The sequence below is a fragment of the Trichosurus vulpecula genome, chromosome 3 (assembly GCF_011100635.1).
Source record: "Trichosurus vulpecula isolate mTriVul1 chromosome 3, mTriVul1.pri, whole genome shotgun sequence".
NCBI classification, from domain to species: Eukaryota; Metazoa; Chordata; class Mammalia; order Diprotodontia; family Phalangeridae; genus Trichosurus; species Trichosurus vulpecula.
In genome coordinates this window covers 210,186,924-210,325,076 of record NC_050575.1, presented here as the reverse complement: position 1 = coordinate 210,325,076, position 138,153 = coordinate 210,186,924, and the positions used below count along the sequence as shown (strand labels likewise).

The window sequence follows — 138,153 nt, the reverse complement described above, 5'->3', positions numbered from 1 at the left end:
ATTCATAGACTCTTAGGCCTAATGGTCTTAGAGGTCATCTAGTCCACTTAATGGATATGGCCCTAGGCTTGGAAGCAGGTAGATCTGGGTTCAAATACAACTTCAGACACTTATGAAACCATTAGGTACAACCTTCACATTTTACAGGTGAGCAAAATGAAGACCAAAAGATGAAGTGATTTGCCCCAACCCACACAGCTAAGTAAGCACCAGAGCTGGAACTAGAACCTAGCCCAAGACTCACAGGACCTAGTAGTACTCTCATTTCTATACTGAATTAGCCCTAACTATGCAGAGCACAGGGACAAATGCAGAGAAGAACATCGAAGTTCTAGCTCCCTGACCATGACCCAGTGAGGCAAAGGTGAGGTGAGCCTGATACCCCTTGCACATATCTCATTACCAGGGGACATAGAAGGGAGCTGGACTAGATGGGGGATTGAGAATTGAGGTCGTGAGGCATAGGGCAAGATTGGCAATCAGAAGGTCTAGGTTTGTATTCCAAGTTCCATTACTATCAGGGTGATCTAGGTAGGGTAAGTTATTTCTTTCTGGAACGTGGATTCCTCATCTGTAAAAATAAGGGTATCCAACTAGATGAGATGATCTTTAAGGTGCTGTCTAGATCTAATTGATACATAATGTTTCTAAAGTCTCTACTACTCAGGGACATTCCCACAAATGTAGGAACATCTCAGACTTTGATTTATTTGGGCAATCCTATTTGGCTTCCCCCTTTGGCCAATGACACAGCCAGAGGACATTTTCCAACCCTTCAGCATGGAGGCAATGCTTTTCATCTCCCAATTTACCAAAGCCTCTGCCCATTTTCTTCCAGAATATGAAAAGGTATGATCTAATCCATGGGATGCAGAGGAGTCCAAGGTGTGTGCCAAACTGTACATGGAATTTTTTTACACTCTTTCATAAAATTGGCTTCTTTACTGCAGCATTCTCCAGAGGCCAAGCTTACCTGAAACTTGCAAAGGGTAAGAAATTGGTTTATAAGAAATGGTGCAGCATGAAAAGGCCATGAACTCATGGTTTCCATGTCATTTATGATTCACAGGGTTGCTGGGAGGAGAAAATGAGACATTATATGTGAAAGCACTTTGGCAGAGGAAAAAGCACTGTGCAAGTGAAAACGTATTATTAACTTTTATGATGATCATATGAAGTATTAGGATATTAGCCAGGGATGACAGATTCAAGTGCAATAGAAGTTCCACTAGAGATCAGGGGGTGATCAACTAACTTCCTAGAATGGCCAGGAATGGTGCCCTCTCTAGATGCTTAGCATTCCCCAGGTTCATCTGGAAATATAGTCTGAATCTGGACTCACTGGGAAATTTCTTTTCATCAACACTGCCTTCTCCTCTTTGGCTTTGTTAGCCAGGGCTCAATGTGGAACAAAGAGACACCCTTAGGTTCCTCTTCCCACCCCCACCCCCATTCAATCCTACCCTCTTGAGTCCTTTTCCTCCAAAGATAATGTAGTAGTAAAGGAAAAAGTACTCAATTGGGAGTCAGTTGAGTTGGATTATGTCCTTGGTTCTGCTATCAATTAGCTGTGTGACCTAGGTCAAGTCATTCCATCTGGGGTTTAGTTTATTTGGCTGTAAAGTGAGGGAACAAGACCAGATGATCTATAAGGTTTCTTCTAGCTGCAAATATTGAGAATTTCTTCTTTTTGTTGTGGCTTTTGTCACAGGAACTGAGATAGCTTCTACTATGGACTGAACTATATGACTTTTGAGATCCTTTGCAATTCCAAGATTCTAGGATTCTGAGGTCCTTACCATTGTTTGCATCTTCTTAGCACTTCCAATGCAGACCTAAGTGCATAGGTAAGAGGACTGGACCTTCCAACCCAGTCCCTATACAGTGAAATAGACTCATTGTCTCTTCCCTTCAGTGATCATCATCTCAGGACTGCCCTTGATGGTGCAGGGCTCTCTTTTCTGTTCTATTACAGTCTAAAGCCAACTCTCTCCTTTTTTTCCTAGGTAGTGTATCAGTAGAATAGACTTGGACTTGGATTCAGAAAGACTTGAGTTCAGATCCTACCTCAGTCACTTACTAGCTGTGAGACCCTTGGCAAGTTACTTAACCTCTCTCTACCTCAGGTTCCTCATTCAATAAAATTGAGATAAAACCACCTACCAGTTAGGGCTATTGTGAAGATAAAATAAGATAATATTTGGAAAGCATTTTGCAAACCTTAAAGCACTATATAAATGTTAGTTATCATCATCATCATCATCACCATCATCAGCATCAGCATCAGCATCAGCATCCTACCAGAAACTTCTTTCATTTCCCAGGCCCCAGAGTACATAGGTCTTTGTACCACTGGGAGAAGACATTCATTTTAACCAAGGCTTCTTTCAGACAGTACTCTGATCTCTGTTTCAAACTAATCCATAATTATAACTGTAATGATGGGAGTTTCAGGCTGGTGGGAGAAAGATTTTGAGGGAGGCAGGACTTTTCAGACCTCTAATATGTTACCACTGTTTAGTCTCTAGTCTCTAGATTCTGTTAATGAGTATAAATGAATGAACTGAAAAGCATTGAGCACTTCCTTTGAAGCAGACATTATGTTAAAAACCAGAGATATAAAAAGCAAGTCATAGCCTACCCTCAAGGAGCCAACATTTTAGCATGGGGAGACAACACATGTAGTAGAGTGGTGGCCTGGAAGAGGTTGTTTTGTCAGGGAAGTCAAATGGATGATGAATGGAGTCATAGAGCAACTGATTGTCATGTTATTTCCTGGAATGGTAGTGGTGATTTGATTACTGTTCCCAGAGTTAGAGGTGTGTGTGTGTGTGTGTGTGTGTATGTGTGTGTGTGTGTGTGAGAGAGAGAGAGAGAGAGAGAGAGAGAGAGACAGAGAGACAGAGACAGAGAGACACAGAGAGACAGAGAAACACAGAGAGAGAGACAGACAGAGAGAGACAGAGACAGAGAGAGACAGAGAGAGAGAGACACAGAGAGAGAAACAGACAGACAGAGAGAGAGAGAAAGAGAAAGAGATAGAGGGAGAGGGAGAGAGAGAAAGAGAGAGGGACACACACACAGAGAAACAGAGACACACACACACATACAGAGAGAGAGAGAGAGAGAGAGAGAGAGAGAGAGAGAGAGACAGAGAGACAGAGACAGAGAGACAGAGAGAGAGAGGGAGGGAGGGAAGGGAGCCTATCTCTTTGACAGTATGTCCCAAAGCCAATGTCCAATACAGAACACCAAAGAGATTCTCTTATGTTACCCACCCCATGGAGACAGGAAAATTTTGATGGGAAAGCCAACCAACTTTCTATGCTTCCTAGAAAGACAAAGGTCATTTTATGGCAGTCACTCTCCCACTTCTGTGTATTCACCTTCCTCACTTTCTACCCCTAAGTCTGAGAACTAACTGTAATTCACTCAAAAGAAAGAAAGGACAATTTTGAAAATTTGAAGATCTGGTATCTTAGGAAGAAAGGAGCAAGAGAAATGATTAAGGTTAGTATGATAAAAGTGATCAATCTTATGCCCACTGCCTATAGAGAGTCAAGTTGGGTCAGTGGATAGAAAGTGAGCCATGAAGACTAAACCTAGAAGCTCACCTTTGACACATCCTAGCAGTATATGACTCTGGGCAAAGTATTTAATATTGTGATGCTTCCAGGCAATTTTCTAAGATTATTAGTTGCATAAGAATTGTCCATCTGAGTTCTCAGTGGGAATTTTCTCACCAGGAATTCTCTATACCAATTAAATCATAGTTTCCCTTAAAAAAAAAAAAAAAGGTCAACTTCAAAAGATCCATGGTTTCATTAGTGAAAGCTGCAGATCAAAAGCCCTCTGTGTCTTGGTAGATGAATGTTCTTTATGAATTCCAGTGACCCAAGTCATTTATCTCTTGGTGGCTGACTTTCTAGTAAGGAGCCTCTCCAGTCTTAGCAATGTTGTTCCTTAGACCACAAATACAGAACCCATTACCAAAAGTGTACTTGAAACTTTTCCACCTTCGTAGTATCTGCCATGCTTGAGCCCTGCTAGTAATACCAATAACAATAGATAACACTTACGTTATCTCATTCACTCCTCACAATGACACTGTTAGGTAGGTGCTCTTATTGTCCCCATTTATAGATGAAGATATGCTAGTCATGGAGCTAGTAAATGTTTGAGGCACGATTAGAACCTAGGTCTTCTTGATACATTGGGCAGTAGGTGTTGCAGTGGATAGAGCTTGGAATCAGAAAGACTCATCTTTCTGAGTTGAAATCTGGCCTCAGACACTTACTAGCTGTGTGACCCTGGGTAAGTGACTTAACCCTGTTTGCCTCAGTTTCCTCATCTGGAAAATGAGCTGGAGGAGGGAACTGCAAACCACTCCAGTAACTTTGCCAAGAAAACCCCAAGTGGTGTCACAAAGGGTAGGACACAACTGAACAACTTCCTGATTACAAGTTCAATATTCTATACACTTTGCTACTTAACTACTTCAAGAACCCAGAGTTGCCATTTCTTTCTTGAAATGGCATTGGAGAGTAGGACTTTGTGGATCTTTATTATAATTAATTATAAGAATATTAATTATTAATCAAAATTAATTATTATTATGCTAGCACAAACATATTCTCTAAGAATATAATTAATAAGCATAATCATTGACTCCAATCAATAATAATCATAATTGATAATTATTATGATCATCGATAATAACAGGAACAGCATTTAAAATCTGCAAAGTGCTTTCCATATGTTAGCTCATCTGATCCTCACAACAACACTTTGATGTAGGTAGTAAGGACTATAAAATCTCCCTTTTCCCTAGCACAGACACCTATTCTGTGAAGAGCTGGCTTTACCTCCTTTCCTTCCCTTTTAGAGATCTTGTGGGGTGCAGCCCAGAAGAATTTGCATAGTCCCATCCAGCTTCCCTGGAGGAACATGAGGGGCAGAACAAGCAAGTAGAGGAATAGAAGTGCTTTCCAAATTTCAAGACTCCTTTGGGGGATGATCTGAAAGCAGTCCAGGTGCTACAGGAGGGAAGAGGGAAATGACTAGGGAATCACCAAAATGTGAACCATTTGAACCAGACAGAAAAAGAAGTGTTCCTCCTGACACTCAAGGAAAACATTTGTGTAAAGGGTGGGGCTATATGATAGCAACATAAAAGTAGCTTTAAATAGGCTGCAGGCAATTTATTCACAGAAATGGGAAAGAACAGTTGAGGCTCCACTGCAATCTCTTCCATGGTCTAGTTGCTTGAGAACTGGTGCATTCTGCTAGAGGACCACCAAACATTGGGGAGCAATGATCAGAGGGGAAGGACCGGATAAAGAAAACACACACATATTGGCCATGCACCTTCCCCCTGACTGTAGCCCCATTCACAGTAATAACAAGGATTCTACAGGTTGAGGGAGAGTGGTCCACCTAAATGGGGTATCTCTTGACTCTCTATGGATTTGGAAGTCCTTGAAGTCTGCCTGTACTCTTCATGTTAGAAGGTCACCTCTGAAACAAGAGTTTCCTATAATTTTTATATTGTTATGCCCTGGCAGTGGTGGCAAATTCAAATGGAAATGGGGGGGGGGGGGCAACCAAATCATATGTAATGATCCCTATGGGCCACGTATTGACTTAGAAAATACTATCTGGGTTTATTGTATTTTTATTTATTTTGTTAAATATTTCCCCATTGCATTTCATTTGGTTCAGGCTACACTTGGGAGTGTTATGGTTCATAAGTAGCTTGTGGTTGAGCATTTGAAACTTCTGCTCTAAGTGATCTCAAGGCACTGAGAATAAACTTATGATGTCCCAGGGCAATATAGACTCACTGTCCTAAGAGAATAGTGGAACAGCCTTTATGAAAGGTGGAAGAAGTTTTGAAATCATCTGTTACAGGTGGATATAGGCAACCTGGAGAAGGGGACCACATGCCACTTTGGTTCTGTTTGCAGTAGGATCGTATTTCCAAAGACTTAAGCCATGGTTGGTTGAGAGAAGACAGGCGCAATGTAGTTCATCACAGTCCAGAGAAATGGAATTTCTAACTAGCCCCAGTTGGCAATATCACAATTTAGTAGAGGTCAAAATAGCTCAAAGGCAAGTTTCCTGGTCTGAGGCAGGAGTCTTCATTTGGTTTGGCTTGGCCTGGCTCAATTGGTAATGCTTGAATAGAATCTGGCTCAGGATTTCACAGAAGCTAGTCATAGCATTTACAGCCTCTCTAGGCCAGGGATCATTTACTTTTTTGTGTCATGGTCTTTGGCAGTCTGGTAAAACCTATGGATGCCTTTTCAGAATAATGTTTTTAATTATATAAAATAAACTACATTGGTTTGCAAGAGAAACCAATTAATTTAGAACACAGTTACTGAAACATTTTTTTAAAAACTAAGTTCCTGGACTCAAGGTTAAGAATCCTTGATCAAGGCCGACTTCACTTATTACTTGTTGTTCTTGAGTTGTTTTTCCATTGTGTCCAACTCTTCATGACCCCATGTGAGGTTTTCTGGGCAAAGATACTGGAGTGGTTTGCCATTTCTTGTTCCAGCTCATTTTATAGATGAGGAAGCTGAGGCAAACAGGGTTAAGTTACTTGCCCAAGGTCACACAGCTAATAAATGCTTGAAGCTGGATTTGAACTCACAAAGAGGAGTCTTCCTGACTTTGGCCCTGGCTCTGTAAACCACTCTGTCTGCTAACTACCTTCCATTCATTATACAGGGTATTCCTAAAGTCTGGACACATAGGCACGAATGCATAGTCTCAAGAAATGAAATGAATGAAATTTTCAACCACATTTTATTTAATTGGAATATTAACAAATAACATCTTCAATATGATTTCCATCATTTGTGATGCAAAGGTTGATGTGCTTTGCAAGATTCACGTGAACTCAATGCAATAACTCCACATGGCTGGCAATTTTCATATGTGTCCAGACTTTAGGGACACCCTGTAGATGAGAGCTACAAAGATGAAATTACTTTTTCCCACAGTAGACAGGTAGTGAGTGGCAATGCTGAGGTTGAAAACTAAATCATCTTACTCAGAATTTAGCGCTCTTTCTAGTGCACTATCTGTGGACTAGATGGTAAGGTCCTTGAGAGAAGAGACTGCACTTCTACATCTTTGTATCTGCTGTAGATTCCTACAGAATGTCATTTATTATTTCATCTGTGTGTAACTTGGCATCTCCCTTCTCCTTAAGACTCTGGGGTCATGTAATCTGATTTTGGCTCAGACCCCAAAGGGTCAATTTCTCTCTTTTGGCTTATAATACAAATTAGGTATTAATTTGGAGGTTAGGCATTGCTCTGGTTCCCCAAGTGTGAATAATATGAACCTCAGCTCCTAAAGGAACACTCCACAGAGACAGTAGAAAATGAAAAAGATTAATAAAAGCCCATAAACAAATGCAGAAAACATATCAATCAAAAAAGTCACAGGCCCCCATAAGCAGATATGAAAAACCCATTTTAAAAAAAACTTAAAATAGTTTCCCTTGGGAGTAATTGAACTTGGGGTGGCTATTAGGACAACCCTTTGATATTCTGGTAAATCTCTTTCTGCCACAGAGTTCTATATGGTTTCTAGGAAACTTGTCATGTTGCTCTCTGGTTTAGATACTTCTCAGGAGCCAAACACACTTTCAGACTGCTGGGATAGTCAATCCCCTTCCCATAAGGTCTTCACTGTCCAGATACCTCAGTGTAATAGCAAAGGGCAAGTTTCAAGTGCTTTGCTTCCCAAAGTAATGTGTCCCCTTTAAACTGCTCCAGTGGTAGTGGGGTCATCTTCTTCTTCCAAGAAGCTTACGGTTCAGAAAATTTCCTACTTTCTCAAGAAGAGCAGGTCTCTGAATCCTTGATCTTGGGGTTACCTCTGTCTGGTGCTTTCCTAGGGATCTCCCTTCTGTCTCTGGAATGTTGAATTCTGGAATCATGGTGCCTAAGAAATTGAAATCTTTTTTCCTTTCTTCAGGAAGATAGGGTTCAGAAACTTTTTTCAGAATTCTATTCTTGATCGAACGGAACGAACACATGTCTACTTTTACCATATTTGTCTGAAGGAATTCTATCATTGACTGCTCCAATTGTTGCTATTTTTGAGGCTGGGAGAGCTCACTCCAGGGGACTATCCTCTTAGGCCAAGCATGTGTGCTTACATATACATACTTACATCCTACATCCACAGGGTACTTCTTCTGCTGCTTGAAGGAATGGATAATGATCAAGGGATGGGCATGAATGTCTGGGAGTCCAGTAGTAGCTGGAATGAGAAGCATCTCTGAGTAGATGAGAGAAGAAATGCTTTTGACATGTAGGTATGGTTCTAGAGGAGAAAGCAAGGCTGAAGACTGCACAGTCCTCCCTCAATTAAACCCAATTCACTTGCGTGTCATGGCATCACCTCCTTGATGTCTTCTTCGAGAACAATGGATAAACAACAACAAGAATACAGCATGACTTTTGACCCTGTGACTGTCCAATTGTCCAGGGACTGGAAGTGATTGATAATCACAGGCACTTGGACCTTGAGTCACGGCAGTCTGGGAAGAACTGCAGACGTTTTGTGGGTGATTGAGGTTTTACTTGGCAAATCTCTTTAGGGATAAAATTAATGGACTAGTCTAGGTTAATAAAAAAATAACAGGTTTCCATGCTACCTTTGAGAATAGACATCATTTAACATTAATTAAATCAAACAGAAAAGGTACAGATTATAAGAAAGGAGAATCTTGGCCCCAGAGTTCCCAACACTAAGCATCTCTTCAGACACCTAATAATGAGAAAAAGGAATTATCAGGGCTTGTGGGCTTCCTTGTGGTCAAGGCTGACAGCCTGGCTTCAGCCACACAGTTTGGCCATAAACTATGCGGCTCAGACAAAGTGTGGCAGCTGTTCAGAGTTGGAAATAGGGCCCCTAAGGGCTGGGAATCAATATCAATGTAGCCCCACACTCTCAAGTTGGGGAGGCTGAGACAAAATGAAGCAAGGCTCTCTGCTGCTACTAAGAATTCTGTCACCTGCCCTCCACTCTCTTCCCATCCCCCTCCAGATTTCCATTGGTTCCTTCCTCTCCCTTTTCTCTTGACTGGAGAAATTTGTGTGTTGGTGGTGGGGAAGGGACAGGAGGTGGAGTAGCTTAGTCAATACAACTGCCTTGGTCACTCAGAGGGCTTCTTGGTGGTAACCCTGGGTGGTTAGAGAAACAGGGATGGGAAATGATGTCCTTCAGTAATAGAAAGTATCATAGGAGGGGCCAGGTTGGCCAGTTAACCAGAGCCGCAGATTTCTACCTCTCCATCTCCTCCTCTTTGCCACATCTACCTCCTAGATCTTCTCTTAAGTGTTGTGTGGTAAAAAGAGAACGGGATTTGCTGGATTTGGAGTTAAAGGATCTGAGTTCAAGGTTCGACTATGATAGAATGTGATCTTGAGAGTAAGGCTTTCATTCTTTGTATTTGTATTTCCAGCACCCATCACAGTGCCTGATGCTTTATAAATTCTTATTGATCGACACTTACTAGATTTATTATTGGGGGTAAGACTGTCATCCCCTCTGAACCTCAGTTTTCTCTTTAATAAGAAGGATAATATTTACCCTATTGCCTTGAAAAGCTATTCTGAAGAAAGTACTTTGTAAAACTGCAAAGTGCCGAACTGTTTTTATTATTACTATGACAGCCTTCTTCTCCTGCTTCACCTCCAAATCCTGCCCATTCCTTGCCAGAAGTGATATAACTATAATTTCAATAGTGGGAAAGCATATGACATAGCAGGAGAGGATATCGGAGAAGTGGAGAAAGCACTAGGAATTAGGAGATCTAGGTTCTAGATCTATCCGTGTCACAAAATAGCTGTGTGGACTTAAGAAATAATTACTGATCTTTCTTTTGCTAATGAATGGTTATTAATATCTTTTGTTTTTTACATAACCTAGATTTTCTCCTATATCCCTCCCCTTTCAGAAATGGATTCCTTATAATAAATAATTTAAAAAATAAAATTAAGAAGAAAAAAATTCAACAAAATTGATCATTACATCTAAAAATCTGACATAATATGCACTGTTCCACACCCATGGTCCTTCTTTCCCCACTTCCTCCCATTTCTGCAAAGGAGAAGGGTGAGGCATCTTTTCATGTCTCTTGTTTGGGTCCGCACTTATTCTTTGCAATTTTGCAACATTGATTTTCAGTTGTGTGGTTGTTACTCTTTCCATGCATGTTGTTGTGGTCATTGCATATATTGTTTTCTTGGCTCTGCTTACTTCAGTCTGTATCAGTTGATGTAAGTCTTTCCATGCTTTTCTGCATTCATCATGCTCATCATCTCTCACACCACAGTGATATTCCATTATATTTATGAACCACCATTTGATTGTCCATTTGCCAATAGATGGATATTTACTCTGGCTCATTCTTTGCTACCACAAAAAGTGTTCTTATAAATATTTTGGTGTATGTGGAAACTTCCTTTTCTTCAGTGACGTCCTTGGAGTGTATGCCTAGCAGTTAAATGTCTTGGTCAGAGGATATGGGCATTTGAGTCATTTTATTTGCATAATTCCAAAATGCTTTCCAGAATGGTTATACCAATTCATAGCTCCACCCACAATGTATCAGTGTATCTATCTTCCCACAGCCCCTTCTAACACTGACTCTGCCCATTTTTTGTTATCTTTGTCAACTTTCTGGGTACAAGGGAAAACCACAGAGTTCTTTTGATTTTTATTTCTCTTATTATTAGTGATTTGGAGCATTCTTTCATATGGTCCTTAATAGTTACAGTTCTTTTTAGAACTGTTCATATTCTTTAACTAGTTCTCTCTTAAGGAACTGTTTTTGCTGACCTTTATTTAGCATGGAAGTTTGCAAAGTGCTTAACACATATTGTCAGAGTTGAGCCCCACAACAGCCCTGGAAGATAGATACCAAGGGAATTATGACCTCCATTTTACAGATGAGGAATATGAGGCTCCTTAAAACTAATTGACTTGCCTATGGCCACATAGCTAGTAAAAGGCAAAGGTAAGATTTGAACTCAGGTTTCCTGATCAAGTGAAGCACTTTAACCATTTTGCCATGTTGGCACTCAGGTTTCCATTTGTTTCACCACCCTGAGCTTTATTTCTTCATTTTTAAAATAAAGTTGAAGTTGGGAGCATAGGATTTGGAGCTAGAAGGGAGATGATCTCCAAGGTTCTTTCCAGCTCTGATGTTATATGACATAAAATAAAAATGGGTGAAATTTACATCATGCTTTAAGGTTGGCAAAATATTTTATGTACCTTGTCTTCTGAGTCTCAAAACAGCTTTGCAAGGTAGGTACTACAGGTATTATCACCTCCATTTTACAGACAAGAAAATTAAGGCTCGGAGAGGTTAAATGACTTACGCATGGCCACACAGCTAACGTGTGGCTAACATGGGGTTTGAGTCCAAGTCTCTCCAGATTCTGAGGCGAATATTCCTTCCATGACAACACACTTTCTCACTTTAAGTTTTCTGAGTTCTTTTGTACTTTAAAGACAAAAAAAAACTGGCCAGGTGATTTCTTTGATGTAAGGAACTTTCCGGGAGGAAAATACCTTTTACTAATGCAGATCACCATCTGCTCTGCTATTTACATAGACTTAGAGAAAGCAAGTACTTTGCCCCAACTCACACAGCCGGTATGAGTCACCTGTAGGATTTGAACCTGGGTCTCCTGACTCAGAGGCTAGCTATTATTAAACTATGCTGCTTCTCAAGTTTTCTGAGCTCCCTACCAGTTAGTGAAGCTGTTTACTATACATGGGGGAAATACTGTAGTCCATATGTTGCTTATCAGTATTTGGGGGCCCGGTAAGTCAATCGTCGGTCAATAAACATTTATTAAGCACCTTCTATGTGCTAGGCACTGTGCTAAGCGATAAAGATACCAAAAAAAGGCAAAAAACAACCCCTGCTCTCAAGAACTCACAATCTAATGAAGGTGACAATGTGCTAACAACTATATACAAACCAGATAAATACAGGATAAATTGGGGGTTGTTGGTGTTGTCCTTTCTGGAAGAGGACCATGACATCACGAAGGTGGTGCTGTGACTTACACGTGAATTGGGTATTGGGGGTAATCTTGGACAGAAGGCACTGAGATGAAGGTAGAGTGAGACAGGTAGGTGTGTTCTGGTAAATGTTGAAAACAGGGCTCTCTCCCCTAAAGAAGTGTATTCAGGACACACTTTCAAGTTTAATCTGAATTGCTATTCGCACTTTCTCAAGCCTGGACAATCAACAAAACAATAGATCAAGCCCTGATTTGAAGGGATTTCTGATTTCCAAAGAGGAAACATTCATTCTGAAAAGAGGCTTCAGCAGGCCAGGGCCTGAAGCTTCCTTACCTGCTTCTACCTCAGCACCCAATTGGGCACCCACTCATGCGTGCGTTCTCCATACATACCCATGCAGAGACCCAGGCACACCCATCCAAGGAAGCAGTGCTGGGCCCTGCCCCTCCATTGGAAAACGGATCCATCTGAGGCTAATTACTGAGCACTGATTCTATTAAGCAGGTAGCTCCCTCCAGACAAAGCAATTATATCCCTCAGCTCCACGCAGTAGTCAGAAGGGACAGCGTGCAACGTGATATATGAGACATCTAACCAAGAGGGAGCCTCAGTGTACTCCATTGTGGGTAGGATCCCTGCCCTCAAGGTTTAGGGGAGTTTGGGGGGGGGGGAAGGGAAAGTGTCTCTTTTGCTCTTTATTTCTGCTTTTCTAGTGGTCACACCATTCTAGATCAAAGTGGAGAACTGAGAGACAATAAGTTTGGGTCCTTTCCCTAGAATAAAGGCAGCCTGGGGTGGGGGTGGGCTTGCTTCTCTGACACTCTCAGCCAAATATCTGCCCACTTTCTCCATCCCTCTTCCCTCACCATCCATCAATACGGGAATAAGTTTGTGGGCAAGACAGGGGTTGCCTGATTTTTTTTTTGAACAATGGAGTTAAGATGTATTTGTTATGCTGATGCTTCACTTGTATCTATTTCTTTTCTTCTCTATTTTTTAAAAGCTTGTAAAACAGGCTTTAAAAAGCAACCATTAACATTTCTGGGCATGTTTGTGCTTAATCTCAGTGTCTCTTGGGAAAGGGTAGGCTGCAGACCAGATCACTAGCCAAATACCAACAGGGAACAAAGAACTAGACTCTGAGTATCAGAACTGGATACAATATTGCTGGTACTATTAGCTCAATTATGCAGTGCTTCGAGGCTTGCAAAGCATGAATACAACAATCTTGTGAGAGACGTGCTATTATTAGCGCCACTTTACAGGTTAGGAAACTGAGCTGGCAAGTAACTAGGGAGGATTTGAATTCCCGAATTTCTCACTCTATTCACTATGCCCTAGAGCATGTGTCAGTAAACTATGGCCAGGCATCCTGTTTTTATACTATGCAAGACTAAAGAATAGTTTTTACATTTTAAAATATAACAAAATTCTATTTTAAAACATAAAACCTTTAAAAACTTGCTGGCTGAACAAAAATAGACAATTTAACCTGCTGACCTTACCCTAGGGCAAGAGTTCTTATCCTAGGGTCCTTGGGCCCCCAAGAGGTCCTTAGATTAATTTCAGGGAACCTATGAACTCTTAATGCTAATGTCTTCCTTCTATTGAGTATCTACAATTTACTATATGCATATGTCTAAATCTATATTATTTGTGTGGGCAACCAGGTGGCACAGAGGGATAGAGCTTGGACTCATCTTTATGAGTTCAAATCCGGCCTCAGACACTTAGTAGCTGTGTGACCCTGGGCGAGTCACTTAACCCTGTTTGCCTCAGTTTCCTCATCTGTAAAATGAGCTGGAGAGGGAAATGGCAAACCACTCCAGTGTCTTTGCCAAGAAAATTCCAAATGGGATCATGAAGAACTGGACGCTGCTGAAACGACTCAACCACAATATTGTTCGTACATAGTTGTTTTCATGTTGTCTCCCCCATTAGACTGTGAGAAAAGATCTGATTTCTGCCTTCATTTATTTCCCAGGTACTTAGTATATAATAGGCACTTAACAAATGCTTATTGATTGAATGATTGACTGGATAGGAAAATTGCATCTCCATTTTCACAAACGTTTGGTTTTCTTTGTAATTCTATGTCTTTTATTTTATGCATTTAAAAACATGATTTAGAGAAGGGGTTCATAGAAAAGGGCTTCACCAGATGATCATACGGTACCATGATACAAATAAGATTAAGAACCCTTGTCCTTGGGTCCAACAACTCCATTTTACAGAAGAAGAGACTGAAGTTCAGAGAAATTAAATGATTTATTCAGGGTCATTCAACTAGTAAGTACCGGGGGCCAGTTTTAAACCCCAAACTTCAGGACTCTCAAGTCTGTCATTCTATCCACTATACCCTAGTGACCATCCAGTCCAATGTCCTCATTTTACAGATAAGGAAAATGAGGCCCAGAAAGATGAAGTGATTAGCTCATAGTCACATAGGTGGTAACAGAGCTAAAAAAAACCCCAATTTTCTCTGACTCAAATGACATCTCCATGATTCCATAATTGTTTCTCTACCCAGAACTGCCATAATGACCTCTTGTAACTGTGGGCAAATCTCTTTCCCTCTCAACTTCCACTTCTCTGTTGGTAAAAGGAAAGGGTTGGATTGGCTTTCTAAGACCCTTTACTATTAAGAATCTAGGATTCTAAGTATCTTGCCTGTTATTGACAAAAGGGAAGTTGTGTGGGTGATTGTTTGTCTTTTGTTCTCGAAGAGGACCATGACATTGGGGAGGTGATGCCATGACATACAAATGAATTGGATTTAAATGAGGCAGGGCTGTGCAAAGTCACTAGCCTCACTTTCTCCTCAGGAGCCACCTGGGTCCGGTGCTGAGATATAGCAGTGGGAGACCTTGGCCTTTTTAAACTAAGGTTTTTAACAGGTCTCAGTTTGACTGAGGCAAAGCTCATTCAGTGATTAAGGGTAGGTAAGAAATGAGGCAGAGAATGGCCTCTTTACCTAGTCAAGAAGAAAAAATTAATCTAGGAGAGAAGACCCTGAGGATTTCTGGCCAAAACAGAAACAGTTGCTATTTACATCCACTCTGGGCCAATCAGGGCCCAACACTAAACAAGTGGAGCTTGGCCTGGGACCTACTATTGATCAATTAATGAAAGAAAGAGTGATTTGGATTTAAGGCATGGTCCTTAAGGGGAAAAAAGTTTCAGTGATCAAAATTTACATTCCTTTGGGCAGAGTACCTGTGAACAAGGGTCTGAAACCCTATGTGGGCAGGAAGGGAAAGAAAGAAAGAAGGAAAGGGAGAAATAAAGGAAGGAAGAAAGAAGGAAAGAAAAGAAAAGGAAAGAAAAGAAAGAAAGAAAGAAAGAAAGAAAGAAAGAAAGAAAGAAAGAAAGAAAGAAAGAAAGAAAAGTGGGAGGGAGGGAGGGAAGGAAGGAAGGAAAGAAGGAAAGAAGGAAGGAAGGAAGGAAAGGAAGAAGAAAGGAAGAAAAAAGGAAGGAAGGAAAAGAAGGAAGGAAAGAAAGGAAGGGAGGAAGGAAGAAAAGAAGGAAGGAAGGAAAAAAGGAAGAAAGGAAGAAAGAAAGAAAGAGAATGGAAGAAAGAAAGGGAAAAGCTGTGTTGCCCACATGGCCAGTTCCAGCTCCTCTTTCTACTCACAGAGGTTGCTGCTTGTCCTTCACCCTTGAAGAGGATCATGACTTCAGGGAGGCAATGCCATGCCACAACAGTCTTTGTCTCCAAAGGAAGATATCCTTGATGATAAAATTCTATCAGACAGATACTATTGGGGGCCACAGGCCCCCAGGAAAGTGGGGATACACAAAATAAATGAAAGAGTAATTTTCCTTGCTTCAAATTTTTATGATTTGAAAATGTATCAGCAAAAGTCTAGTTTAATTCTGTCCCATTGCTTAAAGCCCATGTCCATGTCTCAGTCTCAGAAAACATTCCAGAATTATCTTCCATATAACAGGCCATTCTTCCCCTTATTTGTTCCCTGTAATTCAGAAATTGCTTGAGCAGGATTCTCAGAACCATTGGTACTCAGAATTGGAAGGGACCTTAGAGGCTGTCTACTCCAAATCATACCTGAGTAAGATTCCCCTTTACATCATACCTATCAAATAGTTACCCAGCTGGACAAGCTCCAGTGAGGGAGAAGCCCTCATCTCCACAAGTAACCTATTACATGCTCTAATTGTTAGGAAGTTTTTCTTAACCTTAAGCTTAAATTTGCTTTTTTCATCTTTCACTTATTTCTCTTAGTTTCCCTGAGGCTGAGATGAAGAATTCTAATCTGTTTTCTGTGTGACAACCCTTCAAAAATTTGTATGTACCTGCAGTGGCAGTTTATAGGACCCAGGTTTGGGAGGATGGCATGGGTGGGGTGGGGAGGCAGCATGGAGAGAATATCCGGAGTTTACTAGTTCATCGAGGGACCCACAAGAGCCAGAATTGGGCCACCATGGACACCAAAGGGGTGAAGCCATCCTTCCTCCTTCATCTGTGCCTGAGGCAAAAAAGGAATGATAGCCCTCCTTTGCTCATGGCTTTTGGGAGCCTTGGTTCCTTTGGTGGTCCACACCTTGCTTGGTTCTTTTGGGAAGATGAATATATGAACTCAACCATCAACACAGTAGCTACAGCTAAACTCTCAGAGGGACTGATCCTGTTTCTCTGGCAGTATGATAAGTAATTTGAGAGTCTCAATATTATGTTCTGTTTCCTTTCTATTTGGGCAATAAATGTACCTAAACTATCATTGTCAGTGTCTTTTTTCCTTTTAGTCACTCAAGGCTGGCAGAGAGATGAAAATCTTAATGGGGAAATGAGTCTGACAACGTACATTTGTACATTTCCCATGATTTCCAGGGTGGGGACAAAGTATGAGTCAAAATTGCGATAGATTTATGAAATATTATATGTAAATGAAATGATGGGCTGAGCCTAAATGAACCAGAGCAGGAATAAAGGGGGATGGGAGCAGCTGCAGTCTGGAAAACCTCCTATCTTACTAGATGGATGGGGCAGACACCATACTTTGCCTACAGACTTTTAATGATGGGAAGAGATCCTTCGTCTCTTTAGGATCTATCCCCATCTCTCTATGTGGGATGGTTCTTGTTATTACTTCCAGCAGTAAAATGGTCAATAGGGACACCCATCTTTATTTTTTTTGTTTGAATAAATGCTCTGCTTGTGGCTGGCAGTCTCCCTTGTAGTCACCTAAGACGAATGTGTCTGGCTCTTTGTTCTCTAAATGCCCTGAACGGGAATGCTTTAAGTACATAACATTATAATGGAGGGAAGCTCAAAACCTGTGTGTCAAATGGACCTGGGTTCCGATCCCAGCTCTGCTACTTACTACCTAGCCTTTGGCAAATCGGTTTGGCTCTATGAACTTCAATTTCCTCATCTGGTGGTGAGGGAAAAACCTTTACTAAACATAACTACTATGTGCCAGTGCTATATTAAATGCTGTGCAAGCAGTATCACATCTGATTCTCATTACAACTCTGGGAGGTAGGGGCTAGTATTATTGAAGTTAAATGATTTATCTAGGGGCACACAGCTAGTGAGGGTCTGAGGAAGGATTTCCTGAGTTCGGCGTCCTTCACCCTACTGACTGCACCACTTGGATGTAAAGTGAGGGAGTTTGATTTAGGTGACCCTTAAGGTAATTTCTAATTGCAAAGGATTAGGTTCCAAATCCCATGATCTGATGATTTACCTGGCAACCTTCTGCAAGGTGGATTGGAACAAAGAGCTGGGAGGTGGGGAGGACCATTAGGAGACTAGAGCAAAAGCCCAGAAAAGAGGTGCTGAGATCTCAAATATAGAGACATAGAGACTTTTGCAAATTGTAAAATAATAAAGATATCTAGCATTTATACAGTGATTTAAGATTTGTGAAGCACTTTATAAATATAATCTCATTTTATCTTCACAACAACCCTTGGGAGGTAAGTAGTATTATGATTCTCATTTTACAAATGTGGAAACTGAGACAGAAATGAAATGACTTGCTCAGGGTCACACAGCTAGTAAATGTCTGAGGCTGGATTTGAACTCGTCTATCTTGACTCTAGGTCTATCCACAAAAAGGGCAATGAAAAAGGGAGAGAAGGAGTCAGATTGGAGCAGAAGAAAACAAGAAGGCTTGGCAATTGATGGGAGGTGGGGGATGGAGATGAGGGATGGACCTAAGATCATTCCATGTAAATCACTAGGTAACAGCATATCATCAGCAGGAAAAGTGAAAAACGAATGCAGTTTGAATCTTCACAATCTCCCCTTCTCGCTTCATTCTGCCTTGTGGCTCCAGTGCTGTGTAGACTTGGCTTGTCGATGGGGCTTGGGGCTCTAGGGTCTAGGGGAAAAGAAGCACTGGGGCAAGCTGCAGACTGCAGCAGATGGAAAAGTGAGCTGATCACACTCGAGGCAATTAATGTAAAAAAGGAAAGTAACCATGACAAAGATGGGAAAAGTGATGTCACAGAGCAACCATGTGGGACAATGGAATGTGCTGTAACGTGAGGAGTCTGTGGGAACAAATGGAAAATTAACTGTCAGGCCCTGAGGGGTATCTCCCCCCTCTGTACCTTGAGGAGGTGCTTCATCAGGCACCTGGTTGGACCCTTCCTGTGGAGTGGGGATGGGTGGCAAATCATAGTGTAGGCAGGATTACCTGGCTTGGGGACCTTGGACAGGTCACTCGATGTCCACTTTCTCCTCTATGAAAGAAGGGGATTGATTAGACTTGATAATTGGGAAGGTCCTTTTCAGCTCTGATATTCTGCAGTTGGACAATTATACCTTTGAAATCTCCACAGTCTTGCCTTCTAGAGCTCTTTTTCCTTTACATACATACAATTCCTTATCTTTCTATTGGATAGAGCTCTAGACTTAGAGTCAGTGAGACTTGGGTTGGAATCCCTACTAGCTTTGTGACTGACCCTGGGCAAGTGTCTGTGCCTCAGTGTTTTCATCTATAAAATGGGGGTCCTAACCTCACAGAGGTAACATGAAGAGAAAATGAGATAACATATGTAAAGTGCTTTACACGTTTTAAGTCAACAGATAAATGTTAGATGAAACAAGATACTTGAATTGAATTGAGCCTAGAGACAGCTCTGTCAGCATGGGATAGAACACTAAATGTGGCATCAGAAGACCTGGTTACCAGGGTTTAAGTTTCAGTTCTGCTGTGCCATTTTGGGCAAACGATTTAGCCTACTGATTTCTAAAATGGGCTTAATATTTTCCTGACCTACCTCACAAGGTTATGGTGGAAATCAAATGCAGAGATAGACATAGACACCTTTGTAAATTGTAAAGGATATGACTGTTCAGTCATACCTGACTCTTCGTGTCCCTATTTGGGGTTTTCTTGGCAAAGATATTGGAGTAGTTTGCCATTTCCTTCTCCAGTTCACTTTACAGATGAAGAAACTGAGGTAAGCAGGGTTAAGCGACTTGCCCAGAGTTACTAAGCTAATAAGCATCTGAGTTTGGATTTGAACTGAGGTCTTCCTGAATCCAGGTCCAGTGCTTTTTCCACCATACCACCTAACTGCTCTCTAATAATATTAATAGTTAGCATTTATATATTGCTTTAAGGTTTACAAAGTGCTTTACAAATGTCATCTCATTTTATCCTTACAACAACTCTAGGAGGTAAGTGCTATCATGGACTTCATTTTACAGATGAGAAAATGGAGACTAAGACAAATCGAGTGACTTCACACAGCTAGAAAGTGTCTGAGGCTGGATTTGAACTCAGGTCTATCTGACTCCAGGTCCAATGCTCTCTATGCACTGTGCCACATACATGCCTACAATTTACCAAGTAAATTGTAAATGTCACCTCTTATTATCAGCTGTTATCTCTGCCCTAAAAGCAACCTACTGTGATGGAGAGAAGGCCACTTGGAGTCAGAAAGACATGAGTCCTGTCTCTACCACCCACTAGCTAGGTGACTGTGGGCAAATCATTAAATCAGCAGTCTGAGGCAACTCTCTAAGTCTTCGAATTACAAAAGACTTCTGAATATGCAGCATCATCAGAACAGGGAGGCTGGAGTTGGAAGGCGTTGCTGGTGCTTGGGCATCATCTAGATAGACTCACACCTGAAAAAAGAATCCCCACTGCAATCCACCCAACAAGTTGTCACTTGGTCTTTCCTTTAATGCCCCTGGTAAGGGCAATCCTGGTGCCTCCAGAGGTAGCCTCTTTTACTTTAGGAGAACTCTAATTGTTAGGAATTTTTTTCTTAACAATTAGGATAGCTGGTAGAGTGCTGAATTTGTGTTCAAATCTGGTCTCAAACACTTATTGGCTAATAACAGCTAAGTTCACAAAGGACACTTTGTTCATACTTACAGGGGGCAAAGTGGATAGAATGCTGGGCCTGGAGTCAGGAAGATTAATTTTCCTGAGTTCAAATCAGGCTTCAAATACTTACTAGCTGTGTGACCCTGGGCAAGTCATTTAACTTTATTTGCCTCAGTTTCCTCATTTGTAAAATGAGCTGGAGAAGGAAATTGCAAACCACTCCAATATCTTTGGCAAGAAAACCCCAAATGGGGTCATGAAGAGTCAGATACCACTGAAACAACTGAACAATAATAATATTGACCTCTAGGAAAGATGTGGATAAACTGGAGCATGTCCAGAGCATGGCCACCAGAACAGTGAAAGGGTCTTGAGTCTCTATCATATGAGGATCAGTTGAAAGAATCGGCATGTTTAGCCTGGAGAAGAATAGTCTGAGGGAACTTGAGAGCTTTCTTCAGTTACATGAAGGGCTACATATAGAGGCAAGATTAGGTCTGCTCTGCTTTGTCCAGAGGACAGAACCAGGAGCATTTGGTAGAAGCCGCAAAGAGAGAAATTTAGGCTTGATGGAAAAGGGAAGGGGGGTGGAAGAGGGGAACAAGAAATTATTAAGCACCTACTATGTGTCAGTGATAAATTCTTTATAAAGATCCCATTTGATTCTAACAACAATCCTGAGAGGTTAAGTCTTGTTTTGGGTGGGCTTTTGTTTTTTTGAATCCAGACTGATTTAACTGATAACAGGAACTCCTAGTGAGGAGACCCCTTCCTCAAATATAGAACAGCAACTGCTCTGCATCTCAGAGTTCTAGAGCGTTGTCTGGCTTGGAGAGGTTAAATGACTTATCCAGAGTGACACAGCCAGTGTACATGAGACATTGGGCTTGAGTTCTGGCCTTGACTCAGGCTCTCATTCTCTCTACTACACCATGTGGTCTCTTGAGGAAAGAACTAGCTATTTTTATCCCCATTTTACAGGTGGGGAAAATAGAGGCTCAGGGAGGTTATAAATGACTTCCTTGGGGTTACACAGCTAATAAATGTCTGAGGCAGAATTCAAACTTTGTTCTATCAGACTTTCAATTGACCCAATGAATTGGTGGCACTTTTTGTTTGAAATAAAATCCTTTAACTTCAAACCTTTTTTATTGCGAGCAAAAATTTCTGCTTCACAACACAACTTCCTCTCCTTGCTCTCTGGTTTATTTCTATCAGTATGAGTTATAACAAAAGTAGCTGGGCAGTTTTGTGGAATTGGTTGTAACCTATGGAGGGCTGGCCAGATTCTACAGAATGTATGGATCAATTCAACAGTCTGTCTTGGACTGTTCCTGTTAAGTCTGATGGGGGGGGCGGCGGCGGTACACCCAGCAATTACATTTGCAGCTGAACTCTGATCAGCAGATCCTGGAGCAGAGATGACCCTCCCAAAGCAAAGGGCAGGAGGCAGCTTGGTGCCACAGCAGATAGGCATCAGAAGAGCTGGTGCTTGAATCTTGCTGAAGATAATCTAACCCCCTGAGCCTCATTTTTCTCATCTGTAAAATGAACATAGTAAGACATGTAAAATGCTTTGCAAACCTTAATGTGCTATATACGTGCTTGCTATTTGATTATTTTTAAAAGGTCTACCTCACATCTCTGGTTGTCATCCTCATAATCATCCTTCTGAGGATTGTTATTATTGTCCTGTTCAACCTTCTCTTCTCCAGGCAAAATTATTGCAGTTCCTTAAATTGCAAATTGTATTTTTAAATCTTCCATTATTTTGATAGGAGTCACTAAGCCTATACTCACCACCTGGGCCAACGACCTTACCACCATCCAAGGCAGAGAGTAGGGAGAAGGAGAGAGGTTGGTTATCAGGAAGAAGCCTAGAAAATTGTGTAAAAATATCATTGCCCCAAAAGGGAAACTGAGGTATGAAGCTAGCCAGTGACTGAGCAGAGGCCAGGCTCTATATATCTCATCTTCAATCCCATATAAGGGACTGAGAAGGACCTGGGACTACAGCGGTAGACAACAGAGGGGAAAATATTCTGTCTCCTCAGATTCTCAACTGGGATTGAGAATGCCAAATCCTCTTTGAATGAAACAGAAAAGGGATTAAAAAGAGAGAGAGAGAGATCAAGATATTAACTTGCTGAAACAGGACACTTCCACATAGAGATTAAATTCTTTCCTAAGCATTTTTTTCATTTTCATAAACATCTTAAAAATCCATCCTTGCATCATAGGCTTCCTGGATTACGAATGGATGGATGGATGGATGGCCTTATTTCAGAGACGTGCATGTGCACGTGCACACATACACATACTCATGCACACACAGAGACTTGAGAAGAGGAAGACAGGTCTCTTGGGTGGATGGGCCACTGCTGGTTAAAGACAGAGAGGCCCAGAAAATCACTGATGTTTTTAGAGCTGAAGGAAACCTTGGGGATCATTTCCATTCCTCCTACCCCCTCTCCTTTTATTTACAGAAAATCAGGCTGGATGACTATTTGCTGGGTATAACAATGATTCCTTTTATATATGAGTTAGGCTAAATGGAAGCTGAGGTCTCTTCTAACTCTGAGATTCTATGAAATTGAAAAGGGATTTGGCTTGTTTGAAATCAAACAGATGTTGGCAGAGCTAGGATTAGAACCCAGGGCTTCTGACCCTAGATCCAATGCTCTTAAAAGAGCAGTATCACACTCCAACCTTCGTTCATTTATTTATTCATTCCAACCATCATTTACAAGCACTTACAATGTACAGAGTACCATGATAGTTGCCAGCGGAGACAGAAAGACATTCAATACTTGGTCCCAACTCTTAAAAGTTCACAATCTCGCTGGAAGGGATACAACATATACTAAATATTAAAAAGTCTATAAAGTAAATTAGGGAATTGGGGGACAGGTTTATGAATTGATTATTGCCTATAATCTTTCTTGTCTGGCTTGACTTTTCTGCTAAGGAGTCTTAGCTCTGTCATTGTCCCAGATACCTGCCTTACTCCTATCCTACCACAGGTTTGGTTTTCTCAGCCTCCATCCCTGGCTTGTTTCATCAAACATTGGTCCAGCTCCATCTCTAGCACTGGCCTTCTGAGCTCCATCCCTCCTTGGCCCCAGTCTGATGGGAAAAGTTCCTGGACCTGACTCACGACAAGTCCTGGGGCTAACTCTGACTGCACTGGGGTCTGACCAAGCACCCAGACTTATTTCTCTTAACCAGAGTCATAATTAAGAGTCTGGAGCCAATTCACTTGAATTTGGAGGGAAGGATGGGGTGTCTTAAGGAATCCGTCTTGGGTGTGATTGAAGTAAATTGGAGAAAGAGGTCATGGGAGTTGAAAGGTTGAGGAACTAGGAGGCTAGGGTGTTCAAAGATGGTGAGGGCTGGGGCTGAGAAGACCATAAGCCAATTACTGAACTTATTGGGGGAAGAGGCAGAATGACCTGGGCTATCATAGATGATAAATAAGGACCTCTCTATTTGCAGGGGTTGGGGTGACCTTGAAAGGAGGGGAGGTGGTTGTGAAGTGATGTAGCAGAAAGAGAATCTGGAAGGAGTGAGAAGTAAGGAGTATACCAGCTCCCCCCCTCCCCTTCTGTGCATCCAGGATGTGAGAGGAGCAACCAGACTTGGAGAGAGAATGCTAAGTGATGTGGTGTCTTCAGGAAAAAGCTCCACTTTAGTGAGCACCAGAGGATGAAAGAAATGTGAGAGGAAGCACTCTAGTGTCATAGGATGAAAGCTGGGGAGGGAAGCTTGGCGATTAAATAATCCTGCTTCCTCATTTTACAGCTGAGGACCAGACCAAGTGAAGTGACTTGCCCAAGGCCATACAAGTAATAAATGGCAGATGGGGATCTGAACTCAAGTCCTCTAGACTCCAATTCCAGCAACCTTACTAATACCATACAATAAAGGTTCCAAAGGGTATAGTGGAAGGAAAAGACAGAAGAGGGAGTGACCAGGGAAGGGTTAGGGCTGAGTCTACTGTGAGGGAGGGGAGAAGGAGAAGGGTAGGTGGTTACAGAGGTCAGCATTGAGCTACTTTTGCATCCTCCCAGCTGATCCCTGACTCCTCATGTGGTAATGGTTCCTAGATCAGGGATGAAGGAGAGTTACACATTTACCATCCCCAGAGGATTGTAATAGTCATGGGAACCTGGCTTCAGTGAGGAAGTGTGCTAGTGGGGGCGGGGCAGGGTGGTGACTATACTGGTCACTATACCCTCCAACTGGTATTGGTTAGGGTGGGGGAAGGCAAAGCAGGGAAGCAGAGTTGGAGGAGGAGAGGAAGATGGAAGGATGAGGAGAGGAAGATTGTCCCAATCTGGTGCCTTGTCCCAGCAGCCCATGCTAGTTCTGGCTATGTTCTCATCTCTCTCAATTACTGTAGAAGAAAAGTTCCTTTGCAACTGTGCGTTAAGGTAGAAGACCTTAGCTCCATCCCGTCATGGAACCCAGACCTTTGAGGGGCAACAGTGCAGTGGAGAGAGTTCTGGTTTTGTAGTCACAGGAGGATGGTGATGGTTTTGGGGACTCAGGGTCAGAAAGGGTATGGGCTAATGGGGGGTTGAGGTGAGTAACCTGGTACTGGGGTGGGGAGTAGGTCGAGGGAGGAAAAGAGAGGGGGAGGAGGACAGTAGTCGTAGGAGCTAGGTTGGCATCTCAGCACTTTTTCTTCTTGTGCAAGTTTGGGCAAACCACTTTATTCTCTCTGGGTCTCAGTTTCCTCATCTGTAAAATGAGAGTGTAGGACTGGATGATCTTCTGAGGTCCCCTCTCACTCCACATCTGTGATGCCTATGGTTTGGGATGCAGATGGATTCTGATAGATTACCAGGCAGCAGGTGGTTAGTGCTTCAGGTACTCTGAAGAAAGTAAAGCTTCCTGAGATTCCAGCTTGGACAACACACCTCGTCCCCACCCCCCCAGTTTCCTCACAGAGAGTAAATAAGGTTTAGACAGTGTTCTGGCCAGCCAGGAAAGCACTGTCTAAACACACAGTGGGGCCTGCTGGTCTGGTTCTGGTTTTCTGGTTGTCACTGCTTGGCCAGGTGAACCCATTGACACAGAACAGGAATTTTCCATTTGCGTAGACCCCGGAGGCTCCACACTTTACTCTCTGTCTCTGATTCAGATCCAAGGCATTTTCAGCACTTCTTGTAAATTCTAGTTGCCAGTCTCCTCCTCCACCCCTACCCCGCCAACCACACAACCACCCCATCCGTACCGCTCAACTTAGCTTCAATCTAGCAAATACTCTTCAGCTCCAGCTATGTGCAGGATACTGTCCTAGGCACAGAGAGGAGCTAGGAGGTTAAATGAGACTTAGTCTCTCCAACTACACACACACACACACACACACACACACACACACACACACACAGCTTCTTGTATGAATCTTAGCACTGCTACTTTATCCCCATCGCTGCAGAAGAAGAAAGGGCCCACAAATTACTAATTCATTACCAAGTGGGAGTGGCCAGCCTCTCCCTGCTTAGCTCAGCTAGTTCTAAATAAAGTGTTACAAATACAATCTTTTACTGGGACTATACTGGAAACCCACCCAGCTTGGTAGGACCTGCCAGAGTTTGTACCATGCTGGCATAGTCCTTGGGAATGGTGGTATAGGGGGTAGGGTGCTGGACTTGTAAACAGGAAGACCTGGATTCAAACCACACCTTAGACACATTCTAGCTGTGTGACCCTAGGCAAGTCACTTAACCTCTCCGGGTCTGTCTCCTCATCTGTAAATGAAGAGGTTGGATTCTGTAACTTCGAAGGTCCCTCTCAACTTTAAATCTGTGATCCTATGAATCCAGAGTCACTCTTGTTCCATGATGTCAGCTTGGATAACCAATGGATAATCTACATATTCCATTGGTATCTTTCTATGTCAAGAGAAATCAAGCAATGCCCCCCAGTATTCTGGGTGGACCCCTGCCAGTGTATTTACTGGAGCCCCAACATGAGAGTGGCCCAGAAAGGATGGCCCCAAATGTGCTGCCATTTGCATCGCTGTGAACATCTACATCATTGAACTCATAGGTGCATTAGAGTATTTGAGTCTAGACTCAGAGAAAGAATTTTTTGCCCAGTAGGAAGAACTTAACCATCTAAGGCCTTGGGTCAGCTGCTTCACAGCTTTCAGGTGTTGTTGTTTATATTTCATTTTCTTTTTCTTTTATTTATTAAGTCTATTTTTGACATATTGAATTAAAAAAATTTAAAAAAAATTTTTATTTAAAGTTTTGAGCTCCAAATTCTATCCCTCCCTCCCTCCCTTCCACTCTCCCTGAGATAGTAAGCAATCAGATATAAGTTATATATAGGTCATACACTTCCATATTAGTCATTTTTGTACAAGAAGACTCAAATAAAAGAAAAAGAAGAAAGAAAGAAAGTAAAAAATAGCATTCTTCAGTCTGTATTCAATTAATATCAGTTCTTTCTCTGGAGGCAGATAGAATGCTTCATCATTAGTCCTTTGGGATTGTCTTGGATCACTGTATTGCTGAGAATAGCTAAGTCATTCACAGTTCTTCATTGAACAATATTGCTGTTAGTTACTGGGCACAACATTGTCCTGGTTCTGTTCACTTCACTTTGCATCAGTTCATATAAGTCTTTCCAGGTTTTTCTGAAATCATCCTGCTTGTCACTTCTTATAGCACAATAATATTTCATTATAATCATATGCCACAGCTTGTTTAGTCATTCCCCAGTTGATGGGCAGCCCTTTGATTTCCAATTCTTTGCCACTATAGAAAAGAGCTGCTATAAATATTTTTGTACAAATAGGTACTTTTCCCTTTTTTGGATCTCTTTGGGATACAGCCCTAGAAGTGGTATTTCTGGATCAAAGGGTATGCACAGTTTTATAGTCCTTTGAGCATAGTTCCAAACTGCTTTCCAGAATATCCTTCATTTTCAAAGAGGACCAATGACATCTTGGAGGGATGTCTTGACTTGCTTGCGAATTGGACTTAACCGAAGCTGAGCTGCTCAAATTTGTCCGGCTCACTCTCTCTTCCAGAGTCATCGAAGTCCAGTGGCAGGATAAAAGTCAGAATGACTGGTGATGCCCTGGGATGCAGCAGATGACCTTGGCATCTTTGATGTCTGACCAAGCTCTAAGTGCTCCACAGGGCTTGCTTCAGTTGCCTTTGTGGCCTTTGGAACAAATTGTTCTCATCTGCTGGGGAAAATTTTCACAAACTTGGAGTGGATATCCCCCTAACCCACTGACAGACTTGAGGCCTGTGAGTTTCCCTCAGCCTGGCTTAGCCCATCTGCCCAGATGGTTTGACTGTAGTGTGGCCACTGCACATGCTACAGCTTCTTGGAGCCACAGGTGAGGGATGGGTGAAGGTGGACCCCAGGGGTGATGATCAGTCCTCACAATGGAGGTGCTAGTCCTCCTTGCCCACCTCATATACCCCCAGCTTTCAGGTAGATCTCCAGGGATCCCCTCAGTCCCCTTTCCCCAGGGATTCACCCTGTCAGATCTTCCTTGCCCCAGCTCTCACTCTTTTCTGGAAGTCCTGGTCAGCAGTGCGGAGAAGAAGCTACACCAACAATTTAATCCTATGTCTTGGCCCGTTTCCTTTCATTTGGAGTACAATAGTCCACGTTAGCTTTGTACTGTGTGAATGGATACACCAGGTAAGAGGGGAAAAAGTCCTTCAGCTTAAGGAGAAATGTTTACCACCTGGCACATTTACCTTAACGCTTTGCATAATCTTTTATGGTCCAGGTATAAGGCCTCAGAATGCATCTGGCCTGGCCATAAGCACTTAGAACTTCCCACCACAAAGTTGCAAGCATTGGAAACCTGCAGAACAGTCTCATCTACCAGACTACAAACCTTATGAGGACAAGCACCAGGCCTGACTTATTACAGCAACCCTCACAGCTCCTGGCACAGGGCCAAGAACACAGCAGACACTCTGTAACTATTTGCTGAATGAGAACCAGCTAATGATTACAAAGTGCTTTAAAGTTTATAAAGCACCTGACGTACATGAACTCACCTGAGTCTCACAAAGGAGGTAGAGTAACATCTCATTTTACCAATCAGGTAACTGAGGATCAGAGAGGTTAAATGAGTTGTCCACAGTCATACAACCGGCAAGTGTCTGAGGCAGATTTTGGACCCAGGCCTTCCTGACTTTAAAGTTAATACTCTAACCAACCCTTTTCAATTCAATATGCCCAAAATGGAACTAGAATATTTTTCTCTACACCTGTTCAGTCGTTTTCCAGTTGTGTCTGACTCTTTGTGACCTCATTGGGAGTTTTCTTAGCAAAGATGCTGGAGTGGTTTGCTATTTCCTTCTCCAGCTCATTTTTACACATCAGGAAACTGAGACAATCAGGATTAAGTGCCTTGCCCAGGATCACACAGCTAATAAGTATCTGAGGCAGGATTTTAACTCAAGAACATGAGTCTTCCTGATTCCCAGTCCAGTGCTCTATTCACTGCTCCACCTGGCTGCCCTTCTCTATACCTACCCCTCCTCCAAATTTCCCTAATTCTATTGAGGGCCCTCCGCCATGCTGCCAGTCTCCCAGGTGCACAACCTCAGAGTCTTTAGCTTTTTCTTTCCCCCTCATTCAGAGAGCTGGACCTGGAATCAGGATGACCTGAGTTCAAATCTCGGCTCAGATACTTACTAGCTGTGTAACCCTGGGCAAGTCACTTAATATAAAATGGGGATAATAATAACATCTACCTCCCAGAGTTGTTGTGAGGATCCAATGAGATAATATTTGTAAAGCATTTAACATGGTGCCTGGTACATAGTAAGTACTATATAAATATTAGCTATCATTATTATTATTTAATCAACAAATGCTATTGCTTCTTTCACATCAACAACCCTGCCTTTCTCCTCAATCATACAGCCACTACCCTAGAACAGACCTTCATTTCCTCTTACCTGAATTATTCCAGTAGCCTCCTGTCTGGTCTCCCTGCCTCAAGCCTCTCCTTACTCTAGCGCATCTCCACACAGCTGCCAAAATAATCTTTAGGCACAGGTCTGACCATGCCACCTTCATACTTAAAACCTCTCCTTTGTAGAGGCTTCCTCTTGTCTCTAGAATAAACTTCAAACTCCTCCATCTACCTGTCTAGCCTAATTCCCCATTATTCATTCCCCTTCATGTACCCTATGATCCAACCAAACTGGATAGATTACTTTCTATTCCTTAAACATGCCTCCTCCCATCTCCAGACATTCGCACACACCTACGTGCCTAAATGGCTCTCTTTCCTCGTGTCTACTTTTCAGAATCATCATTTCCTTTCATGACTCAGCCCAGGTGTCACCTACTCATGGAAAGCTTCTCTGATCCCTCCCCACCCTCCTCATTAGTGTCTTCTTCCTCCTAAAATATTCCCAGGGCATTTTGACTGATTTTTCCTTGTCCCAATGATGAGGGTTTGGGGTGAGAGGTGCTCGACACCCCAAAGTACCGACACGCCGGGTCCTGCCGAAAGAATTCGACTCAAGCCTTCTCAGCCAAGGGAAGGGACAAAGTTTATTAAGAGTTAGCCAAATAAGCCTGCCCCGAGAGATCCCACCCCTTGCGACGCCTGTAAGGAAAAAGGGCCAGACCCATCTGAGCTAGATTGGTTCTGACCAACCTCATGGAGGCAAGATGGAGATTATATACACAAAGGTTGTGGGAGGGATTGAGGGGTGGTTTGGGGTGACCAGAAGAGGGGTCTAGGGAGGGACTTAAGGATGAGTCTAAGGAGGAGCTTGAAGCAACTGGGGTGAGGTCAGACTCCCGGGTGGGGGAAATAGCTGAAGGCTATATGGAAATGACAACCCATCAAGGGCTGGGGTAGCAGAGCTAGGGTATAGATATTTTGATCAGGATTAAGGATGGGAAACAGGATTAAGGGTGGGAAACAGCTGGACAATAGAGGACTGGGCAAGGTAGGCATTTGGGCTTAATGGTTATAGCCTCAGGCCAAGGCCAGGTCAAGTGGCAAGATTCAAGGAGAGTTCAAGGGTTCAAGGGGTTCCCAGAGACTGTGCCCTCATCATTCCCCCCTCAAACAAATGGGACCCAAATTCTTTTGGGGTCAGGGACGAAGGTCTCAGCTTCTGGAATTGCTTCCTGCTGACAAGGGGCGTAGAGCTGGTTGATGGGTCCAGTTCAAGGGGTGCACAGTCATCTGGAAGTTGATGGCTTGGAGACTGGAGGAGACAAACCTGGCAAGGAAGTTAAGCAAACAACAAAACAGACAGTACAGGAGTACAGAGAAAGGACAATATCCCTGGTGGGAATTAAAGATGACTATTTCATACCTAGCTCTCCTAACCACTTGTTCTGCTTCGGGGTTCAGGAGTGTGTAGCACATCCAAATTAGGTCGGGGATATCTAAGAGCAAGGTTTGATGTTTGGTGAGCCTGTGGTTAGCCAGGCACTGGTGGCCCTCTGCTTCCAGGGTGCTCTGGCAAGGCAGAGCTTCTAGGGGCTGGTCTGCTAGAGGCTTAGAAGCTTCCTCAATTGGAATGGCTGTAGCAGCCAGAGAATCTAATTGTTTTGGAAAACAGGGGTCAGATCCTAAGGACTGGATTAGAATTCCCAAAGCCTGTCCTCTCCTTCCTTCAGCAGAGTGAGTGAAAGGTTTTTCTAGATTAGGTAAGGCTAATGCTGGAGTGGTGGTCAGTTTAGTTTTCAAAGTCCCAAAAGCTTGTGCTGGGTAGGGGCCCCACTCTAGAGGGAGTGAGTCAGGGCCTTGAGTGCCAATTAATGGTTGCAGCCCCTCCCAAGCCTTGGACTTAATTGGATATTGAAGGGTATGTAGGGGAACTATGGCTGGGGTGGCAGAAGAAGCTTGCCCAGGAATTCCCTGATCCCAAACAATTGGCTCAACCCTCTCCCACGCCTCTGGGGGAACATGGGGAGGTCTGGGAAACAGGGGGAAAAGGGAGTTATGAGGTTTAACTAGAGAAAATTGGCTTCCCAATTTCACCATCAGGTCCCTTCCCCAAAAGGGGGCAGGGCCAGAGAAGGAGTGTTCAGACAACAGATCCTTGATGCCCATGACCTGATGGGTTGAGGGGCATGTGGGGCCAGAGCAATTAGTTAAAACAAGAGAACATAGCCGTGATAAAGTGGGTAACCTTACCTTCTGCCTCGATTTTGCCCAGGGCTCCTCGAGAGAGGTGGAGAAAGTGGGAGCACAGCCAAGCCCCAGGCTTTCCCCTCCTTCCGAGTCTTGAGAAGACTGGAGGACAGGGTGCTGGGAGGAGGCTTTACCACTTTTCCAACCTCGGGGACATGCTGGGCGTGGTCCCGGAGGCGTGGATCCTAGAGGCTTCTTCCAGGGGGGCGCCCTAGAGGGGCACTCCTTAGACCAGTGACCCTCCTTGTGGCATCGAAAGCAGGTTTCCCTTTTGCCAAAGTTGCGAGAAGCACCCTCCAGCAATCTCCTGGCCATGGCAGCCGCCAAGAATTGGGCATGTTCTCTGTCTCTGGCTTTTTCCTCTGCCTGGACTAAGTCTCTATTATTGAACACTCCGAATGCTGTCTCCAGTAATTGGGCCTGAGGTGTTTGGGGTCCCATTGCCAATTTCTGCAGTTTCCTCCTAATATCTGGGGCAGACTGATTAATGAAATACATATTAACTGTTGCCGCCCCTTCAATAGAATCAGGATCCAAATTTGTATACTTCTTAATAGCTTCTACTAGCCGGGCTTGGAAAAGGGCAAGGTTTTCTTTTTCTCCCTGAGTAATCTCCCTAATTTTTTGAAAATTTATTTGCTTTTGAAATGCAGTTCTTAGGCCTTCTAACAGGCAAATTACCATATGGTCTCTCTTTTCTCTATCCTCACTCCTTTGATAATTCCATCCTGGGTCACTAGTTGGAACAGCAGCTGTTCCTGGGGGATATTTTATGAGGTTATTGCTAGCCAAACTGTCCCCAAATTTTTGAGCGTGTTCCCATATTCTCCTCTTCTCCTCAGTGGTACAACAGGTAGAGAAAAGGATATGCAAATCACACCAAGAAAGTTCAAATTGTAGGGACAGATCCCTAAAACCCTCAGTAAACTTAGTGGGATCTTCTGAGTATCTCCCCAGTTTTTCTTTAATTTGGATGAGATCTGAAATGGAGAATGGAACATGCAATCTCCTTGTCCCAGCAGGGGAGGCAGGCATTTCCCTCAGGGGAAAAAGCCTTGAAGGCGCTGTGGGACCTGGAGCTTGGGGCTGAGGTAGATTAGACTGCAAGGCCAGGGCATCTGCCTGGCAAGGGAGATCAGCTAGTACCTGAGGAGGGGTAGAGGTCAGAGGGGAAGATACCCCAGAGACCCAAGTGGGTGCTACCTCAGAGAGAGGGGCTAGGGGAGGAGATATTGCCGTGGGGGCAGGGCCCGAGGCTGGAACTTGAGTAGGGATTGCCTTGGGGATAGGGCCCATGGTGATAGATGTTGCAGGGCCTGCAGTAGAGGCAGGGCGTGGGGTCCCTTCGGCTGGAAATTCCTTCCTCCTTAGTAAAGGAGAAGTTAGGAGTAATTGTCGGGAGACAAACAAAATAAAACAAGAAAACAAAATATACAGAAGGTACCTGAAACTTTCCCAAATTCCCAGCGCCGAAACAATTGAAAGGATCTGGCACATGCTTCCGGATGGGGCATCCGTCCATGTCCTTCGACGTGACCACTGGACCGAGAACCACCTGATAGCGTCAGGTTGAGTTGACCAGGACAGTGTGACTGTCCGACTCACTGAGACCACTGGACCAAGCTGTCCGACCCACCGAGAACCACCAGAGAGCGTCAGGTTGACCAGGACAGTGTGACTGTCCGACTCACTGAGACCACTGGACCAAGCTGTCCGACCCACTGGGACCTGCTGAGGTCAGGCCCGAGAAGCACATCCAAAATGTTTGGAGAGCGAGGAGAGGGATTGGGAGAGGGGGAGGCTCACATACCTTCAGTGTTGGCTGGAGAAGAACTTGAGATTAGCAGTGCTTCCCGGTTCAGGGAACCATAAATGATGAGGGTTTGGGGTGAGAGGTGCTCGACACCCCAAAGTACCGACACGCCGGGTCCTGCCGAAAGAATTCGACTCAAGCCTTCTCAGCCAAGGGAAGGGACAAAGTTTATTAAGAGTTAGCCAAATAAGCCTGCCCCGAGAGATCCCACCCCTTGCGACGCCTGTAAGGAAAAAGGGCCAGACCCATCTGAGCTAGATTGGTTCTGACCAACCTCATGGAGGCAAGATGGAGATTATATACACAAAGGTTGTGGGAGGGATTGAGGGGTGGTTTGGGGTGACCAGAAGAGGGGTCTAGGGAGGGACTTAAGGATGAGTCTAAGGAGGAGCTTGAAGCAACTGGGGTGAGGTCAGACTCCCGGGTGGGGGAAATAGCTGAAGGCTATATGGAAATGACAACCCATCAAGGGCTGGGGTAGCAGAGCTAGGGTATAGATATTTTGATCAGGATTAAGGATGGGAAACAGGATTAAGGGTGGGAAACAGCTGGACAATAGAGGACTGGGCAAGGTAGGCATTTGGGCTTAATGGTTATAGCCTCAGGCCAAGGCCAGGTCAAGTGGGAAGATTCAAGGAGAGTTCAAGGGTTCAAGGGGTTCCCAGAGACTGTGCCCTCATCACATGGACCTTTCCTCGTTTTCCTAGTTATCAGTACTCTCTACCTCCCTGACAAACTTTAAAGTTCCATATAAAGGTTAGCTTTTGTTAACCTTATCACTGTTATAACTTACCACGTATTTTGTATTTACTTAACTCATCTACCTTCTCTATGCCCCCTATTAGTATGTAAGCTGACTGAGATCAGGGACTGTTTTGCTTTTGTCTTTAATATCTTCAGGCTCTCGAATAGTTTGTAGCCTCTACTGGCATAGTGTCTAGGGTGCTGGACTTAAAGTCAGGAAGACCTGAATTCACTCCTACCTCAAATACTAACTTAGCTCTGTGTCATTTAAGGTTAAATCATTTAACCTCTTTGGGCCTCAGTTTCCTCATCTGCAATGACTTCCACAACCACTTCCTATCAGTTCTTATGATTCCCTTTCTCCCCGAAAAAAAAAAAAGCAATCTTATGATCCCATGAACCTCCCCATGGGCTGAGAGAAATGATTATTAGTGATCAATGACTTGGGGATATCCAGAGTTCTCCCCTTTTTCCTAAAGTCCTGATTTTAAAAAGTTCATTCTCTTGAAGGACATTGCTGATAAGGAGATTGGACTAACTTTCTTGTTCAGACCCCACCCAAGTGGAGTAATCACTGTGTTCTGTTCAGGCTTGGGTGGGGCATACATTCTTTGAATAGATTGCCCAAGGGAAGATGGGTGTGTATGTGGGGGGAGGGGAAGAGGAGGTTGGGATGGGTATAGAGATAAGTCTTTCCGTCCAAGGGTGATGTCTCTCTCAGTCCCTCATTGGACACCTTGTCTTTGAAGGGAATATAAACTGTGAGCCACCACCATGATTGTCTTTGGTCTAAAAAGACAGCTAATGATCATCCTTTTAGTAATAACATGCTGGACTTATTAATAAAATGATTAAATTACCCAGAAACTATGTCTCTTGAGCCTTTTTAATCGTCACATTGGCCCTTCCTTTAGTAGAGAGCCAGGAGGATGATTTATGTTTTTCTCTGGGCCTCATGTTCTCTCTTATGCACCATTGACTCTTGGGATGCTCCAGTTCCCTTCAAAGCTCAGCTCAAGCACTAAGGGCCCTTCCTTGATCGTCCCAGTTGTTAACTCTTTCTCCCAAATGGGATTACTTTTGATTTTGAATTAAACCTGTAATTTCATTTGCATGGGGAACTCCTGATGAGGAGCTCCTTACATAACTATAGATCATGTTTTAGATCTGCATCACTCCCATTGGCAATTTATAATCTTAAGAGTTGTCTGGGCCCTGAGAAACTGACTAAATTGAGCAGTTACCCAGTCAGTGCTCCGCAGAGGCAGAACTTGAACCCAGGTTTTCCTGAATCTGAGGACAGCTTTCTAACCAGTGTGCATCACTGCCTTTCACTTTGTATTTACTTCGAATTTATTTTGCATTGACTTATTTGTGTCCATATTGACTTTCCCCATAGGATGTAAGTTTCTTGGGGATGGGGGGAAAGGAGCCCTTTTATTTTTTCTTTGGCATTCCTAGCACCTAGAATGATGTCTTATGTTCACTATGCACTTAGGGTCCTAGGCTCATAGACTTAAAGCTGAAAAAGACCTTAGGGAACATCTAGACCAAACCAATCATTTTATGGAAGGAGAAACTGAGGCACAGAAAAGGTAAGTAACTTGGAGGAGGGTAAATGTAAAGACTACGTATGAGGAGAAACACCTGCTTTATTCTTAGCTCCTGGCAACCTTTTCATCACAGTGAGGAAAATGATGATATCCTTAATCTCTCATTGAAGAAACCTAAGAGGATGATTCACCTTCACCTCTCTGAGACTGTTTTCCCACTAGGAAAATGAGGGGCTTGGATTAAATCACAGGATCCTAGGTTGAGATCAGGAAGGGATCTCAGAGATCACCTAGGTCCCTCATTTCCCAGGGGAGGAAGCGGCAGCCAGGAAAAGGATAGTGATTCGCCTAAGACTTCACAGGTCCTAAGTGTCAGAGCCGGGCCGCAGAGCCCCCGAGTGATCTCCGAGGTCCCTTCCAGTCCTGGCATTTTATGTTTCTCTAATTCTCTCTCAGGGTGACTAGACCACGTGACAGCTTGCTATCACCATCAGCGGAGCTGTTACTGGAGGGCTCTAACACAAACCCTGATTTCTGAACAGAAATAAAATTCGGCTTGTTTCTATTTATGCCCCATCGTTAGTACTGCACCTGCATCTGGTTACTAAATTCTGCTGCTTCGAGGATCCCTTCTCACCCTAAATCTCTGATCCTTTGATCTTCGGCGTCTGCCCTTTCCTTCCTGTGCTTAGGCTAGGTTCTAGGCATCTCTCACCCCACTCTGCTTCTCCTCACCACTCCTTCTCCCCATCCCACTTCTGTTAAAACCAATCTCTCCTCTGGTTTGGTCTCCATATGCTGCTTCAGGACCCCCCCTCCCTTTTTTTTTTTACCAGCCCCCATCTTTGGCCAGCTTTTATTAGCTCCCAGTTGTTTTTTTTTTTTTTTTTTTTGCTATCACGTGTTTTATTCACTGTGCTTAGAATGATAGAATCAAAGGAATTTTAGGGCTGGAAGGGCTCTTAGGGATCATCTAATCTAATCCCATTAGTTTCCTGGAGAGGAAACTGAGGTGGAGAAAGGTGAAATGATTTATGTATGCAAGGTCACACAGATTAGTGGCAAAGCTGGGACTAACATTCAGGAAGAAAGGAAGGAAGGAAAGAAAGAAAGAAAGGAAGAAGGAAAGGAAGGAAGGAAGGAAAGGAAAGAAAGGAAAGAAAGGAAGGAAAGAAAGAAAAGTAGAAAAGGAGGAAGTACCTACTATGTGCCAGGCATTGTGCTAAATGCTTTACAAATGTTATCTGATTTTATCCTCAGAACAACTCTAGGAGGTAGATGCTATTATTATCCACATTTCACAGTTGAGGAAACTGAGGCAGATAAAGGTTAAGTCACTTGCCCGGGGCCACACAGCTAGTAAGTGTCTGAGGCTGAATTTGAACTCAGATCTCCTGATTGTAATGCCTATACTCTTTATAATGTTTTGAATAATGCTCAGCATAGTCCTCTGAATAGTTTGACGGATGATATTCCTCATACGTGACATTTCATGTCTTTTCACCATGCCTTTGCAGACACTATCTCTCATGCCTGGAATATACTATCTCCTCTTCTCTTCCTCTTAGAAATCTCTTCCTTCCTTCAATGTTCAGCTCTAACACCATTTCCTATATTGGACCTTGCCTGATCTTCCCAATTCTAGTACCTCTGCCCTTAAATTACCATATATTTACTTTGTATATATTTTATATGGACATATCTGTGTACATTTTACTTCTCCAAATAGAATGTAATCTCCTTGAGGGTAGGGACTGGTTTTTTTATCTTTATCTCCCTAGTACCCACCATAGTGCCTAGCACATAGTAGGTGCTTAATAAACTGAAGACTAGATAGTGGTTGATAGAATTAACGAAGTAGTATATAGTGGAAAGATTTGGAGTAGGAAGTTAGAGTTGGAAGACCTGGGTTTGAATATTAGCTCTGTCACTACATGTGTGAACTTGGGTAAATCACAGTGTCTCTGGGCCTTAGATTCCTCACCTGTGCAATGGGAGGTTGAAATTAGTTAACCTGAAAAATCCTAATATCTATGCTCCAAGGATTCTTTGAAAATGATGATGGTTGTGGTTAGTAGCTGGTGGAATTGACTTGCTCCGGAGGATAATATCTCATCGTTGTTAATAATAACCATGAATTTCCATGGCCAAAAAATTCATGACTTTGGGTGATCAACCCAGGGTCACCTTTGTGTCCTAATAAGGAATCAGAGTAGGGATTTTGTGCAGAGGAAGGACTCTAGCCTGCTAGATACCAATTAGGGATATTTTAATATCCATAATAATGGAGGCAGCTAGATGGCACAGTAGATAGAGCACTGGGTTTGGAATTGGGAAGACTCGTCTTCCTGAGTTCAAATCTGGCCTCAGACACTTACCAGCTGTGTGACCTTGGGCAAGTCACTTAACCCTGTTTGCCTCAGTTTCCTCATCTGCAAATTGAGCTGGAGAAGGAAATGGCAAACCACTCTAGTATCTTTGCCCAGAAAACCTCAAATGGGATCATGAAGAGCCAGACACAACTAAAAAACCATTGAATAAAAGTAGTAAACATGATGAAGATGTTAAAAGATCTCAGAAACCAACAAAACTTTGACAGCAAACTTTTGATCTCCTTGTCAGATGGAAAAAATTATCAGCCAAGGGAAATGATGATTTAGAATAGAAACTCATTTATAAAATACTCAGGAGAATGATGGCAGAAGACCACTGTGAAAAGCAGTAAAAGTAAAAATAAGCCTTGAGAAAGCTTGGCATGAGACATGCCCCCACCCGCAACACATAGTTCCAAGAATTGTTAAAGATGAACCTGGCAGGAAGACAATAAAGAGATGGGAAATCAAACTGCTATGTCAGCATTTCTGTAATGCTTTCTTTTCATCATCAGTGACAAGAGAAGCACCATATTTAGATCTTAACACCTTGGTCCTTGATGTACAAGTAAATCATAAAGCATTTAAGAAGATGAAATCAGGAAGAGCAGCTGGACTAGAACAAACATCCTCTGAGAAAGTCTCTGTAGAAGGTGATGTAATCTTAAAAATATTGAGATATTTCATGGGGGGGGAGAAGATGTCAAAATAATGGAAAAATCATAGATTATAGTAGTCAAAAACAGTGATTGAGAGAGGATCAAAAGTTGCTGACTCCTATGCCTACTTTTTCATCTTTATAAAATATGAGAATGGTCTATATGCAAATGGAGGGTATCCTTGATGAAGATAGGAGAAGGGAACAGGTAAGGTTTTGCAAATCATCTCCTATAGCAGACTACATGTTTATATTCATATAATTGTTAAAAAAGTTCATAGAATGTAAGATTCCTCTGTATTTATTTTTTGTTGATCACAAAAAAATGCATTTGAAAGAGTGGCAAGTAATAATGCAGGAAAGATAACATTACAGAGGACAAGTAATTCACAAGACAGAGTATCCAAGGAGAGAGCTGGAAATAAAATTGGTGGCCTAAGATGTCTATATATAAATATACAAATTATGGGTAATATGCAAAAGATTCTAATGCCAGGAAGCAAATTTAACCACATAGTTATTGCTGAGACTCATCCTGACTAACAGAAAGCTATGAAAGGGATGTCTCCATAGCAGGGAGTGTAGTTAAGCTCTGCTTCTATCTCCCTCCCCCTTACCTGCCTAGCCAGTGGCCAAATGTCTCAGGTTGGCTTTACCCACAAAACTTAGGCTAGAAGAGCCAAAGAGTATGGGTGGCTGGGGAGTAAGTGGCAGGGGGGAGGAGAGGGATGACCAAGTTGGGGCTATGGGATTTTTGAAAAGGGAAAAAAAAAACAAGCAAGGAAAGAAAAGATAAGAGAATGCTGGGCACAAGAAGAATCTTTTCTCATGCCTAGTCATACCCTTGAACCCAGCCTACAATACCACTAGTGATAAGCAAGCATCAAGGAATGACTAGGGTCCCAAACAGCCCGACTATTGAGCAAGATATTTCAGAAAGCAGTCAGAAAGTAAATTGTTTCCAATGATATGACTCTAAATAATAAAAAGTAGATGCGAGACAGCCTGGGTCCTGTGTCCTGCCCTGCCCCCAACTGACTGGACATTGACCTTAAGGGACATTTGGCTGAGAGTGGAAGAGCTTTGAGGGAACTCTACTTTACATCAATTTCTGGCAAAATTCCCATTATTGAAGAAACTGTGAGCATTTAGATAGGGAAACAGAGATGATGGAGGCAGTATGACTTTCTTAAGTACTGGCCATGCCAGATTAATTTTTGACTTGGTAATTAGGCTGTTAGGTCACTAGAATATTATAGACATAGCATACCTGGACTTCGACAGAGAATCTTAGAGTTTTTCATGTTATTTTTATGGGCAATATAAATAGAGGTGGGTTAGGTGACAGTGTAGTTAGGTGGCTTTAGAACTGGTTGAATGACTGGATCCAAAGATTAGTTGTCATTCCTTGACCAATGTCAAGTTGGAGGGAGGTGCTACAGGGATCTGTCCTTCACCCTATGCTGTTTGGCAATCTTATTAGTGTTGAGATAAAAGCTTCTATGGCATTCTTATCAAATATTTGGATTGACAAAGCATTGATGGAAAGCTAATAGGCTGGATGACTGTTGGGATGCCAAACAAATTCCAAAAGGATGAAATGATGGGTGAAATCTAATAAAACAAAATATAATGGGGATAAACATAAAGTGTTTCACTTGGATTCAAAAGTCAACTTCACAAATATGAGATAGATAGCCATGCCAGATCTTAAATTGTATTACAAAGCAGCAATCATCAAAACCACTTGGTACTTGGCTAAGAAATAGAGTGGTAGATCAGTAGAATAGGTTAGGTACACAAGACACAGTCATCAATGATTACAGGAATCTACTGTTTGATAAACCCAAAGACTCCAGCTTCTGGGATAAGAACTTGCTATTTAACAAAAACAGCTGGAAAAACTGGAAAATAGTACGGTAGAAACTGGGCATAGACAAACGTCTGACACCATATACCAAAATAAAGTCCAAATGGCTACACAATTTAGGTATAAAGGCTAATACTATAAACAAGTTAGGGGAGCAAGGAATAGTTTATCTGTCAGATTTATGGAGAGTGGAGGAATTTATGGCCAAACAAGAGATAGAGAACATTACAAAATCCAAAATAGATGATTTTGATTACATTATATTGAAAAGGATTTGTACAAACAAAGCCAATGCAACCAAGATTAGGAGGGAAGCAGAAAACTGGGAAAGAATTTTTACAACTAGTGTCTGATAAAGGCCTCATTTCTAAAATATATAGAGAACTGAATCAAATTTACAAGAATACAAGTCATTCCCCAACTGATAAATTGTCAAAGGATATGAACATCAGTTTTCAGAGGAAGAAATTGAAGCTATCTATAGTCATATAAAAAAAATGCTCTAAATCACTATTGATGCAAATGAAAACAGCTCTGAGGTACCACATCACACCTATCACATTGCCTAACATGACAAAACAGGAAAATGATAAATGTTGGAGAAGATGTGGGAAAGTCAGGACACTAATTTGTTGTTGGTAGAGCTGTGAGCTGATCCAACCATTCTGGAGAACAGTTTGAAACTATGCCCAAAGGGTTATAAAAATGTGCATACCCTTTGACCCAGCAATACTGTTTCTAGGGCTGTATCCCAAAGCAATCATAAAAATGGGAAAAGGACCCACATGTACAAAAATATTTATAGCAGCTCATTTTGTGGTGGCCAAGAACAGGAAATGGAGAGGATATCCATCAATTGGGGAATGGCTGAACAAGTTGTGGTATATGAATGTAATGGAATACTATTGTGCTATAAGAAATGATGAACAGGCAGACTTCAGAAAAACCTGGAAAAACTTATATGAACTGATGCTGAGTGAAGTGAGCAGAACCAGGAGAACATTGCACACAGTAACAGCCACAGCATGCAATGACTGATTTTGATAGACTTAGCCCTTTTCAGCAATTCAAGGATCTAAAACAATTCCAAAGGACTCATGGAAAATGCCATCCACATCCAGAGAAGGAACTATGGAGTTGGAATATAGAGCAAAGCAGACAATTTTCTTTTTTGTTGTATTTTGTTTTTTTTTTCTTTCTCATGGTTTCTCCCATTCATTATAATTCTTCTATGCAACATGACTAATGTGAAAATGTGTTTAATAGGAATGTGTATGTAGAGGCAGTATCAGATATCATGCTGTCTTGGGGAGGAGGGGGGAGGAAGGGGGAGAAAATCTAAAACTTATGGAAGTGAATGTTGAAAACCAAAATAAATAAATTAAAAAAAAACAAGTACGAGATGGAAAGGTATGGCTAGGCTAGACAAAAATACATGTGAGAAAAGATCTAAGGGGTTTGGGTGGACTACAGGTTCAATATGAATCAACTAAGCAACATGGAAGCCCCAAAGGAGAATGCAGACTAATCCGAGGCATAGGATCTGTAACAAGGGAGTCGTACTTTTTCTTGGCGAGACCAAATGTACAGTATGATGTTCAGTTCTTGGGGCTAGGGACAATTGGAAGGATACAAAAAAGCATATGGACAAGATATAACATGTCACGAGATGAATTACCTCAGCAATGAGGGAATGGAAACCTGGCCACATGAGAACTGGTAGTGAGAGATGGTATCTGGGAGAAGAGAAGACTTAAGGGGTAAATGATTGCTGTCTTCAAGCATCTGAAGGGCTGGCATGTGTCCAAGGGCTCCTAGTCTGTGTGGCTCTGGAGGGCAGAACTAGGGCCAGTGGGTAGAAGTTGCAGGGAGACTGGTCAGAGAGGGAAGGAAAAGCCATCCTAACAATTTGTTCAGTCATTTTTCAGTCGTATACAACTCTTCATGACCCTTTTGGGGGTTTCTTGGCAAAGGTACTGGAATGGTTTGCAATTTCCTTTTTCAGCTTATTTTACATATGAGGAAACTGAGGCAGGGTTAAGTGACTTGCCCAGGGTCACACAGTAAGCATCTGGGGTTGGAATTGAACTCAGGTTCTCCTGATTCCAGGGCTGGCACTCTATCCATTGTGCCCCCAGATGCCCCATTCTAACAATTAGAGCTATCTTAAAGTGGAATGAGCTAACTCAAGAGGAAGTGGGTTCCCTCTCACGAGGTTTTTCTTTATCTATCTATTTATTCATTTACTCATTAATTTATTTATTCATGTGTGCATATATGTATGCATTTTCATGAGATTTTTCAAACAAAGGTTGGATAGTATGGCAACAGGAATTCATGTTCAAGTAAGGGTTAGACCAGTTAATCTTTGAATTCCCTATCAATTCTGAGATTCTATGAATTTTTGTTCTTGCTCAACTCCCTGTTTGACTTAGGGGAAAAGGTTTTGTCTTTCTTGCTGCTATTAACATTTTTTATTAAAAATTTCTTCCAATTTCTCTTTTCACAGGGCTGATGCCTTCCAAGGAGAGAAAACTTTGTACAAAAAGCTTTCAAAGAAGTTTCTGGGATTTGCTCAACACTGTAGGCCTATGTTATAGAGGACACCAAAGAGTGGAACTTAACAGTTTGGTTGGGGTGGCCTATGGACCCATTAGAGAAGGATGCCATAACCAGTATAATGTCTGTGGATTAAGTTCAATAGGAGGCCAGAGAAGACAGAGATCAATGTGGACTACAGTTGTCAGGGATGTCCCTTTGGAGGAGATAGGACCTGAATAGTGAATCCAGAGGTTGTTTGTTTGACCTTCTGGGGCCATAGAATCATGTTCTCATGGAATCTCAGAGTTGGAAGGGATATCATCTTGATCCAAACCTACCACCTCTGTAATAATTCCCCACATAACATCTAAATTCTGTTCTGTTAAACCCTTTACATTTGCTTCAGGATGGGAGCCTCCTAGGCTTCAGTGTCCTGGAAGGAGCACTGAACTTGATAGTTCTCATCCTGCCTCCTCCCTAATTAGCTGGTTGACTTTGGGCAAATCCTTTAACATCTCTGGGCCTCAGCTCACCCATTTGTACAATGAAGCAGTTAGATGGTCTCTGGTTGGCCTTACATAGGCATGAACTGACTAGAAGATCTTCAGTAAGAAAACCCCAAGATGATTTCAGAGAAACTTGAAAGACTCTAACTGATGCAGAGTGAAGTGAGCAGAACCAGGAGAAAAATGTCTTCAATAACAACATTGTAAAGAAAAGCAACTTTGAAAGATGTAAGAATTCTGATTAGTGCAATGACCAACCATGATTCCAGAGAGAGAGGGAAAGGGAGGAGGGAGAGGGAGACTGGTGGGGGTGGGGGGGGGGGTGGAGAGGCGGGGCGGGGAGAGAATGTAAAAAAAAGGTGAAATACAATAAAAGTTATTTTAAAAATCTAGAGCTAGAGGGAACTAGGACTAGTGAGAAGAAGTTCCTGGGAGTCCTATTTCACTTCAAAAATAAGGAGGAACTTTATAACAAATACAACTGTCCAAAAATGGAGCAAGCTGCCTCACAGCATAATGAGCTCCCTATCACTAAAAGCGTTCCTACAGAGTCAGGATCACTAATCATCCAGGACGTTGTAGAAGGTATTCATGCTCTGGGTGGGAGGTTGAACTTGACAGCCACTAATTAAGCTCCCTTCGAACACTAAGATTGTGTTCTATCTTCATTCCTTCTTGTTCTTGAACTTCTCATATTTTATCGCACAGAGGGGAAAGCTGCTGATCAGAAGAGCTCAGAGGGATAGACAGTTTCACGATCTCTCCATGCCTTTCTGGGTGTTACTGTTGCCTCCCCCACTTAGACCAGGAACCAGGGTCACACATCTCTCTGGCTGTTTCACAGGTGGTGTGGATTCCTCGCTTGACATGCTACGTACCCCCTTTAAAGGGTATTAGATAAGGGAAAGACCTGACAAGATGAACAAGTTTTCTCAATGTTTATATCCAAAAAAGGATGTCTCATTTTGTGTGTCGAGTTTCATCAGCTCTATATTAGGAGCTGGGTGGCATGCTTTATCATGGTCCCCTAAATTATGATTGGCCATTGAGCTGATCAGCATTTATTTTTAAGTATATCCCAAGTGGGAGAATCTCTGACTTTCCTTATTTAGCCTTATTCTGACCAACAGGTTGTCTGTTCCCCAGCTACATCCCTTCCTACTGCCAGGTACTCCTTTTTTCTGGCCTGCTCCCTTTCCATAATCTTTGACGTCTATATCTTTTCTGCTGTCCGGAAGCTTCCAGGCAAGAAGTTTCCTGTTTCCTGCTGATTGGTGCCTCCCTGCCTATGACGTGAGGGTCGGGAAGCCAGTCAGACCTGCCTGAGAAGGATCCCTAGCTTCCTATTAAACCCCCGAGCAGGCACGATCCACATGCAGCCATGATCCTCTTCAGTCTTCTTACACCTTACTCCTAGACAGGTACTCTTTGGTCCAGTGACACTGACTTCCTGACTGCTCCACTAACAAGACACTCCATTTCCCAGCTCTAGGCATTCTCTCCGGCTGTCCTCATGCCTGGAATGATCTCCCTCTTCTGCCTTGACTACTGACCTCCTTGGCTTCCTTTAAGTCTCCACTAAAATCTTACCTTCTACAGGAAGCCTTCACCAACCCGTCTTAATATTAGTGCATTCTCTATATTAATTATTTCCTATTTATCCTGTATATGGCTTGCTTTGTATATATTTGTTTGCGTGTTGTCTCCTCCATTAGATTGTAATGTTAAGTTCCTTGGGTTTTTTTTTCTTGCCTCTTTTTGTATTCACAGTTCTTAGCACAGTGCCTGGCACATAGTAGGTACTTCACAAATGTTTTTTGATTGATTGATAATCTCTAAGATGAGACAGCCACAACCTTGGAACTATTTGACTCGCCCAGAATCTTGGACCCGGGAGCCCCTGGGAAGAGAGATTCTCATACTTGAAACTCTCTGGTGACACTCTTGGTTATATGGCTTCTCTGGCCTCTCCTAGGCACACTGAGGGGTTATTCTCCACAGCAGTGTAGGTCCTGGGCCCAACGTGAGGGGGGCTGTCATGGAGCTGTTCCAATAGCACCTTTTCCTTATTGTCCCTGGCTCCCATTCCATTGGGTATCTCTAATTAAGCCATGTGGCCTCCCCTTTCGTGCTTTTCCTCATATACTCCAAATAAAAGGACCTATTGTTTTCAGCCTTGACTGGCTTATCTGATACTTCTGCAATGCCTTTTTTATCCCTAGCAATAGATTCTGATATCAAGAGACCTTAAGTAGGCCCTATTATCCCCAAGAAGACTATGTTCTCAGGAGAATTTAAACTAGTATAAAAACCAGCAAAGGCTGTCTCTACCATCTGAACAGTACTCATATAGCTTTAACTAACCTAACTTTATAATTAGGGAAGGAAGGGGACAGGGAGAGACAGAGACAGAGACAGGCAGATATGGAGAGATATGGAAAGAGACAGAGAGACAGAGAGAGAGAAAAATAGGGAGAGACAGCAAGAGACACAGAAAGAGACAGAGACAGAGACAGAGTGACAGATACACACACAGATGGAGAGACAGAGAGAGACAGAAAGAGATAGTGAGAGACAGAGAGAAACAGAGAGACAGAAAGAGAGATAGGGAGAGACAGAGAAACAGAAAGAGAGATAGGGAGAGACAGAGAAACAGAAAGAGAGATAGGGAGAGACAGAGAGGCAGAGAGAAAGAGAGAAGGAGAGGAGAAAGAGAGAGGGAGGGAAGGAAAGAGAGGCGCAGAGACATAGCATCTGAGACAGACACAGAGAGACAGAAAAAGAGACATGATTAGTAATAATAGCTAACATTTGTAAAGCACTTACTATGTTCTAGGTATTCTACAAATATTGTATCATCTGATTCTCACAATCATCCTGGGAGGTAAGTGCTATTAACATCCTAATTTTACAGATGAGAAAACCCAGGCAAAAGAGGATGAGACTTGCCAAGGGTCACACAGCCGGTAAATGTCTGAAGCTAGATTTGAACTCGGTCTTCCTGACTCCAGCCCCAGTGCTCTCTCCACTGGGCCACCCAGTCTCTCTCAGAAGAAGAAGGAAATGAGGATGCAGCACGATCTTAGAGTTAGCAAGGAGCTTAATTAGAGGCTGTCAAATTCAACCTCCCACCCAGTACATGAATATTGTCTACAATATCCTTGATGATTAGTGATCCTGCTTCTGTCGGAACTCTTTTAGAAGCGGGGAGCTCATTATGCCATGAGGCAGCTTGCTCCATTTTTGGACAGTTGTATTTGCTATAAAGTTCCTCCTTATTTTTGAGGTGAAACAGAACTCCTAGTAATAGAGATAGAGACAGAGACAAACAAGAATACGAAGGTAGAGACGGTCAGTGGCAGAAAGCAACAGACAAAAACGTAGAGAGACAGAGACATACATACAGGGACAAGAAAGGAAGGAAGGGGGGAAGGGAGAGAGAGAGAGACAGAGAGAGACAGAGAGAGAGAAAGAGAGAGAAAGAGAGAGAGAGAGAGATGGAGAGACAGGGACAGAGACAGAGAGACATGGAGAGAGACACACACAGAGACACAGAGACAGAGAGACAGAGAGACAGGAGAGAGAGAGAGGCAGAGGGATGGAGGGAGGGAGAGACAGAGACAGACATGGAGAGAGATACAGACAGGAGAGAGAGAGAGAGAGAGAGAGAGAGAGAGAGAGAGAGAGAGAACACAGTATTTTCACTTACTGCTGGAGGCATCCCAGGGCTGCCCTGGAATATAAATGAAACCACTCCATCATCTTAACCTGCCTCTAATGACTTCATCTATAATTAAAGAGGGACTTTGTGGATGGCCAGCAGGAGGGAAAGAAGGAAATACTTTGATTAGATGGGTCCTCTTCATTGAGAAGAAACAACACGGAGAAAAGAGAACTATGCCTGGAATCAGAAAAACTTGCTTCCAGTCCTAGCTCCAACTCTTTCTACCTGGGTGGCTTTGTTCAGTCACTCAACCTTTCTGATCCTCAGTTTTCTAATCTGTAAACTGAGAGCAGTAATATTTGTACCACCTACCTCCCAGGGTCTTGGCTGTGTAATGGAGATCAAGAGAGAGCAAGCAAAAGGAAGAAGGAGAGAGACAAGGGAAGGGATGCGCTGCCCGTCATTCCTTCCTTGTACCACAGGAATGGGACCAGGCATCCTGCATTAGGTCCATCTGTGTTGGGTTCACACTTCCTGTTTCTTCTGTCGGGGATTCTCCCTAAACACCCTGTTGTGATGCATTTCGTCCCTCGCTGTCGCCCTCTTTCCTCTTTTGCTCTCTCCTTCTTCTTCCCTCGCATTTCTTGCTCAATGAAAGTAATATTTATAGGTTAAACTGCAGCCTTTCTGTTATTCACATTTCCATTTTCTAGGATAATTTCCTAGCTGTCTTGTCTGCCTACATTACATAGGCCCACTTTTTTTTTCAGGTGTCACTTCATCCCCCAGAGATGTATTTAACAACTTGGGCCCCATAAATTTGGAGGGCACTGCCCAAGGCCATCTTGGCTCTAGCAGAGCTTGGTATATGACCCAAGAAGGAAGGGCAACCTCCCAAGGCACTGCCCTAATGGAACTGGGTCCCACTCAGTTGACTAGGCCCCTTTAATGTGGGGACAGACTCCCGGGATGATGCTGCATGAAATGCCCTGACTCTGCTCTATAAAGGAAATTATATTTATCTAAAATATTCCCTTTATAAAGAGAATTATTTATAAAGAACACAACTTACCCTCCTGGAAGAGATCTCAGTTGTTGCTTCAGCTATGTTCCTGCCCCACCCCCTACTCACTTCCTTTTGACTACTCTGATCTTGACCTAGGTTGTTGACTACATTTCTGCTAATTTCTCTTGTCAGCCAACTTTAGTTTCCACCTTTGAGTTGTCCTTGCTTGTTTTGCCCAATTTTTGAGGAGTCTCTGCCCCACCTTGCCTTGTCTCAGCCTTGTCTTTGGCATTGACCCCCAGTTCACCTGAGCAAACATCTATCCAAGCCCCATACTAATCTGAACAGTCCTGCAACTAGATTGTGCTTCTGCATAATCCACAATTCAACCCAATCCAATGATCAATAAGCAAATATTTATTGAGAGCCTACTATAGGTAAGGCATCTTTTCTTAGGTGCTGGGGATACAGAAGCAAAACAAAATAGCTAGGTAATATATACCAAAAACTATAGGTAAACATTACAGATAAACAGATGCTACAGGTTAACGAGAAATACTCTCATGATGATTTGAGGAGAGAGTAAGAGTTCTAAAAAGTAGGGGGGATCAAGAAAGTCTTCCTGTAAGAAGTGACCCAGGGGTTAAAACTTAAAGGAAGCAAAGAATCCAAAGAATCAGAATGAGAAAGGATATTTCAGGCATTGGGCACAGCCTTTGCAGAACCACGGGAGGTAGCATGTTCAATTCAGGGACTTGCAAATGGACTGGGTTGGTTAGGATGTAGAACGTTTGAAGGGGAAAGAAAGCTGCAAAGATAGACTGGAGCCAGACTAGGTAGGGCTTGAAATGCCAAGAAAAGTGCGTTCTATCTTATCTTCAAGACAATAGGGAGTCGCTGCAGGTCCTTGATCAAACATGCTTTCAGAAGATCCTTTTGGCAGCTGTTTGGAGGATGGATTGGAAAGGGAAAAACCTTGAAACAAGACTCTAACTTTCCCCAGCTGCTGATCTGACCGTGCCTATCATCAGTTAAGCCCTGGCTTCCTCTAGCACCTTGCCCTAGCACATCTAGCCTCCTAAACGAGATGTTCCAGCAATAAGATAAGAACTGTATTTTACTAATTATCCAGGCAGTCTTGTGATCACATATCAGAAATGTGATCCCTAGAATTTTATCTTTCCTTTCTGGGGCTGCCATAGACGCCACCCTTGAATGCCTAGCAGTGTGGTTTAGTGAAAATGGCAGTGGATTTGATGTCCAAGGACCTGGGTTTAAATCCTGATTCTACTGCTGCCTATGTGACCTTGGTCAAATCACTTCCTCTCTCTCTCATTAGTAGCATAAGTTTCAATATCTGTAAGACCAGGGAATTGGACTGCATTGTCTGTAAGATCCCTTCCAGCTCAAAATCCTGTGGTTATCTGATTAGATATAATCTCTCAGATTCAACTGCAGAGACATGCTGGTAAATGTTTAACAACCAGCTCCCCATGCACTAACCACTTTTTCATTTATTTTGCATTATTGATGCTTTCTCCATCACTTTCTTGTACCAGACAATCAATAAAACAATAAGTCAAGCCCAGATTTGTAGCCTTTTCCCATTCCCAAGGTGCAGATGCTGACACTGAAAATTAAACAATTGGCTTTCAAAAACCACTTTGAGCTACCTTAAGCACATCCCTCTTCCCCTGCCTCCTAGCTACTAGACCTGACTGCTGTGTGGAGTGTTCAAACACATGTTCTTCAGGGTCTCTTCCTGGTTTAAGATCAGAAGGTTCTAGCAAGTTTAACTGTGTCCTGGAGATTGGAGGGAAGAAATCAGAGCAAAGTCTAGAGCCTTCTGACCCAGGCTTCCATCCTAGACAAATTATAGCCATGACTTTTGCTCTTCAGACCTGAGTGGTCCCACGGAGGCCTCTGTATGAGGCAATGTAATGGAGGAAACCATGGAATGCCCATCATAAGACCTGGGTTATAATCCTGGCTCTGCCACTGTGTGTCCCCCACCAAAGCTTTCTGGGCTTCCGTGCCCTCCATTGTAATAGAAGTTCACCACGGTTCCTTCCATTTCTGACATTGTTATTCTATTTTTCTAATTAATTTTCTAATTTTTATATGATTTTACTGGAGAACCCAGTTTCAGAGAAGAATGGGTCAGTGACAGTCATGTTCTAGTTGGGATCTTTTAAATGTTTCTCTTCCGTTGGGGTGCCCATGGGAAGTAGTACTACTAAGTAGAGGCAGTGGAAATCTATGCATGGAAGAGAGGGCACATGAAATAAGCCTTGAAAGGTGGGTAGGATTTGGACAAACAGGGTTAAGTGACTTGTCTAGGATCACACAGCTAGGAAGCTAGATTTGAACTCGGGTCTTCCTGACTCCAGGCCTGGTGCTCTATCTGCTTCACCACCCAGCTGGGAACTTAAGTGACTCACCTATGACCACACAACTAGCATGTGTCAGGGGCAAGACTTGAACCCATGCTTCCCTGACCCTAAGGAGCACTATTTACTATGTCATGCTAACTCTTAGCTCACAGATAGGATGAGGTGAATTATTGACAGATCAGTAATAGAATGCCGGTGTCTTGGTTCTCCATGAAGCTTCTTTTCTCTTCAAATTCTTAGCGCCCCTCCCCCATTCTCAGCAGAGGATGTTCTTGCTTACTTTACTGAGAAAATCAAGGCCAGACTTGTTCCTTCTTCTGTCTCCATCCATTCACATGATCTGCATCCCATGACTAGAATGCACTCCTTCCTCATCTTTACTGTTCAGAACCCTCTTCTTTTAAAGCTTGTCTCACCTGCCCATCCCTCCACCTCCAGTTTCAAGGGTTTTCTTCGTCTTCAAATGACCAGGCATTATAGTTAGTAGTATGGTTATTAGAATATTTATTATTTACATATTACATTGATATATTTATTATTTGTATAGTTATTATATTTATCTGTGACTATGTCATATACCTTTCAGTAGAATGTAAGCTTCTAGAGGGCAATTATAATTTCATTTTGATTTCTTTGGCATATCCCTAGAACTGAGCCCAATGCCTTGTACCTATGTAGTTGTCAGCTTAGGAAACTTCTGGTGTGGAAACTCTCTCCACAAACACATTGCAATCTATCTCGAACTTAGTAGGTCAGTCCAAGGAAGTTGCTTGAGGCACATAAAAGTAAAATAACTTGCCACAGATAGTAGTCCAGATAGTAAGGATAGAGGTGAACTTTTATTTTTACCCAGTTTTTAAACATTTTTATTTAAAGTTTTGAGTTCCGAATTCTCTCTCTTCCTCCTTCCTTCCTTCCTTTCCCTCTCCCTGAAATGGAAAGCAATCAGATATAGGTAATACATGTGCAATTATATATATATATATATATATATATATATATACATGCACAATTTCCATACAAGAAGACTTGAATAAAGGGAAAAAAAATGAAAGTGGCGACAGTGCATTAGTGTCCCAGTTTTCCCACATTCCCTCCAATATCCAACATTTTCCTCTTTTGTCATATTAGCCACTCTAATGGGTTTGAGGTGGTATAGAGGTGGGATTTTAAAATCAGTTCTCTTTTACTCCTAGCCCATCACTTTATCATCTACCCCAGACTACCTCTACTGCCAGTACCTGGTAGGCATTTAAGGTTTATTGAACTTAACCATAATTTCTGCTAAATGCTACATATCTCACATCTTTCCTACTGCACTTTATATTCCTCCAAGACAGGGATGGAGTCTTGTTCATCTTATTCATTCTAGCTGGCCCATCTATGTGGGCTTTGAGCTGATGAGTGCTAAATGAAGCCATGGGACCTGGAACAATAAGGGTCTGGATTTGGGGAAATTATCAGCCCATTTAGATTTGTACCAAATGTTAATATTTCCACATACATACTGGAAGTTATAGGAGAAGGTAATACAGTTTGCAAAACCTGTGGACTTTCCTTTTCAATTTTAAGGAAAAAAAAGGTACAAGCCTAGTGGTATGCTCTGTACCTTGTAGGAGCTTGAGAAATGAATGGATATGCCACTCTGGGACTTTTTCCAGAATGCAAAGAGGATAGCAGGACACAAATGGGTTTAAATTGTATCTCATGAGAGGTATATCCCAGGAAAGATAATGTGGAGATGCTGAGATGGCTTGCCAAGGAAGGATATGGAATATAATTCCTCATAGAGCTGTAAGTGTATTGATAATATCCATTTGGTTGAAATGGGTTGGGTTCAGTTCATCCTGGAGGTTGGGAGATGTACTAGGTGACTCACTTTTTTTTCTTTTTTATTTTTTTTCATGACTCACTTTTAACCTCAGGAGTCTATGGCCCTAAGCTTTAAACAGTTGGTTCCATTCAGGATTTAGGGAAGGCCCACCAGCACCAATGCTGCTGTGCTCAAGGGCCTGATAAACTTGGGAACCAAAAATTCTGGTCTTCTTCACTCTTGGCCCCTTTATTCTTCATCCAGATAGAATAGGCAGGAAGTGGAATAGAGTGTCACCATGGTAACCAGGCCAATCAGTGACCATACACTGGAGAGAGAAGGTTCCCACTAGGACGTGGGGTGCTACAGTACTGACTTCAGGCAGAGAGAAAAGCCACAAGAGATAGCATGGGTCAGTGTATAAGGCACCCCATGAGCTGGGAGGAATTGGAGGAATATCAGGTGGGTAGGGCTGGTAATGTCTCTTAGACCACCTCCAGTCCATATGCCCAAAGTTCTAAAGAAATGTTGGTGAAAGAAAGACAAGCCTTGCCCGTGCTTCTAATGCTCCATTATGGTGTTAGATCAGTGGTTCTCAAAGTATAGTCTGGGGACCTCCAACTGTACCTAAAAGCCTTTCAAGGGATTTACAAAGACAAAACTACTTCCAGATTGGTTGTAGTCTTGATTCTGTAACTGGCACAGGCCACCGTGTATGCTATAATTTTTAATAATACTGAGACATTTTAATTTCTAACACAGTAAATACCATTAGATGTATCCCCCATAAACAAAAGCTCTTTGGAGGGTCCTCAATAATTTTTAGGAGCGTAAAGCGTTCTAGGACCAAAAAGTTTTAGAACCACTTGTCTAGAATAGATCAATCCCTTCAGTCCTGCCCCGCCCCTTTCCTATCCTCTTCACCTAGTGTTTAAGGCTCTCACAGTCTTGACCTGATCCTTGCATCCAGTCCTTGGTTCTGTCCCATATCATAGTTCAGTCCTTAGTACTCTCTTTAAAAAGGAGCCTGTCCCATTTCCAAAAGACTCCTAAATAATTATGTGAGAAAAAAAGCTGATGATTGCAACTTTACTTCCTGCCCAGGACATTATGTGACTCGGGCCCAACTGATGTTTCTGTTCTCCCTTTTGTAAAATGGGAACCTGGTCCTTCCCTTCGCTTCCTGGGATCCCATGACTCTGAGGTTGATGGCTCTATGGTTAATTGCAGGCGCTGACCTTTCTGACCAGGAATGAAATCTTATGGTAAGTGGATTTCCCCATCCATTCTCAGAACAGATGCTCAGTTTGGGAGGATGCTCACAGCCCTTAGTCCCAGCTGGCATGAATTGGGTCACTTGTCCCCATCTCCACCATCTCTCTACTCAGGTTATTGACCAAGGTCAGAGTAAGAGAGTCAATAAACATTTATTAATATGACTATGTATCAGGCACAGTGCTAAGTGCTAAAGATACAAAGAAAGGCAAAATACAGGCCCTTCAGGAAATCACAATCTAATGGGGAAAAAATGACATAAAAAGAAGCTGAAAAATGGTGGAGGAGGGGGTAGTAACCCGGCAAGGGGGCATGATGAAGACCTGCATCCTGGATGGGAAATAATCTGAAGAGATTTGAGTTACACAGCTGATTTCATCTTGTAGAATAATGGTTTTTTGGAGAACATGAAACACAGGAGAGTTTGCCTAGTCTCCCAAATAACCCTCTCTTAGGTTTCTTGCTTGGGTGCCGGCACCCTCTTGTTCCACCTGCCAATCTGGTTTCTGTGGCTTTCCTGCCTTTGACCACCTATGTAGTTTGCCCATTGCCAGATACTTTACCCTGTTGCCTGCTTGTTCCCTGGCCTTAGGCCACTCACCTGGTTCTAGATTCGCAAGGTCCCCCTTGATCCCAAGCTACTTTCCTGGATCTGATACGTGTCTTCTTACTCCAGTGTACTCCCAGATTGGTTGTAGTCTTGATTCTGTAACTGGCACAGACCACCCCATATGCGAACTGCTACTCAGTTTCCCTGCGCTGAACCAGACTGCCTGACTGTCCCATGACTTCCACTGAGGTCTATACCAGGGGTATCAGACTCAAACAGAAATAGAACCACTAAGCCATACATAAGGATTCATGCTAGACGAATGTTGACTTAGAAAACCACATACTAACAATATCTGTGTTCTATCGAATTTTTACTTGTTTTGTTAAATATTTCCCAATTACTTTTTAATCTGGTTCTGCTGTCCTTGCTGCCTGGCAGTATGTTTGACACCTTTGGTCTACACAATCTCTAGGTTGCTGGTCTGGGTTAAGAGATGCTAAGACAACATCCATGGTGACAACAGGTTGGGTTAATGAATAGCCAGGTAGATGAGAAAAAATGATGGAATAATATTTAATTTTGTGTTATGATATTTCATAGAGTGCCAGGTCTGGAGTCAGGAAGACCTGAGTTCAAATCTGACCTCAGACACTTACTACCTGTGTGACCCTGGGCAAGTCAGTGTTTGCCTCAGTTTCCTCATCTGTAAGATGAACTGGAGAAGGAAATGACCAACCACTCTAGTATCTTTGCCAAGAAAGCCCCAAATGGGATGACAGAGAGTTGGACACAACTGAAAAATGACTGAATAACAATTAGAGATAATTGTTGGAGTAACCTTGTTCAACCATCTCGCAGTGGAGAAAACTGAGGGCCAGATAAGATAAGCGACTTGTCTGAGGTCATAGAGCAAGTAAGTGTCAAGTCAGGCTCAAATCTAGGTCCCCTAACTTCCTGTTCCTGCATTCTTTCCATCATACCACGAGGTAATGTGTATCAGTAGTTCTATGGTCTGGAAAAAGGGGAATCAATTCAGCAGAACCCCTGGGAATAGACGTGGCCAAAGTTGCCCTGACAGCTGCCTCTAGGTATCTGCTGCCCTCTAAACTAAAGCATCTTAGGCTTTCCTGCTCAACATTGTCCTGATTGGTCAACTTCTATGGATTTATAGGGCTCTTGCTATCCATGTGCTTTGGAAAGGACATTTCCAAGTAGGGAGGCTAGAGGATATCTGAACACGCTAGAGTCTTGGGACCTGGGCCACCAGGTTCCTCCTCATCACTACCATTACCATCTAAAGCATAGCCTTAGAGTGTGGTAGTGTAGAGAGTGCTAGACTTGGAATCAGGAAGACCTGAGTTCAAAACCCACCCCCGCTATCACTAGCTGTGAGAGCCTGGGATGCCACTTGGCCTCTCTGAACTTTAGCTTCCTCAATTGTAAAATGAGTGGGTTGGATTAGGTAGTCTCCAAGGGCCCTTCCAGCTTTAAATCTATGATCCTGTGATCAGAGAGACACCTGGGACCTTCGGCCTTCCTGGATTCAGTTCAAATGAATTCAGTTCAATGCAAGTATCTCTTAAACAAATTATGACCCAAGTGCTATGCTAAAGCTCAGAATATAAGAAAATAAGAGAGTCCTTGCCCTCAGGGAGTTTACATTTTTTTTTGGATGCTGATTCTATTTCCCCAGCCCAGAAAATGATTTTTCATTTTATTTCCATTCATTTGTCCAGGAGGAAGGAGCCTCTCTGCTTTTCAGAATCCTTTTCTTCCTGCAAAGCCCAGATTAGGTATTTCCTATTCTATGGAGGCTTCCTTGATCCCCTCAGCTGAAAGCTTTCTTTTCCTCTTCGAATTTTCCTAGAGTACTTTGCATCTTTTCTTTGTTTTCATTTCTCTTTTCCTTGTGGTATACATATCTGAGTACAAATCACATCCTCCCTCTCCCCCTCCATCCTCCCACCTCTGTCCTGTCCTGGTAGCTAATAGCTAACGTTAAGGGTTTGTAAAGCACTTTAGCTATACGATGTCATTTTTTTCCTGCAGCTAACACTATACCATAGTATGTAATACCTAGCATGCCACCTTATACTTAGCAAGTACTTAATAAAAAAAATTGAGTGAAATGTCCTGTCCCTGTTCTTAAAGGTATTTCAGTGACCTGCCCATGGTATGTGTCAGTCAGCTAGGATTTGAACCCAGGTCTTCCCAACTCTAATGACAGCCTCTTAATCCATTTCACTGTGTATGCTTCTGTAGTCATATTTATTACCAGAGGAAAAAAGATCTAAGAATACTTATGCCATGGTGAAAGGGCTCTTTGTGGCAGGGAGGGAGCTGGCCCTGGGCTGGGAGCTGGAAGCTAATGACACGTTTGGGGCCTGAGCACATCAGAGGAGAAGGCTGCTGGGAGAAGCTTAGGAACTCTTGGTTATGGCCTGTTTCCCCCTGTCTGAGAGCAAGAAGTGGAGGAAAGCTGCCATCTGTGGCTGCTTGATTGATAATCAGTCTGGCTGGGTGAGCTTTTAAATCGTTGGAACTTTGGAGTCCATTAGCAATGACTACAGACCTCCATTTAGAATCCATTGATCCATATTTGGACACACAGAAGGATGTCTTATGGCAGGAGAGATGCATGTATTGTGTCCAGGAGGCATTTCACTATCAACCCTCAAACGTAAGGGCTTCTCAGCCATCTGGGAAATCACATTGCTTGTGTCAGGGTCCCATGACATAGTAGGGCTCAGGATGCCTTGTCAAAAAGGCAACACAGTGCTACAGGAAGAGCTCTGGATTTGGAATGAAAGGACCTGTGTTCTTATTTGGGCTTTGATATTTACTTATCCGCATGACTTTAGACAAGTCACTTAACCCCTCCAGACCTCAGTTTTCTTCATCTGTAAAATGAGGAAGTTGGGTAAGCTGAACTACTAGGGTACTTAGAAGATGTATTTTTCTTTCCTTAATTATTTGTTTATTTTTAACATTCATTTAAAAATTTTTTTTGAGTTCCAAATTCTCTCCCGACCCCACCCATTGAGAAGGCAAGCAATATGATATCAATTATACATGTGAAGTCATGTAAAACATTTTTATATTAGCCATGCTGCCCAAAAAAAAAGCAAGAAAATCTGTGCTGGGAGTTATCAGTTCTCTCTTTGGAGGTGAATAGCATTTTTCATCATGAGTCCTTTAGAATTGTCTTGGATCATCGTGTTGATTAGAGTAGCTGAGTCTTTCACTGATTGTTGTTACAATGCTGCTGTTACTCTGTACAGTGCTCTGGTTCTGCTTACTTCACTTTGAACTAGTTCACATAAGTTTCTCTGAAACCATCCCTACTTCATCATTTCTCATAGCACAGCAGTATTCCATCACAAACATATACCACAACATGTTCAGCCAATTGATGGATATTCCCTCAATTTCTAATGCTTTGCCATACTTGGCAAATTTAAAATGATGATGCCTAAGAACTGAGGATCCCTGCTAAAGCTATAGCAGTTATCATCACCCAAACCTTTTGGTGTTCTCTGTGCCCAAGGCCTCAGGCAGCTTTCAGAATGGGCCAGCGCGTGAGACATCTTCAGGGATGAACAGGGGAACACAAATGCGGATGTGTAAAGAAGCAGTCCAGGAACCCCAGACCCCACCCAAGGAGGTGACAAATATGGCTCTCTTGCACTCTCCTTTTAATGCCATTAGTTCTGAAGTCACAGAATAAAGCTGACTTTGGGAATTTCAGGCTAAAGATTTGGGGCCTCCCTGATTTTGGCCTCAGAGAGGCAGAGAGGCCCTATGGCCTTGATGGGCCTGTTGGTGGCAGGGCTGTCTTCTTGCTCCTACAGTTGAACTCTGTCGCCTCCCCTACTATACGGCTGCATCAGCCCTGGAGGGGGCTTCAGGGTCAGTTTTAAGAGGCCTGATACCCATGAACCTGGCTCCAAGCTAGGAGGAGAGGAAGCTTACTGAAAAAGTGGTTGCTGATGTTTTATATCCCTTCCCTTAATTGACTTGCAGAAGAACCCAGAGCTGCTAAGTAGAAAAGCTGGGACTCAAATCCAGGTTTATTAATGCCCAGGCCCTTGTCCCACTACATGCCCTGCAAGGAGATGAATTGGTTTTAGGTTTGTGGAGGACAGGTGCCAGTAGGGTAGTAGTTTGGAGATGTCCTCTGGGGTGGTGGTGGCAGAGAACAAGCATTTATTAAGTACCTACTATGTGCCAAACATTGTGCTAAGCACTTTATAGATAATAATTTCATTTGATCTTCACAACAACCCTGGGAGGTAGGTAATATTATTATCCCTACTTAACAGTTGAGGAAATTGAGTCAGAGAGCAGTTAAGTAACTTACCTAGGGTCACACAGCTAGTAAAGGCTGGAGGCTGGATTTGAATGCAGGTCTTCCTGATTCTAGGACAAGCATCCTATCACTTTATCACCTAGCTCCCTCCCACTTCCAGGAAGTTAGATATAGAACTGAAGTTTGGGAGAGAAACATGTGATGAAGTAGAAAAGGTATGGAACCGGGAGTTTAGAGACTTGGTTTCCAGCTTCTAGTTCTTCTGTTGGGTGACCTTAGATCTAGCCCTTAACTTCTTTGAATTTATTTGTTTTCAAAATGAGAACACTATTTCATCAAGTTTTTGTGAGGAAAATCATGTTATGAGATAGATAAATTCTATTTAAATTGTTATCATTTCTCGTCTTGCATCTCATTCTTCTCATCTTCTTCAATGGCATTCAGATAGAAAAAATCCTGGGGCAAATTTCTTTTCTTCTATTGTTCCTTTATGTGTAAAGTCTGGTAGACTACCAGTGATTGGCCGTGTTTAGTGAGAACAAGATGCTAACTGTCTTCCCAGCCTCTGATTGGTTGATCACGTACCAATAAAATCATAACCCCCCTGAACTAAAACCATTCGCCATCACTCTGGAAACCACTGGTCTGCATGGTCACAAGAAGTCCATCACAACAAAGATTGTAAGTTGGATCAAATGGGAAACAGATATTAACTTACCATGAATATAATAAATGATAAAACAGTCATGTCAAGGGAGTTGACAGAAACTCTAGCTTCTCCATGAAACTGGAAAGGAGGAGCAGATAAGATCTATAATTATTGGCTCGATAACTATTGGTTTCACAATACCACACAAGTTACTAGCAAAGTATTTTATCAGCTCAACAATAAGACTGACTCAACTTTTCTTAATAGAAGACCTGCCGTAGTTACAACTAAAAGATGCCAGTGATCTGTCTAACTCTGGGCCAATTATTTGTTCATATACTTTATATAAAGCATTCACAGCTCTTGTCACTAAAAAAATTATAAATACTTAGAAGAAAACAATATATCAACTGAGAAGCAAGAAGGATGTGTCAAAAATTCCAGGGTTTCAAAAAGCAACTTAACAATTTGCAAATTGAATAAGCCTCAATGCACTGTCACATTTATATGGTCTTTGTTAATTATAACAAAGCCTTTGGTTCAGTTCAGTGCTCATGCCTTATCTGCGTGCGGCTGTTGTTTGTTGTTGTTGGTTCAGTTGTTCAGTTGTGTCTGACTTTTCGTGACCTCATGGACCATAGCAACACCAGATCCTTCTAGGTGCCATTATCTCCTGAAGTCTGTTCAAGCTCATGTTCATTGCTTCCGTGACACTATCTATTTATCAAAGGCATATTTAGGACAATTCTAGTAGCAGACAGGGGGTCAGGGGTGACATGTATGTAATTTTGTTCTTGTGTGATTTTGATTTCTTTTGCTTAGTTGCTATATTTCGAAGACTTTTCATTTTATGTAGTTTAGAAATTGTGACTATTTAGGAAATTCTGATAAACTGTGATATTTATTGGAAACGTTCTTTTTATTGATTTGTATCAATCTGTGTTATTTTTAGATGATTGTGGGCAACAGTTCTATCTGTAATAATGGTTCATTTCCTATACAGGTTATTTGTTGAATTCTCAAGGATATTTTGAGGTATGTATTTTGTAGTATGGGGAATAAATGCTGGTTGGTTGCTCGCTTGATTGGTCATCCATTAGTTTATGAAAGATAGTGAGTTCTTAATGTATCAGTCTGGTCACTAGCTTGTGGTTTTTCCAGGCATTTCATAGGTATTGAACCTTCTTCCCCTAGGTCTCTCTGTTTTGGAAGCTTTTCATTCTATGTAGTTCGGACAGTATAAATATTTAGTATGGTAACATCCATTAAAACATAACTTACTACATTATTATTAATATACATTACTATTATTGAAACATTATATATTGCTTTGAGGAGTCTCAGTTTCTTCATCTGTAAAGTGGAGGTGATAAAGCCTATCTACCTCACAGGATGAGTGTGAGGTTTCAAGTGAGATTTGAAAACATTTTGTAAATTGAATAAATGTAAGGGAAGCTAGGTGGCACAGTCAACATAGCACAGGGCCTGGAGTCAGGACAACCTGATTTCCAATCCGGCCTTATATACCATCTTTGTGACCCTAGACAAGTCATTTAACCCTGTTTCCCTCAGTTTCCTCATCTGTAAAATGAATTGGAGAAGGAAATGACAAACCACTCCAGTATCTTTGCCAAGAAAACCCCAAATGAGATCATGAAGTGTTAGACACGACTGAAAAACAACTGGAATTGTTACTTACAAAGCTTTCCTTCTTAGAATTCTTCCCTCTTCCTAACACGGTGATGAATATACAGGAGGCATTTGGAAAAAAAAACCTGCTGACCAATTAACTGATCTTGGTTTGTGGGGCATAAATCTTCCCCAAAGAGTCCCTAAATTACATCAAATGTAATTTTTCCATTCAACAGCCTTCAGCGATGTTTCATTGCCTACAAGATAAAATCATATTCCTTAGTGTCAAACTTAAGGCCCTGAACAAGCCTCCTATCTATTTTTCCAGCCTGATTTCATATTCATCTCCTTCTTGAACTCTGCATTGCAGCCAAACGGCTTACTACTCCCCAAACTCAGCTCCCCGTCATCTTCCTTGTGCTTTTGCACAGACTGCTCCCCAGGCCTGGAATGCCCTCTTTCCTCATTGCCTTTTAGAATCCTCATCTCCCTTCAGGACTCAAGTGAGATGCCACATCTTCTATGAAGGCTTTCCTGATACTCTTAAGACATTAGTGTTGCCTCCTGCCTCTGTTTTTCTCATCTACTCTCTTTGCCCTGGCCCCATGGTGGAATGTAAGCTCCTTGAGGGCAGTATCTGGTTCATTTCTCTCTCTGCTTCTATCTCTGTCTCTTAAAAGCTAGTCTCAGGGCCTTGCGCATAACAAGTATTAATTAAACGTTTGTTGAATTGAATTTGTCGGTGGTTTTTGGACAAAAATAAACTGATAAGGGCTTGGGAACGTGAGAGAAATCCTTCTATATTCCTCAGTGGAATGTAGGCTGATCTTGCAGCTGAGTGACGAAGAGAGAGATTTTCTGGGACTTGGCTTAAGATTCCAGATGCTGAACTTAGAGTGATGCTGGTGAGGCAGGGCCATCAGTAATTCCTCCTTCCATTTCTTTTCTTCAGCATTCACAACACCTTCTGCAAGCTGTGTCCCAGGGGCAAGTACTACAAGGAGGCCACCTTGACCATGGCTCAAATCAGCTCCTTGCCAGCCTTGCGGGTGAGTCAGGGGACCCTGGGTCAGGTCCCTCTGACCTTCTTGGAGAAAGACAGAGTCCTAGACGGCTCTGGAGATGATGAAACTCTCTCAGGGCAGACAAGTGTCTGCATTTACAGGATCAGACTCTGCACAGTTAAGAGAACAAAGTCCTCTGTGCTCGTCTTGATATGCTGCTCCTAGCCTCTGAATTCAGGGGGAATTTGTTCTTTTGATGAATATTTATTGAGTGCTTACAATGTGCACAGCATTGTCCTAAGAGCTGGGGATACAAATATAGGTTCAACCCAGACCTTGCTCTTAAGGAGCTTACTATGTTTTGTTTTGGTCCAGAGAGACCTGTGATTTCAAGGGTTTGGGGAACTTCCTCCCTGATGGGAATCGACAACTCATCTGAAATGTATAATTTTAGACAGTTGTCTACGGGCATTGAAAGGTTAAGTGCCCTGCCCTTCGGTTATGCAGCTCGTATGTATTAGTGGCAGGATTTTGAACCCCAGATTGCATTTCTATATTGCTAAGATACCAGTTGGGGAGCAGTGTAGTGCAATGAAAGGAATATTTAGTTTGGAGCTGTAGGACTTTAATTCAAATTCTGGCTTTGCCACTTAAGACTTGTATAGCCTTGGGCAAGTCCTTTCACCTCTCTGAGCCTCAGTTTCCTTATCTGTAAAATGAAAGGATTGGACTAGATGACCCCCAAATTTCCTTTGAGCTCTAGGTCTGTGATCCTAAATCCAAATGATGAACTAAGCTTCTTGGGGGCAGGGGCTTTCATTTTTGTCTTTGTATGCCAGGCACCTGGGCAGAGAGGTGGCACAGTGGATAGAGTGCCAGCCCTGGAGTCAGGAGGACATGAGTTCAAATCCTTCTTCATATACTAGTTGTGTAACCCTGGACAAGTCATTTAACCCTGCCTCAGTTTCCTCATTTATAACATGAGCTGGAATAGAAAATGGCAAACCACTCCAGTATCTTTGCCAAAAAAAACCAAACCCACATGGGATCATGAAGAGTTGTTTACCACTGAAAACAACTGAACAACAACAAATCTCAAGCACGTCCCATAGGGTCTGGCACTTCCCACCATCTAAACCTGTGATTTCATTTATGTAAGGGACTCCCAGAGAGGAAACTCCATCTGCCAATGTAGATCAGCAATTATGCTGAATTGGTCCTCTTCAAAAATGAAGGACAAACAACAACAATCTTAGAGAGTTGTTCTGGGGGTACAGATAGGTTTAAGTGACTTATTTAGTGATATAGCCAATCTAGGTAAGAAATGGGGTTTGACCTGAGGTCTTCCTGACTACAAGGCTAGCTCTCTATCCATATGCCATATTGTCCCTCTTCTACATAGTAAATAATGATGATGATGAGAACTAGAATTTATATAGCACTTTAAGGTTTGCAAAGAGTTTTACAAATATCATATTTGATCTTCACAACAAATCTGACAGGTAAGTGTTATTATGTTCACTGTCTTACAGATGAGGAAACTGAGGCAAACTTGCCTAGGGTCACACAGCTAGTAAATGTCTGAAGCTGGATTGGAATCTGACTTCAGATCTAGTGTCGTACCATCTAGCTGCCTCTTAATAAGTGTTAGTGTAGAATGAAGTGTGTTATGTGTGGCTCTCAGGCAAGGCATCTCTAACATCTTCTCCCCCTACCTTTCTCCAAGAGAGACTTTAATTCCTGTAAGGAGGAGAAGCAGAAGTTTGGGGCCAACAACTCTGCTCTCCTCAAAGAGAGGGGGTACCAGGCTAGAATTATATCTATCTGCTTCCTTAAATTTTATGAATTTAGGGTATATGATCTTTAGGTCCAAGCTAAACTTCTGATCACTATTTCTAAAACGGGAAAGGAGGACCTCAGACTTTATATCCAAGGCTTAACTTCCTTCTCACTGAATACCAGTTCCATAATGAGCACATGTAGTAAATAGCAAAGAAACACATTTATTCTAGTTGACAGCAAAGCAGAAATCAGGGACAGTATATATATATAGGACTATATAGCAGACAGTGGGGTGAGGGAGCTCTCCCATTAGGAGCAAGGTAACTCAGCTCAACCAATAAAGAGAATCCCAGATCTTACCCTAGGGGAAATGCCAAGAAGTCTCTCGCATGGTAATCTGGGAACAGGGCCATGATGGAGATCACCAACAACTCTCATATCAGTTTCTTCCTAGAGTCTTTTTCTCCCTTTAATAACCTGAAAAGGGAGTGGCATTGAGCATCTTCTCTCTCAAAGCTGAAAGCCAAATACAGCTGAAGCTACTCAAGAGCCCAAAGAGACTGAAAAGACCAGATCTCTTCTCCCCAACTTTTGCTGACTCTACCCCCACCCCTCATGCAGGCACAGGATATTGAACTCCACCAGCGAGGATAAAGTCCCATACCAATGGAGTTTGAGATTCAGGTTATATTTAGATATTACCTCCAGATAGAGAGCTGATGGAGTCAGAGTACAAATTAAAGTGTATTTTCTTTTCTCTCTTTTTTTTCAAACATGGCTAATGCAGGAATTTGTTTTGCTTGGTTATTCATATTTGTAATAGGTTTTGTTTTTCTTGCCTTTTCGATGGGTAAGAAAAGAAGAAGAGGCAGGAAGGAGAAAATTCTAAACTGAAAATAAAATGAAGTTGAATTTTAAAAATAAATATTAGGTTATTTATAACGTAAGAGCATTTTCATCAAACCCTCAACTCTAATTTATACTGTATAACTAACAACCTTCTCTGTACCCTCATAGTGTTATCAAGTGGGAACATCTTTCTGATGCATTTCATACTAAACAAATCAAAGGAATAAATTAAATTTAGGTAAATCCTTAATCAATTTGAGACTGGAGTGTTTTTGAGTTATTGGATGAAATAAGACACTCATAAAGGAATTTTATTGTGATTTCCATATCTGCATATATCAGAGGAAGGATTCAGGTTGACATTTAGTCAATTTTGGGGAGACCTTTGAGAAGGCAGCCTCTGCTAGAGGGCAAGATTTGGACTTCCCATCAGAGCTAGCTCGCAGCTCCTGGGAAAGCAGTAAACCCAAGGACAAATTAGACACATCAAAGAAAGATGGTTTTAGGGAATGTGAGCTCTTCAGGGTTGAGAGAAGTGCAACTCTCAACTCTATAAAGGCACCAACCTTTGGAGCCTTATCAGAGAAAGAGATCACAAAGAAACTCCCGTGTACTATAGGGGAACTTTGTGAGGACTTCATAAAGAGAGAGAGACAGATAAAAACATTTGTTAAGTTCCAAGGTCTGTGCTAAGCAGTGGGGATAGAAATACACACAAACCAAACCAAACATTCCATTCCCTCAAAGAGCTTATGTTCTAATTTGTGGTTGTTGTTCAGTTGTTTTTTTTTATAACATATAGACGTGCTGGAGTTGGGAGGGGGTAGGTATGATACGGTGTAGATATGGTCTGGAAGTGGTCTGCAGGTATGGTTAAAGGTGAGATAAGGCAAAAAGAAAAAAAAATCTTACGTATTATAGCTGAGTATAAGGTTGCAGTGGGGAGGGGAGATAAAGATGATGACTGAAGTGTAGTCAGCATGGTGGGGTGACTGAGAGAGAAATCAGGAGAGAAAAAAGGACATTTATCCAATCAGGAGCTGGGAGTTCCCGCTTTGCCACTAAGCTTAGAGTGTGTCCCAGACCTTTAGGGTAAGGTTTTTGCACCAACCGTTCTTACTATGCCACATTATTAAAGACCCTTTTCTCAAAGTTAATTATTTGACTGTCTGATAATCAATGGGGAGCATATTAGATGTGGGCTCATAACCTAGTACTAGAAAACCACATCTAATCTCTCAGGATTACCCCTAGATCCCTTAGAGGAGAAATAATGAGCCATTCTTTGGGGACTCACCTACCAGTAATAGTGGGAGTTGAGGAAATAAGAGAGAGGGGTGGAGTTGTCTAAAATAGGTGCTACTCCCTAGGGGTCTCTAGACTCTTCTTGAGTAGTCATGGTTATAGCACCAGTGGGAAGCAGGAAGGGGAAGGAACATAGCACAGTTTTGGATGTGACAAGTCCTTCAGGTGTGTACGGTACCCTATCTCCCAAGGTGATAGTTTCTGTAGCTTCTCACGCCTGGAAAGTTTTAATGGACTTGCTGGCTCTCGGTATGAGTCAGCAGTGTGATGTGGACTGCCAAAAAAGCTAACGTGCTCTCAGACTTCAATAATGGAAATAGAATACCCAGAATGAGGGAGACAATAGTTCTGCTGGATTTTGTCCTGATTAGACCACATCTAGGATGTTGTGCTTTGTTTGAGGACACTGACAAGCTAGAGTGTATTTAGCAGGAGCTAAACAGTACTGGGGGGAGAGGGTTCTTAAAAACCATGTCATACAAAGATATATTGAAGAAATTAGGGAATTTTAGCTTGAAGAAGAGACTGGGGGAAGGGAAGAGCTTGAATCATCAGAGCCCTAATGTTAACCATGGCAGAGAGACATAGTAGGTACAAAAATTCACTGCATGCATTCTTTCAGCCCCTAGAAATCCCTGTTGCAGGGGTCAGTGAACTTTTTCTGTAAAGGGCCAGATAGTAAATATTTTGGACTTTGTAGGCCAAGAAGCAAAATGAAAGCTATTATGTAGGTACTTACATAACAAGAGAAAAAACAAATTTCCACAAATTTTTTATTGATGAAATTCAAAATATAATAACAATCCTATTAATAATAACAATTGAGTATACTTTTTATATATAATTTTTCTTTTATTTTGGAATAACATTTTGCTCAAGTGGGGTTCAAAGTTAGTGTTTCCTATTAGCAAAATTGATTAAAATTGTTCATCTGTTAATGCTAATATATAATAAGAACTTATATATTTCATCTTTGAAATTGTCTTTTTACATAGAGGGGTACTGCCAGATACTGATAGCAATCCACAAGCATATGATTTTAACTAGGTATTTTTATCACTTGAAGGCATTTATATATTTCCATAATTCTATAATTCTTCTCTTGATATTTTCCTTTCAGCATGTCATTACATTGCAGATTAATCACTTCAAATTGAAGGTTAGGTGGAAGCTCTTTAATTGCAGTTAACTGGATTTTGAAATATGGACATTTGTTTTGCACTTGTATTGACAGCTGAAAAAAAACTGCTAGAACTGTAGTTTGAGCTTGGAAAATATATCCACTGCAAATTTGTATGGGAATGGAAGTCTTGCTTCTTTTTAAATTTTTGACAACATGAGAGGTGTATAAAGCAGCTTGACATAACTTGTAACTGACACAGTGGGTATGCACTGGTAGTGAAAATAAATAAAATGTTACAGTTCGGGATTAGGTGTACCCCTCCATATGCTGCTGAGTAATAATTGCATCATTGTGATTTGCAGTGCACTGAACAGCACCACATATGGTCTCTTTTGCAGCTACTCATCTCTGCTATTGCAGGATGAAAGCAACCATAGATAACATATAAACGAATGCATGTGGCTGTGTTCCAATAAAACTTTATTTATGGACACAAACTAGAATTTCATGTAATTTTTACTTGTTGTGAAATAATACTCTTCTTTTGATTTTTTTTCAACCATTAAAAATGTAAAAATTATTCTTAGCTTGCAGGCTATACAAAAATAGTAAGTGAGCCAGATTTGGGCCATGGGCCATAGCTTGCCAACCTTTGCTCTATAATAACTAACCTCCCTCCTAAGCAACTGAATTTTTATTAATTACTTATTATACTGAGAGGTAGTATGGTGGACAGCCTGATACTCCTTGAAGTCAGGAAGACCTAGATTCAGGTCTTATCTCTGAGGCATACTGGATATGATCCTAGGGAAGTCACAATGTTTCAGTGCTCTCAATGACTTTTTATGACTATAACTTGTAGAGAAGGTGCTGACCTAAATTCGTGGAAGAAATTTCCTCACCAGGAAATTGCCTATACCAAGAAAATCTTAGGCCCAGTTCCTATTCCTGTTCCCACTTATGAATTACAACATTGATTTGAGGGTCTGTTTTTATGCAGCTTGCCTCCGGGTATATTTTGTGATACTTGCTTTAGGCACCAAATTTGCTGGTTACCATTCAAAGAACGATTACCATCTTCAATTATTTGAAGGTCTGTCATTCAGAAAAGGGATTTGGCTTGTTTTGCTTAAGCCTGAATGAGTGGTTGGGAGAGATGTAGAGGTACTGAAGGTGTGAAAGTTACAAGAAGGAGGATTTAGGCTCAGCATAAGGGAAACTCTCCTAACAGTGAGAGCTGTCCAAAAGTGGAATAGACAGAATACTGCAGTGAGTGATCAGTTCCCCAGCACTGAATATCTCCAGGCAGGGGCTGAATGAGCATCTAGGAATACCGTTGATGGGATTCATCTCTTCCAACACTGTCTACGATTCTATGACTTCTGCTGAGAGCAAACCCTGCTTCATAAGCAGCCAGCTCCATTTATTGAACTTTTCTCCTATCTATCCTTTGATAGCCCCTCTGTCATACCCATTCTCTGATTAATCCTCAGTTTCTCCCTTTCTACTAGTGACTTCCCCACTGCCTAAAACAAGCCTATGTGTCCTCTATCCTCAAAAACCCTCACTTGATCCATCCATCCATGCTAGTGGTAGCCCTTTATCTCTTCTCCTTTTTATGACTAAACTCCTTGGGAAAGCCATCTATAATGGGTGTCTCCACTTCATTTCCTCTGACTCTCATCTTAACTCTCTACAATCTGACTTTTGACTTCATCATTCAACTGTAACTGCTCTCCCCAGAGTCCCTGACCATCTCTTAATTCTCAGATCTGATGGCTTTTTCTTAGTCCCTGTCCTTCTTGACATCTCTGCAGGCTTTAACACTATTAATCACCCTCTCATCCTTGATATGCTCTTCTTTCTAGGTTCTCATGACATTAATCTCTCCTGGTTCTCCTCCTACCTGTCTGGTTGCTCCTACTCATTCTACTTTGCTGGATCTTTAAGTCAGGCTAACTAATTGTGGGTGTCCCCCAAGGCTCTGTTCTTGGCTCTCTCAAGCAAATACTTTGCTTGACATAACCTGGTTCCTCCTCTTTCTTTTTCAGTCTTCTTATTTCTTACACCTCCTACATACTCTGCAATCCAGTGATACTGGTCTCCTTGCTCTTCCTTGGTGTCTGACATCATCTCCCAATTCTGGGCATTTTCACTGGCTGTCCCCCATGCCTGGTATTCTGTTCCTCCTCATCTCCATCTCCTGCTCTCCCTGGCTTCCTTCATATCCCAGCTAAAATCCAGCCTTCTACAAAGAAGCCTTTCCTTGTCCCCTGGACACCAGCACTTTCCCTCAGTTGATTATCTCCAATTTATCCTGTATCTAGCTTATTTGTACGTGGTTATTTGCACATTGTCTCTCCCACTAGACTGTGAACTCCTTGAGCATAGAGACTGTTTTTGCTTTCTTTTTGTATTTCCAGTACAAAATGTTATAAGACATAATGCCTAACACATAGTAGGCACTTAATAACTATTTGTTGACTGACATTCTTCATAAAGCCTTCCTGGATTTCCCCAAGCTGAAGTGATATATATCTCTTTTCTCAGAACTCTTATTGCCCTTTCTTTGCTCTCTTAAGCACTTATTTTATTTACTTTAATATTATATTTAGGTGTGGGCCCTGGACTGCAACAAATGTGTCATTTATCTTTGCATCCCTCAGACTACTTAGCACAATGCTTAAGAGCTCATAAATGTTTGTCGAACTGAATTAGGAAAGTTGGGTTGAAATCTGCCTTCCTGTAATGGCCATCCATTGAACCTCCCTGGACCCTTTGCAGCCACATAGAATAAGTCCAATCCCTCTTACATTTGACAGGCCTTCAAATATTAGATTCAACCCATTCTTCCATCCTGTTGAAATCTTCCTGGACCCTGATTTTATCTGCAAATATATTAGCTATCCTTCTCAGCTTGGTGACATAAGAAAATTTGATAAGCACACCACCTACATTTTAATTCAAGTCACTGATAAAAATGTTGACTGAAACAGGCCTGAGGAGAAAAGCATAAGACTAAAGACATCCCTGCAACTCAAAAATGGAAAGGAGCAATGTTTTTGTCAGCATAGGGAACTCCCTCCATCAACTGAGGCCCAGCTAAAGAAATCTCTGCCTTAGGCAATAAGTTCCAGTGAGTTTCCTGAAGCAAAGTCTTGAAGCCATCCTGCTCATTCAATTAATTAAAATGCAGCTTGCTGCATTGTCATCCAGACTACATTTGTCTGTCTTATCCATAAGGGTGCCAGGGAAGGCCAAAGATACCCAGATCTACCAGTCAAACACTATCAAAAAAAGAAACAACTCATTTAGAGTGAATCCATCCTGGCTCCAAGTGATCTCCACTTCATTTGCCTTTAAATTACCCATTTAATAGGAGCAGGAATGACAGGATGGAAAGAGTACTGGATTTGGACCCAGAGGACATAGGTCAAAACCTAGTCCTGGCATTTACTATTTATGTGACCTTCTGTGGGTCACTTAGTTTCTCTGAGCCTTGAGTTCCTCATCTGTAAAATAAGGGTGTTGGATCAAATGATCTCTAAGGTCCCTTCTAGCTCTGATATTCTATAATTGTATAATTTACCTCAGCTAGACACTTGACTGTCACTAGGTGACATCTATCTTCCTGTTTTTCTTAGGTTTAAATTCTTCTTACCAGTGTTTTTACTATATAGTTCAGTCCAAGGTTCATTGTTCATAGTAGAGAAGAGAGAATCCAATTAAGTGACAAATAACTTAACTTTCTCTGCATTTAACTCTTCTGTTGGCACAACACCATATATTCTCTTTTGAGCTAATGCTGTATTAACTTGACATTTTATCTACATCTATTTATTTCTTCAATTTAAATTAGGATCTCTGGGACAATGTCGGAATCATTTAAAAATTTGAGTCATGTAGACTTTTAATCTGGGATTATCTTATCTTTTCCTTGTTCTTCATGCTATATTAATAGTCATACCTTGGATTTCACAGCATTCCCTTGTGGGTTCCAGATGCCAGATAGACAGGTGTCCTTCATTTCTGCACCTGACAGATGGGATATAATTTTAAATTCCACATGATTTAACACCTAGATAAAATGCATTGGGTTCGAGAGGTTATATATTTTCAAGGATATTCATGTCAGAGACTCTCCAGTGCCACTAAGGGAACGAGTAAGCTTTGGAGAATTTCTCCTTTCTTCATCTCGTTGCCCAGACTCAGACAATCAGGATAACTACATTATCTGACACCACCAAATATATTTTGTCACCAACTCTCCTAGCAAGCACAAGGCCCCAAGCACTCTGAGAATGAATAATTTTATTTACAGGTCAAAGGAAACAAACATACCAAACTTGACAAAGAATGACACCTGACCATGAGTAGCCCTCCCCCGGAAGCCTGTAGAACCTCAGTCACTCTCAATATTACCTTGAGTTGGGCTCAGGTCTTCCTCTAGTAATCTAATTGCCTTCAATTCTCAATCTGAGTCTCTCACTGAGGCTCACTCATCACCAGTGTTCCCCTTCACTGTTCTGCTGGCCGTTCTGCAGATAGCTCATCACTCTGCCTGCAGTTCCCTCTGTAGCTTCCAGCAGACTGAGGCAGATGTTGTTCTCCATATCACTGCTTCCTTCATTCCCTACTACATAGCATCACTTTATCGGCAGATCTACAGCAAATGTGGTCAGTCATTCATTGCTCCCCGGTGGCCGCCTCTTGTGGCAGTCCTTTTAACCATCTCAACAGTGAAATCTCTTCTCAGAGAAGTTGCTTCAGAGGAGGGGCCTGGAGCTCCATTGTTTCTCCCAGAGACATTTGTCATCTTTGCATCCAGTTCTAACACAATGCCAAACAAAGGACTCTGGATTTCTGTCTTGTGCTACAATTTTGCAGATTTCTTGCCTCATGGAAGCTTGCCCAGCAAACAAGGACACATGGCTTCTCTCATCTTCCAAATGGGAGTCCATCTCCAAGGTCAGGGTGAATATCACAGTTCTATGCCCTCTTTCTCCTAGCATCCAGTCAGTGTACTTCCCACCTATGCCAGTAGTATTAGGGTGCTTAGGTGCTCCCTAATACCTTCCTCCCTCCTCCCTCTTCCACCCCAAGTGCCCCTCTGGGGTTAGCTGAAAGGGGTTATTCAAATTGCTTGGAGCTGCTTCTAGAGACTTCCAGGTAGGGGAAAAGTTAAGTACTCCCTTTCCCTGCTCCACCCCCTCCCCAGGGAGGAGAAAAATGTAGTCCCCATATGGCCATTCTGGCTCTGCTTGCTGAAATGAGTTTTGTGGGAGTGAATATTTACATGGACTGAGAAATAAAAAACATTTATGGCCAGGAGCCATGCCTATATAAAGTGGATAGATGTCTGGTTTAACAGGGAAGTCTTGGATTTTAACTTCCTGTCTTTTAGGATCATGCAATTTTAGAGCTGGGAAAGAATTCAGGGGTCACTGAATCCAATTCTTTTTGTAGGTGAGGAAAATGAGGAATGAAGAAATCGAGTGGGTTTGCCCAGGTTTGCTAGAGAAGTATGTGGCAGAGAAATGAACAGAACCCATGTCTTATAACTGCAGTAGTATCATTCTTTGCACCATACTGAGTTGCCTTCCCTCTGACACATCTTCTTCAATTTCCCTTTAGTCCCTCATCGGTCCTCACCCCTTCCTTTTTCTCTTTCTCTCTCCCCTGCTATCTTCTTCATTGGGAGCCATATTTATTCATCAAATCACAGTCCTCACATTTCCCTATCCCAGGGACATTTTAGGGTTAGCATCCTGAACAATTCTCTTGATTAGAATCATCTATGGCCATGTCCACTTCCTCTTTGACTTCATCCTCTTTTCCTAGGCTGAATTTTATAATCCAAACATGTCTGGTGCTAAGGGTGAGTACCTGGAACAACCCCTCCACCACCACCCCCACTTTTTTGCTGCTGGTTCTACAGTTTTGCCCCCTCTGGTCTGCATAAGCATTTCTGAAGTCTGGCCCCTTCTGGGTTAGGCCCTGGGAAGCTTTCTAGCCTGGCTCAGGACAGTGGAAGAATCAGTGTACCAATGTTTCTGTCTCTTCCATCTCTGGAAAGAGGCACAGCCCTTCCCCCCAGTGCAGCCTGGAAGAGCTATGCATGACTCACCCTTTAAAATGATTGCAAGATTGCTCCTAGGATTTTAATTAAAAGTTGGGAAGTGCACAGATAAAGATACGATACCAGGTTAGCCAATGATGACACTGAAGGGCTTTCCTATTTTTCATTCCGGTCTGTGCCGGAGAATGGAATTAGAGTCCTTTCCATGTCTGCCTGTAGCCCATGCCCTGGAGGTGACATAGTGGGCCCACAGAGGAAGCAGAGACAAGGGCAGAAAGAGGATAGAGAGACCAGTAGGCTCAAAGCACACAGAAGAGGCTGGGAACCAACAGCAGAAAGGGGAAGCTGTCAGAAGATGGAACGATAATCGCTAACATTTAAACAGCACTTTAAGCACTGTGTTGTTTTGGAGGGAAGAAGGTAGCATCTCCTTATTCTTCCATTCAGTGTGAGAAGATTTGGAGCTGGGAAGGGTCCTTAGGGGCCACGTAGTCCAACTTCATTTACAGATCAAGAAAAAAAAAACCAACAACAAAAAACTGAGGCCCAGAGAGAAAAAAAAAAATGACTTTATTGTTGCTCAGTCCTGTCTGACGATTCGTGACCCCATTTGGGGTTTTCTTAGCAAAGATACTGAAGGGGTTTGCCATTTCCTTCTCCTGCTCATTTTATAGATGAGGAAACCAAGGCAAATAGGGTTAAGTGACTTGCCCAGGGTCACATAGCTAGTAAGTATCTAAGGCTGGATTTGAACTCAGGTTTTCCTGACTCCAGGCCTGGTGATCTATCCATCGTGCCACCAACTGCCCAGCAAAAGTGACATAGAATCCTAGATTTAGAGCTGGAAGGGACTGAGGCCACCTAATATTAAGCCTTCATTTTACAGATGAGGAAACAGACCCAAAGAGGTTATGACCTGTCCAAGGTCACACAGGTAGTGAATAGTTGAGCTGGTGTTTAAATCCAGGTCCTTGGACTCCAACTCAATAAAATAGAAGCTCCTTAAGGTTATGGATGATTTCATTTTTCTTTATGTACCTCCAGCACCTAACATAGTGTTTGCCATTCAGTAGGTGCTTAATAAGTGCTTGTTGAATTGAATCCTAACAAAAAACATTTTTGAATCCTCTAAAAGCATTTCCCATTATTCATGGGATCATAGATTTAGAGTTGGAAGAGACCTTGGAATCCATCTCATAAAAACATTTTATTTCACAAAGGAAGAAATTGAATCCCCAAAAGGATGTCTAATTATGAGTTCAGAGGGACTGAAATTCATCAATTTAGAAGTCATCAGGTCTAAGCCTTTCATTATACAGATGAGGAAACTGAGGCCCAGAGGGGTCAGGTGACTTGACCAAGATCACACAGATTTCTGTGTGACAGTCAGGGTCTACCATGCCTCATTATCAGTCTCCCTCTAAAAAGGGGTTTCTTAATCTTTCGTGTGTCACCCTTCTGGCAATCTGGTGATGTTTATGGACCCTTTTCCAGAATAATGTTTTTAAATGCATAAAATAAAATATATAAGATGGCAAGGGAAACCAATTATATTGATATACAGATATTAAAACACATATATTTTTAAAAACAAGTTGACAGACCCTGGACTAAAAGAGCCCATGAAGTGCATTATACAATGCTCTCTCTAACCCTAAGGATGTTCCCTCCTACATGGAAAATACACATCATTCAATACTATTCTATGTTCAGTGCTATTTATGGTGGGCAAGGGGGAAGGGGCATATAGACAGCTTATCCCATACTCTGGGGGAGCTTACAGTATGGTTATCGTGCTATTACTTGCATTCTAAAATACAAGGGGATAAAGAAAGTCAATTGCCCAGACTAGGAATATACAAGTAGACAGACAACCTATAGGGCTCATTTATCGGTACATATATCTTGGTCAGACCTTACAAATCAGTGATGAGTTTGGCCCAGAACTGAACCCAAAGGGAGAGTAAGCTGCATTGCCCTTGGGAAACTGAGAATTCTTTTGATGACCCCAAACTTCTCCTTAAAACAAAGGCCCATTTTTTAAATTATTTTGTTTTCTTCTGGTAATGCAGTATGGCTCTGAGTCATGGAACACCAATGTCACCAAAGAGTCAACGTTGAGGATCACACAAGGGCAATGACGTGGGCACATAGTGGGCATGAGCGGTCTGCAATGCATGACAAATTAGGAATTACCAAGGAGAAGTGGTGCAAAGAATGTCACCATGAGGGAAAGAAAAGAGAGGCTGATCACAGAAGCTATAACTCAGAGACAGCGCTCTAGATATCCTCACAATGTCAAGAGAAGGCTTGAAGGAGCCCAGGTATGGCGTTGTTATTTTGGTTCATCCTTCAATTTCAAAGAAGACCAATGACATTGTGGGATGATGCCTTGACTTGCACATGAATTGTGTTTAAGTGAGGTAGAGTTGCACAAAGTTGTCAGCCTTATTCTCTCCTCCAGAATCATCAAAGTCCAGTGGCAGGACAAAAGTCAGGATGACTGGCAATGGCCTGGGATGTAGTGGATAACCTGGGCATCTTCAATGTCTGACTAAACTCTAAGCTTTCCACAGCAGCTGCTTCAGCTGCCTTCATGGCAATTGGAACAACTTGTTCTCACCTGCCCATTCCACCAGGGGAAGTCTGCACATGCTTGGGCAAACATATCCCTAAGTCACTAAGGGGTTTGAGGCCTGTCAGTTACCCTCAATCTGGTTTAGCAAAGATGGTTTTACTAGGGTATGGCTGCTGTATGTGCTACAGCTTCTTGGAGCCACAGGTGAGAGTTGGGTGAAAGGTAGATCCCCCATAGCAAATTTATGGAAAGATACAAATAATCACATGGAATAGGTGGTCTTGGATGAGTTGTTGGATGGAATACTAACATGAATGAATGAATAAGGAAGGATTATATGCTTACTATGTACCAGGAACTGCACTAATCACTGCAGCTATTGTAATTTGGGAGACAACCCATGTAGGGGAGTGATGGCCAGGAAAGGGAGTTTTAGTCCAAGGGATGGTGAATTTATCCATAGGAAAATCTCTTCAAACACCTTTTCCAGAGGCAAAGTAGTGTTGATCAGATCCCAAGAAGTAGAAAGTGGAGGGAGGAACACATGGCTACATAGATGTGAGGCATAGGACAGTCTTGGGATCACTAGGTACAGTGGGCTAGGCAAGTTTGTCCTCATTCGCTCAATCATCAACCAATACTACTCAGTCCCAGGGCAAGAGCTCCACAGTTGAATGGACTGGGCACACGGCTTCTGGAGGACCAATTTAGAGGCTGGAATTCCAGGTCAGGAAAAGCACCACTTCTCCCTGGTAATCCCTAATTTGTTATGCATTGAAGCCTGCTCATGCCCACTATATGCCCATTCCATTGCCCCTATGTGATCCTCAACATTGATTCTATAGTGACATTAGTGTTCCATGACTCACAGCCATACTTCATTACCAAAAGAATACAAAATAATTTAAAAGATGGGTCTTTTATTTTAGGGAGAAGTTCGGGGTCATTAAAAGAATTCTCAGTTTCCCAAGGACAACTGTAGCAAGATAGCCTGGAGCGGATGAACATTTGTGTTGTGATCACAGGTCTATTGGAGTATTGTTGCATCATCATAAATCAAATTCTCTCAGCTTGGTGAACTCCCAGTGTGTTGTTGTTCAGTTGTGTCTGAGTCTTTGTGATCTCATTTGGGGTTTTCTTGGCAAAGATACTAAAGTGGTTTGCCATTTCCTTCTCCAGCTCATTTTACAGATGAGGAAACTGAGGTAAACAGAGTTAAGTGACTTGCCCAGGATCATACAGCTAATAAATGTTTGAGGCCAGATTTGAACTCAAGTCCTTCTGACTCCAGGCCTGGCACTCTACCCACTGCACAACCTAAGTGCCTTCTTACAGATTTTAAGGAAACACTATTTTCTAGGAGGAAGTATTTCTAGCCTTGTGTAAGCTAATTGCACTTAGATGTCCATTTCCACCTCTGGGACTCTCAGACCTATGTTTATTTCTTGCTGGGGAAAGGCAAGAAACATAACACCAGGTCTAAAGGGATGAGAATAAATTGATAAATCAATGAACAAGCATATACTATATACCCATTCTGTGCCATATTATGTATCTCTGAGGTTACAAAAACAAAACAAAAGGGCACCTCTGTGAGACTTCAATAAAAACTGAACATCTACAGAGGCTAAAAGACGGAGAGGTAGAAAGGTAAAGGGCAAAGCTTTCAGATGTGAAATTCTTCACCTTGGAAAAAATGGAACACAGCTAGGTGACATAGAGGATTGAGCACTGGGTTTGTGTAACAACAATGATGCTAGCAGCTGCTGTGGTGTAAGACCAACAGCAAGAGCACACAGAAGGGCTGCCAGCACAGGTTCTTTGATCTGCTTTTCTAAGGAAAGCAACTTTAAGGGGTTAACAATCTTACTTTAATTAAAGATACACATATCATTCACTTAGTTCAGGGAAAAAAGCCAACACCCTGAACTTCAGAGTATACAAACAGAAATTACAAGCATACATTATGTAGACAGAGCAAACACACATGGAAATCAACAGACAGGCCTCTAGCTGTCTGTCCAGGGAATTACATAGTTATCAGAGACAGAGACACCAACATCTGGGTTTTCAAAGCTGGGGTGGGGGCCTCCAATGGCTACCCAGAGTCTCATCTGGCCAAATCACCAACACTCTTCCAATGAGTGATTCCCCAAAGGTGAAACACTAACCTCTGAGTATATATACATACTTCTTCAGGATCAAAGGGCATCACAACCATGGGACTCAAACCCATGTGAACCAGGCCTTCCCTTGATGTAAGCAGGTCATCAAAGATTCCTAATTCAATCAAAGATTCCTTAGTGCTGAGAAGCACTCCAAAACAAAGACAACAAAAAGTCCGCTTTGTTTGCCATTATATTTGAAAGGCAAAACTCATCAAAGGTACTTGATTACCTCAGTGCTGAGAAGCACTCCAAAACAAAAGACAAAAGGGTCCCACTTTACCCGCCCCATTCAAACAAAGGCAAGTCTCATTAAAGGCACTTGACAGCCTTAGCATTCCAAAAGAGAAGAACAGCAAAAATGTCCCACTCTAATTACCATAATAACTTGGAAACAGAAAGATTCATCTTCATAAGTTATTCCTCCCTTGTTTTTGAAGAGGACCAATGACATCACAGGGTGAAGACTTCATGAGTTCAAATCTGGCCTCAAATGCTTGTTAGCTATGTGACCCCAGGCAAGGCATTCAGCCCTGTTTGCCTCCATTCCTCATCTGTAAAATGAGCTGGAGAAGGAAATGGCAAACCACTTCAGTATCTTTGCCAAGAAAACCCCAAATGGGGTCAGGAAGAGTCAGACAAGACTGAAAAATGAATGAAACAACAACAATAACAAGAAAAAAATGGAATCCTTAAATATCTTAATTGCATATGCAGAGGCCAACAAGACAATGAATGTACTTCTTGTCCGTAGACTGGATAAAGGCATCCAGGGATGTGGCCAATCTTTAGTATTCACACTTTGTCCTTAGCCAGTCTGTATAATGTTCCCAAAGGAGCATGGGAGCTGATCTACCTAAGGGACGTGGACTTATTCCAGGAGGGAAGGGGCTTTTGAGCAGGAAGGATTTATGGAGGAACAGGTCCAAATCTTTACCATGTTCTACTAGGAAGAGATTAATAACTCCAGGACTGAGCATCTCAGGGAATCAGAGAGAAGAATTATCTTCCTGTCTTAAACTAAAGGTCATTTCTCTGTCTGAAAGAGCTTTCGCAGTATTCCAGCTGAAAAAAAGTGTGGTATTCCTTAGCTCCATCAAAATTTCCCTATGCATATTTTAGTACCATTGTAATGTACTTTGGGTTCCCTCATGGGACAGCTGGTCCTGGTGTTGGGTAGAATTATTTGTAATTATTAGTCTTGCCATTTCAGTAAATGGGTTCTCAACCATCTAGCAGCACTGTGAGTTGGGTAAATGAGACCCGAGAGGTTATGTTACATAAGTATGTGATATGCAAATATAAATGAAATAAATACAAGTCATTATCAAAATCCATATACATGTGGGCTGTACAAATTTAGTAATGTAATTAATTATATTGAACTTCAATTATAATAACTAATTGATCCAAGCTGAGGAACATGACACCTGGTGAAGTTAGTTTCACAGTAGGCAAGAGGCTAGAGCCCATCAGAGGTCATGCACAGGAGTTCATTAGGCAAAATATTTTTTTTTTGCCACACTTCACAAGAAGGCAGCATAGATATTAGCTGTCTGGGACCTTGGTCATGTGATAAGTCTGTTGGGAAAACAGAGAGAGGGGGGAGCAGCTCCCAAAAGTCTTGACTTCCTCTTGAAAGTCTTACTGGTACTTATGATAGCTAATAATAGCTAACGTTTATATGGTGCTTACTATGTGTGATCCTCACAACAACCCTGGGAAGTAGGTGCTATTATTATCTCCATTTGACAGATGAGGAAACTGAGGCAAAAAAGTTAAGTGACTTGTCCAGGATCACACAGCTAGTAATTGTCTGAAACTGGATTTGAACTCAGGTCTTCCTGACTCCAGGCCCAGTGCCACATTTGCTGCTCCAACTAGCAGGCAGGGGCCATGTTTCAGTCATTTTTGTAATGTCTCTCACTCCCTAGTAGAGCGCATGACTGGTAGTCAGTATATACTTGTTGACTTTGTTAAACTGAGCAAGTTCTGAAAACCTCTTCTCCCACTTTGTATATAACCCTGCCCTCTCCTGCTTCTTCTTTGACCTCTGTGCCTGCTCCCTCTTCCTTCTCTCACTCCCTGAAGCTCTGTAATCTACCATCTGTTCTTTTAATCAATCAACAAGCATTTATTAGGTATCCACTCATGGGCTACGACTATGTAACAAGGGCGATACTAAGACACAAACAAATCATCTCCTTCCTTTAAGAATCTTACATTCTAGTAGGAGAGAATGTGAATATATAGTTATATATGTATTAGGTATGATGTGTTATTGTTTTCTTCCTCTCTCTCAGTGGATATAATCAGAGAAAGTAAGGGACAGAGGTAAGGAGGTATTAATATGTTAGCAAAGTGCAAAGAAGTGCCCTGTTATCCACAGTGTGCTGGTAAATGTTACAACTGGCTCTCTGAAAAAAAACAAAGTGCGCATACATAGAACTTTTACGTTTAACCTGTATCATGAGCTTTTTCTCCATCCCTTAAGTCTACGCAATCAACAAAAAAATATATCAAGCCCTAATATGTAGCAATTGCTGATTTCTAAGGTATAAATGGTCACCCTGGAAATTTAACAATTGGACTTTCAAGAACCTATTGGAGCTGGCCTTAGCACACTCCTGTAGTTATCCGTTTCAAAGTGTAAGCAAGTTTTTCTAATTGAATTATAAGAGGAGCTTTGCATTGCCTGACTAAAGATTGGCCATATCCCTTCACATCTTTAAAAAGATAAGCCTGCCAAGTCCTTAAGACAGTTTCAAAACAGTGGAATAGTGTTTGTGTCAGGGAACAACTTCGTGAAGTATGAACCCTACTAAAAGGTTTAGGGATGAAATTTTCACACACATCCACATGCATGCACACAGAGTATAAAATGACCATTACGCATTGAGTCCAGAGCACACAAAGCAGGGGCAGAAAACATTTCCAAGGACTGTGACTCACTGGCAGCAGAGAAGAGAGCCAATCACAGATTTAAGGAAGAATTAACCTTGGCATTTGGGAGTTAGCTTGTGGAGAAGATAAAACCCAGGGAGCTGAGATGAATGATCTGTCTAACAAAGACACTAGACCAGGGGTAGGGAGCCTGCAGCTTTGAAGCCACATGTGGCCTTCTAGGTCCTTGGGTGTGGCTTTTTGACTGAGTCCAAGTTTTACAGAACAAATCCTTTTATTAAGAGGATTTGCTCTGGGAAGTTTCGATTCAGTCAAAAGACCGAACTTGAGGATCTAGAGGGCCACATTCAGCCTTGAGGCCATGGGTTCCCCACCCTACACTAGACTCAGGGAGGAGCAGCATGAGAACACCATAAAAAAAGACAGTGGGAACTTCCAGTACTGGAGGCATGAGTTTTCTGAAGGCTTGGCCACATGTGTTCTCTATATGTATGCCTCACTATCATTGGTAGTGTGCGGCCACTCTTCACACTAATATACTATGTACTTATGGGAATATGTGTCCCAGATTTTTTAGTTAATATTTTTTAGTTATGGTTCTTACTATGCCATTTTAGTAAATTCCTTTACTCTGAGTTAATTGTGTCTACTGGCTGACTACTAAAGATAAGCTTACTGGTGGGAACTGGTAAACTACAATAGTTTTAGGAGTTTGGATCCACAGAATAATCCTTAGATCACTCCCTGGGAAACCAAAATTATATGCCTACGAGTGCCAGGTTGGAGAGGCAATCCAGAGAGTGCACTTTATGTATAAGATACATACAAAATTCTTGCAAGATAACATGAGAGAGGAAGGCACTAGCAGCTGAAGAAACCAAGAAAAGCTTACTACAGAAGATGAAGGTGGAGTTGAGCCTTGAAGGGGACCAGGGATTCTAAGAGATTTTGAATGGTTCCAAAACCTTAGTCTCTAGCCCCAACCTCTCTCCTGAGCTCCAGGGTAAATTCCTGATCACCTGCTGTCTATTTCCCCCTGCAAACCCCTTTCCCCACTTATCTTCCAACTCTATATGCCATGAATTAGGCAATTAATCTATCTATATCCATATATGTTGATACAGATAAGTAATACAGTAATAATATATATAATGCATACTATGTGTGTATATATACATATGTATATGTGTATGTATATACGTATACACACATACATGTATATACTAAATGGATGAATCAGTGAACTAATAAGGGTCCTCTTCTCTCTGTCCCTGGGGAATACCATTTCCCAAAGCAGGGGCTAAACCAGAACAGGGTTCATTAGTTAGTCTGTCCGGACTAACATTGCCAGTTGCTAGCCAAGAGAGGCAGGCCTAAGGACCCTCTGTCCTCACAAGTTCCTTCCTAAAAACTGGGGCTTTACAGGAGATAGTGACTCACACTACCCATAACACAGCCTTGGAAAATGCTTAGAAAATAGGGCTCCAGGGAGGTCTGGGCAATGATGTCACTTAGCTCTTGGTGACCTATTGGTCTGGGAAGAAAGTTCCCTTTTCTTAACTTGGGTTTGTTTAGGAAGAAATGTCTTTAACACGGGACTTAAACACCGAGAAGCTGTTTACCTGTCAGCCTGTCAGAAGAAACTGGAGTCCCAAGGATCAAGGCGATAGAGAAATTTGTGGGTTGGAATGATCGATGAAGTGACATAGTCTGCTCTCAGTACTGAGATTTGTTTTCTTTTGGATCCTTTTCTTATTCAGTCTTGTGAAGTTTTTCTATGTTTAAAAGTTAATTCACTTGTTTCTGGATTGTTGTAAATAGTTATGTTCATTTGTATACACACTGGTGAGGGGGGAGTATTATGGCCCTAGAGTGCCTTAAGTTTCCATGGCCAAATCTTCCCAAGCCTAGATTTGTTTACTTGGCATACTGACCCCCTCCCTCCCCCCACCAAAAAAAAGGCATCACTACTTACTAGTGGCAAAGACTAGAGCAGACTGCACAATCTGGAGGAGATATGTCTTCAGTGGCAGTGATGGATATCATTCTTAGACTCAGGGACCAGCAGAAGTTACTGGGATGTTGGAGCTCACCTAAGCCAGTCACCTTATTTCACAGATGAGGAAACTGAAGGTGACAGAGGTGAGCTCATTAGCCCAAGGTCACATAGCTTTGTGAGTAGTACTGCTGGGATGAGAACTCTGACCTCCAGGTTTCTCCTGGTCCTGGGGGTCTTTCTACCATACCAGTTTTCTTTCCTTTTCTTCACTGTCTTGATCCCTTCCTCCTTACCTCCTCACCCTCCTGATCCTGACCCATTCCGTTCCATTTCTTTTTTTTTTTTTTAACAGATTCTGAGTGTTGGAAAGGACCTCAGAGAACATCTAGTCCAACCCATTCCTAAACAAGTATCCCTTCCACAAAATACCATATGGGATTTTTCCCTGAAAAATTAAGGGGGAAATATCTGAAATCATTTTAAGATCTTTGTGAAGAAACAGAAAATTAACCAGTTCTCTAGCACCTCCAGAAATTCTTATGCTTTTCTACCCTGCTGGATGGTATTTTATTACCATATGGTAATCTAGCCCTTGCTTAAAGTTCTCCAGGGATGGGAAACTAGTTACTTTCTGAGACATCCTATTCCGCTTTGGGGATAGCTCTAGTTGGCAGGAATTGCCTGCCTCTACCTCCTCACCTCTCACTTACTTCTTAGCCCTTTTCAATATGGTTTCTGACCCCATCACTCAGTTGAAATTGTTCTCTCCAAGGTCATCAGCTTAACTCCTAAATCCAATGGCATTATCTTAACCCTCATTTTTCTTGGCATTGCTACTTGTTTCAGTGAATTGTGCGATTGTAAAGACGTGGTCTACTCTTCTACTCCCCTCATCAAAGATGCCCTCAAATAAGGCTTTCATATAGATGGGAAAGTAGGCATGTGGATAGTAGTTATTGGAATTATCTTGGTTGTAGTTTTGCCTAATGATAAGGGCCGAGATTTTTTTCTACACCTTTTTCAGAGACCCTGGCAATGGATTCCTCAATGCCTTCAAAATTGTTAACTCCAGCATTGCCCTGCTTGGTCTAGTCAAGCTGCATTTCCCATGATTTCTTCAGGGCCATTTCTACTACAGCCAGCAGCACACCTGAGACATAGTTAAAGTCCAGCTACTATTGATCCATTGACGTCGATGGCTAAAAGAGTTAACTGTTAAAATCTTTACAAAGCTTTTCCATTTTTTCAATTGTTTATTGCTCTCTAGTTCATCTTTAAAAAATCCCAGGATGCCTTTGTTAAGCTGGATCTCTCACCCACCCAACTCGTTTTTTCCCCCTTTCCTACTTCTCATTGTGGCTATACTGCTCTTAATCTTTCACTATCCTTCTTCTTAGTATTTTACAAATGAGTTTATCTCTTAGACTTCAAGGACTCCTGAGACCTCTTCTCCACTCCTACCCCAGTAGTGGTCTTCTTTCTTTTTTTTAAAAATTAATTAATTTATTTTTAGTTTACAACATTCAGTTCCACAAGCTTTTGAGTTCCAAATTTTCTCCACTTCTCTCCCCTTCTCCCTCCCCCCACTCCCCAAGATCGTGTGCAACCTGATATAGGCTCTAATGTATATTCATATTAACTATTTTCACATTAGTCATGTTGCAAAGAAGAATTAGAACCAATGGATTGAACTACGAGAAAGAAGAAACAAAACAAAAAAGAGAGAGAGAGCAAATAGTATGCTTCGATCTGCATTCAGACTCCATAATTCTTTCTCTGGATGTGGGTAGCATCCTCCATCTTGAGTGCCTTGGAGTTGTCTTAGAACCCTGCACGTGGTTTTCTTTTAATAGCAACACTTCCACCCCTATGGCCTCTTCTCCTAATTGATGACTTCCACCTTAAGCCTCCATTTGAGGACACACCCATACCAGGCACATTCTCTTCAAACCCAGACAAGTTTCTGACTCCCCTGATCATCTCTCCAGCTTGCTCCCTTGACTTCATTCTCCCTCACCTCAGCCCTCTCTTCAGTGTCTTTTTATGTGTAATCTTCCTAGAATGTAAGCTCCTTAAAGTCAGGCATTTTCTTTTCAATAGATTGTAAACTTCTTGGCATTAGATTGTAAACTCCTTGAAGACAGGGATTGTTTTTTGCCTCTTTGTATCTCCAGTGCTTAGCACAGTGCCTGGCACATAGTAGGCACTTAACAAATATTTATTGAGTGATTGATATTTGTTTATGTCTGTATTCTTAGCTAGTACTGTGCCCAGCCCCTAGTAAGCATTTAAAACTGCTTTATCTAATTATAGCCTAAAATGAGGCTGTCCTTGGCTTCTGTCTGTCTCTACTAGGTGGCTTACCCAAGGTCATCTAATAAAGCAGACTGGGAATCAGGAAAGCTGAATCCTGGCTCTGTCACAAAGTAACCGGGTGACTTTCGGCAAAGCCCTTCACCATCACAGACCTCAGTTTCTTCATTTCTAAAACAGGGATTGGACAGAATTATCAATAAAATCCTTTCCAGTTCTAACATTCTATGATTCAGTAAACATCCAGCAGGGTAGAAAAGCATAAGAATTTCTGGAGGTGCTAGAGAACTGGTTAATTTTCTGTTTCTTCACAAAGATCTTAGAATGATTTCAGATATTTCCCCCTTAATTTTTCAGGGAAAAATCCCATAGACAGTCAGAAAGTAGTTTGAATCCATGTTGCAGGATTTAAGTCAGGAATTAATCAACAAGCACTTATCAAGCACCTACTGTATGACAGGCACTGGGCTAGGTGACAGGGCTTCAAAGACAAAAACGAGACAGGCACTACTTTCAAGGAACTCACATTCTATGGGGGCAACAACTTGTCTACATATAAAGAGATACAAAATACAAATAATATAGCTGTCATTCATATTGCACGTTAAGACTGTCAAGATTTGAACCTTAGGGAAGATCTGCTCGATTGAGTGTTGCTTTATTTATTTTTTTTACTACAGGCCAGTTGACAAGCATTTATTTGTTTATTGGGAAGAATTGGGATTAAGTGACTTGCCCAGGGTTACACAGCTAGTAAGTGTCTGAGGCCAGATTTGAACTAAGCTCCTCTTGACTTCAGGGTTGGCACTATTTTTTTTTTCCTATTCCCCTCTCACAAAGGGGAGAGAACTTTTAATTCTTTTTCTCGTTTTAATTCTTTTCCATTTTATAGATGAGGAAACTGATTATTAGAGAAGTAAGAGTGACAGAGTCACATATCTGTAAGGGTTGGAAACAATTGAAACACAGGTCCTTCTTGACTACGCTATATTCTTTTCACAGTCTGGTACCTCTCAGCCCTTAGGGGCTGCCTTGACCCATTATCAGCCTAGAGTCTTGGGGTTCTGGTCACCAAGTTCAATATTTAGCGGGACCATCCCCATCCCATTCATTTGTTTACATTCCTTTAGAAGAGATAGTAAGTTTCCTGAGGGCAGTGATTAAAGATATCTTCTTTTTTCTGTTTTTATTTTGTCTTTGAATCTCTTAGGACTTTCCCCAGTCTGGGAAAGAAAGCACTTAATGAATATTTTTAATTGAATTAAATAGAATGCACGAGCTCTTCCATATGAGAACTTCCTTCACTTTGTCATTTGAGCATCTGTGGCCCTGGGACCCCAGGGCAGTAGGTCACACAGCTGCTAGGACCGGTCTTGACTCAAGCCCTACTCCCTCTCTGGGGAGTCTTACCACTTACATGCTCCTCCTCCTGTCCCTCCCCACCCCCCAACTCTTTTCATGGGAATAGCTCCTTTTTTTTTTATCCTCCCATCTCATCCTTTGTAACTCCAACTTCAAATGGAAAGGACACCTCATTGGACACACTGAAAGGACAAAGAGGTCAGTGAATGACTGCCTGGCTTCATCTCTGAAGCTGAGCCAAATCAAAGACTCCCACACAGACACCCCATACCCATCCTTCCCTCCCCACTGCCAAAAGGCTGGAGTAAATAGCTTAGCCTTTTATTATGACCTTCAATCAGGGCCATTGCGTCCAAATCTAAGTGTGTTTGTAGTAAAGAGCTTATGTAGTTGGGTTATTTATTAAAGACACTGTTCCTCTCCCAAATGATGGAATGTTCAAAGCCATGAGATTCTAACTCCATATACAGACTGTTCTGTGGGGCTCAAGACAGCTGACTTCCCAATGGATACCCACCCTGCTCCAGGCCCTCATGCCCCAACCTCAGAGCTCTCCTCAGAGAACGCCCAGAATGGGGGATTTCTGGTGGGGGGGGGGAGCAGGCAGTGTGGTGAGGGTGGTACTGTTTACACAGCCCTAGGGGGTGGGGATTTAGTCAGCTGGCCCACACTCAGCATTTGCATGCCTCATTAGACCTTTCCTTGACAACTTCATCTATTAGGAGGACCCAAAATATTCCAAAGATCTTTATTTAGAAATTCAGCCAAGGGTTAGGGAGATTTCAGTAAAACCTGCTGGCGGGAGTCAGGTATTCAAAGGCCCTGGTTGAAGTCAGCACTGAGAGCTACTCCTCCCCTGGCCCTGGAGGGCTCTGGACCCTCAAGAATTAGCAACAGGGGCTGCAAGGACCTGGGTCTGTGGAACCCAGGCAAGGAAATCTTAAGGGTGTTTGTTTTTAACCCTTAGTCCCAGGAAAAAAGGTGAGGGGCAGGGCCTGTTTAACTGAAAGCAAAAGGGTTGGGGGAAAGGTGATGTCAGTTATTATCCACTGAGATGTTGGAGGACTAAGTAGGGGCTTGGCAGAACAGTCCCTTGGAGGATAAGGTAAAGGACCAAGAGACACTGAGGCCAGATATCAGAAATGCTTCTGGCTTAAGGTTAATGACCCATAGACAGATGAAACCAATTTGGGAGATAAGTAATCCCTGCAAGAAAACAAAGTATAAATTTTTCCGTTACTAACAGGTACAGTATCTCAAATAAAGATAACCCTTCTCCTCTGACCTTGCCTGAAATTCTTCCCGGGGTCACAGATGTTTCCCTAATTAGAGGTTCATTTGAGTTGACAAAAAATCCTTTAAAACACATATCCTTGAGATGCTAAAGGGGAAAGTTATCAGTCATTCATACCTTAGTGTGAAACTCACTCAAAGAGTTGGAGTTTTAGATGGTGGGGGTGGGGAAAGTGAAGAGGGGAAGATGCAGATGGAAACAATTTTGGAACTTAGGTACTTTGGGATGGAGGACAGGTCTAGAGGGAACCCCATAGGCGAGGGGCTTTGGCTAACCAGAGGACAATGTAAGGGTAGAAAGTGGGTGTGGATAAGAGACAGAAAATAGGGAGAGGATGAAGGGGAAGGTGAGAGCTCAGCAGAGACAAACTGATTTCTTTCCTAGTTTTAGCTCTCGACCCTGCCCTCCTAGAGAGCAGATGTGAAGACTCTACATTGTCAGAGTCTTCAGGGAACCTGGGGCAGTGTCAACCACCAAGACTCTCCTGGCCAAAGACCATATGAGAAGGGGAAGCCCAGACTCATGTCCTGTAGAGTTTGGTGTATCCAGTGAGGTGGAGAGAAAAGCTGGGGGCAGGGGGGGGGGGGGCGCGGTGCTTAGATGCAAAATAGGAACTTGGCTGGGGCTGGGGCTAAAAAGCTATGGATGGAGGTATTTTACCCAGTTTGATCCAAAGTTCTGGGCTGAATCAGTTCTCCTGAGGCTGCTCTATATTCTCCAATCTAGAGCTCCTTAAACTTTCCTGGTCTGGAACCAAATTGGGAGGAAAAACAGAACCTCAAAGCAATGGCCATTCATATCAATACATCTTACTCTCCTCTGCTTACATATTCTTTTCTGTACTTCCCCAAGGTGCCTGAGAAACGGTTGGACTGGTGGTTTTATTAGACATTTTCAAGTCCTGGATAAAAGTCTTACCGTATTGCATCATTTCTGTGAGATTTTAGAAATCAAAGCCAGAGATGTGTTGGTAAATGTTTAACAACTGGCTCTCTGAGGGAAAAAAAAATATCCTTGATACACTTTGAAGTTTAATCTGAAAGACTAACATTTTCTCCATCACTTTCTTAAGTGCCGAAAATCAACAAAATCATAAATCAAGCCCGAATTTGTAGTCTTTGCAGATTTCCAAGGAATGACACTGAACATTTTACAACTGGCTCTCATGAGCCAATTTGAGCTGGCTCCAGCAGACTGGAGAATCTAACCCTCTGAAACGACAAGTGTTGACTTTCTCTCTGTAGATTAAGCCTCTTCATGAAATTATAAAGAGGGGTCCTGGGTGGGGGGAGATGATTGTTTAACCTCCCCCCCCCATTCCCAAACCTAACTTTAAGGCTACAGCCAGTATGAGATTTGGGGAGAGGAAGGATAAGGGGACCTATGTGGCTGGTACAGGCTTTTGGGGAAAGAGAAATAAATAAAAGCCTGGGCCTTTCAGCTGCCTCAGGCAGTCAGCCCTTCCAAGCCTGGTGCCTGGAGGGTCAATTCCAATCTCATGTCTTTTCTGATCACTTCATTTATGCCCCCAGAGACCTTGGTTTAAAAATAGAAAAATAAACACTGTTAAGAGAGCTCTCTGCACTCCTCCCTACCCCTCTCCCTCACAAGAAGCCTTACTTTTCTTTTTCCACGGGTTCTCCAGCCCTCCCTATGAAGTCTAAGCCCCACTGCTGGTTCCCCACAGGCAGCCTTTTGCAGAGAAAGGTGTAGTCCCCTTGAAATATCTCCCACATTGCTGCTCATAGGGTCCCCTGATCTAGATTTGGAAGGGGCTTCAGAGTCTGGTCTTCTCATTTTTCAGAGGAAGCAAGTGAGGCCTAAGGAGTTAAGTCACCTGTGAGGGTCACACCCAGCAGTGAGCAAGAGAGGTGGGTCTGGAGTCTATGCTGCCATTCATTTCAGAGCGGCGAGCATTTGTTGTGGATCCTACTCTGTACAAGTTACTGCGTTAGGGCCCGATGGATACAGAGATGAAATAATTCAACTCGGTTCAGTTCCATTCAACAAGCATTTGTTAAGCGCTCGCTCCCTGACAGGCACAGTGCTAGCTGGGCACTGGAAAATAAAGTTGAACAAAATAGTAACTGCTATTTTTATAGCACCTTTCAAACTTTGTAAAGCACTTGACATAAATTATCTGGTTTGATCATTAGAACGATCCTTAGAGGTGATCAACCAGTCCAACAAGAAACAGGCATTTGTTAAGTGCCTTCTATGCATCAGGCACTGTTTGAAGATAAAAATGAAACCGCATAAGTGTATACAGATAAATTACAACCTAAGTCCTAGAGTTTCCATTTTACAGATGGATAATCAGAGCATCAGAGCTGGCAAATCCCCTATTCCATCTCCCTCCTTTCCAGAGGAGGAAGCGAGGCCCAGAGTAGGTGAGTTTTCTGAGATCACATATAGATACCAGTCGAGCCAAGATTTGAACCTAGGTCCTTGGACAACAGAATCAATATTCTTTCTATTGTATGATGAGACAAAACTCTCTGGGAGTCTGTAATGATACAGAGATATGGAGAAAACTGCAGTTTATTATTCTGAGATTGAACTGAACACTTTAATTTGTAAGCCCTGAGCATCAGTTTCATTTTTGTTGTTCAGTTGTATCTGATTCTCTGTGACCCTTTTTTGAGGGGTTTTCTTGGTAAAAGTACAGGAGTGGTTTGCCATTTCCTTCTCCAACTCATTTTACAGATGAGGAAACTGAGGCAAACAGGATTAAGTGACTTGCCCAGGGTCACACAGCTAGGAAGTATCTGAGGCTGGATTTGAACTCAGGTCTCCCTGGCTTTAGGTCCAGCACTTTATTCACTGTACCACCTAGCTGCCCTTCCCACAGAGTAGGTGCCTAATAAGTACTTGTTGGCTGATGGAGAAAGGTTATAGGGCTTGTCCAGGCTCTCATAGCTAATACATGCCTGAGTGGCCTTTGAATCCAACTCTCTGACTCCAAGTCCATCATCCTGTCCAACGTGCCGTGGGTCCTCTCTCCAGTGGCAACTCATGTTTATTGGAGGTAGGACTGGACCTGTCATTTCAACGGTATAAAAGACTCCCAGTGAGGAAACTCTACCAAGGAAGCACATTGACAATTTATAGTCTTAGAGCTGACTAGGAAACTTACAGAGGTTACATGTCCTGCTTGGGATCATAGAGTGAGCTTACATCAGGGGCAAGATGTGCATTCAAGGTTTCCCTGTCTCTGAGGCCAGCTCTCTATCCACTCTACCATGAAGCTTTTCAACTCACACTTAGTTTAAAGGCTTATGAAGATTTTGCTCATTATGCTCCTATGATGTAGGCATTGACAATCAGGGAACTGAACCTCAGACATTTTAAGTGACTTATCCAGGATTTCACAGATGATAAATGTTACGGCAGCTTGGTGGTGCAATGGATACAGCGCTGGGCTTGGAATCAGGAAGACTCATCTTCCTGAGTTCAAATTTGGCCTTGGATACTTGCTAGCTGTGGGACCCTGGACAAGTCACTTAACCCTATTTGCCCCAGTTTCTTCATCTGTAAAATGAGCTGGAGAAGGAAATGGAAAACCACTCCAGTATCTCTGCCAAGAAAACCCCAAAGGGGTCACAAAGAGTTGGACATGACTGAAACAAATGGACAACAACAACAAAAACGGCCGTGACTCAAAACTAGGTTTCTGATTCTAGCTCTTCCAATGCCATTATTCTTCTGTTGGCATCAGGAAGTCTCATAGGGGAGGTATGAAGAGAGTCCCTGATCAGTTCAATCAGTTTGAGAATCAACCTGCCAGGTCATAGGGTGGGAGCCTTTGTTTGGAGTCATCAGAGGCCCCCCACCCCTGCCCCCCCACTCCTCCTGGAGTATGGCCATGCCCAGTGGCACTTTTCTAACTGGATTTTTGGACACTGGGTGGGCCTGCCTCCCAGATGATTGGTTGGCTGAGATTCGGGAGTCTAAGACATTTTTTCATTGGTATACACCCATGGGATTTTATTATCATTATTTTTAAAGACAAACATTTATTAAATGCTCAAGAATTATTTTTTAACCAGACCAAGGAAACTAAAACTTAACTAAGCATGTCTTTTTAGTGAATGTTTTACTTAACCTTAGCATTGTCCTGGACTCCTCCCTGGCACTCATTCCACACGGTTGTCACTGCTACCTTCACATCTCTTTTGGCCACAATTGTGGCTCAGACCCTGAAGATCTCATGCCTGAACTACTGCAGTGTCCTCCTGTTTTTGTCTCTCCTGCTTTGTCTCTCCTCACTCCATTTCATCCTATACTCAGCTGCCAAAGGTTCTTCCTAAAGTGCATGTCTGACCACGTTCCCTCCTTTACTCAATGAACTCCAGTGACTCCCTATGGCCTTAGGATTGAATACAAAATCCTCTGTTTGACTTTTCAAGTCCATCATAACCTGGCCTCTTCTTACTTTTCCAGTCTTCTTGCATCTTACTCCCTCACACAGATACACTTGCCTTCTTGCTTCTTCTCCCCCTAAGCCTGGAATGTTCTTCCTTCTCTCCTCCTTCAGGACTTAGCTCAAATCCTTCCTTCTGCTGTAAGCCTTTCTTTGGGTTGTCTTCCCTGTACCCTCTCCCAGGCACACCGCTAGGGCTGATCTATAAGACTGTTGCTGTTGCTCAGTCATTTCAGACTCTTCATGACCCCATTTTGGGGTTTTCTTGGCAAAGATACTGGAGCAGTTTGCCATTTCCATCTCCAGCTCATTTTACAGATAAGGAAACTGAGGCAAACAAGGTTAAGTGACTTACCCAGGGTCACACAGCTAGGAAGTGCCTGAGGCCAGATTTGCACTCAGAGAGATGAGTCTTCCTGATTCCAAGCCCACTACACCACCCAGATTATCTACTATTTACTCTGTATATATCTAGTATGTAGCTAGTTAGTTACATATTGTCTTTCCCATTAGAATATTAGCTCCTTGAGGGTAGGGACTATATCTTTGCTTTTCTTTGTATTCCCAGGGTGTAGCACACAGTAAGCATTTAATAAATGCTTATTGACTGACTGATTTAAAAATGCAAACTTGAAAAAGAGAGATAAAATAGCAAATTTCTGCTGTAGTGTTAACCAGGCACAAAGATACAGTCAACCCTAGGACTATAGATTTAGAACTGGGAGGAGTGTCAAGCTCATTGAGTCCAACCATTCCATTTTATAGTTGAAGAAGCTGAGACCCAGGAGGTATAATGACTTGTCCAGGATCACACGTTGAGTAAGTATCTGAAGCAGAATCTGACCTTTTACCATCCTGACTCTTTAGTCCAGTAAGCCTTCGAGCTGCCTCTCATTACATCATTGTAATTAACTGACCCAGTCAGTTCTTGTTCGACATATGGATCATAAGTGAGTTGAGATGCTTTGGGGACCTTTCGCTTCCTTTGTTTTTCACATGTGCTAGTTTTGACAAGGCTGTCTCATATAGTTTGTAATGGGGGGGGGGAAGCAAAGGGGAATAAGCATTTACATAGCACCAACTGTGTTCTAAGCACTTAAGCTCTTTGGAAATATCTCATTTCATCCTCACAACAATGCTGAGAGATGGGTTCTATTATTATGCCCAGTTTATAGTTAAGGAGACCGAGGTAAATAGAGCTTAGGTGACTTACCCAGGGTCACAAGTTAGAAAGGTCTGAGGTCACATTTGAACTCAGAGCTTCCTGATTCCAGACCCAGTGCTTTACTATAAGACTACAAAGTCTTGAAGAGTAAAAAAACCTGGAAAACGGGAAACCAATCCAACTCTCTGATGGTGTAGGTAGTGTGTTAACTTTAGGAACAGTTTGTCTATCCCTGAGTCAATCAGGCTTCAGCTTCCAGCTTCTCAAGGGGCAATATAAATTTGTTGGCAGTGATCCTCTTAATATCCTTGCCAATGTCTAAGTTCAGCATTTCTCCAGCTGAGTCCACAATTTTACGAGTCTCTTGTTTAAATTGTCGGTCAATGCCGGTCCAGGAATGGATACAGTGAAATGAGTCTCTTCTGCTTTCCTTTACAACAAAGGAGTTCTGGGACTCAAACACGTCATCATCACCAGGTGACTTTTTTTCCTTCTTAACTGGAGGAATCGATATATCTTTTCTTTATACACATTTTGACATTGTCATTTAAAATAGATTGAAAATATCATTCTAGAGCAGCTTCTCTCTGCAGCCAAAAAGTGACAGAAGATTTTCTGTCCCTGTCGTTGAGGCAACTAAGTTAAGATCAGAAGCTTGGAGAGTCCTATTCCCTTTTACCACCATCTGGAGAACAGGATGTGTCACGTGAAGAGCAAACATGACCTTGAATGGGTTTGGTTCCTGGCGACGGCCCCTGGATTTTATTTTAGGGTCAGTGAGGAAAGTTGCTTCCTGAATCTCTTGTAAAGCTTATAAAATGATGGAATAGTTTTGTTTTACAGCGAGTCACTCTTTCTCTTCTGAATGGTCACCTCGTGTTTGACAGTGACTTGCAATTCTTCATCTGGGGTCCTTCTTCTTGTGAGATCTCCATCATTTTATGTTATGCAGAACTCCACTCCATGAAGGTGTAGGAAGTCTGAATCATGCTCTGATAAATAAATGGATGAATGAATGAATAAATAAAAGGCATTCTGGTTTGTTTACTTGAATTGCACATATGTACTAGGAGAAGATTCAAATAATGTCTATGAAACACACACTTTGCTGTTGCTGTTGGTCCTTCATTTTTGATGAGGACCACTGACATCATTGGGTGATGTCTTGACTTACACATGAATTGGATTTAGGTGAGAGCTCTTCCAGAGTCACCAAAGTCTAGCGGCAAGACAAAAGTCAAGATGACTGGCAGTGACCTGGGATGCAAGGAATGACCTTGGCATCTTTGATATCTGATCAAGCTCTAAGTGTCCACAGCACCTACTTCAGCCACCTTCATGGTTATTGGAACAAATTGTTCTCATCTGCCCACTCCACCAGGGAAATTCTTGTGGGTTTGAGGTTTGTTGGTTACCCACAACCTGGTTTAGCCCATCTGCTGAGACAGTTTTACCAGGGTGTGGCTGCTGCACATGTTACAGCTTCTTGGAGCTATAGGTGAGAGTTGAGTGACAGGGAGACACCAAAGATGGATGATCAGCCCTGAAAAGGGTTCAGCAAGCCCTCACAGCAGAGGTGCTAGTCCTCCCTGAACACTGCATACACCTTTTCTTTACATTTAATTTGAACTCTCGCAATACATTCAGACACAGTAGATGAACCATCAAAATAGGGAGTTACCATTGATGACTGGTCCATTTTAAGAATGCCATGGACATCATTTAAATGATCAAAAATCGACTGTGCATCGATTGTCAGCAGTATATGAATGGACATATCAAATAGCCGTCATTATCAAAATACAGTGCTGCAGTTGACATGTTCGTGATGTCCCCAGTTATCGGTGTCAGAAGTCATTGTGACCATTTTTCCATTTAGTAAAGAAAAGTTAAGGCATAACATTTAAAAAAAATTTATTTAGTTTTTTTGGAGGGAGAGGCAAGGCAATTGGGGTTAAGTGACTTGTCCAAGGTCACACAGCTAGTCAGTGTATCGAGTATCTGAGGGCCGGTGCTCTACTCACTGAGCCACCTAGCTGCCCCTAAGGCATGCCATTTATGCAAGACTACAATGAAATCACTTTGAAGGTGATGGCCCAGGTAGCATTAGGAAGAGTTTACTGCACCTACTTTGTCGTTATGGGATCGTATTTTTGAAGTACTTTTAAGTCAAGATTTAGACGTAAACCTTTCTGGTTTGCACAATTTCATGAGATTAAAATGTTGGTCTCTATTATCTAGAGGTCCTTATCATCTTATATTGAAAGAAAACTGTCATCTTAGATTTAGATAGAAAAACAGCAGCCTTTTTTTAACCAAACACGGGAAAATGTCAACCAGTTACTCCATTTAGTTACAGTCATGTTCTTGTTGTTCTTTTGACAGATATTCTAGCTTGCCCTCAATGCAGCAACGCAGCAACAGGTTTCCCTTCATTAAAACTTGACTAAGAATAACAGATCAGCCCATGAGAAGTCGCTGGTTTTTAAAATGTTAATTAGCTCTGTTCTACTTTCCCAATCCTTTACCAAAATGCTGACTCAGTGGCACTATTGTTTGTAGCATCGTTAGAAGCCTCAGTAAAAGCAAAATCCAAAATCCTAAATCCTTTCTTGGGCTGTATATTTGAAATCAAATGTTGCCTTGAATACTCACTAAGCTCTATCCTCCTGGGCAAGACACTTCCTTCTAGCCTCAGTCTCCTCATCTGTAAAATGGGGATAATAATAGTTCCCACCTCACTGGGTTGTTGTGACGATTAAACGATCTAGCTTGTGTAAAGTGCATTACAAACTAAAATACTATGTGAACTCTCGTTATAATTACTATTCTAACTACCTATACATTTCATATGAAACAGACTGAAAGTGTGTTTTTTTTTAAATTTTCTATTTAGGAAACATGCTTAATCTAAAATTATTAAGATTTCTAGATAATAGAGAATGGCATTCTAATCCATTTTTAAGAGTATCACATACTGGATCATCGGATGAGATATTTGATGGCGCTTAACGGCTAGGTGGCGCAGTGGTTAGAATGCTGGGAGTAGAGACAGGAAGACTTGAGTTCAGATCTAGCCTCAGACACTTTCTAGCTGTGTGACCCGGGGCAAGTCACTTAACCTCTGTTCATTTTCTTCAGTTGTGAAACGGGTATGATACCAGCAGCTATAGCTGCTCAGGGACATCCTGAGGATCAAAGGAGATAGGAATTGTAAAGCTCTTAGCACAGTGCTTGGCACATAGTTGGGCACTTGACAAATATGTGTTTCCTTCCTTCCTTTTAACAGGAACTATAATAACTTGAACAAAGATGGAGGGTTTTTTTGGGGGGGGTTTGGGTCATTATTCAGTTTATCTCATACACTGGAACTGGCAGAAGCATTATCTTCATGTAAATTCTTAATCAAGGGAGTTCAGAGTATTCACACTGCTGTCAGCACATTCATTCTAATTCAGTTTATCTGTCACTTTTCTTATCTTAACAAAAAATGATCCACATTTTAAAATTAATAGGTGATATCACAGAATTGAGACAAAATGTGATGCCATGGGCTTATTATGCTATTTCAGTAGAGTACATTCTACAAAGATTGTAAACGCTCCTCTCTGCTAGGTAACCTAGATTTGGCCACTTATATAGGTAAAAAAATTCTCTAAAATAGTAGTCAGAGAGGGTAAGGTAGAGCCAGTTCATAGAGGGCTTTGAAAGCTAAGCAAAGAATTTTAAACTTTATTTGTCATACAATACGGATTTAGCAAAGTTTTTTTGCACTTATTAGCATTTTCTTCCAATTACATGTAAAGATAGTTTCCAACATTTGTTTTTTAAGATTTTTAATTCCAAATTTTTCTCCCTCCCTCCTTTCCCTCCTCCCTCCCCAAGACTGCAAGCAATCTGATACAATCATGTTAAACATATTTCCACCTTAGTCATGTTGTGAAAAAAGAATCAGAACAAAAGGGAAAAACCATGAGAAAGAAAAAGAAACAAAAAAGTGAAAATAGTATATTTCTATCTGCATTCAAACTCCGTAGTTCTTTCTCTGGATGTGGATAGCATTTTCCATCATGAGTCTTTTGGACTTGTCTTGGATCATTGTATTGCTGAGAAGAGTTAGATCTATCATAGTTGATCATTGTATAATGTTGCTGTTACTGTGTACAATGTTCTCCTTGTTCTGCTCACTTCACTCAGCATCAGTTCATATAAGTCTTTCCAGGTTTTTCTGAAACCCACCTGCTCATCATTTCTTATTGATCAATAGTATTCCATTACATTCATATACCACAACTTGTTTAGCCTAGCAAAGACTTTTGAGCAAAGGATTGACTAACCTGGATTTATGCATGAAAAAGATTCATTTGGCAGAGATATGAATTATGGATTTGAGTTGGGGGAGAAAGAAAGCAAGAAGGCTTCCTAGGAAGCTAATAGAGTAAACCCAGGTTCCATCTTCCCTTGATCATCCCCTCTAGGACTCATAGCTCTTTGGCGTGAGGATGAGAGGTGTAATATGTGACAAAACTAACTGATTCAAACACCTTGTTGGTACTACAACCTGTCTCAGATGCTTTGGGCAGACTGACTACCAATGCTGTCTCTCAGCTTAATATTTTGGAATAGTTGAAATAGCACTGGCTCTGGAATGAAAGAAACTGGGTTCAAATCTTGGCTCTACAACTTATAACTTGTGTGACTTTGGACAAGTTAATTTATCTCTTTGGGTCTCGGTTTTCTCATCTGTAAAATTGGAGGGATTGAAAGAGATGATCTTTAAGGTCCTCCTAGTCTTAAGTCAATGATCCTATGGTTTCTGAAGTTCTCATCTCTCTCTGAAGCTCCCTCACTCTTCAAACAATAGATTGAACACTTACTGTGTTAGGGATTGAGTTGGGGAGTTGGAGGATGTCTAAGTTTGTCTTATTTTTGTTTCTGCTATCAAAAATAACAAGAAAACTCACCTTCCAGTTCCTGAAACATTTATTAGGGATGGAAAGGGGGAGAGAAAGAATGAAGAGAGGTAGAAAGAGAGGGAGAGAAAGAGGGAGGGGAAGAGAGAGGGAAAGGAAGAAAGAGAGAGAAAGGAGAGAAGAGGAGAGGAGAGGAGAAGAGAGGAAGGGAGGGGAGGGGAGAGTGAGAAAAAGAGAGAGAGAGAGAGAGAGAGAGAGAGAGAGAGAGAGAGAGAGAGAGAGAGAGAGAGAGAGAGAGAAATAAGCAATGTGTTACTCAAGTGGTGTTGAGAAGCTATTAGCATCTCAAAGGTGGGCTTATAATAAAAACAAGTGTACTGCCCATGCAGTGTTGAGAAGCTATTAGTACTGCAAAAATGGGCTTATGGTAAAACAAATATACCAACCATATGGTGCTGAGAGACAGTAGGCACTGCAAAGATGGGCCACAAGAAAACAAGTGCACATATGTGGTGTTGGAAGGATACCACTCTTCTAAGTGTGGTGCTCTTGAGCTCAGGCACAAGATTTTAGGACTCTAGCATGGTCCTTTGCAGAGAAGAGGTGACATAGTACAGCCCAAAGAATGCTGAATTTGGAATGAGCATTTGAGTTTACATTCCATCCCAGTCACTTACTACCTGAATGACCTTGGAGAAGCCACTTAAATCCTTTGGGCTTCAGTTTCCTCATATGTAAAAATTAGTAAGTTAATAAACTACTAATTAAGTGCCTGCTATGTGTCAGGTGGCACAGTGGATAGAGCTCTGTGCCTGGAGTAAAGAAGACCTGAGTTCAAATCTAGTCTCAGACACTTATTAGCTGTGTGATCCTGGGCAAGTCACTTAACCCTGTTGGTCTCTGTTTCCTCATCTGTAAAATGAGCTGGAGGAGGAAATGGCGGACCACTCTAGCATCTTTGCCAAGAAAATCCCAAATGGTGTCACAAAGAGTCAGACGTGCCTGAACAACAACAACAACAAATGTACCATGCAGGGCAACTAGGTGGCACAGTAGAGTGCTGGGCCTGGAGTCAGAAAGACTTGGGTTCAAATGTGGCCTCAGACACTTACTAGCTATGTGACTCTGGGTAAATCCCTTAACCCTGTTTGTGCCTCAGTTTCCTCATCCATATAGTGAGCTGGAGAAGAAAATGGCAAACCACTCTAGTATCTCTACCAAGAAAACCCCAAATGGGATCACAAATTACAGAACAATAACCACGTGTGCCATGCACTGGGCTAAGCACTAGGGATAAAAATAAAGGCAGAAGACGGTCCCCGCCCTTGAGAAGCTCACAGTCTAATGGGGGAGACAGCATCGAAACAACTAGCTTTGAACAAGTCATATGCAAAATAAATTGGAAATACTCAATGGAGGGAAGATGCTATAATTAAGGGGGAATCAGCAAAAGCTTCCTATAGAAGGTGGAAATGTTAGTGGAGACCTGAAGGAAGACAGGGAAGTCAGGAGGCAGAGAAGCAGAGGGAGAGATTTCCAGTCATGGGAGACAGTCAGTGAAAATGTCCTGAGTCAGATGGAAGGTCTTGTTCAAAGAACAATATGGAGGGGGTGGCTGTGCTAGAAGACCTCCAAGATCCCTTTCAGCTCTAAATCTGTGAACCTATGAATTCTTGCATGATCGTTCTAGACTCCCAACTCACCTCTCTGGACACAGAGTCAGCTTTGGATTCAAGGCCCAGCACTACACATAGGTCAATGATTGCACTGGTTTTAATGCCCGGCTTGTTCTTTCCTACCCATACAATCTGGGGCAGATCACTTAATGTCTCTGAGTTCTATTTTACCCAACTCCTCAACTAAAAATGGAAGAGGCTGCAAAAGATGATGTCTAAGGTCCCTTTCAGATAGATCTATGAAGTGCTTGCCTGAAGTGCCTCAGAAACTATCTTTCATTTATATTGTTTCTAACTTGTATGTATAATTTTTTTTTGTATGTTGTTTCCTCTCTTGGAATGTGAGCTCCTGAGGGCAAGGCATGTCTTTCTTTGTAACCTAATGCTTTGCACATAGTAAGCACTTAATAAGTGTTTGTTTTCTGACTAAGATCCAGCCATCACTGACTGACTGGCTTCACTGAGCTGAGTTTCTATAGTTCCCCTGGAAGCCATGACAATTGTTTCTTTCAAATATCAAAATGACCCATTTGTTAAAACAGTTTAATCCCTGACATAGAAAATCCTTATTAGGGAAATGATGGTTTAGCCAGCTGAGTGAACTTCCAGTGGTAGGCCCCAGACAATTAATATGGGAATAAGGTCAATAGGCAAGAAAGAGGAGAGAATTCCTCCATTTGACCAACTTGAATGTTACAAGCCCAAAAGCAGTAAGCTCTATATGTTAAGCATTGAATATGCCTCAAACCTAGATTTTTACCCACCCAATTTGGAGTAAATGGAAGAGATAGAGGATATGGCCCCTTTCTATTGCAGAATCAAATGCAGTCTCAGTTTTCTTCAGCTTTCCCATAGCTCTGCCCACATTGCCCATGTGCCCCACCAATTTCTTCATGTGTAAGATGAAAGGGTGGGATTGGATGACCTCTAAAATCCCTCCCAGCTCTAACATTCCATGGTTTGTCCTGATCCTGTGACTAACCTCCCAAGAACTCCTCTTGGGTTTGCTCCGAAGGCTGCTGTTGCCCAGCAATGGGGTGTCAATCAAACTTCTCTTGATGGCTTCACTGACCCAGGGCCACTTTTGTTCAACCAGCCTTTGGGGAGGGCTCCTGCCGCATTCTTTGGAGCCATTCCAAGCATTTGGCATGCCCTGTCTCCTTCCCGCTGGGAGAGAGCAGAGATCATCTTCTGTTTTTTTTTTTTTAACAAGATGGCAAATGAGGCCCACAGAAAGGGTTTGCTCAGGCTTATACGAGCCAGCTCTTAAGCTGGAAATGAAATCTGAGGGATCTCAGTTCCCATTCCCTCTGGGTGGGACAGCTGCTCTGGGTGTCTAGGGAGAGGAGTATAGAGTATACTCTTTTCCCTACCTCCAAGCCCTATAGACAGTAAGAGTAACATTCCGCTCATGTTCAGCGAGATTCAGTTAGAAAGTTCTCACACAAAGGAATGGAAAAGAAACCAGAGGACACGACTGGTCAGTAAACAGCAAAAAAGAAAGAATCAGAGAAGCATGGAATCAGCAAGCTTATTATTTAAGTTCCTACTGTGTGCCAGATACTATGCTAGGGCCTGGAGACATAAAGATAAAACAAAATAAAAAACAACCTCTGCCCTCAAGAAGCTTACAGTCTAATGAGGAGAGACAATGTATGTGTATATACATACATATGTATATGCATCTGTATGTATATGTGTATAGAGGTATATATGTGTTTGTATGTATATGCATGTGTGTGTGTGTGTGTGTGTGTGTATGAGGATGTAAGGTTAATGGGGAATAAGATCTTCCCCACCCATCAATAGGCCTCATGTGGAGCCCATTAAGGGAAGCTTGCTTGCTTGTAGGAAGGCTTACATACCTTTTGTTAATTTCTAATTAGGCACTGAGCCTACTAGCTGAAAGAGTATATATTCTGAGAGGTGAGCTTTTGTTTTGGGGGCTCGCTTATGAGATAGATGTTATAATTCCCTGGTTGAGACTCTGAGTAGCCATATGTTCAGAGCTTAGAGGTAAAGGCCCTCTTGATCCAGTGGTGAATGTAAAGTATATATACATATAAATATAGCAGTTTTGCTTTGATTCAGGCAGTAGAGCCCTGTCTGTTGGTCTTTATTTCTTTTCTCTGTATTATTCTCTGTATTTTATGTAATTAAAAAAGATTGTTGACCCCTGAAACAGCTATGTTTCCTTAGTAAAGCAGATAAAAAGAACCAGCACTAGCATCCATCCTGGGTGTGCCATTGTGGTAGTTATTACAGAGGGCAGCTAAGTGGTACAGCGAATAGAGTACCAGGCCTGGAGTCAGGAAGACCTGAGTTCAAATATGGCCTCAGACACTTTCTTAGCTGTGTAACCCTGGGCAAGTCACTTAACCCTGTTTGCCTCAGTTTCCTCATCTATAAAATGAGCCAGAGAAAGAAATGGCAAATTGCCTCAGTATCTTTGCCAAGAAGACCCCAAATGGCATGACAAAGAGTCAGACATGTTTAAATGGTTGAACAACAACAAAATGTGTGTGCGCGCGCATGTGTGTGCATGTGTGTGCGTGTGTGTATATTTATAAGTATATAAAATACATACAAAATAGATGCTTGCTAAGTTTGAGGAGAAATCACTAACAAATGAGGAGGATCTTATATCTCAAAATAATCTCATGAAGTCATCTAGTCCAGTCCTCTGCCTTCAACCAAGGAAAATAAAATGACCTCTCTGTGAAAATAAAAAAGGCATTTGGTCTGAACTAATGAACTGTCTCATTGTCTTATAAATCATCAGATCTCCCCGCACTGAGGCCTGCCCTTCCCTGTATCCCTCATACTATGATTTGTCCTGGAAGCCCTCCCCCAGTTACTAACCAGTCCTTCCACCCAACCTTGTACCTACATGATGCCATCACCAAAGCAGACCAATAGGGAAGCAGTGGACAGATATAACCTGGGTTACATACAAAATATAGAGCACAGAGTATGGAGCTACAGGGCCAGAATTCAAATCCTGGTTCTGCATTCTTATTACCTGTTCAACCTTGGGGAAGTCACCTAACCTCTCTGGGCCTTTTTTTCCTCATGTATAAAGTAAATGGGTTGGACTATTTGTGATAGCAGAGAATTGGTTACAAAAGAGTTGCCTATTGATTAGGGGAATGGCTAAACAAATGATGGTAACCTAAATATAATAGCATATATTGCCCTGCAAGAGATGATGACCATGAAGGATTCAGAGAAATACAGGAAGACATATATGAGCTGGTTTAGAAGGGAGTAAGCAGAGGCAAAAAAAAAAAGACCCCAAAACAAAACCAAAACATACACACAACAATTACAACATTATAATGGGAAAAAACCAACAACAAAAGAAACCTAATATTATGTAACAATAATGACCAACCTTGGCCCTAGAGAAAAAAGTAGGAAAAAAAATCCACCTCCTTCCTTTCCTTGAAGAAGTGGGAAACTAGGAATGTGGATTGTTGTAGATATTATCCAATTCGGATGATGTGTTGGTGAATTTTGTTGAACTGTTTTTTCCCCTCTCTTTAAAAAAATTATTTGTTCATAGAGTCATAATAGAAGCCGTTTGGGGGCATGGGTGTAAGGTTGGTGAGCAAGAGCAACAGCAACGGCCCTCCCCTCGTGGATGCTCCCTTCCCTCTTGAGAATGAGGCCTCATGTTCCCAACTCCTTCCTTCAGGCTTTCTCTCTAGTCACCACACTCCACTCCACTCCTTAAATCTGCTGGGGAGCAACAACAGGAAGGAAGCTACCTGAAGTAAGCAGCATCAGAGGAGCTAGCCCTTCCCCCACAGGCAGTGTTATAGGCTGTTATGTCTAGCCTTATTTTGGTCTAGATACTGGTCTTTCTGCTTGGGGGAAGTTATAAAATATGAATGAATAATATCTCTTTTCTATCTAGCTCTGAGCCCTCATGCTGAAAATGTCTCCAGTTATGAAAATCTCTGTGTGTTTGGCTTTCTGTCTGTCTACACACACACACACACACACACACACACACACACACACACATACACACCATCTTCATCATCACTCATTTTTCCCCTTCTCAGGGGCGTTCTCCCAGGGCATACGAATCCATCAGTACCATCATTAACCACCACAGTCTTAGAAAAATCCTTTTCTTTTAAAGCAAGTGGCAAAACAGAAAGCAAACAGTCTCTTAATGAACAAAGACTGAAAAAAAAAACAGATTTGACCCTCCCCAGAGAGAGAATTAGAAGGTGTGGGAAAGAGTTGGAGGATGAGAGTGTAGAATTCATCGGCTTTGTCTCTGTAACACAATTAGACAGTGACAGCATCATTCTGTCTGGCTGATGATACTGCCTCATTATCAGAATCTTTACCTTCTCCTCCATGTCTTAGCTGAAGGTTCTTGGATGTGGAAGCTGAGACTAGGGTAGGTGCCAGCCTCTGTCTCCTCATACCAATGTGACTCTCTCTCTTTCTCCATTGGGGTAGGCCTCACATTTCTGCTGAGGTCCTAAAGTGATCCCCTCAGAGGGCTTGCTCACTTCTCAACTCTCAAGAGATTTCCAGACTCTCTCCTCTCCTTTGGGACAAAGGGAAGAGAAGTCTTTTCAAACACAATCACAACCTCTTCGTTTTGCCCAGACCCATAGGCATCCACATCTCCAGTGTCTATTTTAATCCCTTGACCAAGGGGTCTTCTGTAACAGGATCATAGATTCAGAGGGGAAAAGGACATTAGAAACCATATAATAAAACCCCCTCATTTTTCAGCAAAAGAAACTGAAAAGCTGTGACTTGCCCAAGGTCACAAGGCAGTGACAGATCTCTGACTCCATAGGCAATGCTCTTTAAAAGAGCACATTGTACCACACTGCTTCATGTTTCAAGGGATGGATTAATTGGTTGGGATGGTAGAGGGATATAATTCCCCCAACCCCAATCAATAAAATTAGGGGAGGGTAGACTAGATGACCTCAATGTTCTCTTCCAGCATAGATCCATAACCCTATCCTAGATGTCTAATGGTATTTTTAAAATTGGTCCTACTTTTTTAGGAGCCCAGACCCCCAAAATTCAATACAGCTATCATCCCTTTGGTTGCCTTGCAGAGTAGCTCTGCCCATCCACAGAGATTAGGGCACCAGTGCCTGTCTGTTCACCTCAAGGCAGGGAATATAAGAACATCCCGATAGGTCAGTCCCACCTGTAGTTGTTCATCACTTCTGGATATTGGAGTGCTTCAGTTCAGTGGTGGTTCCCAGTTTACAGACCCTGACTATACTATGGACTGAACTTGACGTATAATTTTCTGACAGGATCTTTAGACTGTGGGACACCCTCACTGTGACTATGGATGACTTGTCATTTTTTCCCCTTATTGTGTGAGTTTCAAGTGCTTTGTTTGGAATCAAAAGGCTTCAATTAGAGCTGTTTTGTAGTGTGTATTTCCTGGAGGTTGGGGTCCTGTTGTAGGTCCCTGGCAGTTTACATGTGCTGTTGAGGATTGGTGGTGTTCAGAGGAGAGTTAACAGAGTCACTGGTGGTTTATGAAGTCATATGGCTCATAGACATCTGGAAACTGTTTTTGTGAAAGACAATGATTTTAGTATATTAGATCTAGGTCTGGAATCTTCTATCTTTTGTGGCCACTCTAGTCCAAAATCTTTCTTTTGTATATAGGAGTCTGAAGCCCAAGGAAACCAAATAACTTGCCTAAGGTAGTAAGCACCTGATGTGGGTTTTGAACCCAGATCTCTTGATTTCAGAGCTATTGGTATTTTTAATACACTGTACGGCTGCCACTTAATGGTAAGACTAGGGTTATGTTAGAAAATATTTAGACGATGGAATGGAAACGAAGGTTGGGGACAGATTATGGAAGGCCTTAAATTCAGGGACAGGATTTTAGATATGATAAATAATTAGAGAGAATATGGCATAATGGATAAGGGTGGTTTCTGTCTCAATAATATCTAAGCCTGGAGAAAAGGGATGTGACTACTTTAACAAGCCTAGAAAGTCCTAGAGAGTGAACACGGATAAGAGGATAAACCCAGGGCCCTGAAGATGAAAGTTCTCAGGCTTACTTTGGATGCTTCCCAGAGAGATTCCCAAGGTTCTGAAGGGCCTTGGTCTAGAGTCAGGATGGGATGGTGGTGGGGAGATGGTAGAGGCCTTTGAACCTGTGCACTCTCTCTTGCCTTTCTGGATTTCTCCTCCAGTCTTGGATTATTCTCAGCCCCTTGCTCTGAGCCTGAATCCAAAAAATCTGACCTTTACTAACTGACTCAAGCATTACCAGGCTTCGACTTACCCACCTGCTCTGGTCGTACCCTGGATCAGCTGGCAGATTCTCTAGTTGGGTTTCCAACAAGGAGTAACACGATGCAATCAGTGTTTAAGGAAGATTACTGCAGCAGCAGGAGGATTAAAGAAAGGAGCATCTGGAGTCAGAGAAACCTGCTAGGAAGCTATTCCAATAATCCAGGTTTTAGGTGGTGAGGACATGAACTAGAATGCTGGGAGTAGCAATGGAAATGAATGGGTATATATGGGATGCATGCATTTGTTTTTATTCATTCATTTAACGAATGTGTGTTGGAAACATGCTATATCGATGCACTCTGCTGGATGCTGTGGAAGCTATAAATGAGGGCTTGCAGTCTAGCAGACTCATTTTATATGTTTCTGTACTAAGATATTTGCTGTTGTTTATTAGATTTGGGTTTGCAAAGCTAGCCCTGCAGAAACTGGTTATTTCCTCCAAAAGGTTATGACTGCAATCTGAGTTACCACTATCGAGTGCTTCCTACCTAGTCAGGTATGGATAATGAAGACGAGCAAGAACATAGGTCAAAGCCCAGAAAATTGTGGGTTTTTTCCATAAAATTGTAGCTCTCTATCAAATAATACAATATCAGTTAAACATTAATTGCTAACAAGATAAATCCCTAGGTATAATTGGGCAGCTCCTTACACTGAAGTTCGACTGTTATTTACCACTGATCTCTTAATAGCTAAATCTGATGGTCTTTTCTCAGTTCTAATCCTCCTTGGCCTACCGGCTGCATTTGACACTGTTTACCATCCCCTCCTCATGGATTCTCTCTCTTCTCTGGGTTTTTGTGACACTGCTCTTTCCTGGTTCACTTCTATCTCTCTGACCATTCCTTGTTGGTCTCCTTTGCTGGCTTATCATGTTGACTGTGGGTATTCCCAAAGGTTTTGTCCTGCATTCCTTTTCCTTCCCTTCAGGGGAAAAAGTAAGAAGTCTCATCAGATAGATGAGAGATATTAGGTTTGTTCAGCTTGGCCTGAGAGGGCAGAACTAGATGTGATGGGTAAAGTTACAGGAGAGCAGATTTCAACACAGCATACATTCGTACAGAGGCCTCTGTCACTGGCTCATAGATCTAAAGCTCAAAGGACCCCCAGAAATCATCTAATACAATGCCTCTATTTTAGAGATGAGGAAACTGATTCCTGGTTGATGAACTGACCTGCCACAAGCCCATGAACTAGCAAATGTAAATGGCGTAGCAAAGCTGAGCCTGGTGGTTGGGTTCCCTGAATTGGTGTTGCAACTGGCTATTTTGAGCAGAGCTTGGTAAACTTGGGCTTGATACCAGGAATTCTGAGCTGAGATATGAGAACAGGCAAGGACAGGTTTGGGGGCCAGGACAGGAGACAGCTGGGAAAAAAGGCAGAGGGTGTCTCTTAAAACAGGCAAAGAGGGTCAGACTGAGAGAGGCTGTAGGTAGGAATCAACGTGGGGCAGGTGGTAAAGCAAACAGAGGAGATTAAATCAATAGGCTGGGTTAGGATCCTGGAAAGAGGGATGCTGTTTCTATTAGAAAAGTCTCTAGTTTATCAGCTTCAGTATCCTGAGTGTGACAAGGGAAAGATAGTTATATCTTTAGAGGCTTCTGCTGGGGCCTTGATGGGTAGGCTGGCACTTGGATATGATCTGGTTCATCTCTTGGGATGAGGGCCAGAGGCCCAGTAACAGGGTGTTTTCTGAGAGTCCTAACTTGCCCAAAATAAAAACCCACTCTACAACATTCAAACCAAATGGTCATCTGGCCTGTTTGCACACTTCCAGTGTCAGGTAGCTCATTGTCTTATAAGGTGGTCCATTTTATTTTGGGCCAGTTCCTTGTAGTAGATAGAGAGCGAGACCTGGAGTCAGGAAGACTTGAGTTTGAATTCTGCCTCTGATACTTAAGAACTGTGTGACTTTGGGCAAGTCACTAACCCTCTCTGAGTCCAAGTTCATTCGGCTATAACATAGAGGTAGTGATGCCTAAGGGTTGTTATATGACCCAAATGAAATCATATCTGCAAAGCACTATATGAATGTATGCTGTGATTATGTTAAGTTGAAATCTGCTCTCTTGTAACTCTACCCATCATGTCTCGTGCTGCCCTCTGAGGCCAAGCTGAACAAACCTAATATCTCTCATCTACCTGATGGCCCTTCAAATATTTGAACACAGGAAGGGGGCCTGCACTGGAGCCAATTTTCAGTGTGAATATTTACACCTCAGAAATTGGCAGAAGCTAGAAATCAGGGCTTGATTTAATGTTTTGTTATTGTCTAGACTTAAGAAAGTGATGGAAAAAATTTTAATGATGTAGATTCAACTTAAAAGTATGTCATGTGTAATTTTTTTTTTGAAGAGCCAGTTGTTAAATATTTACCAGCATACTCTTGAAACAAAGGTCATCTTCCCCCCACCCTGCCCCCACCCACCAGTCCTCTCTTCTTCTGGCCTAATATTTAGGAACTTAATAAGATACGCTGGGTAAGGGAGAGTGAGGAATTATGCCAGGTTTCAACTCTGTGTAAGTGGAAGGATAGAGGTGCCCTTGACAGAAATAGGGAAATTCAAAAGAGAGGTGGGTTTGGGAGGGAGAGATAATGTAATAAGAAATCTGCAATGCAGATCACAGCCCATACAGGCCTTGTCATCTGGGGTGACTCACTCTGTCTTATTGAAAATGACAAGGGAGAGGTGGAGGTGGGGCCCACACAGACCACTGCTCCACAGAGTCTGGCTGAGCCTGAGCAGTGCCTATTATGGCTCCCACAGGACCTGGTGGGCAGGTGTTGAGGGGGGAAGGGCAGTTATAAATACTCTGAGAGACCTGCTCCAAGTGGAGAAGGAGAGAAGTTCAGAGCTTCCATGGGGTGGGGGGCACCAGAAGCAGAAGGAGATAGGGTGGGGGAACATTGGGCAATGTGAGTTAATGGAGTGCTATGGAGCTACTGGAGACCAGGTGGGATTTGTTATTGTGGGGAGATTGGGGTGGGATCTATAGTCCCAGTCTTCACTTATTGGTTGATCATGTTCCCTTGGGGCCCCCACTGCTTTAAGATATATTATCTTTTTTAGAATTCAGTGATTTTTATTGAATTATTTTTTGTGTGTGGTAACAAAAGCAAAAACAAAAGCAAAAAGCAAAAACTGGAAACAAAAGAAGTGGGTATCCATTGATTTGAGAAAGTCTGAACAAAGTGAGGTAGGCAAATGTAATATGATACTAGCTAATCAACAGCAACAAATATGAGGAATTCAGAGAAGCTTTGGAAGAACTATATGAATTGACACAGAGTGAAATTAGTAGAAGTTGGAGAACAATTTACACAATGACTATGATTATACGAACACAGGAAGGCAGTCAGAGAATAAATGGGGAAATAGTTTTCCTTCTTTTCTGTAGAAAAGTTGGGGATAACCAATGTGCAATGTTGTATCACCGGGTAGCTAGGTGGATAGAGCTCTGGGCCTGGAGTCAGGAAGACTCATTTTCCTGAGTTCAAATCTAGCCTCAGACACTTACTAGCTGTGTGACCCTGGGCAAGTCACTTAACCCTGTTTGCCTCAGTTTCCACATCTATAAAATGAGCTGGAGAAGGAAATGGCAAACTATTCCAGTTTAACTGCCAAGAAAACCTTAAGTGAGGTCTTGAAGAGTTGGATGCAACTGAAACAACTGAACAACAAAGACAAGCACACGTTATATCCCCCGTCAGACTTAGTTGCTATGTTGGTTGGTTTTGTATAACTAATTGTTTTTCTATGGTTCAAAGGATGGTGCAGTGGAGAGATGGATGGGTAGGGGTGGAATATCTGGAAATGGCTGTAATATAAAATCCAAAGGCATCAATAAAATCTCCTTAAACAATTAAATGCATACATTGAAGTACCTGCTATCTGGCAGATGCCTGAATAAGCCTTCTCCATTACCTCCCAGTTGCTCAGTATAGGTACTCTAAAGGAAACGCCAAGCAGCCTGGAGTAAAGCCAGATCTGGGAAATATCTCATTTGCTCAACAGCAGGAAAAGAAAATATTAGAACCAGGAAAGGAGTTAGATTAAGAATTTGCTGGGTAAAGATTAGACTTAGTCCTCAGTCAGTCAGTCTGCAGTCATTTATTAAGTGCAGTCGCTATGTTGTGTTGGGGATAGAAAAAAGGCACATCCTCCCTGCACTCAGGGAGCCCACATTCTAAGATGAAGTGCAGATAGATCACGTCAATACCCCGCAGGCTTAGGAGCTTTTTCTGTATTTGGCCTTGGGCAAGCTGCTTAGGGCTCTTTGGACTTCAGTTTGCACTCTATAAAATGAGGGAGCTGGAATAGATTATTTACTTCTAAGGTTCCTTCTTGAATGCTCTGATCTAAGAACTGTGAGACTTGCATCTGGCCCGGAAGGTAACCTTTCCTGGGACACTCACAGCTTCTGGCTTTGATGTTGGCTTGTTAAGTACACCAAGTCCCCAGTCAGAGCCTTCCCAAAGTCTGTAAGTCAGTGGTTTGGTCTTCAGGGAACATTTTTCCATAGAAACAACGTTCGAAAGATGGTGAAGCTCCCCAGGCCACTTAGAAGCCACTTCATCCAAAATGTAGCTGAGAAACTGTACATTTACAAGGAAGAGCTGGAGAAAATAATATTACGGCAATGCTAGTAACTGACTAGAATATAAAAACAAACTTGAATATTGAGTTCACGTTTAGTGATGGAGCTTGAAGAAACACAGGCTTAATACAGAGAGGATGGATTAGGAAAGAAGGTGAAGGAGATTAGTTGAAGATGCTCAAAGAGCCTTCAGGTCACCTTTTTCTTTTTTATTATTTTGTTAAATTCGATATACATTAAAATTATAAATAATTTAGAGTTTATAGTTATATGCACTGTATTGGCTTACCTTGTGTTTTTGTTGATGGTTTCACCGAGCTCAGAAATTTTTAAAAATTAATATGTCCCTACACCTCCCCTCCTCCACTGAGTGTATAAAAATAACAAACCCCCAAAATAGATCCCTCAATATATACCTGCTTAGTATGCCTCTTTCTGCACATCATTCCTTTGGACTCAGACTTTATTAGAATTCTGAAGTCTTCAAAGCAGTTTTTCTCTATAATGTTATCAGCACATACCAATGGTGTCAAACTAAAATAGAAAGGGTGGGGGCAGGGCACTGATCCCTGCAAAAGGATCTCTGTAGGCCACATATGGACACTTTTAAAACGTTGTTGTTGTCTAGTCTTTTTTTTCCAGTCCTGTCCAATTCTTTGTGACCCCATTTGGGGTTTTCTGGGCAGGTACTGGAGTAGTTTGCCATTTCCTTCTTCAGCTCATTTTACAATTGAAGAAACTGAGGCAAATAGGGCTAAGTGACTTGTCCAGGGTCACACAGACAGTAAGTATCTGAGGCTGGATTTGAACTCATGAGGAAGATAAGTTTTCCTGACTCCACTCCCTGTGCTTTAATCACTACACCACCACCTAACTGCCCTTTAAAGTGTCGTGTTATCTATGTTTTGGTGAACTTTTATTTATTTTGTTAAATATTTCCCAATTAGATTTTAATCTGGTCCTGTATTTGGGAGTGTTGAGGGCTGCATATGCCCTCAGGGAGTATGTTAATGTCTCTGTTGTATATATTATATTGCTCTCATGGTTCTGTACTCTCTACTCTGCATAAGTTCAGAGTAGTTCTCCCACAATCTTCTCTAAAGCTGTCCATTTTATTGTGTCTTATGGCAGTATAATGATATTCCATGACATTCATATGTTGTAATTTGTTTAGCCATTTCCTAATATGAGGAAACTCTACTCCCCTTCCTGCCCCTCCCCTCTCTCTCCCCCCCAAACCAATTTCCAATTTTGCATGCTTATAGATCTTTTCTTTTTTTGATTTCTTTATTGTTTGTTTGTTTTTTGGAGGGGAGAAGACAAGGCAATTGGGGTTAAATGACTTGCCCAAGGTCACGCAGCTAGTAAGTGTGTCAAGTGTCTGAGGTTGGATTTCAACTCAGGTCCTCCTGACTCCAGGGCTGGTGCTCTACTCACTGTGGCATCTAGCTGCCCCTCTTTGATTTCCTTAGGGGCTAGGTCTAGTAGTGGTAAAGTTAAAGAGGATGCACAGTTTGTTAACTTTCTGAGCATAGCTCCAAATTGTTTTCTAGAATGGCCTGGAGGTGGGGAACCTGTGGCCTTGAGGCCACATGTGGCCCTCTAGGTCATCGGTTGGGGCCTTTTGACTGAGTCCAAATTTTACAGAACAAATCCTTTTGTTAAGGGGATTTATTCTGTGAAGTTTGGACTTAGTCAAAGGGCTGCACTTGAGGACCCCCTAGAGAGCCACATGTGGCCTCGAGGCAGCAGGTTCCCCATCCCTACTGGACCAATTCACAGCTCCACCATAGCCCCTCCAACATTCAACATTTTCCTCTTTTGTTGTCTTTGCCAGTCTGATAGATGTGAGGTAGAACTTCAAAGTTGCTACAATTTTCATCTTTCTAATTATTAGTGATTTTAGAGCATTTTTTCATACGATTATTAATAGCTTAGATTTCATCTTTTGAAAGCTGCCTATTCATATTTCAGATCACTTTTTGTTTGTTTGTTCTTTTCGAGGTAATCAGTGCCTTGTTGAAGGTTGCACAGCTAGTTAGTATCAAGTGTCTGGGGCCAGATTTAAACTCAGCTCCCCCTGACTCCAGGGCCCGTGCTGCAGATACGCTTGTGCCACTTAGCTGCCAAACATTTCAGATCACTTTCAAGGGTTTCTTTTGAAGTCCATAGATTTAGTGTCAGAAGGAAGCTCCAAGGTCACGGGATCACAGAATCATAGCTCTAGAGCTGGAAAAGGCCTTAGAGACTATCTGGTCTAATCTCTTCATTTTACAGATAAGGAAACTGAGGCCTAGAAGATACATGGCTTGCCCAACGTCACACAGGTTCTATGTGTCAAAGTAGGGATTCGAGCCCGGGCCTTCTGACTCTAAACCCAATGTCCTTTCCATTGTACTTTACTTTAAAAGGGAGTCTTGGGCGTGTAGAACCTTTCCCGTATCTCTCAGGAGAGTTCAGTACAGTGCTTGAGGACAATAGAGAAACTCAATAAAATTGCATATTTCTGAATATTTAAATACTTCAGGGAACTATAATTTTGCTATTGTGGGCATTCCTTCCAGAAAGACAGAGGGCAACCCCTTTGAGCTTTAAGAGACTATTTTTCAGAGTTGCTCTGGATGAAAAATTCGTCACCTTGTGGCCAGCCTGGTGACAAATCTCTACACGCTCCACCGGTTTGGTTGTCAGACAGCTGACGTACAGCATGATGCTACTGGCTCCTTCGTGTAACCGATTTCATGTATAAATTTAGGGCTCTCTTTTAATTCCAGCACTTTCCCTCCGTTGGTTATTTCCAATTCATCCCGTCTATATCTTGTTTGTACAGTTGTTTTCATGTTGTCTCTCCTGTTAGACCATGAGCTCTTTGGGAGCCTGGTCTGCCTTTTGCCTTCTTTGTATTTTCAATGTTTAGCACCATGCTTGACACATAGTAGGTGCTTAATAAGTGTTTACTGACTAACTGATTGACTTAGATATTTTATCATTAGTAGCACTAATTTTCAAATATCAGTCATGGTTAGAATAAATCTTTAAAAATCACAAATGGAATGAAGAATGGGATAGAGAGAGGCTGGGGAAGGAGAAGAGAGAGTTTTTTTCTTGAGGGAAATGTAGGAGTTAGGAAAGAGAGGTAAAGAAAGATCTGAGAATGTACAAATGTGTGAGAAAGGTGGCCTGAGATAGGACATACTAAGTAGAGTGAATAGCTAAAGAAAGAAGAAAAGAGGGATTATAATATGTACATAGTTCCTCTAAGAGGGAAAAAGAAATATGGTGGGGAACCTGTGGCCTTCAGGCTACCAGTGGCCCTCTAGGACTTTGGGTGTGGCCCTTTGACTGAATCCAAACTTCATAGACCAAATGCCCTTAATCAAAGGATTTGTTCTATAAAACTTGGACTCAGTCAAAAGGCCGAAAAGGGCCCAAGGGCCTGGAAGGCCACATGTCCGCCCCCCCCCACCAAGCCCCAGGGGCCCTAGTCAGCCACCAGGAGGCACAATTGGTTTAGGACCCTACTCCACCCCTCACCCCCTAATCTATCCCACTCCATTCCATTTGTGATTTTTAAGGAAAGAATTATTTTAACCATGGCTGATAGCTGAAAAGTAGTGCTAGGGATGATGCAATTGTATCGAGATCAGTCAGTTAATAAACCTTTATTAAGCCCCTATTATGTGTTAAGCATGGCGCTAAGTAATGAAAATACAAAGAAAGGCAAAAGACAGTACTAGCTCTGAAAGAGTTCGTGATCTAACAGGAGAGACAACATGCAAACAACTATGTACAAACCAGCCATGGACAGGATAAACTGGAAATAACTAACAGAGGGAAAGTGCTAGAATGAAAGCAAGCCCTAAATTTATGAATGAAATCCGTTACATGAGGGAGCCAGTAGCATCAAGCTGTACATCAGCTGTCTGACAACCAAACTGGTGGAGCACGTAGAGACTCGTCATCAGGCTGGCCACAAGGTGGTTTGGTCACAGCACGTAATGACCTGCTGAGGAGCAGGAAAAAGGGTGCATGCAAATGTCTGGAAATATGTGTAAGATTCCCGTAAGCTGGGTGTTTACAAGTTTGGAAGGCTTATATTATACTCTCCTCTTGTTAAGATGAAGTAATAGGGATGCAGACTTCATAACAACCTGGAAAAACCTACACGACATAATGCTGAGTGAGCGGAGCAGAGCCAGGAGAACGTTGTGCACAGCCACAGATATGTGGATTCCGTGAGGACCAACCCTGACATACTGCGCTTCTTTCAGCAACCTAAAGGGGCAAGGACAATTCCAGGGGACTCACGATGGAGAATGCTATCTTCATTCAGAGAAAGAACTGCGAAGTTTGAATACAGACTGAGGCACACTACATGCTCGCCTTTTCTGCTTCTCTTTTGTTTTTGTTTTTGGGGTTTTTTTTTTTTCTTGTTTGTTTTGTTTTTTTTTTTTTTGGTTCTGTTTCTTCTTTCTCATGATTCATTCCATTGGTCAAAATTCTTCTCCACGACTTGACTAGAGCATAAATTAATTCAATGCGAAGTTATACATGACAGTTATATGAGATTTCATGCCGTCTTGGGGAGGGAGGGGGGAGGGAGGAGAGAAAAACTGGAACTCAAAACTATGTAGAACCGTGTGTGGTAAACTAAAAATAAATAAAACACCTTTAAAAAAAAAAAGATGAAGTAATAGGGCCACTGAAAACACCCTTCTTTAATTCTAGGTTGATTTTTAGGGGTATAATATAGAACTAAAAATAACATGGTCCTCAAATCAATCAAGAAACATTAATTGTACTCATTGTGTGCTAGGCACTGTGCTAAGTTCTAAAAATCCAAAGGGAAAACAAAAGTAGCCCTTTGCTTAAGGACCTTACGTGCTAAGGGAAGAGATAACATACACGGATAGGTATGTACAAGGTTTATATAGAGTGGCTAGACAGTGGCCTCATAGGGAAAGGTACAAGTAGCTGGGGTGGGGGTGAAGAGGAGGACAGAAAAGATCTGCAGAAAGTAACATTTGAGTCGAGGCTTGAAGAAGCTGGATATTCTAAGAGGTGGAAAGAAGAAGAAAGCATCAAGGTCTCATCTCTATTAGGAGTTAGCAATGGCTGGTATTAACAGAATTTCAGATTCCTAGAGCTCAAAGGAATCTTAGAAAACATCTTGTACAATTGTCCTTTATTTCTATCTTGCAGCATCAGGCCAGCTGTGCTAAGTTGCTGGTGTGATAGAGCTATTAACAATCACCCTTTGTTTCAAAGAGGCAAGGCAGGGTGATGGGCCCAGCTCCATGGTGGTTATGAGTAACATTTTGACCTGGGATTTCCAAGCTTCTAGTTTCACCAGTGCCTAGAAAAGTTGGAGGAGACGGAGGGAGAGAGAGGAATACCAGACTTCTATGGACAGGAAAAGCCTCCTGATCTGAGAGCCCAAGCTCTTAATTTCATTCCTCTTTGACAGCTGCCTCTCCCTCGATTCCCCCATCCCTTCTGGAACCAGTTTCCAATTCTTGTTGAAGACTCAATTATCCCCACTGCTACCACCCTTTTTAACAGTCTCCTTACCTTTCAACTGGGGAGAAGTAATAGACTCTTTTTCTTTTTGAGGGGAGAAGGCAAAGCAATTGGGTTAAGTGACTTGCCCAAGGTCACACAGCTAGTGAACGTCAAGTATCAGAGGCTGTATTTGCACTCAGGTCCTCCTAACTCCAGTGCTCTATTCACTGTGCCACCTAGCTGCCCCTGAAGACATAGACTCTTAGCAGTTTTCCTTTTCTCTAGTCCCTCCTCCCTTCCGGACTAACCTGTACACTGCCATGAGATTTATCTTCCTAATACATCTGAACATAGCACTCACCTTAGAAAATTGGAAAATTCCAATGGATTCCTTTGTTCATCAACAAAAGTCCAAACTTTTAAGCCCAACCACTACCAATGAACAAGCATTCACTGAGTACCTACTATGTGCCAGGCACTATTCCAGGCACTGGAGATACAAAGACAAAAAGGAAGCAGTCTCTGCTCTCAAGGAGCCTGAGTTCTGTCAGAGGAGACAATATGGGTGCACACACACCCACCCACCCACACCCACACCCACACACCCACACCCACACACACACACACACACACACACACACACAATTGTTCTGCAGGATCGATGACATCATGAGGGTGATGTCTTGATTTGCATGTGAATTGGATTTAAGTGAGGTAGAGTTGCATTAAGTTGTCAGCCTCACTTTGCCTCCAGAGTCATCAAGTCCAGTAGTAAGATATAAGTCAAGATGACTGGTGATGGCCCAGGATGCAGAGGATGACCTTGGTCTTTCTAAATTAAGGTCTTTCCCCAGGCTTTGGTTTGTCTGAGGCAATGACCATTCAATGACTAGGGGCTAGATAAGAATTAAGACAAAAGATGGACTAATACATACACAAAATACAAACAAAATAAAAAGGTAGTTTTGACAGAGGAAGTGAATGGACACCCATTCTCTGCTTTTCATCTTCATGGAGGAGGAGCCCCAAACCTTCAGAAGTAAGCCATTCCATTTATGGATAGCTCTAATGGTTAGGAAGTTTTTTCTTGAAATTGAGCCTAAATTTGGCCCTTTGGACTGCTACTCACTGCTCCTAGTTCTATCCTCTGAGGCCAATCAGAGCGAGTATGATCCCTCTTCCACACGATGGGATGAATGAATCCCATATATCCTAGGAATAAGAGGCTGCCGTGATGGTGTAGAGAAAAGGACCTTCATAGATCATCAGTCAGAGCTTATAAACCAGCAAACATGAGGTACAACTACTGATGCTTCTTGAATCTTTCTGAGGCATCATGGATTTTAAGTCAGAGGCTCAGGGCTCAGATCCCAGTTCTGCTACCTGTGTTACCTGGGGCAAGTCACTCAATCTTTCTGGGCCTCAGTTTCCATACCTGTAAAAGGAGGGAGTTGGAATAAATGACCCCTCAGGCCCTATCCACCTCTAAATTCTATGAATGTTCTATAGAAAAATATCAGAGCTTCTGAGAAGTTGGTTTTCTTTAGCCTGTAGTCTGGAAAAGATGCTCTTGTGTGTGATTCTAAGCCAGGTTCTGGGCCCCATTATTCCTTGGCTGTTTAATAATATTTAGCATTTTTACTGCTTTCCTCCACTCTTTGTTCCATTAGTGACGCCTCGGAAGGCCTCCAGGCAGGACACATCCTTAGATGGTCCCTGCCAGCCCATCTGTCACACAGGAGACAGTTCCAGTGTAGCCTTTCTGTTTTTAGACTCCAGGAAGGTTGAACATTTAAAATACATAGTCTGTCTATTTTTTATAAACAGTTGGCAGGAAGGACTCCTCTGGGGGCTTAGCCAAGAGAGATAGTGCATTAACTTAAACGGATTTGATTTCTTTTGATTAAAATTTCAGGGCCCTTTCTGCCCTGGGAAGAACGTATAAAGGCTTGCATAGAAGCTTCCCTCGGGGATTTAGAATCATAGACTAATCAAATGCTGGAGATGGAAGGGGCCTCTGAGATCATCAAGTCCCATGTCCTTATTCTTAAGGCTCTAGTGAGCTGAGTCCCAGAGAAATCAGGTGACTCAATTCACACAGAGAGTTAGTGGCAGACCTGGAATTAGGACCCAGGTCTTGTAACTTCCAGATCAATGCTCTTTCTTAGACCATCCTAGGAGTTTCAGGACCTAGATCAGGATCAAACCATAACCTTCATTTCTAGCCCCAACTCCTCCCCACCCCCCATCTCGACCTGACCCTCCCCACTCCCTCATCCCATTTGTATTATCAAATAGGCAAAACCAGTTTAAAATGAGCACAGAAAGACTGTAGGAAGGGGAGGAGTTGTCACAAAAGGAAGGTGGATACGAGAAGAGCAATGGTCCTGCTTCTTCTGTTACCTTTGCTTGGTGACAATCTGGCTGATGTTATGGGTAGTTTGTATATATACCCTCAGGTTTTTTACAGCACCAACTCCAGCCCCTAGAGCTGAAAGGGACCTTAAAAATCCTCTAGTTTAGGGATTCTTCACATTTTTGTGTGTTGTGGACCCTTCAGACAGTCTGGTGAAGCCTACAGAATCGTACCTTCTCAGAATCTTGTTTTTAAATGCATAAATAAAATCCATAGGATTGTGAAAGAAACCAATTAGGTCAAAAAAAAAGATTAATTTTTTCCCCTTCCAAGGTCAGAGACCCAGATGTGAGAACCCCTCATTTCAGCCCCCCTCATTTTACAAATAAGGAAACCAGTAGGATGAAGTAAAAGCATGCTGTAGGGGAGAGAACAAAGGGAATTGGATTTGGAGGGAGGAGAAGCCTGGGTTTGAACCCCTCTTCTACTCTGGCACTGACAAACAGACTCCGGGAAAGTGAACTCCCTCCTCTGTGAATCGGGGACGTTCAGCATGACTCAACTGGAGACATCCAAGTGTGCGATGGCCAAGTCAAATAGAAATGGAGGCCACTAAACCATACACAAGGATCCCCCTGGGTGCATATTGATCAGAATACCACTTATCGACATTATCTATGTTTTAGTGTATTTTTATTTATTTTGGTAAATATTTTCCCATTACATTTTAGTCTGATTCTGGCCTCATTGAGGAGTGTTGTGGGCCAAGTATTTGTCACCTCTGGTCTAAGCCAGGATTCAAACTCTTTCTAACGTACCAGTTAATTCCTCTCAAGTGTGGCTGTCACCTAACATTAGTGTAAGGCCAAGGGCATACGGCCAACGGCAGTAGTTTTTAGTACCCCAAGACTGTGTGCAACCCAGTTTATTTTTAAATTCTGCATGAAATCTTGTTTCTAAAAGAGGAACTGTGGTTGGAGATTTCAGTCCTACACTGCCACCTTCTGGCAGAGTGACCTATGCTCAAACTATCTCAGCCTTGTAGGCTCTGGGGATGGAGGGATTTCTCTTTGTCTGCAAAGCTGGGATCAACTCCGTTGTGGGACTTGATGCCCCTCTTTGGGAGAGGTTGCTGTCATTGCTAGAGAAAAGCTTTGTCATTATTTCTGAAACTGCAGTAGGTTACTTGGATGAGTTATCTGTATATTCCCTAGGGAGGCAGTGTGGTTGTGGACAAATCACTGGCTTTAGAGGCAGATGTTTTGTTATTCAGTCATTTTTCTTTTTTTTTTTCTTTATTTTTTTTGTGTTGGGAAGGCAGTGCAATTGGGGTTAAGTGACTTGCCCAAGGTCACACAGCTAGTAAATCTATCAAGTGTCTGAGGCTGGATTTGAACTCAGGTCCTCCTGACTCCAGGGCCGGTGCTCTACTCACTCCACCACCTAGCTGCCCCCTATTCAGTCATTTTTCAGTTGTGCACAATTCTTTATGATCCCTTTTGGGATTTTCTTGCTGAAAATAATGGATTGGTTTGCCATTTCCTTCTCTAGCTCTTTTTACAGATGAGGAAGCTAAAGTAAACAGGGTTAAGTGACTTGCTCATGTTCAGACAGCTAGTAAGTGTCTGAGTCTGGATTTGAACTCAGCTCTTCCTGACTCCAGCTCTGGCATTCTATCCATTGAGCCACCTAGCTGCCCCCCAAATGTTACATTCATCCCTATTAAATTTCATCTTGTTAGATTTAGTTCAACATTCTAGCTTGTCAAGATCTTTTTAGGTCCCGTCATCCAATGTGTTAGTTATACCTCCCAATTTTGTGTCATCTGCAGATTTGACAATCATGTCTTTACCTATGTCACTGATCAAATGTTAAATAACAGGGCTAGGCACAGGTCTGTGGTATGTTCCACTGCAGACCTTGTTTAAACTGACATAGAACCATTAATGACAACTCTTTGGTCTTCTCTACTTAACTAGTCCAAATCCAAGTAACTGTCCTATCCTACATTCCATATGTCCCCATCATTTTCATAAAAATAGCATAAGAGACTTCAAAATGCTTTGCTACAATGTACTTAAATTATACAACACTCTTTAGATCTACCAGTTTAGTAGCCTTGTGCAAAAAGTAGTTGAAATTAGTCTGGCCATGCTTGATGAAGCCAGACTATTTCTCTGTGATCACCAAATACTTCCTTTTCTAAATGTTCACCACCACACTTTAATAATCTGGCCTCAATTTTTTCCAGATACCAGTCTCTAGCCTATTGTTTACAGACTCCTTTCTCTTCCCTCTTTCAACAAATGGTATATAACACCTGCTATTTCCCACAATCTTTCAAGTATTACTGGCTCAGTAGTTCTATCCACCAGTTCTTTACAGACCCAAAGATGTAGCTCAGTCCTGGGTATTTGAACTTGTCAAGGACAGCTTGGTACTCTCTTATGATCTCATAAATACCAGCTTCCTCTTACTTGTTTGTTCTATCCTTTCCAGCCCAAAGATAATTTTCCTTGGCATAGACTAGAGAGGCAAACAAGGGCAGTGCATCTCAACCTTCTCTCCGTGGTCCATGCAAGAGTCCTCTCCCTTCTTTGATTTTTATTTTCCCCTTCGCAATATGGCTTTTGAAAATCCATATTTTGTCATTGTTCTTACCTTTCTGTGCCAATTTCAACTCATTCTGAGCTTCAGTCCTCCTAATGCTACTCTTAAAAGACTGTGTTACCAAACACCAAACATTTGTGTTCATTTTCCATTACCTGTCCTTGGTCGGTTAGTTCTTTGTGTGTCCAAATTGGTCTCTAAACAATTACCTCTTTCTTCCTCATCAGAATGGTTTCTATTTGTGCCTTTAGAATGTCATTTCTGAGAGCTTCCCATCCTACTTGGACTGATTTCCTCTAGATAATTTGAGTCTGTGGGACTCTGCCTATCCTTTCTCTGAAACCTGAAATCTGCTCTCCCAAAGTCTAGCCTGCATGTCAGACTATGATTGACTTCCCTTTCCTTAGTTACCTTAAATTTGAAGATGGAATACTTGTTTTTAGTCTAGCAACTAGTTCTTCTTTGTTGATCTAGGAAGAGTTTGCTGCTGGTCAAAATGTCTCTGGTAGATATGTGTGCTAAAAGCAGAAACATAAAGCAAAGCCAGAGACCAATAGCTCTATTAGCTTCACCTAGCCCATGAGAATCACATTCATAATAGATATTCCCTTCATTGGTTCCTCCTATTTTTAAAGATGAAATTGTCATTAATAAATCAGGAAATTATTAGCTTTTCTGCACTGGTCAGAGAAAGGGCTCCAGCAAATGTCGAGGTAATTGAAGTCCTCTATCACCATTACAAGAGGCAGTGTGGTGTAGAAAATAGAGGCCAATCTTGGAGCCAAGAAGACCTGTGTTCAAATCTTACCTCTGACAAGCTGAGAGACATCCTGTCTATGTTACTCTGGGTGAATCGCTTAATTTATCAGCATTCTAGGAAACTCACTAACACTGTAAGTTCCAGAGAAGATATTGACCTATATTGGTAGAGATAATTTCCTTATCTGGGAATGCCTTATGTCAATGAAATCCCAGGTCTAGCTTCTCTCCCTATCCTCACTATAGCAGGTTTCCAGGCCAGAAATATGATCTGTTTCCCAAACTCTTCATCTCTTCCCCCTTTCTGTCGGTGGTCTATAGCACACTGATAACAATATTGTTTTTTCCTTCTGTTTCTGTTCTTCCCCATGCTTTCCCTTCTGGTTCCTGGATTTCCTCATGTGAGTATTTTCCTAATCCACAATGCTATCCACTCCCTCTAATTCCCCTTAAATATCTCGTTCCCTTTTAATATGTTCTATCTTCCATAACGTAGTCCAGTCATCAAGTCTAAGGAACACTTGCAAGATACCTTTGTGTTAGGATCTGCAAGTCTGCTAACCCACCTGTCTTTCTAACTTCCCTTCTCCAGGTTTGCAATGTCATTCATCCCCCATTCTTCACTTTCCTTTACTTCCTCTAGATCTGATCCATTGCCAAGCCTGGGGTATCCTATTGCCACTATATCTCTCATGGCCCTCTCCTCCTAACTCTTGCCATAATCATCCTTTTGTACTTTATAAAGGGATTTATAAAGAAGTATTTTTAAAAAACTTTTAATGCATTAACACCTTGTTGCCTCTGTTACCTTCTCCTTCTGTGAGGTCATTAACTGGACTCTTTGTATCCTAATTGAATTGACTCCATTTGTGCAAAAATCTTTTAACTTTATGGAATCACAGCATTCTAGGATTACCTCTATACTTTATTTGAGAAATCTCCCCTTAGCCATAATTGTGGAAGATTCTTCCTTTCATTCTCCTTTAATTATTTTTATGCCATGTTCTCTTACATTTAAGTTGTATAATCCCTTATTAATCTGCATCCATTTAGAGATTACTGTAATACATAGATGGTATAAGTAAGATGTTGATCTAAACTTAATTCTACCAAACTGGTTTCCAAGTATCCCAGTGGTTCTTGTTGAATAGCAGGTCCTTGTCCTAGTAGGTTGTTTTCTTGGCCTTATCAAATACTGGACCACTGTGTTTTTGATGGTAGGGATGCCCTGACTATTTCCTCACGCTGCCCCTCTCCCATCATGTATATTTCTGAACATTTGTGAATATTTTGCATTCTCTTCCTTCCTTTAATAGAACATAAATATGCTAAAAAATTTCTTCATGTATAATTGTGGGAAAAAATAAAGTACTATTTAAAGCAAAAACAAACAAAAACAGAACATAAGTGCTTGTAAGGCAGGGATTACCTCTCTTACATCTTTGTATCCCCAGTGCCTAGTATGGTGACTGACCTATAGGAGAGATGCTTCCTAAAGAAGAAATGTGGGGGGCAGAGCCAAGATGGCAGAGTGAAAATAGCTTCTCACCAGAGATCTCTCACAAATTCTATCAGATACCTCTAAAAAAGTGAATCTGAGCATATCTGAGAGAGTTAGAAGCCCCAAGTAGACTGAGTGTGGCAAATTTCCAAGCCAAGAGAGTCCCCAGGATGGATCTGTGGGCTGGGAAAGTGCCCGGAATAAGGACTACACCAGACCACACCAAAGTGGGAGCAGCTGCAGAACTCAGCCAGTGATCCAGACTGGGAGAACACTAGGTGCGAGAAACTGGTGGTGATCCCCAGGTCTCTCAACCTAGGATGCGAGTCTGTTGGATCTACAGGAGGCAGCAGCACAGCGCATGCAGCTGCAAGAGCAACTACTCCTGAGGCTTGCAGCCCACAGTCTAAAGGTTTGACACTCACCTTCTTGAGCTTCCAGGAGGCATGATGACCAGGTAAAACATCTCTCATCCCTCCCTTCCTCACCCAGATAATACTCCCTTGGGAGAAACCCTGAAACAGAAGAGCTGGAAGCAGGGCTTCAGTAGCCAAACAGTGGGAGTTCTTGAGCTCCAGGGGGGGTGGAGCCAGTGAGGGTCAACACCAGGAACTGAGAGGTGCCTTCCCACAGCCAGGGGAAGTGGCAGACAGCAGCACAGACAACTTCTAGGGGTACCCATGCTGTAGCACAGCCCTAGAAGAAGAGGAGACTTCCAGCAGCCAGACCACCCCTCCCCCACACCTCACAAAACCAGAGGCCATAGCACACAAAGCCAGTAACTAGGCGCACGGTTCCCAGCACAAGAAACTTGGGATAGAGCCCTCTGAGCCCTAGAAACATAGATCCACTTTAAAGCCAGGAAAAAGATAACCAACATGAAGAAGCAATCTAGAAAACCAAGGACTACTGATTCTTTTTATTGAGACAGGGAAGATCAAAATACCAATTCAGAAGAGGACAGCATTGACACTATACCCACACCTGAAACCTCAAAAAAGAATGTGAACTGGTCTCAAGCCCAAAAAGAATTCCTGGAAGAGCTCAAGGAGGATTTTAAAAACCAAGTTAGAGAGGCAAAAGAAAAAATGGAAAAAAAAATTCACTGATGAGAACAAATCTTTAAGAAGCAAAATCAGTGAAATGAATAAGCAGGTCCAGAATCTAAGTGGAGAGAATGAATTCTTAAAAAGTAAAATTAACCAAATGGAAAAGGAGGTTCAGAAGCCAAATGAAGAGAACAATACATTAAAAATTAGAATTCGGCAAGTAGAAGCTAATGACTCTATGAGGCATCAAGAATCAGTCAAACAAAATCTAAAGAATGAAAAAAATAGAAGAAAATGTGAAATATCTGATTGAAAAAACAACTGACCTGGAAAATAGATCCAGGAGGGACAATCTAAGAATCATTGGTCTACTGGAAAGCCATGATGAAAAAAAGAGCCTGGACAGTATCTTCCAAGAAATCTTTAAGGATAACTGCTCCAAGGTCCTAGAAGCAGAGGGTAAAATAGTCCTGTAAAGAATCCACCTATCAACCCTTGAAAAAGATCCCAAATTGAAAACTCCAGGGAATATTGTAGCCAAATTCCAGAATTATCAGGTCAAGGAGAAAATACCGCAAGCAACCAGAAGGAAACAATTCAAATATCACAGAACTACGGTCAGGATCATACAGGATTTTGCAGCTTCTACATTAAAAGACAGGAGGAATTGGAATATGATATTCCAAAAGGCAAAAGAGCTTGGACTACAACCAAGGATCAACTATCCAGCAAAATTGAGCATAATTTTTCAGGCAAGGATATGGACATTCAATGAAATAAGGGAATTCCAGACCTTCCTGATGGAAAGGCCAGAGCTCAATGGAAAATTTGATCTTCAAATACAAAACTCAAGAGACACATAAAAAAGTAAACAGGGGGAAAAACCTTATTATTCAATAAGGACAAATTGTTTAATCCTTATATAGGATTATATTGTTTTATATATATATATATGTCAATTTTGAGAATAGTACAGTTATTATGACAATTGAAAGGGATGTACATAGACTGAGGGTGTCAGTATAAAATAACTGATATAATGATAAGAAAAACATAATTAAGGGGTGTAAAGGGATGGTTCTGGGAGAAGAGGTAAGGAGGTGGTAGAAAAGGGTAAATTATATCACAAGAAGAGACACAAAAACATAATATAGTAGAGGGAAAAAAGGCAGGGAGAAGAGTGGTATTTGAGCTTTACTCTCAGTGGATTTGGTTCAAGGAGGGAATAACATACTCTGATAAGTATAGAAATCAAACTTTTCCTGCAGGCAGTAGGTGAGGAAAGGGGAAAGAAAAGGGGTGTGGGGTGGTCAGAAAGGAGGGAAGAAGTAGCAAGGGGAAAAGGGTAAGATAAGGGAAGGGAGTCAATAGGGAGGGTAAACTGAGGAAGGTGGCAGTCAAAAGCAAAACTCTTTTGAGGAGTGGAAGGGAGGAGGGAGAAATAAAAGCATAAACAGGAGGGGGGAATAGGATGGAGAAAAAGATACAGATAGTAATCACAACTGTGAATGTGAATGGGATGAACTCTCCCATAAAATGGAGGTGGATAGCAGAATGGATTAAAAACCATAATCCTACAATATATTGTTTACAAGAAACACATTTGAAACAGGGGGATACACACAGGGTAAAGGTAAAAGGCTGGAGTAGAATATATTGTGCTTCAGCTAAAGTTAAAAAAAGCAGGGGTAGCAATCGTAATCTCAGACAAAGCAAAAGCAAAGATAGATCTAATTAAAAGAGATAAGGAAGGACACTATATCCTGCTAAAAGGCACCATAGACAATGAAGCTATATCATTACTTAACATTTATGCACCAAGTAGTATAGCATACAAATTCTTAGAGGAAAAGTTAAGGGAGTTACAGGAAGAAACAGACAGCAAAAGTATACTAGTGGGGGACCTCAACATTTCCCTCTCTGAACTTGATAAATCTAACCTCAAAATAAACAAGAAAGAAGTTAAGGAGATGAATAGAATTTTAGAAAAGGTAAATATGATAGACCTCTGGAGAAAGTTAATGGGGTTAAAAAGGAATTTACCTTTTTCTCAGTCGTACATACAAGGCACGTACTCAAAAACTGACCATGTACTAGGGCATAAAAACCTCACAATCCAGTGCAGAAAGGCAGAAATAGTCAATGCATCCTTTTCAGATTATGATGCAATAAAAATTATTTGTAATAAAGGACCATGGAAAGATAAACTAAAAATTAATTTGAAACTAAATAATCTAATCCTAAAGAATGAGTGAGTCGAAGAACAAATCATAGAAACAACTAATAACTTCATTCAAGAGAATGACAATGAGACAACATTCCAAAACTTATGGGATGCAGCAAAAGCAGTTCTTAGGGGAAGTTTTATATCTCTAAATGCTTACATGAATAAAATAGAGAAAAAGGAGACCAATGAATTGGGCAGGCAACTGAAAAAGCTAGAAAAAGAACAAATTGAAAATCCCCAATTAAATATCAAATTAGAAATACTGAAAACCAAAGGATAGATGAATAAAATTGAAATCAAGAAAACTATTGAACTAATAAATAAAACTAAGAACTGGTTTTATGAAAAAAAAACAATAAAATTGATAAACCTTTGGTCAATTTGATTAAAAAAAGAAGAAAACCAAATTACCAGCATCAAAAAGGAAAATGGTGAATTCAACTCCAATGAAGAGGAAATTAAAACAATAATTAATAATTATTTTCCCAATTGTATGCCCATAAATTTGACAACCTTAGGGAAATGGGTGAATATTTACAAAAGTATAAATTACCCAGGTTAACAGAAGAGGAAGCAAAATACTTAAATAGCCCCATCTCAGAAAAAGAAATTGAGTAAGCCATCAATGAACTCCCTAGGAAAAAATCTCCAGGGCCAGATGGTTTACATGTGAATTCTATCAAACATTTAAAGAACAATTAATTCCCATACTTTACAGACTATTTGGGAAAATAGGCAAAGAAGGAGTCCTATCAAATTCTTTTTGTGACACAAATATGATACTAATACTTAAACCAGGAAGAGTAGAAACAGAGAAAGAAAATTATAGACCTATTTCCCTAATGAATATTGATGCAAAAATTTTAAATAAAACATTAGCAAAAAAAGATTGCAGCGACTTATCACAAGAATAATACACTATGACCAGGTAGGATTTATTCCAGGAAAGCAAGGTGGTTCAATATTAGGAAAACTATCAGCATAATTGATAATATCAACCAAAAAGCTAGCAGAAACCATATGATCATCTCAATAGATGCAGAAAAAGCCTTTGACAAAATACAACACCCATTCCTATTAAAAACACTAGAAAGCATAGGAATAAATGGAGTCTTCCTTAAAATTATAAATAGCATCTACCTAAAACCATCAGCAAGCATTATATGTAATGGGGATAAGCTAGATGCATTCCCAATAAGATTGGGGGTGAAACAAGGATGTCCATTATCACCCCTATTATTCAATTTGGTACTAGAAATGTTAGCTGTAGCAATAAGAGAAGAAAAAGAAATTGAAGGAATTAGAATAGGCAAAGAAGAAACTAAGTTATCATTCTTTGAAGATGATATGATGATTTACTTAGAGAATCCTAGAGAATCAAGTAAAAACTACTTGAAATAATAAAAAACTTAGCAAAGTTGCAGGATATAAAACAAACCCACACAAATCCTCAGCATTTCTGTATAATACTAACAAAGCACAACAGCAAGAGATAGAAAGAGAAATTCCATTTAAAGTTACTGTAGACACTATAAAATATTTGGGAGTCTACCTGCCAAGACAAACCCAGGGCCTATATGAACACAATTGCAAAACACCTTTCACACAAATAAAGTCAGATCTAAATAAATGGAAAAACATCAGTTGCTCGAGGTTAGGCCAAGCTAATACAATAAAAACAACAATTTTACCTAAATTAATTTGTTTATTCAGTGCCATACCAATCAAACTACCAAAAAATTATTTTACAGAGCTGGATGAAATAATAACAAAATTCATCTGGAAGAATGAAAGGTCCAGAATATCAAGGGAATTAATGAAAAGAAATGCTAGGGAAGGTAGCTTAGCCATACCAGATATTAAACTTATTGTAAAGCAGCAGTCATCAAAACTTCTTGGTACTGGCTAAGAAACAGAGTGGTGGATCAGTGGAATAGGTTAGCTATGTTACTTGTAATTATATTATACATAATTCTATATGTCACATAGAATTCTGTATGTCATTCTATGTAATAGAGAATACATTAGAATTTTGTAATGTATTCTATATAAAATATAGACTACATATACATTGCATTATTCTACTATGTTATTGTTACATATATTCTATATATAATATAGAATTCCATATATAGAATATAATTATGTATAATATAGAATTATATATTATATAGATAATTTTATTGTAATATAGAATTATATATTATATTATATATTGAAGACTGGATTAAGTTCCTACTGCATACCAAACACTGTGCCACTCACTTTGCAAATATTATCTCATCTGATCCTCACAACTCTGCAAGCTATTGGTGCTATTATTATCCTCAATTATTATTATATGAAATATTATTATACAAAATATTATTACATTATTATATAAAATATTATGCAATAAGAGATGATGAATATGTAGATTTCACAGGAAGATGGGAAGACATATGAATTTTTTTTTGAGGGGAGAAGGCAGGGCAATTGGGGTTAAGTGACTTGCCCAAAGTCACACAGCTAGTAAGTGTGTCAAGTGTCTGAGACCAGATTTGAATTCAGATCCTCCTGACTCCAGGGACTGTGCTCTACTCACTGTGCCACCTAGCTGCCCCAAGGCTTATATATATTGATGTAGAATGAAGTAAGCAGGACCAGGTGAATAAATAGACGATAATGTAAATGAAATGACAGTAATAAGAAGGCAAACTCTGAGTGGTTCTTAGGACTAATTCTAATTCTGGAGAACAGATAATGAAACATATGGCCTTGTCCTCAAGAGGAAAGTGGGGGACTACAGGGTTAGAATATTATATACATTGCCAGAATTACTGTATCTGTTATAAAGGGAGGTTTAATGCTGTGTGAGTGTGTGTGTGTGTGTGTGTGTGTGTGTGTGTGTTGTGGGATAATCTGGAAATGGCTATGATATAAAACCAATCTCTCCTGTTAAGGAGCTCGCATTCTAATGGGGAAGACAACATGCAAACAATTATGTACAAACAAGAAGTCAAAGCTGCCAATTAAACGTATTGTTAAGGAAGCTCAGGCCATGGACACAGAACACCAGCATGTGGACAGTGGATATAACTGTCTTCCTCCTTGCTCAGCAGGTTAACCCCTTCAGAGACAGAATCTGCAGAGTGTTCTCCCATGATGATGTCTTCTCATTTGAAGATGTTTTGGGAATGGCTTCCGTCTTTAGTGCCCAGGCCTGCCCCAGCCTGAAGATTGAATATGCCTTCCGCATCTATGGTAAGATACCATACCATTGAGGGTCACGGTACTCAATGAATAAAAATAAATAAGACTTTGGGGGTCAGAGGGATGATCCTAGGCTTCTCTTCTCTTGCTTCTCTATGCTTCCTCCCCAGGCTATTTCACCCTGCCCCCCCCCCCCCAATTTCATGTAGGAATGTGCTAGAGCTAGCTTGAACTTGTTCCTTGATAAAGGTGATTGATAAATTTTCATGAGCTCTTATACCCTGGAAATTGGCAAACGCTACAAATCACAGCTTGATTTGTTTGGTTGATTGATTGTCTAGACTTAAGAAAGTGATGGAGAAAATGATCATAATGCATATTAAGCTTAAAAGTGTGTGGTGCATACATTTTTTTTTGGAGATCCAGATGTAAAACATTTACTAGTACATCTCTGGCCATAGGGGAATTGATGGAAGCATCCTATCCAGAAAAAAGGGCAGAGTTGATTTGATTGTGGTTCGTGGTTCCAAAACTGGACAAGGGGGAGTGATGAGGAAAGGTTACGTGGTGTCTGGTGAGGGTGGCCAGTCATTTGTGGCGGAGGTGACTGGAGACAGGGGAGGAACAGGTGCCTTAGAGTTTCGTTAATAAGATGCTGAAAAGGGACCCAAATCTATACTTGTGAGGGAAAAGGTCAAGTCAGAAAGGAGAAGCTCACCAAGGAAGGGTGCAAGGGCAACCAAGCAGGGGGAATGGGGTCTGGAGCTCACTGCCTGAATCCAAGAAAGGGGGAAACTGACTGTGATGTGCTGTCTTTTAGCAAATAAGGCAAGAATCATCCAACAAATTTTAAGAGGAAATAGATTTCCTAGGAGATCACTTTTTCTTTTGACAATAATTTCTTATGGCTACCTTAGCATGATGACATCACATGAAAATTTCACCTTGCAAATAAAAAGAAAAATGGATCCTGATTAGGAAACTTTCATCTTATCATTTGAGGGGGAAGGATGGGGATGGGGGAAGGGGAGGGAGGTAGGAAGGGGGTGGATTTGCACCTGCGATTTCATGGTGTTTGGTAATATCACAGATGCAGACCTGTGCCTCTTCTCTAAATTATAAGCATCTGGAAGAGCAAGTGGCCTGGAGCACTCAGTCAATAAACATTTATTAAGCACCGACTATTTGCCAGGCTCTGTACTAAGTGCTGGGGATACAAAGGAAGGCAAAAAATAGTCTCTGCATTCAAGGAACTCAGTCTAATGGGGGAGACAACCTGCAAACTACCATGTACAAACAAGACAAATTGGTGATGATCTTAGAGGGGGAGGTACTCATGTAAGAAGGCTTCTTGCAGAAGGTGGGCTTTTGGTTGAGATTTGAAGGAAGCCAAGAGATGAAGATGAGGAGGGAGGGAATTTCAGGCATGGGAGACAGTGAAAATGCTTAAAATTGCGAGATGAAGTGTCTTATACAAGGAACAGTAAGGAGGAAGAGATTAAGTGACTTACTTAGAGTCACTCAATCAGTTTGAGGAAGAATAAAGTCTTGCTGATTTGGAGGCCAGTTTTCTATCTGCAAGGCCAAATCTCCACTAACTTAGAAGAAAAAGGTTATAAAAAACTTTTCCTGGGAGCTGTGTAGGAAACTTATACATACTTGCAGGTCTAGAAGGAGAAAACTGACCACTCCCTGCCTGTGTCCATGGCCTGAGCTTCCTTAAAAATAAGCTTAACTGACAGCTTTGACTTCTTGTTTGTACATAATTGTTTGCATGTTGTCTTCTCCATTAGACCGTGAGCTCCTTAAGAGGAAAGATTGGTTTTATATCATAGCCATTTCCAGATTATCCCACAACACACCTAACACACCAACACTACTAAAAACTTCCTAACAGGGGTGGTTGGATGCTCCAGGGTAAGGAGGCCCAGGTACTGAGGGAACTCCGTTCCAGGATGAGGCAGCATGGTCTGGAAGTCTGGGAGTGAGGAAGGGCTGGAAGGGGAGGGAGGCATTATTGCTGGTAGGAGGAGATGCTGCCACGTCATTCTGGTTACTATAGCTGGGGAAGGCTAGTCCTAGAGCTGGTCCCTACCACTCTGTGTGTGGCTGGTAGATTGCGGAGGATCCTTTAGGAAGGGATCAAGAAACAAACTGCACCCTTTTGTAGACCCTGGATTAAGTAAGTCCGAGTGCCATCTTTCAAAACCCATCAAGTTGCATGTGATGCTTCTCCTGGAACTCCTGGGTTGTTTTTGCTTCTGGATTGGCCCTAAGCCTCAGTCTCCCAAAAATTGATACTTTCCTTCTGTTTTTTTTTTCATAGTCTGGTCTCGATAGAAATAGAAAACATCTGGTTGGCGTCCATCATACACATGAATCCCTCGTGAATGTCCTTTTCTTTCTTCTTTCTCTTCTTCTTCAGCATAGAAAAAGAGCTGGGGACCTGGGTTCAAATCAAGCCCTGACATTTATTAGTCATGTGACCCTGAGTATATCACTTCATTTGCCGGGGCCACCATTTCCTCACCTCTAAAGTGGGGATAAATAATACTTGTATTACCTACAAGAGAGGCAGCTGGTGTCACGAGTAGAGAACTAACCTGGGAATCAGGAAGTGGGGATGGTGGAGGAGTTGGGGGGAGATGAGATTCAAGCACCACATTTGACACCTGCTGGCAGTATGCTGTGCCAGTATGCTGTGCCAGTAACTTAGCTTCTCAGTGTTCCTGCCCACTCTCTAAGACTCCATGTTGCAGAGTATGCCCTGATCTGCATGGATAGAGTCTGAGTTTCTTTATCTAGGTATTCCATATAACAATGAAACCAAAGCTCCAGACTATATCCTCTTATCTATCTCACTGGGTTGTTGATAAGTCACTGTCTGTGCCAAGACCATCTCCAATTGGGAATTAGCTTATTTCTAAGTCAATTTTGGTTTTCCTCATATCTCTTCCTTACTCAGGAAACTATAGTGGTTTCCTATTGTCTCTAGGATAAAATGTGAACTCCTCTGTTTGTTTTCTAAAGTCCTCCACAGCCTGGCTGCAATCTATCTTTTAAGGCTTCTCCAAGGCTTATTATCCTCTTCAAATATTGGCCAATTTACTTTTCCCTGTACATGACATTCTATCTCCCTTCTTGGTGTCTTTGTGCAGGCCCCAGGCCTCAAATGGTTTTTTTCTCCTCACCTCCACCTCTTGGTATCCTCAACTCCCTTGAAGACTTAACTCAGGTGCCGCTTCCTATTCCACTCCCTTCCAGTTGTTAGTATCTTCCCCATTAATTACTTTATATTTATCTTTCAGGTGTCGTTCTGTTGTTTTTTAGTCCTATCCAGCTCTTCGTGACCCCATTTGGGGTTTTCTTGGCAAAGATACGTAATGGTTCTCCATTTCCTTCCAGATGAGGAAACTGAGGCAAACAGAGTTAAGTGACTTGCCCAGGGTCACAAAGTGTCTGAAGCCAGTTTGAACTCAGGGAGATGAGTCTTCCTGACTCCAGGTCTGCAGTGCTGACCACTGTATCACTTAGCTGCCTAAGCTGGTGTAACTGGCCTTTAGTGGTATGAGGTTGAGAGGAAGATCTTCCCCTACCAATCCCTCTCAACTTCCTCATTATATTCAAGAATCACCTCTTCTCAGCAGATATGAATGAGAATGGCTTCATTGATGAGGATGACCTCCAATGCATCATCCAGAGATTGCTAAACACTACCAATGTGGGTGACGAGTTGCTAAAGAACCTGACTACACACGTATGTACCTGATGGGAGGGGGTCCATGGAGGAAGGGCGAAATCTGACTTTCACTTCACCACTGGTGGGTCCCACAGGGCCTAGGAGAGGTGTGCTAAATCCTTCACTGATCCAGTCCCTCAAATAAGTGGCTAGGAAGGCAGTAGAGAGAAACTGCTCTGTACCATCCAAACTCCCTCTCATGATGGCCAAGTGCATGCATTTGCAAAAGGCTGACTTTACATAGGGATCAAATGTGTGGCCACGGTCTAAGTAATTGGATGCCATTGCTAAGTAAGCTACATTCACCAGGGTCATCTTCTTGTTCCCACTCAGTGCCCTGCCCTTTTTTGGGAGGGGGAGGGGATGGCAGGGGGACATTCCCTGAAGGGTCGGTAAATGTTCCAAATTTTAACTCAAGGCCACAGAGTGAGTCTTTTCTATTTGTAGTTTTAGGGTTCTCAAGTGGACTATGCTGAGGAATGGCCAAGAGAGATCACAGGATCATAGGTCAAGAGCTAGAAGAGATTTCATAGGCCATCTAGTCCAAACCCCTCATCTTACAGATGAGGAAACTGAGGCCCAGGGAAATTAAGTGACTTGCCCAAGGTCACAAGGGTTATATGTGGGATTTGAACCTAGGGCCTCTGACTCCAGAACCAGTGCTTTTCCCACTGTACCTTTAGGGCTAGCTCATCTTGCCTCTAGAGTATTTCAGGGCCTTGAGTGAAACTTGGCCAAGCCTTTGACACATAAAAGTAGCCCAATATTTAATGATAACAATCCCACTGCTGGATTCAGGGGCATTTTCCGCTTTCCTAAGAGGTAGGAGATGCCATTCACGCTGGACTTTAGTGTTCTGTGACTCCATTTCTCTTGGGCTCTATTTTACTATCTTCCCTGTCAATTTTATGAAAAGAGATCAAAACTGTAACAAGGGTAGGGTAACTAAGGCTTTTCCCCAGGGTACTGAAATGTAGAGTGTGCTGGCAGCATTTATATTCCTCCAGCAACAGGACAGAAACAGCAAGAATACTTTTTTTTTTTAAAATAGGAAGCTTCCAATTGTCAAGTAGCATTGATTAAACACCTACTACTAGGTGGAGTGGTGTATACTTCCTCCTCCCCTTCCCCGACTTGACTATACTCTGAATGAACTCTTCTGCCCTGTTTCTTTATTCTCCTCTTGGAAACAGCTCAGGGTTCATGCTGCTGCTCCCCTTTCCACTGTCCCACTCCCTGGAATTAAGGTTTCATTTGTGTTTATTGTCCTGTGTGTAGAAATTGCTAGTTACAGCTCTATAGCCATCATATCCTTCCCCTACCCACCAATGGCAAAATCCAGTTCCGTGGCAGGGACTGTGTGCCTCGGTGTGTTGGGGGCATGTGAGGAGAGTTAACGTAAGGAGACATTCATGGAGACAGGAATGCCCTGGCCCTGAGCCTTCTCCATGAAGCTATCTGGGAGCCCTCCCAGCCAAAGAAGAAGGATATAGCTGGCACAACAAAACCAGGCAACACCAAATGCTTGGAGGGTGTAGGAATAGAGAGCTCCCTACTTTGCAAAGTTGCTTACTTAAAAAAAAAACAATCAAATCCAACCCACTTCTCCCACCTCCAAATGGCACTGTGCCTTCTAGGGACTATCCAGGTAAGGCTCCCTGGGGCCTCTAGCCCAGCTTGGCTGTTGTAAATAGCATGGGATTTCCAGAGTTCACACCCAAAGTAAGCAAGAAAGGGCTGGAGTTGCCCAGCAGATGTTTCCTCTAAAACATGACCTACTAGATGACCCTGGGGAATTTCTGGGCAAAGGGCCCAAGCCAGAGGGTACCTCAATGCCCTTTTCCCTACCTGTTCTCTACTTTATTATTTGTACTATCTCCTGGACTCCTCATTTCTTCTTTCTCCATTGCAGGTATTGGAAGAATCAGACCTGGACAATGACCACATGCTGTCTTTCTCAGAATTTGAACATGCCATGTCCAAGTCCCCAGATTTCATGAAGTAAGGAACTTTCCTCAGCAGCAGCTATAAAAGGGGAGGGGGAAGGGGAAAGGGAGTTTATTGACTGAGGGGAGTGGTGACAGTCAGCCCCATGCTTTAGGAAAATCATTTTGGTGGCTGAATGGGGAATGGACTGTGATGAGGTGAGACTTGGGGCAGGGAGACCAATTAGAAGACTATGGCAATAGTAAGGCATGAGATGATGAAGGCCTGTGCCAGGGTGGAGTGGAGATATCCAGGCTTCATATGAGATTATCTAGACAGAAGTTATAATATAGAGACAGGGGAGGAATTAGAACTCATTGGATGATAGATTGAGGCCCGATTGCTTAAATGACTTGTCAGGGGTCACACAGGTAAATGAGTAAAGAGCCATGATTTGGCCCTGGGTCCTCTGATTCCACAGCCAGCTTGCTTTCCATTGTACCATGTTGACTCCTGAGTTTTTAGGTCCCAACAGAGCCTGGAAAGATAGAAGAAACAATGAGGGCAACAGCCCAACTTTCTAGCCGTATGACCCTGAGCAAATCACATGACTTCTCTGGGTCTTACTTTCCTCATTTGTAAAATGGGAAAGGTTGGACTTTATCTGAAAAGTCCCTTTCTGTTCAAACATCCTGGGATCCATGTGTGTATTTATCTTGCCGGCAGCCTAATACAGTGGAAAGAGCCCTAGAGAGACTAAGGACCTGGGTTTGAATCCCAGCCCTGCCATTAACCATTCTACTGTCCATAGCAGTTGTTCCAAACTTTCTTGTCTTTCCTTAAGCCTCCCACAGCACTCGCTTTCCCTACTCTCTGAGGTGAGGACCTTGATGCTTCGCAGAAAAAAGAAAACTGGGACCATTTATTGAAAGCTCCCCCTTCTCCCCTCTTCCTCATCTCACATCACTCAGACATCTTTGCCCACTATCTCTTCCTTCCCTCCTGTCTGAGATGAAGAGGTGACAGGAGCACCCCCCTCCCTACATGTATCCTTGATCCCATCACGTTCATCTTCTCCAGCAGTTTGCTCCCACTATCATACCCAATATATTGCCTATCTTCAATATCTCCCTGTCTACTGATTGTTTTCTGCTACCTATAAACACACTAGCGTTCCCCCCGTTCTTTTAAAACATCCTCATTTGATCCTACCATCTCTGGTAGTTCTTGTCCTGTAACTCTTCTCCCCTTCTCGGCTAAACTGCTTGAGAAAGCCATCCACACAAAGCGCCTCCATTTCCTGTCCTCTTACTTCATTCTAAATTCTATGCAGTGTGACTTCTGATTTCCTCATTCAATTAAAACTGTCCTTCCTAAAGTGATCAGTGATCCCTTAATGGCCAGATCTATTGGCCTCTTCTCAGTTTTTATCCATCTCGGTTTGTCCCTCTACAGCATTTGACATTGTTGATGACATTCCCCTAGAAACTCTCTCCTCTCTGAGTTCTTGTGGTTCTCTTCTATCCTTTTAAATGCTCCTTTTCAATATCCTTTGATGGTTCTTCATCCGTGTCACACCCGCTAACTGTGGGTGTCCCCCACGGCTCTATCCTGGGTTATATTTTTTTCCTCTATGTTTTCTCATTTAGTGATCCCCCTGGTGCTTAGTGCAGGGCCTGGCACACAGTAAGTTCTTAATAGATGCTCGTTGAGTGACTGACTAACTGACTCCTAATTAGCTTGTGACTTTGAGCAAATCACTTCATCTTTCTGGGCCTCAGTTTCCTCATCAGCAAAATGAGGGAGAGGGTTATCTATATTAGTGATGATTATAATCCTTTGAAAAAGAATTGGGGCTTCCAGGGGGATATAACATGATCGGAAAGAATTAGAAACCATAAAGACTGTATCACACCCATGCTCAGCACAAGCAGAATTTCCTGTAGTGTCCAACACCTTCTGAATATTCTGCTCTTCTTCTAGTTCCTTTCGGATTAATTCCTGGGACCTTTGATGGTGAAGCTGCCTTACTGAGAACATCCTAACCAAATAGTTTTCTGGCTGCCACTGGGGAGACCTCTAGAATCCTGTTCACTTCTCTCTAATCTCTGGATGCTAAGGGAGGGATACAGTTACAAGTGTATCTCTGTTTCATTTAAGAGAATAAAGCCACAGTCAGGTATTTTCCTTACCCTTCTGGCTCAGTTTTCCTTGAACCCAGGCAGTGTACCATGTTGTGACATAAAAGAGGGTCCAACAGAATGAGCGGACTCAGTTAAGTTGCATGTAGCGTCCCTCTTGGCCACACTGTCTATCAGGTTTGCAGACTGTACTAAGACTGCCAATGCTTGGGAGGACATTTTATTAGATGATAATTCAAGAAGTGGTCTTGACCTAGAGGAATGTTCAATAAGAAGAAATGTTAAGCTGTATGCAGTATCCCTCTCAGCAAAGCCAGGCTCAACAGGCTATTTAGGAGCCTATTAATTTAAGTCACAGATGAGTTCTTGCTGGTGTGGAGACAAACAAATCCAATGGAAGAAATGTTTAATTA

At 42.0% G+C, this 138,153-nt stretch overlaps 1 protein-coding gene across 1 annotated transcript; it reads left to right on the top strand.

The window, feature by feature from the left end:
- Positions 1–52,880: 52,880 nt before the first annotated feature.
- On the top strand, positions 52,881–137,659 carry CIB4 (calcium and integrin binding family member 4). Its single transcript, XM_036748088.1, has 7 exons — positions 52,881–52,934; positions 53,703–53,737; positions 61,843–61,939; positions 129,844–129,985; positions 133,582–133,691; positions 135,586–135,674; positions 137,583–137,659. Exons 1-7 carry the CDS (start codon positions 52,881–52,883, stop codon positions 137,611–137,613), a joined length of 558 nt encoding a protein of 185 aa, XP_036603983.1. The 3' UTR covers positions 137,614–137,659.
- Positions 137,660–138,153: the final 494 nt, after the last annotated feature.

Excerpts from the sequence above, each read along its gene's own strand:
- CIB4 (XM_036748088.1), top strand. The coding sequence starts at position 52,881 with ATGGGTCAGTGTATAAGGCACCCCATGAGCTGGGAGGAATTGGAGGAA. Across the intron at positions 52,935-53,702 it reads AGGAATTGGAGGAATATCAG|GCGCTGACCTTTCTGACCAG; the intron begins GTGGGTAGGGCT and ends GGTTAATTGCAG. Across the intron at positions 133,692-135,585 it reads TAAAGAACCTGACTACACAC|GTATTGGAAGAATCAGACCT; the intron begins GTATGTACCTGA and ends TCTCCATTGCAG.